The sequence below is a fragment of the Heloderma suspectum genome, chromosome 4 (assembly GCF_057233095.1).
Source record: "Heloderma suspectum isolate Gila_16-S chromosome 4, 16-S_ref, whole genome shotgun sequence".
Classification (NCBI taxonomy): Eukaryota; Metazoa; Chordata; class Lepidosauria; order Squamata; family Helodermatidae; genus Heloderma; species Heloderma suspectum.
Window position 1 is genome coordinate 198,545,417 of NC_139461.1, and position 144,179 is coordinate 198,689,595.

The 144,179-nt window shown below is 44.0% G+C and overlaps 1 protein-coding gene across 1 annotated transcript; it reads left to right on the top strand.

Annotated features, from left to right (window-relative positions):
• The first annotated feature begins 31,221 nt into the window (after window positions 1-31,221).
• SNX7 (sorting nexin 7) lies at window positions 31,222-98,637 on the top strand. Its single transcript, XM_084851884.1, has 9 exons — window positions 31,222-31,447; window positions 54,040-54,222; window positions 57,115-57,225; window positions 57,699-57,863; window positions 58,949-59,153; window positions 63,249-63,448; window positions 69,954-70,040; window positions 76,434-76,586; window positions 97,547-98,637. Exons 1-9 carry the CDS (start codon window positions 31,241-31,243, stop codon window positions 97,628-97,630), a joined length of 1,395 nt encoding a protein of 464 aa, XP_084708010.1. The 5' UTR covers window positions 31,222-31,240; the 3' UTR covers window positions 97,631-98,637.
• Window positions 98,638-144,179: the final 45,542 nt, after the last annotated feature.

The window sequence follows — 144,179 nt, forward strand, 5'->3', positions numbered from 1 at the left end:
TTCAGCAGGGTGGGGGGAACCAAACACTACACATATAGGCTGCTATAATATGCCTTTCTTTAAGAATTTAGAAAGAAAAAACTAAATGCTTGAATATGACTTAAAAAGTGTGTGTGGGGGGACCCAGAAGTCAATGTTTGTTTTTAAAAATCGAAATAAGACTGTTTTTTAAAAAAAATCTAAAATAGACAGAGTTGACTGACAAAAATGACAAGGAAATAGAATGGAGAAAGCAGAAGTGAGGGTCGACTCACAAACGCAGCCTTTTCCGGAGTCCAGAAGTGAGATAAACAAACAAACACATGAATGGCGGGGGAGGGGACAGCGTAGCAGCAACAAGCAAGGAAAAGCTGTGTTAGTTTGAAAAAATATGGAAAGGAGAGATGAATCTAATCAAATACAAATAACAAATGAGTTGGAGGGAGAAAGAAATATGAGAAGAAGGCAGCTGGAAGAGGTGCTGCAAAAGACATCGTCCCAAAGGGGATGGATGACCAAGGAGTGAGGGAACAATCCCACTACAACCAAGCTGTTTCCTTTTAATTTAAATTTTGAGGAAAGCTTAATGGCAATCAAAATAGAATAAATTGAAAGAAAACTCCTAGGAATGCACGCATGCGCACACACACACACACACACAATCATCTACCCACACCAGCCCTCTCTCCCAAACACTAGGGATGTACGAAAGTCACTTACCTTTCGCGGATTATGTTGATGGGGGGGGGAGGCACTCTGTCCCACCCCCCAGAATCCTGGACAGGGGGGAGGCACTCCGTTCCTCCCCTCCCCCGGAATCCTGGCCGGCCGGCTGTGCTCCACAGGGATTCTGCGGAGCCGCCAGCCGGCTCCGCCAGCAGCCGGACATCCGGCCGCTGGCTAGCAGGGACGCAAATGGCAGCGGCCGTAGCCGCTGCCGTTTGCATCCCTGCAGTCAGCCGTGATAGGCTACATAAATGTTTACGTAGCCTATCACGTCTGACTTTAAAAAAAACAACAACAACTCACGTACGCAAATGGCGGCGGCCACAGCTGCCAACATTTGCATTCCTTATTTTGGCATGTCTTAGTCTACGTCAAGATTTATGCAGACTAAGACGGCGAAAATAAGGGGAACGCAAATAGCGTAGCGGACGCTATGCTATTCGCGTTCCCCTTATTTTTGCCATCTTAGTCTACGTAAATCTTGACGTAGACTAAGACGTGCCAAAATAAAGAACGCAAATGGCAGCGGCTGTGGCCGCCGCCATTTGTGTACGCACAGTTTGTTGTTGTTTTTTTAAAGTCAGACGTGATAGGCTACGTAAACATTTACGTAGCCTATCACGGTTTTTTTTAAAAACCTAGCCGTGATAGGCTACGTAAATCTTTACATAGCCTATCACGTCTTTTTTTTTTAACTGGAAATGGCGGTGGCAGCAGCCGGTCGGAAGACCGGCTGCCGCGGCCGCAGCCGCCAAACTGCCGCCGCAGTCGCCGACGGAGCCGCCACCACCAGGAAGATCCGCCCCAGGTAAGTCTCGTCCCGGGGGGGCGGGGGGGCAGACCGTTCCGCCACCGATTTCAGGGGGCCGAATGTGCTGGCATTCGGCCTCCCCGAGATCCGTGGCGGAATTCTCTGACATCCCTACCAAACACACAGCCAGCCCAATAACCAAACAGCCTTTTGCCAAAGTATATATACCGCTTTCCTCCACCACTCTCTCTGATTGGAGACTGCTGGCGTCGGTTCTGGCCGAGAGTTCCTATTCACCAAAACACACTCCCTCCTCCTCCTGCACTTGCCTTCCCGCCTCCCCCCCACCTTCTTGCATCCACTAACTTCCCCCTCCCTCCTCCTCCTCATGCCCCTCCACTTGAGCATTGAGAAGATGATTTTGGACACAGCCTGTCTGGACTGCTCATGCATTAAATAAAGCTTTGAATATACAAGGCGGAGGAGGTGCTTCATGGGGGGGGGGGCTTCACCTCAGGGTGCCTCAGTACTGCTCTGACCGGCTTCGTATCATGAGGATTTTGCTCTAAATAAGCCCACTTCGCCTCATTATTTTGGCTTCATAATGAGGCGGTGCACAGCCCTAATTAGCATATTGCAAGTCTACTAAATAGACTAGATAAGCTGGCCACATTGGAGCAAATATTAAATGATCAGCTAAAAATGGGGCTACTCCACATTGCTTCCAACATTTAATGCAAAACAAAGAATGTTGAGGGGAAAGCACTAAGACAAAAGGCTCATGAGGAGGCTGAAACACACAGTAGCTCAAATTACATGATCACCAAAAAAACAAACCCCAAAGCAGACATTTTGAAAGCCAATGCGTATATTTGTGTACACATGAAAATATGCATTTTTCCAAAAATGTGCATTTTTGTGCATACACAAATATGCGCGTTTTTGCACTTGCCATTTTATTTTTCAAAAAGTGGTAACCACGGAGCTTGACTAGGCTGCCAGGGTGAGTGCGGACTGCTCATCAAGTACAGGCAGGGGGTGAGCGGGGACAGGGGCTCAGCGAGTGGGGCTCCGGGGTGCAGGCAGGGGTGGTTCCACTGGATTCCCAGATTGAATTGGGTGCCTGCACCATCCCTAATCACGTAAATTTTAATGTAACCAAAAGAAGAAATATCAAAGTTAGAGGGATGATTGACAGTGCGGGTCTTCACACATATCCTCAGATGCTAATTTATTCCGTGAACGAAACCCAGATGCAAATGGAAGCATACATTTAGCTGATGGAACACCTGTTGCCATAAAGGGAAAAGGAAAGATAGCCCTAAGATGCAAGGCCGGGAATGTGTGAAATGATATCACAGCAGACAAAGTACAGTTAATTTCTGAACTGAAGACAAATCTGCTGGATGTATCCACACTGACAAGAAACAGGTTTAATAAGAAAGGCTGTACAGTTTCTTTTGGAGGTCAACTATATACCAGAGCTTTGAGAAGGATGGAGTCTTCAAACTAAACTACCAAGAAGAAAAGGTAAACGTTGCCAAGCAATGCACAACCAAGAATTGCTGCACGCTGCAGCACAGGCAGTTTGCACATCACAACATGCATGCCATTCTGGAGCTGAAGAGGAAGGACTTGGTAAGAAACAGATTACATTAATCTAAAGCAGAATTTATGTTGTCTGTGTCAGAGTTACTGGGAAAGAGGAGAAAGGCCTGGCAAAATCCTGACATTTTGGTTGAAACAACAACTAAAAAGGAATTATATTCCATTGATCAAAGATAATCATAATAAGATAGATACAACCCCATAAGATGTACCTTTAGAGATTCAAAAATTTCATTTTGAATTATATAAGAAGGACAGGGAGCCTATGAAGCAGGAATTAGAAATTTTCTTTTTGCAGGTAGCCCTTCCACAACTGGATTTACAGCAAAGGGAGCTGCTTGCAAAGCTTTTGTGGAGGGAAGAGGTTAAGTGTGTCATCAAGAATATGAGGAATACACTGATGTACACACTCTTTTAAATCACTTACCTGCTTCGTGGAAATTAACAAATGGTCATCATAAATGGATTCTCCATGACCTTTTGACAGCTAAAAGATAGATATTACAATTTACAACATTCAAAAGATAAACACCCACCTCCTATAATACAATGGACTGAGATCCTTATAATGATTTGAATAGGGATGTACGAAACGACTTACCTGTTTCGTTTCGTACATCATCATTATTATTATTATTATTATTATTAAATTTATTAATCGCCCATCTGGCTGGTCACCCAGTAACTCTGGGCGATGTACAACATACAATAAAACAGTTTAAAACAATAAAATTCTACCATAAAAACATTTTCTAAAATACCCTAACCCACCCCAAATGCCTGCCTGAACAACCACGTTTTTAATGCACAACGGAAGCTCATTAAAGAGGGGGCATGACGGAGTTCCCTAGGGAGGGAGTTCCACAGAGTGGGGGCCACCACAGAAAAGGCCCTCTCCCTCGTCCCCACCAGTCTAGCTGTCCTGGCTGATGGGACAGAGAGAAGGCCATCCGAGGCTGATCTTGTTAAGCGACCTGTCTGGTGCTGCTGGAGGCGCTCCTTAAGATAGGCTGGGCCGGAACCATATAGGGTTTTAAAGGTCAAAACCAACACCTTGAATTTGGCCCAGAAAACAACTGGTAACCAGTGCAACTCCTTCAGCACTGGAGTGATGTGATCTCGCCGGCGGCTGTCTTTAATCAGGCGAGCCGCCGCGTTCTGTACCAGCTGCAATTTCTGAACCGTCTTCAAGGGTAACCCCACATAGACTGCATTACAGTAGTCTAAACGAGAGGAGACCAGGGCATGTACTACTGATGGGAGCAGATGGTCGGGAAGGAAGGGGCGCAGCTGCTGTACATCCGCGGTGGGGGGGAGGCGCTCCGTCCCTCCCCCCGAAATCCTCGATGGCCAGCTCCGCTCGGCGGCGACTCCACAGAGCCACCAGCCGGGGCAGCCCACAGTGACATCTGGCCATTGCTCGCCTGCGCAAGGATACAAACGGCGGCCGCTGTAGCCACTGCCATTTGCATCCCTTTTTTTTGCCATGATAGGCTACGTAAATATTTACGTAGCCTATCACGGCAAAAAAAAAGGGAACGCAAATGGCAGCGTCTACAGCGGCCACCATTTGCGTTCCCCTTTTTAGCCGTAATAGGCTATGTAAATATTTAGATAGAGCAGCGTGAATGGCAGCAGGTGAGTGCTCCGTTTCACGCGCCTTTCGCGGGGTGAGGGGGAGGGGGCAGGGGGCAGGGGGCTTCGTTCCGCCATGTGTTTCAGGGGGCCGAATGCACTGGCATTCAACCTCACTGACATCCGTGGTGGAATTCTCTGCCATCCCTATATTTTAGGGATGTACGAAAGTGACTTACCTGTTCGCGGATTCTGTTCGCTGTGGCGGGGGTGCTCCGTCCCTCCCCCCGGAATTCTCAATGGGGGGGAGGTGATCCGGTCCTCCCCCCTGGAATCCTGCCTGGCCAGGGCCGTCCACAGCTGGATTTCCAGCCCGTCCCCCCGGAATCCTGACAGCCAGGGCCGTCCACAGATGGATTTCCAGCCGTGGACTGGCTGGTACGGACACAAGTGGCGGCCGCCATAGCGGCCGCCATTTGCATCCAACCAGGCAGCCGTGGTAGGCTACGTAAGTCTTTACGTAACCTATCACAGCTGGGGGGGAAAAAAACGGCGTACGCAAATGGCGGCTGCTATGGCGGCTGCCATTTGCATTGCCTTTTTTTCATTGTAATTGCCTACGTAAATATTTATGTAGGCTAGAATGGCGAAAAATTAGGGATGTACGAAAGTCACTTACCTTTTCTCAGGGGTGCTTCGCGGTGGGGGGGAGCCACTTCGCTTCTCCCCCCGAAGTTCAGGCGAGGGGGGGGAGGTGTCCCGCCTCGCCCAGCCGAAATTCAGGCCGGGGAGAAGCGCCCCGTCTCCTCGGCCGCGAAACAAAGTGTAAAAAGAAAAAAAAACTGTGATAGGCTACGTAACGATTAACGTAGCCTATCACGGCTAGATTTCCAAAGTCAGCCGTGATAGGCTACGTAAATCGTTACGTAGCCTATCACGGGTGACTTTGAAAAAAAAAAAGTGTGTACACAAATGGCGGCGCTCTATGGGCGCCGCCATTTGCGTTCCTTATTTGGTCCCGGTAGTCTACGTAAAGATTTACGTAGACTACCGGGACCAAATAAGGAACGCAAATGGCGGCGCCCATAGAGTGCCGCCATTTGCGTACGCGCTTTTTCTTTTTTTCCCCAAAGTCAGCCATGATAGGCTACGTAATGATTTACGTAGCCTATCACGGCTGACTTTGGAAATCTAGCCATGATAGGCTACATTAATCGTTACGTAGCCTATCACGGGGTTGTTGGTTTTTTTACACTTTACTTTGTAATGGCGGCGGCGGCAGCCGGTCAGAAGACTGGATGCCGCCCCTGATGAAAGGCCGACGAACCGCTGCCGGGACCCGCCGCCGGGAGGGACGTTCACCAAAGGTAAGTCCCATCCCGGGGGGGGTGGCGGAGAATTTCACCGCCGATTTCGGGGGGCCAAATGCGTTGGCACTCGGCCCCCCGAAGATTCGGGGAGAAATTCTCTGCCATCCCTACGAAAAATAGGGAACGCAAATGGCGGCCGCCATAGCTGCTGCCATTTGTGTACGCTGGTTTTTTGTGTGCTTGTTAGGGGTTAGCCGTGATAGGCTATGTAAATTCTTACGTAGCCTATCTCAGCTCGAAGGATGGCAATGGCGGCTGCAGCAGCCAGGCTGCGGCTGGCCATGAGACCAGCCGCCGCTGCCGCCGCCTCCACCACCAGAACTGCCACCACCGGAACCACCGCCGCCGAATCTGCCACATCTGCCCCAGGTAAGTTCCATCCTAGGGGATTCTGCGGGGAGGTGGGTCGGGGGGCAGGAGGCCGTTCCGCCACGGATTCCGTGGACTCACTGGAATCCATGGCGGAATTCTCTGCCATCCCTACTAGATTTGAACACTTGAACAGGTGATATAGGGACGGTGGCATATATCCACCTTCAAATGGATATTTATTTGGACATCTGGGCCACTTTTGCTGAAGCCTATGTATAATTGCTAGAAAGTTGTATTTTCATATATATGCATTTCATATGTATTCATTGCTGTGGTTATATACAAATTCATGTATGTGTACTTAAAAAACTCAAAAACTAAAATAAAAAGAATATGAGGAAAGGGAAGGCTCCAGAGCCAGATGGTTTTCCTATAGAACAAGGCACTGTTAGACTTTTGACCCCTAAACTGTTCTGTTTAGTAAGGCTTTTGAATCAGAAACTGTACCCATGACTTTATATGATGCTTATATATAAGTTATCCCTAAAACTGGCAAAGACCATACCAACTGTGCACATTATAGGCCAATTTCCTTAATTAATGTGATGGCTAAAGTATTAATGGCAATTTTGGCTAATAGACATCAATGTGCGATGCACACATTAGTTCACCCTGATCAAGTGGGTTTTATTCGCCGGAGACAGGGAGCAGATAAATTAAGGCTTTCAGTAAATCTGATTGCTTTGAATTCTAAAAGAACAGATTTGGCTACAATTATTTCACTTGATGCTGTAAAAGCATATGACCAGTTATATTGGCAGTTCATGTTTGTGACCTTCGGAAAAATTAGATTTCCACAGGAATTTTTTTTTTGATGGTTTAGAATTTTATATCTCTCATGTGTCACTCACAAGTAGGGGTGTACGAACCCTGCTATGTCTTGTGGGGGGGGGGGCTTGGAGGGGAAATCTGGGCTATTTTGGGCCCCATGGATTCCTCTAGACCCTTGCCATGTCCGTCAGATTTTGTGGGATGGCTCGCCGGGACTCTTCTTCTCCACGCCAGCTGCTAAGGAAGCCCTTGACAGCCGGTGCAGGGAGGAAAGGCCTCATCAGCTGCACTGACAGCACTGGAGAGCCACCCTGCAGGAAATCAGACGGATGCGGAGGAGGGTGGGGTCAATCCGGTGCAGACTTCGCAGTCAGATTCTTGAGAATCCGGCCTGATTTGACTCCACGGTGGATTTCTCAGTCATCCCTAGTCACAAATGCTGACAAATGGAATTCTTTAAAAAAAATAGTTTAGAGTGGGGTGCAAGCAGGGCTGGCTTCTGTCTCCTTTGACATTTGATTTATGCTTGGAAAGTTTGGCATGTGCAATTAGACAGAATAGAGATATTTTCAGCTTTGTGCATGAGCAGGTTGAGTAGGAAACAGTTTTATATACAGATGATTTGTTGTTATTTATTAGTAGGTTACAGTCTTCTATACCGAAATTAATAAGATTAATTGATACCTTTGGTATACTTTCAGCTTATGTTATTAATTGGTCAAAATCTGAATTAATGCCTGTAAGTAGTATCAAGATATCCAACATATTACTAATTGGTAATTTTGTTAGTGCCCAGAAGTGGTAAAGTATCTTAGTATATTGGTGCCTAGAGATATTTTGCAAATAGTTAAAGTGAGTATAAGTGCATTACTGGCGGAAATATCTGTTGACTTGGAAAGATGGGCAGCACTTCAATTAAGTACTTGGGGGTAAGGTTAACATGCTTAAGACAAATGTTTTGCCATGGGTAATTTATATATTATGTAGTATTCCTTTATATATTCCCCAAACATATTTTCAAAAACTTTATACAGCATTTCGGAAGTTTATGTTAGGGTGGGGGGAGGTTCTCCTTCATGTTTTTCATTGAAGAAGATGCAGTTGTCAGTTCAAGAGGGTGGATTTAATTTTCCAAATCTTCATTTATATCATAAAGCTTATCTGTTAACCCGCACTAATGGATGGAAAACAACTTTTTCTTTTAATACTCCTCCATGGGTTGTTTTGGAGTCAAACTTTTTGTTTGACTTTCTGGCTAGATGGCATTGGGATCTAGGTTTATTAAAAAGAAAGGAATGGCTCCACTAACAATTATAGCAATGACAGAGACTTGGAATGCAATAGCTCATCAGCTGCAGTTTGATTTATATTCTCATGCTAAATTAACTTTATGGGAGAATTCAGTTTTGAAAATAGAGAAATAGAGCAGGAACTGGGCTAATAATGGAATTTCTACTTTAGATCAGTAAATAGGTTTGGATGATGATTTTTTTACCATTTTCAGTATTGCGGATTAGATATCATTTACCATCTAGTGCTACTTGGCAGTATATTTAGCTTCAGCATTTGTTGGAATCTAAATACAGACCATCAGCAATGAGTGCTTCAGTGCTTTCTGTACTGCTGAACGAATTAACTGGTTCCTTACAGAAAGCTAAGCCTACAACAGCTGTGTATAGAAGTCTTTTGAAATGTAGTAAAGTAGATATTCAGAAGGTCAGAGATGAATGGAATGAGAAATTAGAACGCTCCGCACAGTGTAATCGAAGGTTGCCTTGGCTTCCACATGTACTTTTGTAGATTTAAAACTGAGACTGATCCAACAAAAATTGATGTTTCGCATATATCAAACACTATAGATGCTCATTAGAACTTTAGAAGAAGCTGGCTACCTCAGCTAGATGCAGGCGATGTAGTGAGGACAATGCCTCATTGAGGCATATGATGTGAGTATAGCCTGTAGTGACTTCTTTTTGTTTGGAAGTTTTTACTCATATGAATTTTGTTCTTGAAAAATCTGTGATAATAGTGGATGTACATGCACTTTTAAAATACATCCCTGTGATGTGAGGATTAACAGATGGACATCAGAAGTGGATACTGAGAGCCCTGAACAGTTGCAAAGAGACTTGTACTTCAAGCTTGGAAGGAAAAACATCCACCACCTATCATTCAAAGGACTGAAGATCTCACTGCTCTTGCTACATTTCAGTATATCTCCTACAACCATCAAAATCATACAGATGCTTATTTTGATATATGGATTGCTTATATTAACATATATATTTGAAATGGAAATGTTTTATCCCTTTTGCCCCTGTCTTTATGTTCCTTTCTCCCCGTTTTTCCCCTTTAAGGGAGATGTTAATTATTACTGAGTATGTTTTATTATATTAATTCTCTTCCTTTTTTTGTTTTTGTTGTTGTGCTTTTGTTGTGTTGCATATAAAAAGATGTAGATATTAGTGCACTTTTTAAAAAATCCGTTAAAGAATTTTTTTAAATGGCATTGGGGGAAAGTGTGTTGCAAATGCCACAGTGGGAGAGTGGCCGGCGGAACTCTCCAGAGCGCCCACCCACCTAGTAGCACTTGCCCAGTGGTGCTTGTGCAGGACTGAAGGGATATCATCACTCCGGTGCTGAAGGAGTTGCATTCTCGGACGGCCTTCTCTCTGTCCCATCAGCCAGGACAGCTAGGCTGGTGAGGACAAGGGAGAGGGCCTTCTCTGTGGTGGCCCCCACTCTGTGGAACTCCCTCCCTAGGGAACTCTGCCATGCCCCCTCTTTAGTGAGTTTCTGCCATGCATTAAAAATGTGGTTGTTCAGGCAGGCATTTGGGGTGGGTTAGGGTATTTTTTAGAAATACCATGTTTTAATGTGGAATTTTATTGTTTTAAACTGTTGTACTACCATACATCACCCAGAGTGGCCGGGTGACCAGCCAGATGGGCAATTAAGAAATTTAATAAATATAAATAAATAAATAAATAACTGGTGTAAGTGTACTGTCTTCCTGCTTCACACCATTCCACTGGTGTATTTTTTGCCAGCAGAACAGCTCTACCAGTGAAGTGTCCCACCAATGTATCTGGAGACTACTGCTGGTGTATCTGCCATAGTGGTGGCATATCTACCAGTGTAAGAGGGCTTCGGCCAAATCCTAAAGCCTGCAGAACTTGAAAATAGGATTGTGCCCTAAATCTATTAAATAACTCAGGACCAGGATACCCCATGGACAACCTTCCCCTATATACACCCAGCCAGCCTCTATGATCTTTGGAGGAGGCCTTGTTGGCCCTTCCATGATAATAATGTCACCATGTAACAGCTCAAAAGCAAGGCTTCTCGGGAGTGGCACCAACTCTTTCTGGAACACCTTCCCATGTTTGGTTGGGGAGACAGAAAATGTGGTGTGTTTTAAACACCTCCTGAAAACGTATTTGTTCAGGCAAGCTTTCCGTAGTTTATAATTGATCATCATGGGATTCTGCTCATGATGTCATTGTCCCTTTTTATTGTTTCTTTTGTTGCTGAAAGTTGAAATGTTTTATATTATATATGTATATTTAATTATGATTTTTTTAAAAAAAATCTGTAAACCACTTAGAGATTTTAGTATATTTAGTATATTTTAGTATATTTAGTATGTTTTTTAATCGCTACATGAATATTGTATTGTATAAAAAAAAAGATAGGCCAGTGTTTTAGAATTCTAACAGATTTTGTCCAATTTATGGGGACAAAAAACACTTCCCAGGTGCGACCCTTTCTCTGAACGTATTAAATTGTTAAATTCACTTAAAGAGGGCTACCTGCAGAGCTAAAAATCAAGTACAGTAGCTAGGAAGCCTGCAGGACTGAGGTGGGGGTGGTGAGTGTGATATAGTAGATATTCATTTGTTGTCGTAAGTGATATTCTATAGGAGAAATGCATTAGTCTTTTAGGCTACAGGAGATCAGTAGAGCAAAAAAATGCACCATCTTCAGAGATAAAAATGGCAGGCCTGTACAGTTAAAAATGGAATTCACTCAACTCTGGAATTCTCAAACTTTTTTTTAAATGTCTCAATATTTATTCAATTTTGGTTGCTACTCAGGATACTGTGTCATCTCTCATGTACATCTGGGCTTACCCAGCTGTCTTCCCATGAGTAACTCACTATGCTGAATTACTGAAGCTGTCAAATTCAAAAGTAGCTTAGGAATTGTGGGGTGGGAGGGAGTTGCGGGAAGAGGATGCTAGAAATGGATGAAGTGGCCCCAAAATGGGCACCAGGATGCTATCTGGTGTTATCTGCATGGGTACACATTATGGACACATTGGCTTATTGCTTGGGTACACATTGTGTATACCTGGATCCAAAACTTGACTTTTCTGGCATTTGGTGAATGCACATGGGGTTGGGGAAGGGGGTTTGATCACACCCACAGCCTTTGCACGTGACCTCTCCACTGGCATCTGAAGCTCCGAAGAGAACCTACTGTGTGCGTAAATGTTGTGCGTGGATCTTCACTTAATTAGGAGCCCTATAAAAGGCAATGGTTGCCAGTACGGACCTTATGCCACTCAAGCCTGGCCCTACCATGATATAAAGTGAGGTGACTGCCTCAGGCAGCAGCTGCAAAGAGACAGGGAGCAGTGGTGAGGTCCTGGAGGTGTGTGCTATATGGCCTGGCTTGCACCTCTTAGCCTGCTGCTCTCAGGTATGGTGGAGGACATGTTCTTGCTGGCAGCTTTGAAGAAAGATTCAAGTACCAGTCTTGTTGGCTTTGGTACATGGAGTACAGGGGAGGCACCATCTTATCCTGCACTTCAGGCAGCAAAATATCTTGGTCCAGCCCTGCTTATGAGCGTTTTCTTGAGCATTAATATAATCTGTTCAGAACTTCAGAGGAATGTGTGAGAGGGGACAGGGGTGTTCCCAATTCCCACCCACCTCCACGCATTCATGGAATGTCTAAAGTCCTCTTCAGATGTTTGAAGTACATGTGACCTCTACATGCAAGGAGGAGGAGTGGAGACAAGTGTGCTAGTTCCGGCTTGGGAGGCCACTTGTGAATTGCCAAAGAATATGACATGTATCACAAAAAAGAGGACAAAGGGGTTACCTATTTGCATAGTATTTGCATATGCTTATACACACACACATTTAGAAATAATTATTGCAATTTAAATAGAAATACAATATACCTCACCATAGTGTGGAAGACTGTGACCAGGCAACCTGTGTGCTTTGGGGGACTGTCTTCATGAGCGATTTATTGCAAAGTCTGAATTCCATTTCAACAGATGATGTCATCACCAATCCACTGCCAACTAGCTGCTTCCCTCTTGAAAAGCCACATTTTCTGAAACTCCTTTTACTCTGACTTTTTTTACTGAAAGTGGCTCCCTGGTGGTTTTGCCACAGTGTGCCATGTCCCTCCCCACCCCATTAAATCCTGGGTGTGCCTCTGTAACCTGGCAGTGACATGGTCAAGGGGATGGGATGCTCCATTCCTTCTTGTTTCCCCAATGGAAGCAGTTTTTCCCATTGAGAAAATCTCCAGAAGCACAGCAGCGCCCCCTCAACTTACTGCTGTAGTGGGAACACTCATTCACCTTAGCTAGCTTGCTTTTAATTGTTAACATATCCCCCTTTCTTTGCATGTTTACTCAGAAGTAAGAAATAAATCTAGCTCCCTTGCAGTGAAAGGGTTAAAAGCTAACTTTAGTAACTCACCCTTTCACTTCTCCGATGCGCTCTTAAATCGCTATTGCGATGTTGTGCTTCTTTGATGTTCTGTAGTTTCTCTGTTGTTATGTCAAGTCCCTTCTCCGTTTTATCACTTTATCGCAGTAATGATCTTTCTGGTGTACGAGAGCTTCTCATTGCAAGCAGGGAGAACAAGCAAGGGAGAAGGGGGTGTTTGGAAGCAATAACTCCGCTGCAGAGTTCTGGAATGGGGTGAAATTGGGGTAGAGGGAAGCTCTCAGGGGGAGCCATCAGATGCTGCTCTGGAGAACCAAGGATTTTGGCTTCTTCAGGGAAATCTGCACACATGAAGAAAATTAATTGTTCTCCATTAATAATAACCTAGTAGCAGGGGGAGCCTCAACAGGGGCAGAAAACAAGCCTCTCTAATAGGTTGAGCAGCCCCTGCCAGATTGATGATATTCAGTTTTATTCCCTCATCTCCATCCCACCCAGAAATATGCTCCTTTGAAGCACTGTGTGACCCCTGAAAACCAGATTTTAAAGGTACAGTAAACTCAGATTATCTTACTTCGTGTGTCCCTGATGGACCAAAGCTGATACCATGAAAATCCAGGTAATACTCCAACATGTTTCTAAATCCATTCTTTTAAAGATAGCCCCTTGCTCAGTCTGCTGTCCAGGTGCTGTTGATGGGCAACTTCAAGGCCCAGCTCTTCTTTCTGATTGTTGTTTATCTTTAAACCCAACTCCTTCAAATAGAGGACTGTTTTCTGTAAAAGAAGACACCTGACCACCCCACCATTGCATTCTTGTCAACTTCCACATGTAGAGAAAGACTGCAGCAAAGAGCTTCCTGAAAAGATCAGATCTGACTATGGTAAAATATACCTTAATTTCATCTAGGTTGGATTACTGCAATGCACTCTACATGGAACTACCTTTGAAGAGTCTTCAGAAACTTCAGCTGATCCAATACGTGGCTGCAAGGATATTAGTGAGCTCTTGCCCAGAGGACAACATTACAACCATCTTCAAGATGATAGATAGATAGATGATAGATAGATAGATAGATAGATGAGAGAGAGAGAGAGAGAGAGAGAGAATCAACAAAAGTTGACATCAAAACACAAGCATGTTGGATAAAACCATAGCTCCTTAGCAGAAAGAACTTACCAGATCATACTAGTGTAAAAAAAGACAGTGACCTGATTCACACATAACAACCCAGAATATGAGTTGAGTTGAGTATGGATTGCATATGGGTTGTTGTCATTGAATTATGGGTTGTTGTCTTGTGGGTTTTTGTTACGTGTGAACCCTACACTATGGTTTAACTGTGGGTTGTTAACCACAAACAACCCAGAATTCATAACCCAACAACAAAACATGGGTTCCCTTCTTGGGTTGTTCATGGTTAACAACACTGGAAGCATACATCCTTACCTCTTATAATGCAATGAATACAAGATGTAATAATGCTTTCAACATTAAATCATAGTGTACAATTTGCACATAATGATAACCCATGATTCAACAACAACCCACAATTCAACAATGGCAACCCATACTCAACCCATACCATGGGTTATCAGTATGTGAAAACCAGGCATTTTTTAAACATTTATTGTTATCAAAAATTGAGTTTAAAAGGTTTAATCTAAACTCCAGGTTTCTTACCAAGCCCTGAATATGCTGTCCAGATGATGGGTAGATGCACAGGCTTGTGAGTTTCTGGATGTTAAGAAGCTGATATGCCCCAAACATCAGAGTATATTTATTCACTTTCTGCAACATTACTTCATTGTTTACTGTCCCATAGATATGACCTCAGCCTCAACTCCTCAGACATTCCAATGTGATTAAAACACAGAAAAAGAAGCTTACAGTTAACATACATCTTTCAGGCTAGACAAGATTGACTCTAAATCCTATTTTTGAGAAAACAACTCCCATTCGTTTGCTACATAAAACTAACTGTATAAACTTTACTAAACATCTATATTTTAGGTTTGTAGTGTTTATACCCTATACAATATTTATTGCCCAGTAATTATTGACCATTAACTGAAGAGCAAAGCTCTACATTCACCTTTGGCCTTGAGCAATAAAGTAATACAAGTTTTACAAACCAACACTGTTTAGATAAACATTGACACCAAGCACTTTTTAATTAATGTTTTATTGTAAATTTCAGTTAATACTTGAGGTGTGAGTGTGTATGAAAATACAGCTTTCAAAAAAAATAAAAAGAGATTATATATAAACTTCAACAAAGTTAGACCAAATATCCATATAAGTACATGCAAGTGGCACCTATATGCCACCCATTCAAATATTCAAAGCATTATTAAGTCCTCAATCCATTGCATTATAGGAGGTGAGGATTTATGCTTCCAATGTTGCAATATCAGTCTTTTAGCTGTCAAAAGGATACAGAGAATCCATTTGCATTGACACCAAACATTAAGTTTTACAACCCTTCATTCGTCAAATAATCCTTACCCCTGAGTGATAAGCATTAACTCAACATCCCTCCTTAGATATTGTGCAGAACTCATTTGCCAATTAATTCTTAATATCAATTACCCAGAAGTCATTGTGGACCTGCTTGTGTCTTTGTGTATCTTCTCTTTAATACAGTCATTCTTCTTACTTGTGTACATCTCCAAATTCTTACTTATGTATCATTAAGCATTTCAAGTGGCTCTTCACTTAGCATTTTATTCACACAAAAAATAGACATCTCATATTGCTTTCAGGGAGGTGGGTTAGCAATTTCTCAATAGTCTTCCCAGCAATTCCAAAACAGCTAAAATCAGATATTTTATGAAATATGTCACAGTAGAAATTCAAATAAATCAATATGTGATGTGCAATGGATGCAGTCATGCACTTCAAACATAACCAAGAGTTCCAATATCTATTCAGCCATGAAGCTCCCTGGATGGTGGGGCCAGCTGGTGTTCTGGGGGGGACTGTGGTTTTTTTGGGAGCATGCAGGAGAAAGAGAGAGCATGCTGGCTCCCAATCACTCACCTGCACTAAACCAGGGGTGGACAGAAAATAGCTCTCTAGATGTTTTGGACCTCAACTCCCAGAAGCCCCTGCCAGCTTGGCCAATGGTTAGGAATGCTGGGAGTTGAAGACAAAAACATCTGGAGATCTACTTTCTGCCCACCCCTCTTTTAAACAATGGGCGTCTCTGGGTTGTTCTCCATGACATACGAACCCAGAACTCTGGTTGAGGGTGAAACAGCAACAAAATCCATGCTTTGTTCTTTGGTTATAACTCTGGGTTATTTCTCTTTCAGCAACCCAGAGTTCTGGGTTCACATGTCATGAAGAACAACCCAGGGACTGGGTGTATCTTGGTTGTTCAGTGCACTGGAAGTGGGCAAGCATTGGGAGCCAGCATGCTCCTGTGCATTCCCAAACAACCTACAGTTCAAAAACTATGGATACAAACCAGGGTCATTGTCTCTGTCTAAACTAGCCACTGGACTGTTAAGATGAAATCAGATAACCCCATATATACTGCCCTGAGCTTCTGAAGAAAGAACAGAAATTGTACCTCTATGCTGTCTTATATTCCATTCAATAACTCATCCACAAAGTTTATAAAACTGATAAATAAATTTTAAAGCTGATGGACGTGGTAGTGTGTATGTGTTTCTTATGAGCCTGCCTGAAAATTGCATTCATCATCTGAGGCTCTATTGCCTGTCCCACCTCCCAGAGAGGTGAGGTTGGTGGATAATCAAAACAGGGTCTTTTGTGTATTTATTTATTTATTTATTTATTATTGCATTTCTGTACTGCCCAATAGCCAAAGCTCTCTGGGCAGCTCACAACAATATAAACCATAAGATACAAGATGATAAAATATAATATAAAAATGTAAAAGTTTAAAACTATGGTGTAAAAATAAAAATAATAAACAAATAGAACCTAGCTGCAGTGCAAAGTTTTAAAATACAATACCAGATGTAAAACAGAAACCGAAAAACTAAAATGCCTGGGAAAATAAAAAGGTCTTCACCTGGCACTGAAAAATGCACAGTGTAGGCACCAGGCGAGTACCTGTGTGGCTGGAACTCCCTCCCCAGGAAGTTGCGCAGCGCCGCTAGCTTCTTTCAGATGGCTGGTGAAGGTCGCATTGTTCCACCAAGCTTTTAATGCCACTCTTTGATTTTACTAGTTATCCCTGGTTTCACTGTACTGTAGTTTTTCAAAGTTGCCTTGTTTAACTTCTTGCTGTTTATTTTGGATCATATTCTTTTTATGGTTTCTATTTGTTAATTGCTTCATGTGCTCATTAGGCAGAAGGACGATAACAGACTCTACTAAGGGTGCGATCCTATCTAGGTAGGCAGCTGCCTCCGAACTCAGAGGTGACCACTTATCCAAAGCAAGGTAGGAGAAGGACAGGGGGATCGTTCCCTCCGCACCTGTCCTGCCCTGCTTTTTCTGCTAGACAGCCGTTTTCGGCTGACTAGCCATGGGGGTGCTGAGCGGGAGAGGTGGCTGCTGTACGACACAGGCAGATCTTCTCTCTCTGCCCCAGAACGCCCCCAGCCCCAGCCCTTTTCAGCCATTCTGCACTGCTCTTCTGAGCACAGAGAATGGGCCTTCTCTGACCTGCCTCCAAGGCAGCGCAGACGTGGGGAGAGGTCGGTTTTCCAGGAACCGACCCTGGAGCGCGGGCTGCTGGGCTCCAAGGTTGGTTCCTGGAAAACAGCGTATTCTATGGCCGTCTAGCCGCTGTCTAGCAGCTAGGGATGTACGAAAGTCACTTACCTTTTCGCGGAATTGATTTGCGGTGGGGGGGGAGGCGCTCCATCCCTCCCCCCGGAATCCTCGATGGGGTGGAGGCAATCCAGTCCTCCCCCCCCGGAATCCTGCCCGGCCGGCTCCGCTCCACGGCGGCTCCGCAGAGCAGCCGGCCAGGGCCATCCGCAGCCGGAGTTCCGGCCGCGGACGGGCTGCTGCAGACACAAATGGCGGCCACCATAGCAGCCACCATTTGCGTCCAGCAAATGTATTTTACGTATTCTACGTAAATACGTGAGTATTTACGTAGCCTATCACAGCTGGGGGGGGGAACAACAGCGTACGCAAATGGCAGCGGCTACGGCGGCTGCCATTTGCGTTCCCTATTTTTTGCCATTTTATCTTACGTAAATATTTATGTAGGCTATTAAGGCGAAAAAAAGGGGAACGCAAATAGCGTAGTGGGCGCTATTTGCATTCCCCCTTCTTCTTTTTTTGCCGTAATAGCCTACGTAAATATTTATGTAGGCTAAAACAGCAAAAAATAGGGAATGCAAATGGCGGCCGCCGTAGCCACCGCCATTTGCGTAAGCTGTTTTTTGTGGGTTTTTTGCCGGTTTTTTGCTTGGCTTGTCATGATAGGCTACATAAATACTTACGAGAAGAAGCAGTCAGTGAAGTCAATGGGAGTGGGAGGTTCCAAGTAAACACATTGGAGGGGACAGGAGACCTTAAGACTACTACTCTAAGGGAGCAATCCTATGGCCACTAGACACTATCTAGGGGGCCGTAGGATATGCTCATTTCCGGGAACCGACCTTGGAGCACACGATCCGAGGTTGGTTCCCGGAAAACTTACTGCCCCCCCTTGTCTGCACTGCCTCAGAGGCAGCGTGGAGAAGCCCCGTCCTCTGCGCTCAGAAGAGGAGCATGGAGCAACTGAAAGGGGGCATTCTGGAGGGGCGTTCCAGGGCAGGGAGAGTGCAGCTGCACGTACAAGACATCCAATGTGTCATACGTCAGCTTCCTCTCTTGGTCACCCCCTCCCCCTGCTGCTAGTCTAGTGAAAAATAACAAGGCAGAAGAGGCTCAGAGGGAGCAGTCCCCCACCCTGTGCTTTTCCTGCCTGGCTTTGGATAGGCGGTCACCTCCGAGGTAGGAGGCAGCCTCCTATCTAGTTAGGATTGCTCCCTAAGTAGACTTACAATGCACTCCTTATGCATGCCTACTCAGAAGCAAGCCACACAGATTTCAATGGCACTTACTCCCAGGAAAGAAAAGCCTTACAGCCAATGCATTTACTCAGAAGTAAGCATTACTGTGTTCAAGAGAATCTAGGAGCCTGTAGTGGAATGGGAGGCAGAAATGGTCACCGGAAGTGGTCAGTAGGTTGCCCCCCTTCCCACCAATTTGTTGTCATGACAATGTTATTCAACACCACCCAGCAACACCCCTAGCACATGCCCACACAGAGCAGGACATAGAGCTAAAGGGGAAATAAACAACAGGGAGGAAATTGCGATTTCAATCGCAAGCACAGAAAATGCCGGGTTTTCCCCATTCTTAGATAACACAGGAAGAGAGAAGGAAAGTTGTGAGATAGCAGCAGGAGAGCAGTGGCATCTTCAAAAGCTCCCATGAAAACCAGTGATTAAAGAAGAACAATCCTGCTAAAAAAGCTCAGGTGTGAAGAGAGCTTCTGTTTAGGTCACATCAAGATAAAACTTTGCAGCCTTATCCTTTGCATTTTTTCTCAGGAACAAACTTCACTGAGTGAATGAGACTTAATTCCATGTAAAATGTGCATGGTCTGTTTGCAGCTCAGATTCAAGAAATGAATATCTCTTTCTGATATTTACTATTAATTCTTGACAGCAAAACTACTGGACCAGTTTTGGAGGCAGATGTAATTTCCAAAATTAATTATACCATCACAGAATACAACCTCTTCACTCTGACTTAATTTCTTTCAGTCAAAGGAGTCAAGTGCTTGCCTCAACTTGTCTTGTTTTGTGGACAGCATCTCAAAACAAAGCTTTAACAGGACATTTGGGTGACTTGCCTAGGCTAACTTTTGATGGTGTTTGTTATTGATAGAAAAGATCTTAGCTGAAGTCAAAGCACCAAAAAATAAAGTGAAGGGAGAAAAAGTGATCAGAAAGCAAGTCCTAGAATGGTTGTTACAATCAGTCAAGATTACAAGACTGTGTGAAACAACCTTACAGAGAAGGTTTTTCAATGGATATTCTTCTTGACCTTTAGGGAAAAAAATGAATGGACCAGCATTTAGATAGAGCAGGTTGGTTCAGATAACCAGGTTGGTTTTGAAGACTAGCGTTTGAAAGAGTTGTGGATCTGGTCCCCTTATTGGTTTGAGTTCTTTTTCAAACAGTATTTTTGCTGCTGCGTTTTCCTTCTTTTAGAATTGCTTTGTTAGTTTTATGATTTTAATTACTGGAAGCTGCCTCAAGCCTGGGGAGAAATGGGGCATTAAAATTTTAATTAATAATATCACAACTTTTTTTCTGGGAGAGGCAACGTAGCAAGGAAAATCACTTCATCTTGACTAAACCCAACTGGATCAGATTTACAAACCTAGAATTTTTTTAAAAGACATTGTTCATGAATGACAAGAATAGGTCATAAGGCCAAGAAGATAAACTAGAAGATTAAAAAACACCACTAAGCATTTTTCAGACTGAAATTAGAACAGAGCCACTTCAGGTTGACCATATGAAAATAAATTTCCCAACTGCAATCCAGCACAGAATTAAATGAACTTCAGCACACTGATTTCAGTGGGCTTTCTGCACTTTATATTGGACTGCAACCAGATTCCATAATCTTAACCAGCCTTCCTCAACCTAGTGCCCTCCAGGGGTTTTGGATTTCAGCTCCCATTATCCCTAGCCAGCATGGGCAATTGTCCATGAGATGGGTTGTTGTACAAAACATCTGGAGGGTACCAGATTGGGAAAAGCTGATTGTAACTATCCTTTTAGAAAGAAATCACCTGCTTTTTACATGCCAAAGACCTGTGGAAGGTCATACATAGAAGGAAATGAAAGTTTAGAAGAGACATTATTGCAACTAGCACAAGACAAAGCAATGAAGCTATTAAAATTTCCTAGACAGAGAAGCTCAACATTCATGGTGATATGGACTATGGTGAGGGAGTCCTAAATTTATTCACAAACTATCTGTTTTTTTGTTTTTTTTTAAAGGTTATAATAGCTCACCACATCACCTCTGTATTGTTATTGTTTTTCCACTGATGTGTTCATCAGGTTTGGGGGTAGTTCTTCAATTCCCACTTGCAGAGACACTTCCCTATGGCCCTTTAACTCTTGCAAAGTGGTTTAAATATCAGCCTCTACTAAACAGATTTAAGGCTTATATAAAATGTCACCATTTCCATATAGTGGCCCCAAAACATCAGAAATAATGCTGAACTACTTGCCGATTAATTTATTTATCCATTCACCCATCCAGGCTTAATTTTTTTTAAAAAAAATCTCATTGAAATACCTTTTCCACCATTTTCCATTTCAACAATTCAATGACTGTAAGAAAATTAGTTCATATCATGCTCATTAATTCACTCCAAACAATAATTTTCCTCAATTTCTCCCCCACCCCCTGCTGGCAAAATTCTCATGAGAAGGTTTTGCAAGATCATGGGCTATTTAAAAAGTAGCAGTGCAGAGCAATTCTGCTTTCTCTGAGGCTGGTGTGCCAGGGAACTGAATGAGAGTCAATGTAGCTCTTCAGCCCCTGTTGTTGCCATGGCTGAGTTGCAAGGTATGAGGATGGTGGCAAAAGCCGGAAGATGGGACAGAACGGGGCACATCATCCCCATTATAAATGAATGGCCAGGGTGGGTCTGGGGCATACTTTCTAGTTCTCAGACCCTTCCAGTTTGCTGTATCTTCAGAATCTAAAAAGTACGATCACAGTGCTGAAACTCTGGGGGATATTTCTAGAGAAGGTTGTATGATCTCCCTGTCTTCGAAAGCAGGTGGTAAAGTAATTTTACTTCTCAGTAGAATTTTTTTTAATGAGCTGAAGATAAACATAGCAGGATGTGTAGTGGAGAAGTGGAAGATTATTGTAATCTCAAGGAGTTAGTGGTGAAAAATTGTTTTTATTTTTTGTTTTTATTTTATATTTATTTAATTTTATTCCACCCAATAGCCAAAGCTTTCTTTGTTCCTTTGATGCCTAGATCTCTTTTGGGGCCTGGGGTCTTTAAGTAGCCAGCTATGCTTTTTCTTTTTGTTATTTTTCAGAGTTAGCAATCTGTCCAAGATGGTATGACTTGGGAATTTATTGTTTACATTTAGATAGTCCTTGGCAGGATCTCAAGACTGACCACCTGTTATGGGAGTATCTGGGATGGTCATGTACTTATCTATGCTGGCTGCTTGCCATGAGCTAAGGCTAATCATCTGACTTTGCAAGAGTGTATAAACATTGGAATAGTACTATGATTATACTCCAGTATAAACTATTGGAGTATAACCAAAACACTGGTGTGATTAATGTGAGCATAATGGTATATCAATCCCTGGACCATTCTCAGTGGAGAACCTCGACGTAGACCTGGACTGCAGAAGATTCTACGTGTCCAACCATTTGAAGGAGTTCATCCGTTGTTGTTCTCAGAGGGGTTCCTGGAGACGGAAGGGATGTAAGCATTGTAATCTTGCTCTGTAGTTTATTCTCGATTAATAAAAGCTTTAGCCTTCACCTATTAATGTGTTTATTGTCTCCAAATTCTAAAAGAACCATTGCCTTTGGCCAACACAGAAGGTTATATGAGAGTGTTCAAAGCAGATGGTTTTCAAAATACTGTGATGGTTCACACAGGAGCCCATGAAAGAGCCTCCATTGATCAGAAGCCTCTGAGTGACTGTAGCAGTTGCTGGTTCTGACAGTGAGTGTAACAACTTAAGGAGAGTCTATCATCATCATCATCATCATCTAATGTCTATACCACTTTTCCACAAAATGTGCCCAAAATGGCTAATAACACAACAGCAATACAAAAACAAGGAAGCATACCAATACATCAATTACAATAGTACGTCATTACAATAATGAACAACTCAAACAATTCATTTCACTAATACTAGCATTATAACATGATTACAAAATAGGCAATATCAACCATTACAACGCAATATGAATTATCATTTATCAGTAATGTATAAGCCAAAGCCAAATACATGAAGCCTTTCATATGCATTGAGGCATTAATAAAGAATACAAAGTGCAAACAGCTGCCACAAGGGTTCAAAGTGTAGAAAGCAGCAACCAGATTTCTTACAGCCTGCAGCAGCTGATCTCTCCCATGCTCCACTCTCTCATGCTGGTGCAGTTTCCAAGGCTCCAACAGCGAGACGTGTGGTAGCATTTAGTCTCTTCTCCTGTGCTCTCAATATTTCTCTCTCTCTTTCTCTCTCTTTCTCTCTCTCTCTCTCTCTCTCTCTCTCTCTCTCAGTGCTGCTTGCTTGTCCTCCAGTAGTTCTTCTTGCAGTAGCAAAGAGAGGAACATTTCTCTCCAACTTCCATGCTCTTCTCTACTGCAGCTGCTAGAATCCAAGCACTGACAGAGGTGAGCGGATGAGCAAACGAGCAGCAGTGCTGGGAGAAAGGTGGATGGAATCTCTGGGCAGTTATCTGTAGATGTGATACCTGCTACAGTCACCTGGAGGCGGAGCTTCAAACCACTTGCAGATTCATTCACAGGCTCTTTTATGAACTGACCTTAAGTGAACTTTACACACACACACACACACACTGTTATGCATTGCTATTTATTTATTAATTATATTTTTTCATCTGTTTATGTAATTCTGGGTGAATTACATAAAGCTAAAAGTACAATATTGTTTATTGGGGATCAACAGTGTATACACCAGGGCCTTAATCCAGAGATGGTCACACCAAAAAGTACCAAAAAGTAATTCTGTGCATAAAAACAAAAGAAAGAAAGAAAGAAAGAAAGAAAGAAAGAAAGAAAGAAAGAAAGAAAGAAAGAAAGAAACTCCTACAGTTTGGTTCTGCACGAGTCACCTAAATAGTCTGTTTCAATGTTCTGGAAAGAATTGCTAGCTGGAATGTGCTCCATTTACTGGGAAGTGCGGCTAAAAAACAGCTGACGACGCCTCTAAAGCATGAAGCTGGGTTAGTGGGTTAAAAGTGACTGAAATGAGAACTGGCAGGTTAAATGTCCACCAATATTTTCTAGTTAGTATAAAATGCTAGAAACAAGTGAATGTGAAATTGTGGGGGAAAGTGTTTTGCTTTTGCTTTGGTAAGGAATACAAGATTTAACCTAACATTCCTCAACTTTTACTACTCCCTGTGGTGGCGTCATCTTCTTCTTCTTCTTCTTCTTCTTCTTTTTCTTCTTCTTCTTCAATTTCTGAAGTTTTTTTTTTTTTTTACATTCTGAGGCTACACTTTTAGGCACGTGTAGCAAAATCATCCCAGTAAATAGCCATCCGCATTAATGACACTAGGGAGATGTACTTCCTCATGTTAGAAGATGCTAGCTAAATGAAGCAATTATATAATAATTGTCCATGCTGACTGCGGGATGATGGGACTTGTAATTGAATATATCTGGAGGGCAGCAAGTTGGGGAAGGCTGATAGAGCCAAACCAAAGCATTTCGAAAGGGCCAAGCCAGATGTGAAACAAGATTTCTCCCCCTTTAAAATAGCCATGGGGAGGCTGATTGAACCTTGAAACCCTCCCTCCCACTGCAACCCTGGAAGAAGCATCTGTTACCTCTAATAGGGAAAAAAAAAGGCAAGGCACAATACAGACACTTGTATTCCCCCCCCCATCAGAGCTAACAGCCCCCTTGGGGGCTCTTCAGATCCAGAAAATGGAGTCAGGGAGAGTTCTGTCTCCTTTCCAAGCTCTGTTGCTCTAGTCATAATTAGAGCTTCCCCTCCATTCAGCTATTTTAAAGGACAAAAAATGTCAGGACATCAAATAATGGATCTCCCTTATTACTTAAGTTTTGCCCCCAAATCCCATTGATGTTAATGGGGGAGAGCACATGTTTAATTCCAGCACTGACATGGATGGGACAGAAAAGTGTTTACCTTTGCCTGGATCACAGCCTTGCAACTTAGCACCCAGGCAATCCAATTTCTGTCCCCACCCCCCAAAAGCTGAATGATGCCATCTGTAAAACATGCATAAGTTCTTATTTTGCATTCTTTATCCTGCCATGGGTTTTACTATTTTGAAAAAAAAAAAACCACCGGTTTTGCTAATTACAGTATGTGGGGAGCCAATGGGCTATGCAGAGCACTACAGCTCTGGTCCCAACCACTGGAAATCCTATTTAGCCATTGAGAGTGCTCATATTTTTGAGTGCCATAAGTGGAACCTGCAACAAAATGTTGCAGTGTGGCATGCCCCTGTTTGTGGCTGGCTGGAACTCTGCCCTCTTCCAGGATACTCCATTGCATTCCCCCCTACACACACACACACACCTTAGTTTTGTGGCAACCAACTCCAAAAGCTAGTCAGCATTCATTTCAACTGGACATGTTCAGTTCTCATTGGGCTGTCCTGGGCAGGATTCCCCCTCACACACTCCAAAAACTTTTTTGTTGTACCTCTGCAAAGCTTCAGGTTCCACCAAGCCTGCTGATATTTCCCCATTGTATGTGGATGGTGCTATTTTGACTACATAAGGACTGGCATTTGGACAACTGAGCCTGCTAGTCTGATGATCAAGTCTGATCTTGCAAGAAAACATTGCAGGGTGTATCCTGTGTGTTACCTGAAGCTGTGGCTGAGGAGTTGAAAAAAACCATCAAAGTCAAGAGTCCCTGCTCTAACTGGAGCCTTTCTTCATGTGCCAGATACATTTAGGGTGAAATCCTACATTTTTCTGTCTTAACATGCATAGGATTGCACTCTTAGTTTATTTATTCATTCATTTGTTACATTTATACCTTTCTTCCATTGTGGAACTCAAGGTGGCTATATGTGGTTCCCAGGTGGTCTCCCCTCCAAGCACTGGCCAGGCCCAGACCTGCTTAGCTTCACCAAGGTGGCTGCCTCATGTGCCTTCCTAGTTCACTTTTTACCATTAAAAAAATGGATAATTTTGGGGGGGATAATGGATAATTATGGCTTCTGAATAAAACTGAAGGCTTTATTTGGCCTGAGAGGAGGTTTGATTAGGAATTTAAATAGGCTGACCCTTGTTGCATCCTGAGAGGTTATGAGGGATTTTTGTCTGGGAATCCATACCAGCTTCAGCCTCACCTCTGGCCTCTAATATTAATTGTGGACTACATACAATGCAGGGCTGCTGTAGGCTACTCTCTCTCTCTCTTTTTCTCAGCACACAGCCCTCCAACCTGTGATAGGCCTATAACAGTGAACTACAATGGAGGGTTGTTGTATACTGCGCTCTCAGCCCAACCTGCAACGTTGAGGTAAAAGCAATGGATAACATTGCAGGGTGGTTGTACTTTCTCAGCAGTGGTATTACAGGGGTGTAATACCACTGGACAACACTGCAGAGGTGTTGTAAACCACCCAGAATGTGACCTGCAGTATTCAGTGTGAATTACACTGCAAGGTTGTCATAAACTACTCTCGCCCAGCTTCAAACCTGCAATACAGGAACAATGAACTCCGTCTGGTTTGGAATTTGCATCTGCTGGGTTGTTTTTGTTGTTTTGGTAAATGTTTCACACTAAATAAGAAGTGAGTTAAAAAGAGCAGGAACTCTTCTCTTTGCTGCTACCTGGAGGGGGGGCAGTCTGAACACCAGTGTCCAGTCCCAGCTATATTAATATCTTGGATTTCTCCATTGATTTCTATGGGCAGCTCTCACTTCTATCCCTGGGGACAATTAAAAATTGCTTCTCAGTGTGAACCAGGAAATGATGTATCCAATCAATAAGCTGCTTCTCTCTACCCTTTTTATATCTGGGTATGTCTTTCCCCCTCCTTCTGTTCCAGTCAGTCTATTCTATTCCCCCTCTCACCTGGTTTTCTCTCCCACCCCCCTTCCCCCCAATAGTCAGTCATCCACCAATTTGTGCCCACTGAGCCTAGTCAGTCCTCACTGGGATGCTTAGGATATTTTTTTTCTCCCATACATTCCTGCCGCCCACATTGTGTGTGTGTGTGTGTGTGCACACACGCTTCTGAAAACCGCAGAGTTCCCCCAAGTCTGCTGATGCCTACCTCTTGCATGTGGGTGCTGCCATTCTGGCTACATACATATGGGCACTGTGCCCTCAGACTGGAAATGCAATACAAAATGATGAGATTCATTATATTAACTACCAGTGGAAACAATCAGATAAAAATAGAAAACATTGATTGCATTTCAAACTCAATTTTTTTTTTTACTAGCCCACAAAAAAATCTGAGTTTCCCATGCTTCCCTAATGCTAATAAATAAAATTGAATAAATACAATCAAGAGAAATACATCTTATTGTGGTCCTAGCTGGAACAACTGAAGACACAAACCAAAAGTATCACTCAGATTTTTCATTGGAATTATCTCCTGTGAAAGGATTGCCAGGCTAATGGTGATGTACCATTAAGAGGTGCATACCATCTGTATGCACCTCTTAAGATTCCAGAAATGTACCAATTTCTCTGTAAAAGAGAAATTATTTGCCTCTGTTATGTGCTGAGGGTAACTGTTATCTTTAATCAATATTCTTTCATATTCATCCTAATCAGTTTAATTAATCAGTCAACTGAATTACAAGCAAGAGAGTTTATTGACCAAAAATTAATAGCTTTGCCACCTTGTTAATTGATACTAAAACACTCCAGACATAACTGTTGCCTTTCGTGATCACAAACTACCGTCTGATTCATATGTTACCTGAACAGTGTGGGAGTCACTGCAGCATGGCTGCCTCCTATGCCGCTCTACAAACACTTCAAGGAAAGCAATCCCGTAGTGGGCCAAATGATGTTGTTCTTTCCATACCGGATGTGCTGCAACATGGGATGTAACCATGCCAGTCCCCCCTGCCCCAGTTCAATTTCTTCCTTTCAAATGTGACACTGTCATTTCAGAAGCCTAACTTACATTGGCCGGGTAATGTATGAATTGGGTTTTGCTGGCTTATGTACTTGGAAAGGCACAAGAGCAGGTGTGTTGCCTCGACATACATTGAAAACTTTCCTTGGCAGTATTTATAATGGATGCAATTGTTAACTTTGAAATACCAGGCTCCAAAGAGCTACTGTAGACACATCGAGGTGGCTGGGCATGCCCAGTGCAGTTTTTAAAACCTTTTTGTTACCTCTGTTTCCAAAGCTGAGAGGCAACTTCCCATCCTTCTTAGCCAATATTAATTAATTTATCCTTACAGTTATATCCTGCCCTCTTTCCTCTTGCAAGGAACCCAAGGTGGCTTACATGGTCCTTCTCCTCTCCATTTTATCCTTACAACAACCCTATGAGGTAGGTTAGGCTGAGAGTCAGTGACTGGCCCAAAGTCACCCAGCGAGCTTCATAGTGAGTGAAGACTAGAATCCAGATCTCCTAAGTCCCAGTCCAACACTCTAAACACTACACCACCTTGGCTCTCCACATATGGAACCATCCACGCACCAGGAGGTATTGGTGGGCTTGTACTTGCAGAAGCACACACACACAATCTTTAGAAATAAGCAAGCTCATTGAGGACTAAGCATGCTCAGTGGCCGGCTAGCTGCAGAATGCTGGCTATTGAATGCAGGGTGGCAGGAGATGGAAAACCAGAGGGGGGATAGAGTATCATTGAAGAGGGAATAGCTGTCTGGCTCTCCAATCTCCATGCAGCTGGTTCCACTTGATTCCAGCAGCATCCACCTATCCTCTCTCTCCAAATCTCATTTCTTTTCATAGTCTCTCTCTGCCGCTTACGGCTTCCTTTCTCTAGTTCCCTCTGGAATTGCTGCTCCCTCATGCAGATGGCAGCCACAATCCATGTTCTTTTGCTTTCTTGGTTCTTCAAGCTGTTTGCTCTCACCCAAACCTAATGCACATGACCCTGTACTCTATTGTAACTAAGCCAAAGTATATGCAATTGAAATAATACATAGTCTTCCCCTGCCTTCTCATGCCTCCATTTCCTTCCCCTTCCTCTTTTGTTTCCCTGTGTCTTTTTTAGATTGGAAGTCCTTTGGGGCAGGGACCTGTCATACTTGTTTTATATAAAGCACCATGCACATAGATGGCACTATATAAATATCCGCAATGCATAGCCTGCCCACGGTATTGTTTCTGCCCAGGGTACTGTTGGTTATGGTATAGTGTGACAGAATATTGGGGCACTTATGAATATGGTATTTCTGGGTCTAGCAAATCAAATCTGTGAGAGGAAAGGTGCCTTATGGGGGGGGCTGCATCCCACACCTAAGGGTACTTGTGTGGTGCTCTTGTCATCTCTATTTAGAGAAAGGGGGGAATGTGTGCTGGATTCAGATCAAGTGCTTCTGTCTCCTTGTCAAATGTGGATCGCATTGGTGGTGGGGCATTTGTGCTTAGAGGAAAGCGCTATCCCAGGGTAACTTCAATCATAATTATTCTGGTGGAGTTCCAAAGATATCATATTGATGCATCCGGCGCTGGTAACTACATAAGTGCCACCATTTTAAAGTCAGTGTCCAGCATTCCAGAAAGGGAGTCAGACATTCATGTTGGCCATCGTTTTGACTGCAGGATTAAGAGATTTAAATCCCATAGCTGGGTGCTTTGTTTATTGAGAGATGCTGCCAACAGGATAAACTGAGGCCAGAGCTATGCAGAGAGGATTTTAAAATGTTGCTACTGGCACTCCAAAAATGCAACGCTGTGTTCTTTAGTTCACAGCCAATCACTTGGAAACATGGACAAGCAAGCATTTTATGTGTGGGCTGTACATTTCTCTTGTGTAAGGGCAGACCACTGTCAGGAAGGCTAATCTCCCCATTTATTATCTCCAGTGAACAATACAATGTGAAAACAATAAAGGAATCACACGAGTTTGGGGCAATAGTGTAACATTGTACAGACATCTCTGGGGATCCATCTTCCACTGTCCCATTTAGAGCAGAGGTGGATAATAACATCAGGGCCTTTGCTTTGTTTAATTACCAGGAAGGTTTGCTGCAAAGCATCTTCATCCTTATGTTGGGCTACTTTAAAACTCTTTCTAAGTCGGCACAGTTTTGTGCAGAAGATGGCAGCAAATGTGTGTTTCCTACCACAGGTACCTGTGGGACAGAGCCCAATATGGCCAATCATACATCTCAAGTGTCTGACAGCCGGTCATACCACAAAACAGGTGGGAAAGGGTGCTCTGATGGAAAAACGGACAAAACCAAAACAGGCAGAAAGACACCCTAATGGTGATTTCTATGCGTTTTGGAGATGTTTTATACAATATGCAAATGAAAATAAGGACAGACTGAAACCACTGACAAAACATGGTAATTTATGAAAGAAATACATCAAAGAAATATAGCGACAGGATGAGACAGGCATTTTTAGGGCATGCAATCCTATCCATGTTTAGACAGGAAAATAAACTCCTACAAAAGTCCTACAGCTATGCTGGCTGGGACGTGCTGGGAGTTGTAGGACTTTTTTCTGTCTAAACTTGCATAGGATTATGCCCTTAAACGATATAAGGAATTCACTAGTAGTAACACAGACTTAACACTCTATCCACCTGATCAGATGATGCGTTGTTGGACATGTTGCTGCTTGTGTTTTTATAAGCTTAAAATCAATCAGTCAGTCAATCAATCTATGTATGTATGTATAGTAAAAACTGGTGGAAATGCCTTTCTTCTTCAGACCAAAGTTTATCCGTCCCGTCCAGTATTCTGTACCCAAGAACAGCCAGCCAGAAGGTTTGACATCCCTCCAACACCACCCTGCGAAAGTCGTGTGCGTTTAACTGCTGCTTGACAGAGGCAGGAAGCTTTCTCCCTCATTGCTAGCAAAGACTTCACCTGTTGCATTACTGGCTGCCCTGCATCTAGAGACCCGGGGAGCTTTGTCGGGGGGGGGGGGGGGACTGCGGCAACCGTCTCAGCTTGTGGGAAACCCTCAAGCAGAGCCTGATGGAGACGGTCTTCTTCTGTTCTTTTCTCTCTCCCTCCCTCCCGCCCCTTATCCCAGTGGAGGCTGGTGGCTCCGATGTCCGTGGGGCTATGCATCCGCTCGGGGTTTCGGTCAGAACTCTAAAGGAGCTATCCAAGGCCCTGAACCCCTTTTGCGGGTTGGGTTCAATACCCTGGATAGCTCCTTTAGAGTTCCGACTGAAACCCCGAGCGCATTCACAGCCCCACGGCCATCGGAGCCACCAGCCTCCCCCGCCTTGTCCTGTCCCAGGAACGGGGTTTGGGGGTACGTGTGGCCTTGAGAAGAGGTCCCGGGGCTCGCAGGAGAAGCCTTGACCCAGAGGCGACTTTCTACGCAAGGCTCCGAGCGCCTCCTTCCCCACTCCTGCGCAGGGAAGGACCGGGAAAGGGCGAGGAGCTGCGGCGGCCAATTGCCGCCCGGGAGGAGGGGCCCGAGCCGGGGATCGCCCGCCTCCCCGCCGGGGCGCCCCACACGCCAGCGAGGGAGGGATGGAGGCTGATCGCTGCCCGCCGCCGGGCGCCTCGCCGCCGTCCCCGCTCCCCGCTGGCGGCGAGGCGGCTGCACCCGCCGCGGCAGCCCCTGGCCTCGCCGAGCCGCCCGCGTGTCCCCCGGGCCCCGCTCGGGCCCCGCTCCCTCCCTCCTCCCCGGAGCCGCTCGAGCTCGACGACGACGAGGACCTAGAAGTGTTCAGCAAGGTACTCCAGCGCGGGGGGGACCCCGCTCCCTGCGGCGCCCGGGGAGCCCGGCAGCCCTCGGCCTTCCCGTCGGGGGCGGCGACCGGCGCAGCAGCCCTCCGCGGGAGCGATGCCCTGCCCCCCCCCCCAGCCTCCGGAGCCGCCGCCCCTCGCCCCGCTGGCCTTTGCTCCTGTGCGAGGCGGAGGCGGCGGCGGCGTGTGCGGGCGGCGGGGAGCGAGGCTGCCTTTCCCGTTTCCAGGGTCGCGGAGGAAACGTGACGGGGGCGGGAGGGAGGCCAGCGCCTGGAGGGGGCTGACGGGCCCGCGCCCGGGAAGCGCCGCGGCAGCGCCCGCTCCCGCCTCCGGCAGCAGAGCAGAAGCGCTCCGCCAGTTCCGGCAGGAAAGGCTGGCGTCTGGGCACTCCTCCATGCCCTTGGATGCGCCGCCTTGAATTGATGGCGGGAGAGGCGGGCGGGCTTCCCCCAGCCTGGCACCCTCGGGGCGGACTTTGGGACTACCGCTCCCATCATCCCCAGCCCGCATGGGCATGGAGGTCCTGAAGAACCCTCAGGTTGCGGAAGGCCGGGGCTTCCTAACCACACAGAACCGCTTGAGCGGATTTGGAGCGAGGTGGCAAAGCAAACTCTAAGCAACTCGCCCCTCAAACACACACACACTTTTCTTTTTTTCATTTTCTGCCTGGTTGCAGTCAGTATGCCCTGCTGCTCCATCCTCACGGGCCAGGAAAGCGCCTTAGTGCATGTCTCAAGACTGAAGGATGCTTTGTATTTGCCACGTGGGAGAGAATGGTGTGGAAAACAGGCTTCTTGTGGCAACCGGTTCCCTCTTTTGCCATCACAGTTGACAGTCCCTGCATGGGCCAGCACCCAGCATGTTTTGTACGGAGAGCCAGTCTGCCTGAACTCCTCTGTGACAAATCCCCTATGAGGAGAGGGTACATTTGAGGCCTGGCAAACTTGGGGACAAGAGTGGAGGCTCTCAATTTATGTGCTGAGTACTTTCGAACAATTTTCTGTCTTTTCTAATATCTCACTCTCTTTCGTAGGGGCTCAAGTGCGCCATAGATTGGGTCTTCATCCTACAGAGCGAGGCAGGTTAGGCTGAGAGGTGGTAGTGACTTTTCTGAGACCATTTAGTGAGTTTTGCAAGCTGATTTGGGTTCAAACCCACCTGTTCCAGGCCCAACGTTCTCCATGGCTCCTAATGCTGTAGCAGGGGAGGCAGGATGCCACCAGTATTGGCTTGGCCCACTAGCAAGCCATCATTTCTGGTCACCACTAGCCATTCCCCTCTCCCTAGTCTGTTCTGCAGCAAGAAAACCTGGGGTACAGAAGGGGGTGTCTCATCCCGCTGTGGCCTTTGGGGCAGGCAGAAGCCATGACAAGGTATCACATGCTGATCCTGAGCTAATCCAGTCCAGAGCTAAATGGGCCATCATGAAACATCTTCCTCTCCACCCTTCACCAGCTTGGGGTGAGGGATGTTTTTCTCTCATGTCATGCTAGACTTCAGAGGAGGCAGAAAGGTTTTGTACTTCTTCCGTCTGCATCAAAGCCTAGTGTGATGTAACAGAACCCTGCTTTCCCCCAGCCAGAGGTCTCCCATGTTGTATGGAGGAGGACCTATTGCCAGAGCTGGCAGGTGGATTTGAGGAGGCCTACAGGAGATATTTCTATGCCAAATGTGGGATAAAGGCCAAAGCAAATATGACATTTCTAGAGGCCTACTGCCTCACTTCTGGTGAGGTGTGCAACTTGTGGTTCTCCAGATGTTTTTGCCTACAATGCCCATCAGCCCTAGCCAGCATAGCTAATGGTGAGGGATCATGGAGGTTGTGGGCCAAAACATCTGGAGGGCCACAAGTTGCCCAGCCCTGCATTTACACTGCTGGTCAGCAACTACATTCCTCAGTGGGCAGAAATGTGAGGGACCAATTTACTCTCCTCTTTCTCTCGTTGCGCTTAGTGGCTGAGGATGAAGACAGAGGTGTGGTCTTTCCTGGCTGGGACAGAGAGCTGCAAGATGAAGGGTCGGCAGCACGGGCTGCGTGTGGGGCACTTTGCCTCCTCTGACCTGCAGCTCATTATGGGGAGGTTGGCCAGGGCTGAAAAAGACCACTGAAGGGGCATAATCAGGAAGAGTGGTCCAACTGGTGGTCAAGCGTGAGATGGCTTTGATGAGTGGGCCTCGAGCTCCCTCAATTTACTGAGCAGTAGCCGTGTTAGTTTACTGCAGCAAATACATCAAAGGGTCTTGTGGCACCTTAAAGGCTTTCTGGCCTAAGCTTTAATGGATGAAGTCAATCATAGTCTACAAAAACTGGAATAGATGTGTTCGCCCCAAGCCTCTTTGTTGTTTTAGCTCCCTATCAGCAAAATGGTTATGATGCCAACAAGAAGAATGAGTCATCAATGGACATTAGCGTCTGCCTTTGTTGTTTTCATGGATCCACTCTTGCTCAGCTGAGACTTAAGGCATGTCAATACAGGAGCCTCCCTTGGGGATGGCTTGGTGCATTAGCACATGTGCGGGAGACAGTATTCAAATGAGTGGAACGTACCGTGGGCCAAAACAGTTGTTGTTGTTGTTTATTCATTCAGTCACTTCTGACTCTTCGTGACTTTGTGGACCAGCCCATGCCAGAGCTTCCCTTACTTTAAATCTGAATTGGGCAGCTATATCTTGTTTTCATTTGTACTCTAGAGTAGGTGCAGGGGGTGCCGATCCAGATTGGGACCCTAGCATAAGAGGTAAGGGGGCTTTTAAGATCTGAATCAGGCTGCTTTAGTCTAGGGGAGGGGTGGGCAACTTGTGGCCCTCCAGATGTTTTGGGAGTCGTAGCCCAAAACTTCTGGAGGGCCACAAGTTGCCCACCTCAGCTCTAGAATAAAAATGAAAAAATAATGTCTGTTTTGGCCCTGAGGTGTCCGTGGCTGGGTGTTCTTTGGCTGCATGGACTAGATCACCTGTTCTGAGGTCCCCAGTCTGCCAGGCAGACTACTCAGGAGGCTAATGTGCACTGATGCTTCATTCTTCTTTTTGGCATCATAGCCATTTCAGTAAATCACCGATAGAGAGAGCTAAAACAACAGAGAGGCTTGCGGTGCCTTAAAGTGCCACACATTTTGTGCACAGCCACCTTTTGGGTTGCAGACATCAGATGCATCCTGCAGCTGCAATGAATGTCAAATGTGAGTCAGTTTAGGCATTAGGAAAATTCAGAAGATGCTCTGCCTCCAGGAATGGCTCCCTGGCCTGGTTTCTCTTTGCAAGATGAAGCAATCTCAGGAGATGGGTTCCTGCAGTCCACATTGCCAGGGCTCCACACAGGCCACTCCTTACAGGGAGAGAACAGCTCCCGGACTTCGTACATGCAGCCACAACTGCCTGTGTGGGAGTATGGCCACACCTGAACCGCAGACAGGCCACAGAGATGCAGAGGATTAACTCGGACTGGGCAATTTTTTATTAGTTCTGCATTGAAATACGGCATTGGATACAAGATGACATTGGATCAGGAACAAACATAAAGATATTTATCCCAAGCTCTCCAAAAATCAGTATTGCATATGAAAATGCCCCTTAAAATGGCAGGTGTCTGCAATATTTGATATTTTCAAAATTAGAGGTTTTCAAATTTAGGAAAACCACAGAATTTAGAAATTGTGTGAATTGTGATGTTCACAGAAAAAAACAAACTTTCCACCGTGTCCTGTAGTGAACCATACATTGGAAACCGGTATTCTGTGTTCTCCCTGTTAGCCAGCTTTGTTACAATTTAGGAGTCAGGCAACAGTGATACCCATGGTTTAAATGCATTCCTTGTGAACAGCCGACGGACACACACACACGCACGCACGCACACACCTCCCTTAGCTGTAAGTGGTAAGGCTGTAGCTCAGTGGCAGAGCAGCTGTCTTGCATGCAGAACATTCTAGGTTCAGTCCCCAGCATCTCTAGCTAGGGCTGGGAAAACCCCAGTCTGGAACCCTGGAGGACCACTGCCAGTCAGTATAGCCCAGCCTTTCCCAACCTGGTGCTCTCCTGGTTTTGTGGACTTCATCTCCCAGTAGCTCTATTCAGCATGGCCAGTGGTCAGGAATGCTGGGAGTTGTGGTCCAAAGCATCTGGGGGGGCACCAGGTTAGTGAACGCTGACTAGGCTAGATGGACCAATGGACTGACTCAATAAAAGGTAGGTTCCTTTTGGGCGGGGGTTGGGGGGGTGGAATTGCATGTGAAAATTGCCTGGCTTCGTGAATGCTGTAAAAGAGACACTACGGTTGCACTATGACCTGATGTCTGTCTTGGTTCTCATCCCATGAGTTGTTGATAGCTTGATGATCATGCCTGGAGTGTTACCATCATTTTTCAGCTTCAAAGTGCTGGTCAAAAATTAACTTGACATTGCCATTTGGGTTTGCTGTTAGAGAGCAGAGGATATGGGCTTTATTTATTGCATTTATACCCTGCCTTTCTCCCTCTCGCAAGGAACTCAAGGCGGCTTACATTATCCTCCTCCTCACCGTTGTATCCTCACAACAACAACCCTGTGAGGTAGGTTGGGCTGAGAGTCTGTGACTGGCCCAAAGTCACCCAGTGAGCTTCCATGGCCAAGTGGGGACTAGAACCCGGATCTCCCGGCTCCCAGTCCGTCACTCTCACCACTACACTACACTGGCTCTCATTCAGCTTTCAACTGAATAGGAAAAAAGGAAAGCATGGCACTGGAGGGTTGACTTGTAGTCATTCTTGGCTGCATCTTTAGTCTTTAGATTTCAGAAAGCCATGAATAAAGAGACATTCGGAAATTATCTTATGCCCCTTACTTAGTACACAGCATAACTCATTTTCAAAGTGTTTAACAGAGAATTATCTATAAATATAATGACACTTGTCTCTTTTGAAAACCACCTAGAGAGCTTTGGCTGTTGCGTGGTATAGAAACACCATAGGGGAATGATATTCATACTCATGGAGGAATTAAATCACTACATTGGGCTTGGGCGAGAGGACCATGGTGCAAATTCCTGCTCAGATGTCAAGTTTGCTGGGTGGTTTGGGGCCAGTCATTGTCTTAGTCTAACCTATCTCACAGGGTTGTTGTGAATTTATTCTGTCTGGAGCTCATTGGAAGAGGGGCAAATGCAAATACTATAGATAAAAAAAGGTTAAAAAAAAATCCATGTCTAGGTAGCACTAGCATATTGATACATTGTATCCTAGGTGAGTCTTTTGTTTTGATATATTGTATTCTAGGAGAGTCTTTTGTTTTGGCCACTTGCGAAGTTATTGGGTTGAGGGGGCTTAAACACACCTTATTAATCACGTGTAGCTTTTGAATGCCTTCAGAGAAGAATGTGATGATCAGGAAAGGTCAGCAGAGCTTCCTTCTGTGAGTTCTGCTGACCTGCCCTGTTCTGGAAATAAGCATTTCAGGTTATTTTTAGAACTGCAAAAGCCCTATTGCACAAGTAGTCTTTCCCACAAGCACATGGTCATAACAGGATGCTACCCATAATGTGTAATTTAGGCCTCAGCCCATTAATATCTGCAATATAGTAATAATACTGGCCTACCTTACAGAGTTGTTATACAGAGTAGACTACAATAATGGACATGAAATGCTTTGAATATTCTAAAGCGCTATATAAATGTATAGTATACATGTTTACTCAGAAGTAAGCCCCATTGAGCTCAGTGGGGCTTGTTTCTAGGTACATGAATATAGGTTTGCAGCCTAAGCATCATTATTACTTATTCTTTTGGTTTAGCTCAGAATTTGATTTGAAAGGCAAGTGAGGAGCATTGGATGTGGAAGTACAAATTCTTGCAAAAATACATGATGGTAAATTAAGCATGACATATTTCACTTGCAAGAAATTAGTGACTAATAGTCATTCTGTATTTCTCGAGTTTATTAAACAGCAAGATGTGCATTTGAATCTGTTGCTTTGATCAAAATGTCCGGATCCTTGCTGGTAGGCAGGAATACCTAGGACACTAACTTGGGTCAGATCAAGTCACTACATAACTTAAGCTATTTACTTATTATTTATATATTAAAATATATTTCTATCCCACCTTTCTACTAAAAGAGATATTTAAGGTGGCTTACAAAAAAATAAAAATAGTGTAACATCATAAATACAATAAAATATGAAACCCTATCAAATACAATATCTTTTTCTAAAGGACATGATTCAAGTAGAATACAGAGAATACAGCTTAAAACATTAACATAGCAGCAGATCAAATGCTGACAGGAGAATAGTTTTTATACATCATCCGAAGGCCATCCAAGATGGAGTGAGGTGGGCCTGCTTAGGGAGAGAGTTCCAAAGCCTAACACAACCAGTAAGAAGACCCTCTCCTGTGTCCCAATGAAATGTGGTTCAAATGTTGGAGGGACACAAAGAAAAGTGTCTCCAAAAAATCTTAGTGAGAGGGCAAGATATTGGTTGTTGGTTCAGGTGGGCCAAGGAGAACTCATTCTCCTGGTTCTCACATAACAGTAAGCCATGGTGTGGTTTGTTGAAATGTGGCTTGACTTTGACCTGGTTTGCATGATCAAAACAGCAGTACGTGCCAGGGTGTGCTGTGTGGGATTGCATATTCAATTGGTTGTTGTTGTTGTTGTTCAGTCGTTAAGTCGTGTCTGACTCTTCGTGACCCCATGGACCATAGCATGCCAGGCCTTCCTGTCCTCCGCTCTCTCCCGGAGCGTGCTCAAGTTCATATTCATTGCATCGGTGATGCTATCTAGCCATCTCATCCTCTGCTGTCCCCTTCTCCTTTTGCCTTCAGTCTTTCCCAGCATCAGGACCTTTTCCAGTGAGTTTTCTCTTCGCATTAGGTGGCCAAAATATTTGAGCTTCAGCTTCAGTATCTGTCCTTCCAGTGAGCAGTCAGGGTTGATTTCCTTTAGGATGGACTGATTTGACCTCCTTGCAGTCCAGGGGACTCATAAGAGTCTTTTCCAGCATCACAGTTTGAAAGCATCAATTCTTTGGTGCTCAGCCTTCCTTATAGTCCAGCTCTCACAGCCATACATTACTACTGGGAAAACCATAGCTTTGATTATATGGACCTTTGTTGGTAAGGTGATGTCTCTCCTTCTTACTATGCTGTCTAGGTTTGCCATAGCTTTCCTCCCAAGGAGCAAGTGTCTTTTAATTTCATGGCTACAGTCACCATCTGCGGTGATCTTGGAGCCGAAGAAAGTAAAATCTGTCACTGCTTCCATTTCTTCCCCTTCTCTATGCCAGGAAGTGATGGGGCCAAATGCCATGATCTTAGTTTTTTTAATGTTGAGTTTCAAACCAGCTTTTGCACTCTCCTTTTTCACCCTCAACAAGAGGCTCTTTAGATCCTCTTCGCTTTCTGCGTATCCGAGGTTGTTGATAATTCCCCCAGCAATCTTTATTCTGACCTGTGATTCATCCAACCTGGCATTTCTCATGATGTACTCTGCATATAAGTTAAATAAGCAGGGTTACAATATGCAGCCTTGTCATACTCCTTTCCCAATTTTGAACTAATCGGTTGTTCCATGTCTGGTTCTTACTGTTGCTTCTTGACCCTCATACAGGTTTCTCAGGAGACAGGTAGGGTGGTCTGGTACTCCCATCTCTTTAAGAATTTGCCACCGTTTGTTGTGATCCAAACAATCAAAGGCTTTAGCGTAGTCAATGAAGCAGAAATAGACATTTTTCTGGAATTCTCTTGCTTTCTCCATGATGCAGCGAATGTTGGCGATTTGATCTCTAGTTCCTCTGCCTCTTTGAAACCCAGCTAGTACTTCCGGTAGTTCTCGGTTCACATACTGCTGAAGCCTAGCTTGTAGGATTTTGAGCATCACCTTGCTGGCATGTGAAATGAGCACAATTGTTCGGTAGTTTGAACACTCTTTGGCATTGCCCTTCTTTGGAATTGGAATGTAAACTGACCTTTTCCAGTCTTGTGGCCACTGTTGTGTGTTCCTAATGTGTTGGCATATTGTGTGCAGCACTTTATCAGCATAGAACCGATCAACCTCAGCTTCTTCGGCCTCAGTGGTTGGGGCATAGACTTGAATTACTGTGATGTTGAACAGTTTGCCTTGGATTCGTACTGAGATCATTCTATCATTTTTGAGATTGTACCCCAGTAGTGCTTTTCCCACCCTTTTATTGACTATGAGTGCTACTCCGTTTCTTCTAAGGGATTCTTGCCCACAGTAGTAGATATAATGGTCACCTGAATTAAATTCGCCCATGCCTGTCCATTTTAGTTCGCTAATTCCCAAGATGTCGATGTTCAATCTTGCCATCTCATGTTTGACCACCTCCAGCTCACCTTGATTCATTGATCTTACATTCCAGGTTCCTAAACAATATTGTTCTTTATAGCATCAGATTTTCTTTTCACCACCAGACACATCCACAGCTGAGTGTCCTTTCGGCTTTGGCCCAGCCATTTCACTCTTTCTGGCGCTACTTGGAAATTCCCTCTGCTCTTCCCCAGTAGTATATTGGACACCTTCCGACCTGAGGGGCTCATCTTCCGGCATCATATCTTTTAGCCTTGTGATACGTTCCATGGGGTTTTCTTGGCAAGAATACTGGAGTGGGTTGCCATTTCCTTCTCCAGTGGACCACATTTTGTCAGAACTCTCCGCCTTGAGCTGTCCATCTTGGGTGGCCCTGCATGGCATAGCTTATGGCTTCACTGAGTTATGCAAGCCCCTTCGCCACAACAAGGCAGTGACCCCTGGCTGCAATTTGTTGTCTCATGCAAACCCAGGGACTGTTGATTATGCGAGGTTTAAAGAACCCTCACATAACCCTACAAGAGACCATAGGTTATGCAAGGGGTTTTAACCCTCACATAACTCACGGTCCCCGGGTTTGAACAACACAACAAGCAACAGCCAAGCATTGAATATTCAAAATGCCTGACCACATGCGCCAACATGCACATCTCAGCTCACTGTGGCTTAAATAAGCCATGTGGGCTGTTGGATCATGTGAACTTTGTGTCTGAACCCATCCCTGCAAACAACCCATGCTTTGTTAACCAGCTATAAACCACAATTAGAACCCATGGTTTGTTGTTGGCTTACAAAGTCTGGCTTGTTTAAACCATGGCTTGTTGTGATTTCTGAATCCAGAATGGTGGCTTATCCCTGGCTTCTTTACACTGTCATTTGCCCTGCAACATAGGCACCTAGGAAGAGGAGACTGAAAATGAAACCTGCTCTGAAGATTGACAAAATGGACAGGAGAGAAACAAACCAGAAATAGGGAAAACAACCCACATTTGTTTTTGTTCATCTTCAAGACAGTTCATGGCTAAAGCAACAAACTATGGTTAACATAAAACATGGCTTAGCATTAATGCAAATGCAGCCATTGTCAAAAAAGTAGTCTGTGGCTTAGCGCAGAAGGACAGGAAATGGGCAGAGGCTTGGAAAATAGGATCAGGCAAGGCTGGTCATCTGGGAAAGGAGAAAAAACAAGAGTCATGTGGAAGAGACAACTTGAATGTGGGCAGAATGTATATGACTGAGGGCTGCCCTGAGTCAGGAAGTTTTAAATAGGACTTATAAACAATCAAAGGCCCAGAATGAAAGTTGGTTGGGGCTTGAAGAATTTTGGTGATCAAATGGTGAACCTTGAAATGCAGCAAAATTCAGTTATTTCCGTGATCAATTTCTGATCTAAAACTATGCCAAGGTATTACAGTACACTAACTATTGGTTCAAAACCAGCTGTTCGCCATGGCAGACATTCAACCCTGCCATTTTCCTAAAAATTAAGCAAAAGAACATTCACAGAGCAGCTGTAGGGGGCAACACACATTTTTCATTCCTGAAAATCTTTGTTCACAGAACTGTTTATGACAGAAATTTATGGAGCGAAAAATCCAAATGTCAGCATCCTAAGAGTTGACTGCTAGATTTGCTACTGAATATAAGCCTAAAAGGCATTAATGAATCATTTATGAATTGTACACTTCCTAATGTTTAAAAATAAACCCAGCTAATGCTGAAATAAATATTTCTGCTTCTGCTCTGTCTACAAGATCTTTTTCTTTTGGTAAATACTGTAAGTCAACATTTTAATACTTGAATGTGCCATTTCTGAGGTTCTTCAAAAGAAAAAGCAATTTCTGTCAAGTGGGCTTTGGGGAAGATAACTGGGCTGGAATGTATATCTACAGGGGAAAGATGGGTTGATGTGATGCAGGGCTGAGCAACTTGAGGCTCTCCAGATGTTTTGGCTGACAACGTCCATCAGCCCTAGTCAGGATAGCCAACATGAGGAGAGTAAGTCCTGCCACCACCCACTCATCACCTGCCCTATATCCACTACTGCTCCCACTCTGAGCTTCACCCTGTTCCCCACTCTTTTTTGTTCTGTCCCCTTTCTCCCACTTCTCTTTTCACTCCTTGGACCTTTCCCTGACATACCTTTCTTTGTGAAGGACAAATTTTATGAATTCCTGGAGAAGAAAGCTATCAATGCTGGAGGTACCGTATAGTCCTGATGTCTATATGCTACCTCCAGAATCAGAGGCAGTATGCCTGTGTAGACCAGTTGCTGGGGAACATGGGTGGGAGGATGTTGTTGCCCTCATGTCCTGCTTATGGGTTTCCATGGGCAGCTGATTGGCCACTGTGTGAACAGAATGCTGGACTAGATGGACTTTGGTCTTATCTAGCATGGCTCTTCTTATGTTTTTATATCTGGGGCCAGCCCTGTATATGACCAAGCTCACCTCACAATCAGTAGAGCTGTAAGGTGGTCCCCAAAATCTAAATGAAATTGGCTTGTTTTGGGAAGCTGAGTTAGTTTCACATCTTATAGAATCATAGAATAGTAGGGTTGGAAGGGGCCTACAAGGCCATCGAGTCCAACCCCCTGCTCACTGCAGGAATCCAAGTCAGAACATCCCTGACAGATGGCTGTCCAGCCTCGTCTTGAATGCCTCCAGTGTGGGAGAGCCCACTACCTCCCTAGGTAATTGGTTCCATTGTCGTATTGCTCTAACAGTCACAAAGTTTTTCCTGATGTTCAGCCGGAATCTGCCTTCCTGTAACTTGAGCCCATTATTCCATGTCCTGCACTCTGGGATGATCGAGAAGAGATGCTGGCCTTCCTCTCTGTGACAACCTTTCAAGTACTTGAAGAGCGCTATCATATCTCCCCTCAGTCTTCTCTTCTCAAGACTAAACATGCCCAGTTCTTTCAGTCTCTCTTCATAGGGCTTTGTTTCCAGTCCCCTGATCATCTTGGTTGCCCTCCTCTGAACCCTCTCCAGTTTGTCTGCATCCTTCTTAAAGTGTGGTGCCCAGAACTGGACACAGTACTCCAGATGAGGCCTAACCAGTGCTGAGTAGAGGGGAACTAGTACTTCCCGGGATTTGGAAGCTATGCTTCTATTAATGCAGCCCAAAAGAGCATTTGCCTTTTTTGCAGCCACATCATGTTGAATGTTGAAGAGCACTGTGCCCAGGACTGAGCCCTGCGGTACCCCACTCGTTACCTCTCCCCAGTTTGAGAAAGTTGATAAGCACTCTTTGAGTCCGATTCTGTATCCAACTGTGGATCCACCGGATCGTTGTTTCATCTAGCCCACTTTGAGCTAGTTTGCTCATCAAGATATCATGGGGCACTTTGTCGAAAGCTTTGCTGAAGTTGAGGTATATGATATCTACAGCATTCCCACGGTCCACAAGGGAGGTGACTTGATCAAAAAATGAGATCAGATTTGTCTGGCAGGACTTGTTCTTGGCAAATCCATGTTGGCTTCGAGTAATCACTGCATTGTTTTCAAGGTGCTTACAGACTGATTGCTTTATCATCTGCTCCAGAATTCTCCCAGGGATTGATGTCAGACTGACTGGTCTGTAGTTCCCAGGTTCCTCCTTTTTACCCTTTTGGAAGATAGGGACAACATTAGCCCTTCTCCAGTCATCTCACACTTCCCCCATCCTCCATGATTTCTCAAAGAGAATAGACAGTGGTTCTGAGAGTTCTTCTGCCAGTTCCTTTGTCACTCTAGGATGCAGTTCATCTGGCCCTGGAGATTTGAACTCATTCAAACTAATTAGGTGTTCCTTGACCATATGCTTATCGATCTCAAGCGGCAATCCTGCCCCTTCAGCCTGTACTTCGCCTTTGCCAGGGGGGTCATAGACCCTCTTTTGGGAGAAGACTGAGCCAAAGTAGGAATTGAGCACCTCTGCCTTTTCTTTGTCATCTGTTATCGTTTTTCCATCCTTATTTAATAGCTGAACCACCATTTCTTTCCTCTGCCTTTTACTATGCATGTAGCTGAAGAAAACCTTTTTTGTTGTTTTTAGCATCCGTCGCTAACCTCAGCTTGTTCTCAGCTTTACCCTTCCTGGCACCATCCCTGCAATTCTGTGCTGTCTGCCTGTACTCTTCCTTTGTTACTTGGCCTTCTTTCCACTTCCTATATGTGTCCTTTTTTGTTTTCAGGTCATCCCTAAGCTTTTTGTGAAGCCACATTGGCTTCTTCTGTTGTCTTCCACCTTTTCTTCTTGTTGGAATTATTTGTAATTGTGCCTTGAGAATTTCCTTTTTTAAAAGCTCCCACCCATCTTGGACTCCTTTTCTTGTTAGCATTGCTTGCCATGAGAACTTACTGATCATTGTGCTGAGTTTATTAAAATCAGCTTTCCTAAAATCCAGGGTACGCGTTTGACTACACTCAGCTTTTGCTTCCCTTGGAACCAAGAACTCAAGCACAACATGGTCGCTTTCTCCCAGAGTTCCTGTAACTGCTATTTTATCCACTAAGTCATCTCTGTTGGTTAGGATCAAGTCAAGGATAGCCGATCCTCTAGTTCCTTCCTCTGCTTTCTGTAGGAGGAAGTTATCTGCCACACAAGTCAGGAATTTCCTGGAGGGGCCATGTTTTGCAGAATTTGTCTCCCAACAAATATCAGGCAAATTGAAGTCCCCCATTACTACTACATCATGCTTCCTTGAAACATTAGCTATTTGCTTTTCAAAAGTTTCATCCTTGTCTTCTCCTTGATTGGGTGGCCGGTAGTAGACTCCGACCACCAGGTTCCTTTTTTTCTTTGCTCCATTTATTTTAACCCAGATGCTCTCGATGGGGCTACCAAGCTCATCCTCCTGTATTTCTGTGCAGAGATATGTATTTTTCACATACAGTGCAACCCCACCTCCCTTTCTGTTCCTCCTGTTGTTTTTGAACAAGTTATATCCTTCAATTGCTGTTTTCCAGTCATGAGAGTCATCCCACCAAGTCTCAGTTGTACCTATCAAGTCATAATTTCCCTCCTGTATTAAGAGTTGTATTAATCATATCCCTAAATTAATCATTTAATACAGGGATATTAATCATATCCCTGTATTAATCATATCCCTGATGAATATACAGTGGAGGTGAGGAATAGATTTCAGGGATTAGACCTGATAGACAGAGTGCCTGAGGAACTATGGACGGAGGTCCATAACATTGTTCAGGAGGCAGCAATGAAATCCATCCCAAAGAAAAAGAAATGCAAGAAAGCCAAGTGGCTGTCTGATGAGGCTTTACAAGTAGCTGACGAAAGAAGGGAAGCGAAAAGCAAGGGAGAAAGGGGAAGATATACCCAACTGAATGCAGAGTTCCAGAGAATAGCAAGGAGAGACAAGAAGGCCTTCTTAAATGAACAATGCAAAGAAATCGAGGAAAACAACAGAATGGGAAAGACTAGAGATCTCTTCAAGAAAATCGGAGATCTCAAGGGAATGTTTTGTGCAAAGACAGGCATGATAAAGGACAAAGAAGGCAGGGACCTAACAGAAGCAGATGAGATTAAGAAGAGGTGGCAAGAATACACAGAAGAACTATACAGGAAAGATCTGAATGTCCCTGATAGCCATGATAGTGCGGTCACTGAACTTGAACCAGACATCCTCGAGAGTGAAGTCAAGTGGGCCTTAGGAAGCATTAGTAACAACAAAGCTAGCGGAGATGACAGTATTCCAGCCGAGCTATTTAAAATCCTAAAAGATGATGCTGTTAAAGTGCTGCATTCAATATGCCAACAAATCTGGAACACTCAGCAGTGGCCACAAGACTGGAAAAGGTCAGTTTACATTCCAATTCCAAAGAAGGGCAACGCCAAAGAGTGTTCAAACTACCGCACAATTGCGCTCATTTCACATGCCAGCAAGGTGGTGCTCAAAATCCTACAAGCTAGGCTTCAGCAGTATGCGAACCGAGAACTACCGGAAGTACAAGCTGGGTTTCGAAGAGGCAGAGGAACTAGAGATCAAATCGCCAACATTCGCTGCATCATGGAGAAAGCAAGAGAATTCCAGAAAAACGTCTATTTCTGCTTCATTGACTACGCTAAAGCCTTTGATTGTGTGGATCACAACAAACTGTGGCAAATTCTTAAAGTGATGGGGGTACCAGACCACCTTACCTGTCTCCTGAGAAACCTGTACGAGGGTCAAGAAGCAACAGTCAGAACCAGACATGGAACAACCGATTGGTTCAAAATTGGGAAAGGAGTACGACAAGGCTGCGTATTGTCACCCTGCTTATTTAACTTATATGCAGAGTACATCATGAGAAATGCCGGGTTGGATGAATCAGAGGTCGGAATTAGAATTGCTGGGAGAATTATCAACAACCTCCGATATGCAGACGATACCGCCCTAATGGCAGAAAGCGAAGAGGATCTCAAGAGCCTCTTGTTGAGGGTGAAAGAGGAGAGTTTAGAAGCTGGTTTGAAACTCAACATTAAAAAAACTAAGATCATGGCATCTGGCCCCATCACTTCCTGGCATAGAGAAGGGGAAGAAATGGAAGCAGTGACAGATTTTACTTTCTTGGGCTCCAAGATCACCACAGACGGTGACTGTACCCATGAAATTAAAGGACGCTTGCTCCTTGGGAGGAAAGCTATGGCCAACCTAGACAGCATAGTAAGAAGCAGAGACATCACCTTGCCGACAAAGGTCCGTCTAATCAAAGCTATGGTTTTCCCAGTAGTAATGTATGGCTGTGAGAGCTGGACTATAAGGAAGGCTGAGCGCCGAAGAATTGATGCTTTCGAACTGTGGTGCTGGAGAAGACTCTTACGAGTCCCCTGGACTGCAAGGAGGTCAAATCAGTCCATCCAAAAGGAAATCAACCCTGAGTGCTCATTGGAAGGACAGATAATGAAGCTGAAGCTCCAATATTTTGGCCACCTAATGCAAAGAGAAAACTCCCTGGAAAAGACCCTGATGCTGGGAAAGACTGAAGGCAAAAGGAGAAGGGGACGGCAGAGGATGAGATGGCTAGATAGCATCACGGATGCAATGAATATGAACTTGAGCACGCTCCGGGAGAGAGCGCAGGACAGGAAGGCCTGGCGTGCTATGGTCCATGGGGTCACGAAGAGTCGGACACGACTGAACAACAACAACAACAACAAATTAAGAGTTGAAGTTCGTTCTGTTTGTTTCCCATACTCTGGGCATTAGTAAATAGACATCGAAGACCATGTGCTTCATAGTCTGGCTTTCTTCCTACATGTTTTTGAAGACTATTATCGGGCGCTATCAGAGCTGTTCTCTCCGTTGCAGTGCACGCGCCTATGTCCATTGTTACCCCCAACTTTATATCTCCCTTCCCCGTAGAATTCAGTTTAAAGCCCTCCTGATGAAGTTATTCATGCTGTGGCCAAACACATTCTTCCCATCCTTTGTGAGGTGCAACCCGTCCCTAGCCAACAGCCCATCTTCCAGGAAGTATAGCCCGTAGTCCCAGAATCCAAATCTCTCTCATTGGCACCACCTTCGTAGCCACTCGATGGGGCTGCCAAGCTCATCCGCCTGTATTTCTGTGCAGAGATACGTATTTTTCACATACAGTGCAACCCCACCTCCCTTTCTGTTCCTCCTGTTCTTTTTGAAAAAGTTATATCCTTCAAAATTGTAAGCTCTCAGGGCCAAACTACATATGACATTAAATGCCTCTTCTTATGTTCCTCTTATGTTTTTATGTACTGCCATTGTGGCAGCTGTGTCGTCTCTTTGCTGCTGACAGGAGCAGAGATGGGCCCAGGGAGACAGGCACAGTGGCTGCATTGGCAGTAAGCTGAGTGGCAGGAGAGTGCAGAGATGAGACAGGGGCAAGGATGGGGAAGAACATAAGAAAAGCCCTGCTGGATCAGGCCAAGGGTTCATCTAGTCCAGCATTCTGTTCACACAGTAGCCAACCAGCTGCCCATGGGAAAACCACAAACAGGACATGAGTACAACTGCACCTCCCACCCATGTTCCCCAGCAACTGGTGTACATAGGCATACTGTCTCTGATTCTGGAGGTAGCATATAGCGCTTTCCCTGCCACCTTTACGGTATTATTATTCTTCATTATTATTTATTATTTATTCTTCATTATGATTTATCCTTCATTATTTATTTATTTATTTGATTTATATCCCAACCTTCCTTGCAAGGAGCCCAGGGCAGCTAACAACCCACATAAAACAGTACAATGTATAAACACCATTAGAATCCTAACTCTAAAATTACAAACATAATAAAATACAATAAACCACCACTAAAACAGATGGAATGCTTACTTATATCCCAAATGCCTGTACAAATAAATACGTCTTTAGCTGGAGCCTGAATGTCAACAGTGTTGTTTGTTTATTTTATTTTATTTTATTTATTACATTGATATACTGCCCAACTGTCGAATGCCCTCACACTGGTTTGCAGTCATTAAAAGCAACCAAACTTGAGTTTGCTGATAGGGTCAGTGATCAAAAGCCTTCTCCTTTCACTGATAGTGACAGGGCAGCAGAGGTGGTGAGATGGGGCTTCAATATTTCAGTCATACACACTCTTTCTTAGACTTTAGGGGTGACCACCATCGTCCAAAAATCTGCTTCATGTATTTAAATCCCATCCACCTCCATAGCCAATCACATTGCATGTGAATGTGCCTAAGAAATGCTGTCCGCTCTCTTTTTTGCTGCAGAGAAGTGTTAGGAGGAGTTAGGGTCGGCATGCGGATCAATTGGGGTCTCAAATATGGAGCCTGTGGGCACTAATGTGCCCATGAACACTTCTCTGGGTGCCCACCAGGGTCCCTACACCTCTTGATTTTTATTTTATTTCTTAAGATTTTAAAAAAGAAAACCACCTTTTTGAAACTGGGAGGCTGGCTTGCTGCAAAGCACAGTGGTGCTCTCCAGTGCCATCTTTATCAGGGTTCAAAAGACTGGTTTTCTGTTTTGGAGCTCAAACCCAACCTCTGCCTTGTTCTTGGGCAAGTTCCTTTTCTTGTAGACTCAGCAATTTGGCTTCTGGGAAATGAGTGTTTTGTGATCGGCCGTGCCCAGTATGGCAAACATTTTTGCGAACGGCTAAGCCCCCCATGGCAGCCATTTTGTGAAAGTGGCCGCAGCACTCGCTCAAAATTCCAGATGTGCCCATTGACCCGAAATGGTTTGGGACCCTTGTTCGGATATTGTCAAATCACTGCATACTATTTGACCACAGTCAAATATTCACTGAAATTAATAATACCACTCTGTGGTGGTAGGTTACCTTTTTAAAAAAAGTCTTTACACGGTCGTATGTTAGCAAGGGCAGGACATGAGGGCTGCTTGCACCCGAGCCCTGCAACAGTAAAGGGCAAACCTACAGACTAGCAAAGCTTCTTCTACTTGGCACCTGCTATAACTTCTCTAAACAGGATCAGGACCACAAGTAATTGCCAGTGCAAAGGTGGTGATCTAGGGCTCCATCTGGCTTGCACGTATTGTATTCCCCGACTGTGGAATGCTCTTCCAGTGAGGGCTGCCCGGCATCAACATTGTCATCTTTTCAGTGCCAGGTTAAGACTTTGCTCTACTCCCATTTCACAGCATATGATGGGCTTCTTAATTTAGTTGTTTTATCGGGTCCCGTTATTTTATTTTTATTTTGTTTTTAGCTGTTTTAAAATCATTTTAAATTATTTGTATACTTTAATCCCTGTTGTAAGATACTGGCTTCCAAACCAATTGGATTTATTATTTATTATTATTCCATTTATATCCCATTTTTTCTCCTCTTGCAAGGAACCCAAGGTGGATCACATGATCCTCCTCCTCTCCATTTTATCGTCACAGCAACCATGGGAGATAGGTTAGGCTGAGAATCAGTGACAGACTGGCCCAGAGTCACCCAGTGAGTTTCATGGCTGAGTGGGGACTAGAATCGGCATCTCTCAAGTGCCAGTCCAGTACTCTAACCACTACACCACACTGCCTCTCCGTTCCAAGTTTCTGTTTATTCAATGGACATTCCTTTGGTTACTGTATTGAAACACCATTTGAGATATTTACATCCCTTCCTTGAAAGGGAAGCAGCCACTTGCCTGTCTCCAGATTGGAATTTTTTACAAAAACCAGGTTTTGCAAACATTAATAGAAGTGTTCCTACAAAATCAATATTAATATGAAGGAGATTCCCTTGGTGCCATGCTCCCTCCATGTATTCATCTGCAAAATTTGCTGCCTAACCAAAACATTTTTTTTCTAGTACATGAGTACCTGGGAGTAAATTGACTTCATACATCATTCCTTGCAGCGTGCACAATGGAAACAAAACAGCTCCCTAAGTGATGAAAAATGAGAATCTTAAAACTGTCAAGTTTAATAATCCAGATTATTACTCAAAAAACATAAACATGAAGTACATACAATTTAGAAAATAGCTGACTGCGTAGCCTAGTGGTGCCCCGGAGCATCAAAACCTTGAATGGAGTCTTAGAAGATAATAATGTAGGCCGTCACCCATTCCTGAGGCATGAGAAGCAGAAGACTTTTTTATTCTGGATCTAGAGCTGTAGCTTCTATGTTTGAAAAGGTTAAAAAGCTATTCTGGAGAGAACTACCTTTACAGTTTGCCTGCTTTAAAATCTGCCTGGCATCCATGAACAACTTACCGCAACTTTGTGCCTCCAGAGCAAGTGTAGTGCAGTGGCTAAGGAAGTGGATTGTCAGCCAAGAAGGTCCCAGTTCAAATCTCGCCTCTGCCATTTAGGCGAGCCACATTCTTTCAGACTCAGTCACCCATCGGCAATATCTGGGAAGAACAAACTCATATATCAAAGGCCTGTTGGATGGATTGTTTAGGTCAGGATGGGGCAGGCAACCTGGCACCTTCCAGATGTTTTGGACTACAACTCCCACAATCCCTGACCACTGGACATGCTGACTGTGGCCCATGGAAGTTGAAGTCCAAAACATCTGGAGGGCACTAGGTTATCGACCATGATTTAAGGTAATGATTGTGAAGTGCTTTGAAACATTTGAAATATGCTATATACATGCTATGTGTTCTTAGAGTGGAATCAATAATTAAACTTAGGTTTGACTTGGATTCTAAGTTAAGTTGACTTAGGGCACGATCCTATGGACGTTTAGACAGAGAAAAGGCCTACAACTCCCAGCATTCCCCAGCTGGCTGGGGAATGCTGGGAGTTGTAGGCCTTTTCTCTGTCTAAACGTCCATAGTATTGTGCTCTTAAGGACATTTTCCATCCCTGCTGTCTCTTGTGCTCCACTCCCCAAAGCCTGTTTAGAATGTTAAGGGTTCTCCTGAACCATATGGGATGGGATGCAGGGGAGGGGGAAATGTGCAAGAATCAGGCTTTGATCCTGAGGTAAATTAACTTAAGGAAGATCATGGAAGGCAAGTTTCCCATCTTCCCAGCAGTCTCTGTGTCCCATTCCACATTCTTCAGGAGTACCAGATGGGGGAGAATTTTATTTGGTTCTGCGTTTGTTAAGTGAACCGACCTAATTCACACTTCCCGGACTAGTACATGGAATGGAGCACAGTAAATCCTCAGGCAAGTTGCATGGGAGAGAGCCAGTGTGGTATAGTAGTTAGAGTGTTGGACTGGGACTCAGGAGATCTGAGTTCTAGTCCCCACTCGGCTCTGAAGCTCACCGGATGACTTTGGGCCAGTCATTGACACTCAGACTAACCTACCTGACAGGGTTGTAGTGAGGATAAAACAAAGAGCAAGAAGACCATGTATGCCACCTTGGGCTCCTTGGAGGAAAAGGTGGGATACAAATGTAATAAGTAAGTAAGTAAGTAAGTAAAAATAACTGCTAATTTTTGTGGCAATTGGACAAAATGGACTTATGATAAAATACATGTGAAACTGACAGAAACTGGGAAGAGACTGATTCATCCATCCCTACTAAGGAAGGGACCCACCAAGCCTTTGTTTTCAGTTTTTCCCTCTGTTGTATAGCAGATAGATAAATAGATGGATAGAGAGACAGACAAATAGGTTTGATGCACAGCTACAATTTACTAATGAGATAAAATGCTTTTAAAATCATTATTATTTAAATCGCTACGGGCTGCACAAAAATTAAAATTCATCAGGCCTGCCTGCAGGCATACAATCTAAAGTTGAAGGCACATTAGGGAGGATAGGAAAATATCATAGCAAGAGGAAGAGTTGGATGTCAGATGGGATGGCATTCCAGTAGTAGGACGCTGCAAGGTAAAAGGGATGCCAGTGGAGGACAGAGAGGGTAATTTTAGGTTTAACTAGAAGATCAAAAGCCCACCTCCCCCAGGGCAGTCCCAGCCACCCTGACAAATTCAAGGCAATCCAGATATATAAAATGGCATCCATAGGTGCTATGGAATACCAACAGGTTCAAATTTAGCTCGTTTTGTGAGCTAAATTTGTCCCTTTCAGTGCTCTGTAGCAGGTTCAGATGCCATTCTTTTCCTAATTTCTTTTTTAGGTTGTGGGGGTGATCCAAGGTGCCAACATGGTTCCTGGACCTCTTGAATTTGCCCACTCTTGATATAGACGAACAAGAGAAGACAGTTCTAGACTAGCAAAACCACAGCAAGCACAAGACATGTAAAGTGCAAATGAGAAGCAAGAGAAAGCCAGTGAAGGGAAGAGCACAAAGGAGTAATATGATATGAATGACAGTGGAAAATATCAAACATGTCAGTATTTTAATAAACAAATTATTTTAATAAACAAATGCTGCCACTGGAACTAATCCAAGTGTAGTTACAGTAAACTAGTTGTTCCTAGCAATAAGTGGATGCCCATACCGATCTACATAAAAAATAATAATATCCAAACAGTTCAGTGCGATTCAAATAAGCATCATGATATATATGGAGTATTCATCCCAATGTACACCTGCGGAAGACGGCTTCCGTGCATGGATCACACTTGTTGGTTCAAGGCAATGGTTAGAAGGAATGTCAATCTGTAATATAGTTCTTAAAATCAAGATTGGGCTAAACAGCAGCTTCAGAGGGGGGAGGATTTTTGATGAGAAAATGATGCAAAGGAAAGGGAGGCACCGTGGCTGTGCTTTCTAAACAACAAGTTGTGACCAGTACAAGCACATTTTTGGATCACGTGCTGAAAGCCTTGTCTGCTTTGACCCTTGTTATATTGCAGATGAGATGAGAAATGGTTGTTCGATTAAGGACATGACGGTCATGGCAAAGGTGAGAACTGGACCAAGGACTTCCTGCTTTACAGCTCATTTCTGCTAGCCGCAGCACTACCCTAGTTCTAAAGAAGTGGCTGTATTTATACGTATGCGCTTGCCACAGTTCTGTTCCACAATACTGAGTGCAAATGAAGGTTCCTGCAGCAGCTCAGGGAGTTTTTCAGGAAGCAAAGTCACCTTTTCATGTAGCTTTGCAATTTATATAACGATCTACCAGGAAAAGGTTGGTAGAATATTGGCACTTAAAGCATTGTAAAAATGTGGCTTCCACTGCACGGTTCATCTCTTTATCTACAAAGGAGCTCTGTTGCTTGGAAAAAAACAAAAAGCCGAGGTGTGTGACATTTTTTTTGTCCGGAGGGTGCAGGCAAGGAAAGCAATGTAGCAGGCCCAGACTCCAAGGCCATTTCCAAGAAAATAAAGGCTATTGTGGCTTGTAGGTTGATTGATATGTCTTTTTTCCCCCTTGCTGCTTCATTGAGGAGTGGCCAGTTTTTATGGAGACAGCCATTATAGAACTGGCTGTTGCCTGACCATAAAAGAACAGCTGGTTGTGACTAGTGTGCCAGTGTGGGAATAAATTCTTGCTATATATAGGGGGAAAATCCAGTTTATTCTAGAGCAATGAGTCAATAATTTAATCTTTTGTTCATGTATTTAGGGTGTCCTTTAAAAGCTGAGTTACACAATAAGCAGTCTAACATTGTGTGTGCGTGTGTGTGTGGACGCGCACAACTGCTGCCAGTGTTCCTTGCCTCCAGGTAAAGCGATGTAATAAAATTAAGCAATTCTTTAATGTAGCATTTCTGGTCTACCCCACTGTATTATATACTAACATTTGGTGGTAAATGTTGTTGCCAGCTTTTCCTCACAATCTTGAGGGCTAGAAACATAGTTTCAATGATAGTTGATCATCCCAAGACTAGAATGTGTATTTGTGGTGCATAGAAAAAGTTTCAGGGATGAAGTACAACCCTTGGCTGTATACTGTTATAGCAGCAAGCTGTATCTTTTGGAATGAGCAACAATCCGTTCAAATGACTTTTTTATCCACAGGATGCATCCCTAGCAGAGGTAAATTCATTCAGTCCTTTGATGCCAATGTCTCCGTCTTCAATGATAAACCAGTACAAATTCGAAGATGAGCCAGAGTCAAAGGATCTTTTCATTACAGTTGACGATCCAGAAAGCCACATCACGGCCATTGAGACATTCATCACCTACAGGGTTGCTACAAAGGTGAGCTTTCCGTTACTGTAAAACACTGATTCAGTCATTTAAACCAGGGGTGTGCAACTGCGGGAGGTCTGGGGACCATGTTCACACACACCCCGGACTGCCCCACGTTGGCTGCATTAAAAAAAGCTTATTATTATTATTATTATTATCTAAAACACTGATCTGCTGCTGAAATTCAGCAGCAAACCATTCCATAGTGCTCAGGAGTGCAAAAAGGGTGAAATGTAGCTTGATTACAAACTACGTTTGACCCTTTTAGTGCTCCATAGCAGTTACGGAATGCTAAAATGAAGACAAATGCAAACAAGCTAAATGTGACCCTTTCAGCACTCTGTAGCGGCTCTGCCATTGTATTTCTTAAAAAAATTCAGGGCTGCAGCGGTGGGAGGGAGGGGCACTTCAGGGGATGGCAGGGGCTACATGCAGCCCATGGCTGTGTGTTGCCCATCCCTGATTTAAACTTTGCAGCCACCGGTCCTCTTGTAGGTTGCAGGCCATAATTTACATAGACAATCAAATCAGCATAGTAAAATGGTCACAAGAAGATACTGTGATGGACATTTTAAAAATAACTAAATCAGCTTCAGTAATTTCATATAGCACCGGATGGAAACCTGTGACCCTCTGGGCATTGTTGGACCACAATTCCTATCATCCCTTACCATTACCTGTGCTGACTATTGCTGATGGGAGTTGTAGTCCAACAATATCTGGAGGTACACAGGTTACCCACCCTACCATACAGATTTTCAAAAAAATAGTGGTATAGCATAGTATGGTGACAGAGGCAGAGATCCAAAGAAGCATTCAAGCGGTTTGGGCTTGTGTTTCTGTGACAACAGCCCCCTATGCCCTACGGCAGGGATAGGCAATCCATTATCTCCAGGTGTTTTGGACTACTGCTCCCATAATCCCTGCCCATTGGCCATGCTGGCTGGGCTGATGGGACTTGTAATCTGAAACATCTGGAGGACACCAGGTTGCCTGCCCCTGCCATATTGCAAACTGTTTTTGAAACCAACAGGAATTGTACAAGTAAGTGTGTGATATGGCAGGTAGGGCTGCTTTCCAAGGGAAAAAATAATCACAAATCACCCGGGGGTGTGCTGAAGCCCTTGGATCCTGTCCATGGCTGTTATATACATGGTTTGATCACAGGGAAGTGGATTGTAATGCTGCCTATCAGCTTGTGATAGCTTCCCTTCTGCCACTATTTGTATTTATACACACACATATCTATAGCTACCTATATCTATCTAGATATGTCCTGTCTTATAATTAAATTATTTTCCACCATAAGGAATTCCTTCATCACCTTTCACAGCCCTTTCTGCTATACACACATACACACAATTGTATGGCTGTTATAAAGCAGTATTAAAGGTATGAGGGTATTTTTAGCATAGGTGTCTGTCTGTCTGTCTGTCTGTCTGTCTGTCTGTCTATGCAAGCACTGTTTTAGTTTAGTTTGTCCAATTTAAAGATAAGAAGAACACGTAACTGGCCACTTATGAAGTTTCCCTGAGAAGTGCTGAGCTTATATGACCCTCTCTTTTAAGCTGCATCCTTTACAGTCCCATTCATAAATGCAGGTGAAGATATGCACCCTGATCCTATGCATGTTTACTTGCGAGTCATTCCCACTGTATTCAGTAGGGCTTGCTCCCAGATAAGTGTGCATAGCCTTAGAAGCATGGAGCAGGGGTGGGGGGAATCTAGTATTGTTCCATTTTTTCTTCTTCTCTCTAGGTTCTTCTGGAGGTAGTTAACAAAGCTTAGAAGTGTTTAGAGCAAGGGTAGGCAGCTTCATGCCCTCCAAATTTTTGGACTACATTCCCCATCATCCCCAGCTAGCATGGCCAATGGTGAGGGATTATGGGAGTTGTCATTCAAAACATCTGGAGGGCACTAGGTTCCCTATCCTTGCCTGCAAATGCAACTAGGACAAACTGCCTGCGCTAAAATATTTTTCAATGTGAGCCCAGCTCATGCACAGAGTCATAGACTGTAGTTATCCACTGGTTGTATGCAATATTCTGAATAGGTCTTGGAAAGTTCTACTAAAGTTAGTGATGACAGTGGACAGGCTGAGGATTGCTAAGGCTTGGATTAAGGGAAAGGAGGCAGACTGGCTTTGAAGGCCACGACTTGCCTACAAACAAAAGTGTCTGTGTGAGAGAGGGGAAATCCTATCCATAGTGAATTCTCAGTGATCATATAGTGCATTTAAATAGGGATGTACGAGAAATTCACTTCACTTCATTTTTTTATCAGGATTTACCCAGTTTGCACCTTCCAGACCGAACACTGACTTGGACACAATCTGTGCTCAAAGTCTGTACATTTCTGAGCTTGCAGTGTGATTCGCAGACCTGCAAAAATGCATTCAACAGCATGCATACATTGGAAAAGTGTTCATGAAAAAATGTGTACTTTGAAAAATGCACACAAATATGCTTTAATCAATGGAGAAGAATGCATACATTTCAAAGGCATGCACAATTGATGCATACATTTGGAAAAATATGCATGAAAATATGCACAAATTTTCATTCCTCCCCCCCCCGCCACAAGCTCACAATCTGATACAGACTCGAGTCAGAATGAGCTTTGAGATGGAATTCCGAGAACTTTGCTGAGCTTGAGTTTTGCTGATTTGCACATTCCTAACCTTTAAATTGCTCATTCTCTCTGTACACTGGGGGTGGACAACATGTGGCCCTCCAGATGTTGTTGGACTGCAGCTCCCATCATCCCTCACCAACGGCTATGCTGGCTAAGGCTAATGGCATTTGCAGTCCAATCACATCTGCAGGGCTACATGTCTTCCATCGCTGCTGTATACCATAGAATTCGTGCCCCGTTTGCCTTTATTTTCTTTATGGTTTTCAGACAACCCGTGGTGAATTTGACTCCAGTGAGTATGAAGTTAGACGACGATATCAAGATTTCCTTTGGTTAAAGGGAAGACTTGAAGAAGCACACCCAACACTCATCATTCCTGTAGGTCTAGTCAGTTTTTTGTTTTGTTTTGTTTACTTTCACAGAAAACTGGGATCCCGATCAAGCCCATAAAACTGGGGATTCATACAGCCAGAGATTTGTCATTGTTTTTGCTGCTGCAGTTCCTGTTGTTGAAGAGACTGGCCTTCTTTGTAAACTGAATGGAGGCTTGTCTCTTCATTCATATCACTTTTGAACCCTAGCCCGAATATTTACATGTGTTCCCGCAATCAGACAAACAAAATAGTCCGCTAAATTGAGAATGCGGGCATTGATTTTTAAGTGACAAGTAGCAACGTTTCTTTTCTATTGTGTGTCCTCTTCCATATATTTGTTCTAATAATGAAATGCCTGCTAGCCATTTATTTTGAGTCATAGTTTGGACTAAGGACTGTATTTTTTGAGCCATTGTTTAGGCATGCATGTAATTGGGCAGCTTAATTATTTTTGTTCCTCCTTTTTTTCCTTCTTAGCCATTGCCTGAAAAATTCATAATGAAAGGGGTCGTGGAACGATTTAACGAAGAATTCATTGAAACAAGAAGGAAAGCTCTACATAAATTTTTAAACCGGATAGCTGATCATCTGACTTTAACTTTTAATGAGGACTTTAAAATTTTTCTTACTGCACAAGCCTGGGTAAACAGATTTTTAGATTTTGTTGTTGTTATCATAAGGTAGAATTTGCCATATCAAAACAGGTCTCCAACTATGGTCCCATTCACATAATCTTTCTCCCAGGATTGTACTTGGGGAGAGATCATGAGTTAGCTTCAGGCTTGATCATTTCCTCCACCATTCCCCATTTCTCTTTACTACAGGGTGAAAAGAACAATAAAACTGGGAGAAAGTGGCCAGGGAGATCCTGTGTTCAAATAAATTTGCTGACTCCCAGTTTGCTCATTTAGAGGAGACACAAGCCTAAGGACTTCTCCTTATCTATTTCTGGATGCAATCCAGATGGAAAAGACTGGCTGCATTTGGATGTTATACTAAGCCATGGTTTAACAGTATGAGGATGACTCACAGCAAGCCTTGGGTTCACATGCTTTTCTCTTCCAGTCTGGCCACGGGAGGAGACTGGTAGCTTTTGCTTCCATTTTAGGATTCAGATGTAATGCTAAACTGTGGTTAATCTAAAATGAAAGTGGGGCTTCCCATCTTCACATGGCTTCCCTGAAGGAGGATTGGAGAGATGGAGGGCATGAGGCTTGATGTGGCTTATCCTCAGTATTGTAAACCACAGCATAATGTGCAAACCAGCTATTGGATTAACAGGGCTGTCTTTTTGTTTGTTTGTTTTTGGAAGATTCAGAAAAAGGATGGAGCATCTTAGAGAAGACCATTGTGAAATAACGTATCTTCCCAGAAAGCTTAGCTGGAGCCTTTTGAAAGGCTCGTATCTGCCTCCATTGTGCAAATGCCTTTGAATCCTTAAGGTCTTGCATTTACTGTTACACACTGGTATTATGGATGAAGCCATGGCATCCAAAGAAATCCTCCAAGGGACTGAACAAGACTGCAAGTCTTGCAAGACTGCAGGCGGCTTTCTTCTTTTGGTAGCCTATGCAGACCTGCCACATAGGCCTGCCAAGTTCTATTTACCCTCTTTTGTGAAATCCAGATATGGACTGTGATGTAAATGTGGGGGTTCACTAAATTTTTAAAGAATAGGTAAAGAACCACTTGCTTATATCAGTGTTGGATTACCTCTTAATTTTTAGGAGCTTTCATCTCACAAGAAGCAGGGCCCTGGGCTGTTCAGCAGAATGGGACAAACCATTAAAGCAGTTGCTTCGTCCATGCGAGGAGGTTCTGTGAAAAACCGCCCTGAAGCCGTTACAGAAATGAATGATTACGTGGACATATTTAGCCAGAAAATCAGTCTGTTGGACAAAATCTCCCACCGAGTTTACAAGGAAGAGAAAGGTTGGTGGAAAAGAAGAGCCAAGCACAACTGCAGGGTAGATCAGTGGTCCCCATCCTTTTTGGGTTGGTGGGCACATTTGGAATTTTGAGAGTGTTGTGGGTGCTTTCACAAAATGGCTGCCATGATGGCTTGCCAGTTGATAAAACAGCTGCCATGGTGGACATGGCCAGTCAAAAAACACTCATTTCCTATGAAGCAAACCACTGAGACTAAAAGAGAAGTCATTTGCCCAAGAATCTAAGTACAGGGTAGAGGTGGGGTCTCAGCTCCAAGACACAAAACCATTCCAATGAACCCAAATAAAGATGGTACTGGAGGGCAGCATTTCATTTTTCAGCATGCTAGCCTCCCATAATTAATTGTTAATTAATTAATTAACAATTAATTAAAATTTTATATATATAGATAGATATATAAAATATATAAAATAATTAAAATAAACTAATTAATTAGTTTATTTGATTTATACCCCACATTTCTACCAAAAAATGGCACTCAACGCTGCACTCAAATTACAATAACAAATTTCTACTACCAGCTGTGTATTTTGCCCCACCTGGCTTATAAAAGTGACCTGCAGGGGACTGGGTGTAAGGCCCCAGGCCTGAACCAAGCTATCAGTAGTTGCAGAGGGGCTTGGATGATCCATAATGCTATCTGACTTTGGTTCAGAAGGCTGCTGTTTTTCCTAAGAGGCCTCTTGATTTACCAAGATGAGTCAAAGAGCAATAAGGCCAAGAGAGCAGCCTCAGCGCATTCTATACTAACAAGCTAGAGGGTATTTTATCAAGATGTGCCTGGGAAGTTAGGCTTGTTTGTCTTAAAGCTGCAGGTGTCTGTAGTGGGAAAGTTCTGACTGTGTCCCTTCTGACCAAGCACTGTTATGCCTATGCTAGGGATGACGGAGAATTTCTCCCCGAATCTTCGGGAGGCCGAGCGCCGAGGCATTTGGCCCCCCGAAAGTGTTGGGGAAATTCTCTGCCGGTCCCCCGCCCCCTCCCCCCGCGATGGGACTTACCTTCAGCGAATGTCCCTCTCGGCGGCGAGTCCCGGCGGCGGTTCGTGGGGGGCGGGGGCGGTGGCCGGTAAAATAAAAAATAAAAAAGTAAGTAAAAACAAACAAACACACACCCGTGATAGGCTACGTGACGATTTACGTAGCCTATCACGGCTAGATTTCCAAAGTCAGCCATGATAGGCTATGTAAATCGACACGTAGCCTATCACGGGTGACTTTGGGGGGGGGAAGCGCGTACGCAAATGGTGGCGGCCCATGGGCGCCGCCATTTGCGTTCCTTATTTTGGCACGTCTAGTCTACGTAAAGATTTACGTAGGCTACGGCGAAAATAAGGGCACGCTATTTGCGTTGCCCTTATTTTCACCGTAGTCTACGTAAATCTTTACGTAGACTAGACGTGCCAAAATAAGGAACGCAAATGGCAGCGCCCATGGGCCGCCGCCATTTGCGTACGCGCTTTTTTTTTCCCCCCCGAAGTCACCCGTGATAGGCTACATGACGATTAACGTAGCCTATCACGGCTGACTTTGGAAATCTAGCCGTGATAGGCTACATTAATCGTTACTTAGCCTATCACGGGGTTTTTGTTTTTTTCACTTTTTGTTTCGCGGCCGGGGAGATGGGGTGCTTCTCTCCGGCCTGAATTTCAGCCGGGCAAGGCAGGACGCCTCCCCCCCCTCGCCTGAACTTCGGTGGGAGAAGTGAAGCGCCTCCCCCCCACCGTGAAGCCAAGCTGCGAAAAGGTAAGTGACTTTCGTACTTCCCTAGCCTATGCTGGGAATGAACGATAGTTGGCGCTTGCTAGTGTCGTGCTGCCTCACTGCTAATATCTATGGTATAAGACCCATTTTACCCCATGGCTCTGGGTTCAGAGAAGCTGTCTGATCCAACCATTAGGTATGCCTGTGTGCTGATTGTACTCAATAAGGTATCTCCTTGTAAGTAAACCTGGGTCTGATTTATCACTATCTTGGCACCTCTAAATTAAGAATTCGAAGCGTACTGCAGGGGCCGTACACTGGGCAAGGTGGGCAAGGGTAGTGGTGAATGCCTCTTTACAGCAAGGTGTGATTTCATCATGCCCAAAAGAGGAGGCTGTGAGTCCTTTGCTTTAAACCCCTCCCTGAACTTCACTGTATTGGATAATTTCCTGGCAGTTTCCAATATTACGATGTAGGGCAAGGTGTTGAAGCATGTGGTGGTGTCTCAGCTCCAGGGGTTTCTGGATGATGCAGATTACCTAGATCAGGGATGGGCAACATGTGTGTCCCTAGCCTGTTTTATGCCCCCTACAACTTATGCCATGCTGCCGAATTTGGTAGCACAGCAGCAGCATTGGGGAAAAACAGCCTTCTTTTAAAAGCCGAAAGTGTGGTTTGCCAGCAAAAATGTGGTGGCATAGCAGCAGCAGCAAAAAGTGGTCATTTTAAAATCAAAATAGCTTCTTCTTGCCATACCATGGGATTTTGTTGACAAACCGCGCTTTCAGCTTTTCTCCTTGCTGCTGCTACCACACTGCCAAATTTCAACTGCCATGTGGGGGGGTAGGAGTGGGATCTGGGAGGGGCAATGCAGCCCCCAACCCCTGGAAGTCCTCCCGCAGTCTAGATCCATTTTATCTGGCTTCAAGCCTGGTTTTGGGACAGTGACTGCCGACCTTAGTGGACGATCCATGCCAGAAAGAGGATAGGGGGAGTGTGCTCCCTGTTGGACCATTCAGTGGCTTTTGGTACCATCAGTCATGGTATCCTTCTGGACCATGTGGCTAGGATGGGACTTGGAGACACCATTTTATAGTGGCTCCAGTCCTTTCTGGAGAGGCAATTTTTGAAGGTGGTGCTGGCTGTCTTCTGTTTGATGCCATGGCCACTGGTTTTTGGTGTCTCTCAGGGTTCCATCTTGTCTCCCATGCTATTTAACATATACATGATGAAACCACTGGAAGAGATTGTTTGGCGTTTTGGGGTTTTGGTGCCACCAGTATGCTGATGACACCCAACTCTTTCTCTCCTTTCCATCTAAATCCAAGGAAGCTGTTTACATTCTAAATCAAGTGCAAGATCTTGGTCAGGTTCCAATGGTGGCCTGGAGTACATTTTCACAGCTAAGGGTAGTGCACCAGCTACACCCATTCCTGAAAATGTCAGACCTGGCTGTGGTGACACATGCCTTAGAAACATCTCCTTTGGACTACTGTCAATGCAGACCTGCCTTTGAAAATGCTGTGGCCAGATTATTAATCAGAACCAGTTGTAGGGAGCATATAGGGACTCCCTTGTTATAATAGCTTCAATAGCTATGAGTCTGTTTCCTGGCACAATTCATACTAGTGCTAGTTATGACCTATAAAGCCCTACATGACTTGGGACCAGGATATTTGAAAGATCGTATTCTCCCATTTGAGTCTGCCTGGGTTCTGAAATCCTCGGAAGAGGCCGTTCTCTTGGTTCTGCTGCTATTAGGAGCACACTTGATGAGAAAATGAGTGAGGGCCTTCTTGGTGGTCACTCCCGATTTTTTGAACTCCCTGCCAAGGAGGTCCAGACTAGCTCCATCTCTGCTGGCAAGCAAAGATGTTCCATTCAGAAAGGCGTTTGTAAACTAAGCTGCGTTGCTACTGGGGTAGGTTTTAATCTGGTGGGTACTGCTATTTATTTCTAATTGACATGCTTTTACTGGATGTGTTTTTATTTAAAGCATTCCAATGTCTTAATCATTACATTGTTATTTTACCTGTATTTTATTGTTAGCTGCCTTGAAAACTCTTTTTAGTGCAAAGGCAGGATACAGGTTTAAGCAACAATTAGATAAGTGTTCTTTTAAAAAAATGTTGAATTTGACATTTACAAGCATGTAGCCAAGAGCACATACTTGCACCCTCCCTCCACCTCTGCAGTCCTGCCTACTATTGAAACCTAAAATGGCATTCCTGTATTTCAAATCATATGTAATTATTTCTCAGAATAATATGTGATGAAAGTTCCCATTTAATTTCTTGACCTGGATGCATTAATTGTTCTAGAAACTGATCTAAATGCAAATCCTTCTTCCACTTCACCCCCCTCTCCTTTCAAGACTATTATTGTGAAATGAAGGAATTTGGTCCAATCCACACCCTTTGGTCTGCCTCTGAAGAAGACCTAACAGACACACTGAAAGGGCTGGCCGGCTGCATTGACAAGTGTTGCAAGGCTACGGAGAAACGGATGGCTGCACTCTCTGAAAGCCTGTTCCCTGCTATCCATGAATATTTGCTTTACAGTGAAATACTAATGGTAAGATGGTTCGGGGTGTTGGGGAAGGGCTGTAGCTCAGTGGTAGAGCACCTGCTTTGCATGCAGAGGGTCCCAGGTTCAATCCCTGGTATTTCCAGGTGGGCTAAGAAAGAATCCTGCCTGAAACTCTGGATTGCTGCTGCCAGTCAGTGTCGACAATACTGGGCTAGATGGGTCAATGGTCTGACTCAGGATAAGGCAGCTTCCTATGTAAGTCGGCAGGAAATGACAGGTTCAGCACCCTAGAAAACCATTATGGAGTTCTAGGGAAACTTTTCCTCCCTATGAGTTTGTTTGTTTATTATTATTTGTCCATAGCACAAAGGCCTTTACAAATATAAGTTACAATACAGTTATATATAATATAAGCCCAAAGCGAAAGCATCAGATAATGAATACCTAAAAACAGAATCCAGGGGGCTATACAAAAAATAGAAATAGAAAATAAGATTTTAAAAAAAATGCTAAAATCGGGCCACAGTGAAACAAAATAACCATACAAACATTAAAAAAAAGTTCACTAAAAACTGATGTTAAGAAAAAAAAACAGTTTATGTAATGAAAAAATACCAAGCGAACAAACTGGCCAAGTTTATGTTATAATAAAGTATCTCCTTGGTTTATGTTATAATAAAGTATCTCCTTGGCGATTCACAGCAGATGTCATTAAAAAGTAACGGTGGATTTTTTGAGCTGCTACTGCAAATGCTACCCTCGTTGTAATACATTTGTTATAGTCTGCCAATAGATCACAGATAATTTCCACAGGAGATCTGCCAACTCTACTTTTCAGGAGACCCCCCAAAAGGCGGGTCCTAGGTTCCTCATACAAGGGGCAATGCAGAATAATGTACTATATTCTCAACTTCCCCAGAACCACAAATACAGGTCCGCTGAGCCAGAGGGATCCCATTGTACTTCCCATCCAAGTAAGCAGTTGGCGTGGTTTGAAAACGAAGGGCTGTAAAAGCCTTCCTGGGAGCCACAAAAGTTAAATCCTGGAAATACTGTTGTAAATATTGTCCTCTTTTGAAAAGACAAAACCATGGTAAGAAGGCCTGGCATTGGCTCTTCAGAATAGTTTAATGGCAATCTGCTTTGGAGATTCTGTCTCTGATACTCCGCTTATCCAAGATAGTTAACGAATTGTGGGGATCCTCAAAATAGGCCTGAGACAGCACTAGCCAACACTGGGCCCAGCCACCCTTACCTCTTTGCTCAAGAAAGCTTTGTTTTGCCAGGTTTCCATCAGTGGTGCTCAGCAGTATTTTGCCATAAAGGATGAGAGCTTTGTCTATTCTTTCCAGCTTCCAAACTTAGCAGGGAAGAGGGGACCCCCGGTGGAAGTGCCAGCAGCTCTCTCAAAAATTTATTTTGAATGGTCTCAGCTCCTGGGGCATGACTCTGACCCCATATCTCTACACCATACAGAAGTCGGGGAAGCACTTTAGCTAGATATATTTCCAAGGTTGGGCCCACCAGAGAACCACCGTTGCGCCACCCGAAAGATAGGGTTGCTTTAGCAGTCCTCCAGGCGGCAAGCTTGACTGCCTCTATGTGGGGTTTCCAACTGCCATTTGAGGAGAATTGTACTCCCAAATATTTGAAGCTAGGACATCGTTTGATTATGTGCGCATCCAGGCGCCATTTATGTAGTCGTTTAGAAAAAAACATAACCTTGGTTTTGGAATAATTTATAACCAACTTCTTCTGTCTGCAGACCAAACTAAGTTTATTTAAAAGTCTCCTTAGACTGACTAGAGTGGTTGAGAGAAGGGCCATATCATCTGTATAAAGTAACATTTGTACATTTTGGGGTCCCAAAGATGGAGGGAAGTGATCAAGCGAACTTAAATCTGCCACTAAACTGTTCACATAAAAATTGAACAAAAAGGGGGCCAGTATACAGCCCTGTCTGACACCTCTTCTGGTGCTGACTTTTCCAGAGAGCACTCCTGACAGACCAGTACGAACTTTCAGATCTGTATGAGAGTGGATTTTTTGCACCCAAAACAGCAACCGCTTATCAATGTTCGTATATAACAATTTTTCCAATAAACAGTTTCTATCTATTAGATCAAATGCAGAAGTAAAGTCCACAAAGGCTACATACAGTCTGCCTCCAGGCCTATTCAGACTTTTACAAATCAGATGGGACAGCACAAAACATTGGTCAATTGTGCTCCTCTCCCGCAGAAAACCCACTTGTTCATCTGCAAAAATGTTGTTTTCTTCTGCCCATGCTTCCAATTTATTCAACAGGAATCTTCCGTACACTTTAGAAACTATGTCCAAAAGGCTAATTGGCCTGTACTTCTTAGGGTCTGAACTGTCTCCCTTTTTGTACAGCCAACTATAATGCTGGACCCCCACCTGGCAGAGATGATTCCAGTTAGAGTAATATGTGAAAACAACTTCGCCAGCACTGGGTCCCACCAGGCAAGACTGCATTTAAATAATTCTGGGGGGAGCATATCTTCACCAGGTGCTTTGCCAGGTACCAGGTTATGGAGTAAATGTTTGATCTCCGAGACTGAGACCAGTGGCCAGAGAATAATATTATTGGAGTCCCAGTAAAACCTGTAATTCACTTTTATTATACGTCTGAAATGTTAGGATAGGGCAATCATAGAGTAATCAAGGGAGCAGATGAAAGAAGCAAGCAGGCAAGTGAAGGGGAAGGAAAGAGGCGCATGTGAATAGCTTCCCGTGGCATGCTCAGATGAAAGAGGTGTAACAAACCTTCTCATGAGAACCATAAGGATAGGTGATGCTACAACCCTGCACCCCCCACCCCAGCTGGAATCCTATAGATTTAGTTATTAAGTTGTTCTATGTTTAAATGCAGTTTTCTCTGATTGCACTGTTGCAGTGGCCAATTGTATGAGTGCAGTCAGTGCATTTTCTTAAGAACATACAAAGAGCCATGCTGGATCAGACGAAGGGTTCATCTAGTCCCAGCATTCTATTCACACAGTGGCCAACCAGCTCTTGACTAGCACCCTCCAGCCCATGGTCCCCAGCAACTGGTGTACATAGGCTCACTGCCTCTGGTACTGGAGGTAGCACATAGCCATCACAACTAATAGCCATTGATGGTGTTGGTAGTGGAGGGCTGAGGACGTGGGTAGAATGATAGCACGGTGCTTTATTATTTTGTGTGATGCCTTCATAAATGGAAGTCCCACTTTAATGGCTGCTAATTTCCAGGGAGAAAATGGCAAAAGGTCAGCATGGGGAATCATGCGGGTAAGTGGGCTACATAAGTTGGGAATGATGTGGTGGGCTGTTCTGGCAACAGGACCCTGTGAGATTCAAGAGGGTACAGCCTTGTATTGGCATGTTTTCTACCATGTGTACAAATGATGCAGTTGTTCACAGCTCCCTCATGTGTGAACAGCAGTTGTACCCATGGCAGTACACATGCTGTTGCTTCAAATGTACATGTGGCAAATGCTCAAATCCACAACGTGACAGGTTTTCCCTTGGGTGGTGCCAAATCCCTGCCAGGACAAACCAACACCTGAAGATCTAAAACAAACACACACTGCCCCGCCCCACCAGTAGGACATTACTATTGAATGTTACTGAGATTCCAAGGCTCATATTGTAGCCCAAGGGGTTACAATGTCGTGGGGTTGGAGGGCTGTACTAGTCCCCAGAACCCACCAGAGCAGCATCCTGCCATGGCAACATTTTGCAAAATCGCAGTGATTTTCCACTGAAACAAGACTCGTGGGGAAGAGGCGGGGGCCACAGAAATGGCCAGAAGGATGGCATGTGGGCCATGTGTGGCCCACTCCTGTTGCAGGCAGTAGTGCACCAATGATTAACCATTACCCAATGAGCCCAACATTGTGTCTCAAACTGTCTCAAAGTTTCCTGTGCGGAAGACTGTTCCTTTTGTTGCAAGGATACTGTTTTATGTTGTCCTGGTGGACACCATGAAAGGAAAGTTCCACCTCTCCAGTCTCCTTATCTGTTAAAAGTATAGCACCTATCCAGTGAGTGCAGCTCAGCGTAAAACAGGACACACCTAAATCCTACCGGCTTCAAGCGAATGTTGATGTGCCTATTTTTCTCTGAATCACATCCACCATACTTCTACTTATAGTGTCCTTCCGGCGCCCCCAACCAGATGCCCACCAGATGGTTTGGACTACAACTCCCATCATCCCTGATCTTTGGCCATTTTCAGTGGAAAGGCAGGATATACATTTGATAAATAAATGGTACAAAACATCTGGAGGGCACCTTGTTGGGAAAGGCTGCTGTACTTGCTGACAGAGAGAGGAGTAGCATTTTCACATTGGTAGGGACAATTTGATAGCACTATTGTTGCCTGCACAACAGTGCGTGTTGTATATATGCTTGTGGTCGAACAGGTTCTGCAGCTACCATAGCAAACTTGGGAGTGCAACTACTGTAGCGATAAAGGGGAAATTACTCTGAATATATGACATGTATACACATGTACAGAATCAGTGTGCATTCAGCTCAGCTCCTGTTGTAACACAGGCCCCTTCTTATATATGTAAGAGAACCACGAACCTACATCAACAAAAAAAGATCGGCACTTTCTGATGCTTGTCGCTGAACATAGCTTTAAATGTCATGGGGGAGGGAGGGTTCTTATGCTTTGTACAGGAGCATTCAGCCACAATAGTTTGAGAAGATAAGTTTTAAATTTCCACTGTAAGTAATACGCTTGTTAAAGAATGGAAACGGAAGTGTGTATCAGTTTGTGATGTCAAAATATGATACAAATCTACCTTTCATGCTTCACATCTTATGAATATGGGGTTGGATCCAGACTTGTCCTTCTGTGATCAGAAGGGCTCTTTTTATTTGGGGAAGGGACTGAGATCCTACTCTACAGGAAGGCAGGGAGAGGAAATTTTCACTGGTTTCCCCTGCAGCCCTTTGCGCTACCTGCCACACTGTTCTGGGGGATACCCTGGCCCTCTGGAGCAGGTTTCTAGGGGGTTGCATGTTGGAGTTGCATTCAGATAGAGGCCTAAGGATGTAGTGTCTAGTCGTGATTGTATCCCTCAAAATTGGGGGCATGTGATCACACATGCTGGCCTTCAATAGTGTTTGATGTGACTCAAATGCATGAATGCCAGGAGGTGCAGAAAGGTGAAATCTTCATTCTCCACTCTTGTTTACATTTAGAACATCTGCATAGGGCTTTAGGATCAAGCCATTCGGATCAAGCCATTAAGTCCAACATCACACTAGCAAGAGTCGACTGGCACAGTGGGAGATTCTCTCTCTCCATGCCACCTGAAAATCTGCTCCGGAGGGCTTCCCAGCCCTCCAGAGCAGATTTTGAGAGCACATGGGGGGGCTGTATGGGGTGGAATGACACCATTAGATACATTGGCCATTGATTTTTGTTCTATCTATATTGAATGAATTGGAGCCCATTCATTCATTTCTTTTTGTCATGGTAAACTTCCCACCCAGATTGTTTTACCTCAGCACTGTCATGCGAATTTTGGGGAAGCCTTCCACAAGTGGTAATGGCTGGTATTTATCATGTTTAGAAGTCATTTAAACCAGATATTTATGTTACGGAAGTGATGTGGTTAATGCTCCTCCATGACTCTATCCCTCACTGCTCTGGTAATGTAAGGTTATAATAGCCCAAGGTCACATGGGAGAGCCATGTAAGCATCAGAGGTTGGATTAGGTTCTTCTTCCACATGGCTTCTGCATTCCTGTGGCATCATGGGATAAAAACACAGAAGAACAGCACTGAGACCTCCACGGTCATGAAAGTATTGGGCCTCAGTTCTCAAGACTGAAGCAATAAATGCCAGCAGTATCCACCAGGGGGAGACGTCACAAAAAGATTTACAATGTTCACTTCACAAGGTAAAAATCACTCCATGATGAGCTGAACAAGACCTAAAGGGACATCTGTATCATTCATTGACATTTTAATATAGGGGGGAGAAATGTCCTGTGCTGGCTTATGTTGCCAATTTGGGGGAAGGAAGGCAAGAGTCTAAAGGATTTTACTGTGTTTGTTAGATCCCTCAACTCCTCCTCAGCCATATAATTAGTCTACATTTGATGCACACAGGGCGTAGCTCATCCTTCCATTAACACAGCATCTTGGGTATAATTTCTTTTCCATTCTATCCCTTTGACAGCTGCAGAACCTCTGGGGTGTGGGAGGTAGCACTCATCTAATAAAAGTCTCCTTTTTGAAGCATTAAAGACAGCACAGCTGTTTAGTTCTTGCACACACACTTGTACCAGCACAGCATGACAGACAGGCTTTCCTGTCAAGCAAGGGGAAAATGACATATAAGACAACCTGGAGTTTTAGTGTTATATGAGAAGGAGCGAGAGGGGTGGGGCGAAACCTCTGTATCCACTTTCTCCCAAATTCTAACCAAAAGGTATGTGTGGTGTTTTCTTTTTCAGAATTATTAATCTGCACAAAATGTTGCCCTGTAGCAGCTATATTTATCTCTGCTGTTTTACAATTCAGGGGGTTTTGAAAAGAAGGGACCACATCCAAGCGGAACTGGATTCCAAAGTTGATGCAGTATACAATAAAAAGGCAGAACATGATCTGGTAAGTATGCAAGCAGTTTTTAAAAACCTAACAGCAAATTTCTTGCTATAATTGGAAGATTAGGTTACATCACATGACGTCACTGTGGTTACATGAGGCTGTTTGAGAAGACTGTTGACTAAGTACTTAACACCTGGGTTGTAGCATCTGTGCTGACTTCCTGTAATGTAAGAAGCGGCCTCATACCAAGTCCTGGGAGTCACAGGGGCTGCATCCAGTGGGGCAGGTCTGTGGTGCAGAATACCAACGGTCAGAGTCCCCTTGTTACTGACCTGGAAGCTGTTATAGAGGTCAGGCTTTATCACATGATTTGATCTGTTTGAGGGTGTCATTGCTGATGTTGCTTGTTACTCTGGACTTCCTTCTTTGGCCAGATCTTGGTGGTGGTGTCCATATCCCCAACTAATACTCAATCGAGCCACAAGCTGAGCATCTGCTTGGAGCTTGAATCCTGACATCTGTCAAGGAGCCACCCACACCAATTGATATTTAGCACACTAATGACCACTTTACCATTTCATAACAGAAAGATCGGAAAATCCAAACTGAAATTGCTACGTCAATTACATTTTTAACGACTATGATTGAATGCAAATTAGAAGTAGACTTCAAAAGGACCTTTTACCATTATGTAAATTGGCACAGCTGTTTTCTTGAGCCTGGATATGTAATTTGTTTGGAATCTGAGTACAGCCATTCACTTGCTAATGTAAAAATGGTGGCCTTCTTTTGTCAAGTTTTGAAGTACTTATACCCAGGTTCTCCACTCACTCCATGGTAAGGAACAGCTACTGTAAAATGACGACAGTTTTCCATAAAATTCAGGTTAGGCTACAAGCCTATAACACTTGCCTGAGAGTAGTGGCCATTGAATTTAATGGGGTGTATTTCTGAGTAGACATGTATAGAATTGCAGTTAGTCATATTTCTCACTTTATTCATTTATTCTTATGGTGGCTACTATTCCAAATTAAAATCCCCCCTAACAGACTATTTTTAAAATAAACTCATTTTGCAAGCAAAAAACAAAGTGCCAATTTAAATTACACTACAGGTTACAGGCAGTATTCATTGACAGCTTCACTTTTTCATTTTCTTGTGTCATGATTCATCCATAGCTATGACTCACCTGTTGGATTTTAGGTTTTCTCACATATTGGGTATTTGCTCTCTATCCATTTTTTTACATATAAACTAAATACTGTATTATCAAAACATAACTAGGAGTGTCTTATAGGGGATATTGAAGAAAGCACGAGAACCTAAAATGTAATATATAAAAACTACCACTTGTTGCTGCACAAAAAAAGCAATCTTTTTAAAAAAATATATTCCTATGTCAGTAACACAGCAGAACCCAGATGGCTTCAGAACAATAACATGAAGAATGGCATGCTCTCTTATGAACATAGGAATGCTGTATACTCTTAAGAATATAAGAAGAGCCATGCTGGATCAGACCAAGGGTCCATCTAGTCCAACATTCTGTTCACAGAGTGGCCAACAAGCTGTCGGCTGGGAATACTCAATAGAGCATGAGTGCAACAGCACCCTCCCACCCATGTTCCCCAGCAACTGGTGTACATAGGCTCACTGTCTCTGGTACCAGAGGTAGCACATAGCCATCCAGACTAGTAGCCATTGGTAGCCTTCTCCTCCAGGAATTTGTCTAACTCCCTTTTAAAGTCATCCAGACTGGTGGCCATCACTACTTCCTGTGGTAGTGAATTCCATAGTTTAACTATGCTCTGTGTGAAGACATGCTTCCTCTTGGTCCATCTAGCCCAGTACTGTTGACACTGACTGGCAATAGCTCTCCAGGATTTCAGCAGGAGTTTTTCAAGCCCTACCCAGAGAAGCCAAAGATTGAACCTAGAACCTTCTGCATGCAAACTAGGTGCTCTACCACTGAGCCATGGCCTTCTCATTGATCCTGCTGCTGTCAGATGATGATGATGATGATGATGATTAATATTAATATTAATATTTTTAGCCTATCTTCCCTTTAAAGAGTTCATGGCAACATATACAGTTCTCTTCCGCCCCACTTTTTAAAAAATAAAACACTGTGTAGTAGGTTGTGTTGAGACATTGACCTAGTTTGCACAATCAAAATAAGCCACTGTGATTATTTAAATTGTGGCCTGGCACATGCCAGGATTTAAATAACCCTACAACAGCCCATGGGTTATTGGAGGGTTGTTTCCCCCTCCAACAAGCCATGCTGCCCGGGTTTGGACAATACAACAAGCTGTGTCTGGGCAGTGATTATGGAAATCGTGACCTGCATGCGCTCCGATTTAAATAAGCCACAGTGGCTTATTTTGATTGTGCGAACCAGCCCATAGTGACTAGCCCAAGGTCACCAGGTGAACTTCATGGCTTAGTGGGGATTTGAACCCTGGCCTTTCTAGTCCAAATCCGACACTCTAGCCACAACGCAGGGTGGGCAACTTGTGGCCCTCCAGATGCTTTGGCCTACAGCTTCCATCAGCTCTAGTCAGCATAGGCAATGGTGAGGCATGATGGGAGTTGTCGAAACATCTGGAGGACGACAAGTTCCCCACCCCTGTACTACACCATACTGCCGCTGTCAGAAGAAAATGAATTTGCTGTGTGACGTTCCTGCCCTGGGTTCTATCTTCTCCAGCTTCCACCTGATGAAACTGAGACAAAAAACCCCTCAGGACATCTGCCTCCTCTTTGGTCAGTTGTCCTCCCTTCAGCCCCTTTACTCTCTGGGTTAAAGAGACACTCAATATGACTAATTGGTTCCCTCTACCCAATACAGGAGAAGTTAAAAGGAAATAGATTTTCTAATGGTAGCACAATAAGCCAAACAAGCATGTAGGATTTTGTATTAAAAACAAACAAATAAAACTTATTAAACACAAAAAGAGTTATAACAAATCTATACTTGGTCCTCACCTACCTCCTCTACCCCTTCTAAATCCTGGTTCCAAAAACCCACTAACTAAATGTAGCTTCTTCAACCCCTAAAGCCCTATCTGAATAACTGTCAGCTCTCTCCTTTTAAAACCTCAGAATCCTCACACACACACACAACACACACCCCTCTCCCATCTTTCACTCACTCTCCAGCTCTCAATTAACCGCGTCTTACCTGGGTCACATTTAACAATGCAAACACATACATTAATATAACAGGCAAATGTTACAGGCTGCTACTGCGTGCTTGTCTGAGTTCAAAAGAGAGGTAACACAGTGCTGTTTCGGCATTTCCAATTTACAAAGATCACACTCCCTTTCTAACAGATTTGCCATCGGTTTTCTCCCAAAGTGAGATTCCAAGGTGTATTTGGAGGTTCCTGCTTGGATGGAACATCTGAAGAACTTTGAGGGAAGCAAAATGACGTTAGAGAAAACAAGTAAAATTTATTTGAGGGTATTCTGTAAATGGATGAGATGGCTGAATAGCATCACCGATGCAATGAATATGAACTTGAGCACACTCCGGGAGAGAGCGGAGGACGGGAAGGCCTGGCGTGCCATGGTCCATGGGGTCACAAAGAGTCAGACACGACTTAACGACTGAACAACAACAGTTCTGTAAACCTGTAAGCCAGCCTTCCCCAAGCACCCTCCAGATGTATTGGACTATGAGTCCCATCATCCCCAGCCAGCATGCTGGAGCTTGTAGTCCAACCGATCTGGAGAGTACTAGGTTGAGGAATGCTGCTCTAAGCTGCCTTTTTTTTCTTTTTTGCTCAAAGCAAAATGGTGAATGTGGAGTTGGCTGTGCATCCAAAGCCTCTGAGGAATGTGGGTGGAAACCAAGAGTTTTGTTAAGACTTGCCAGATTTTTCAGTGGCTGCAGGAGCAGTATGAAAACAGCCAAGCTCAAACTTCACAGACTTTGCAATGGAACTCCACTGAGTTGTCGAGGAAAAGGACAGCCAGTGCTGTGCAAGCTTTCCCCCTTCAGTCATTCTCCTGTCAGGAAAAGCTTCACCTCTTAATATCTTCCTGTTATGCAGTTGTTAAGAGAACAGAGACTCTGTCCACTGGAAAAAAGGACAAACCTCGATCACACGGGATGTTAACTATAATAATACATGTATACATACATGGCATCTATTTAACACTTTATTGCCCTTCAGAGTATCCAAAGTGTTTTATGTAATCCTTACAACAGAGGTGTCAAACTTCTTTCAGCCCAAGGGCCAAATTCCCTTTCAAGGAAGCTCTCGGGGGCCGCATTCCAGTCGTGGTCAAAGGCAAACGGGGTAGGACCAAAAATACCAGCATATTTTAGCTTAAAGTTCATATGGCCAGTAACTAAGCCTTAGGAGAGGCATTTCAGCCTTTTCGAACAGGAAAAAACTGCACAAACTGTGGGAGACCACCAAACGATGGGTGGTTGGAGTAAGGAGTGGGGCCAGGGGAATGGGGAACCCCAGCAGGCTGGATTTGGCCCCCTTGGGCATGAGGCTCTGCGCCCCTGCCTTTCATCAGAAACTCTTGTAAGGTGGATAACTGTTCTTATCCCCATTTTGCAGATGGACAGCTGAGGCTGAGAGCACCTTGTCTAAGGCCACCTAATGAGGTTGTGGCTTGGGATGCTGGAAAAATCCGCAATGGAACCAAATTAGTTTAGATTTTTATGAATCCCAGCTGTGGATTCCAGCTTTTCCCCATCAGAAAAATTCTGTGGACTTTGTTTTTCCCTTTACTCACGTTTTGTCATAGAAAATCATGGAATTTTTTTAAAAAACTGGACAAAATGCACATTTCCCCCATAGGCTAAAGCATGAAAATGTGTATTTTAAGGGAATTTGTAGACCGGGGGGGGGGGGTGGATTTGTGCATTTGCACAAATCCAAATTTGCGCAAACTCGGAAACTAAAAATCCAGTTCTGCCGATGGGCAGACGATAGAACAAAAGGTGCATGACAATCCATGAAACACAGACAGAACGGATTTTATACAATACGTACATCCCTAGTTGGGGCAAAAGTGAAATTCAAAGCTGGGTCTTCCCAATTCATAGCTCAGTCACTGCCATGCCCCAGGCTTCTTTGGGATACTTGAGAACTGACTTAGAGCCGAAGACACGCCTTGCATCATTGCTGTGCAGAATAAAATTTGGCTCTGGTCAGCAGCCCTGCCCTCCTCTCTCTTGCACATCCCTCTCAGAGGTCTTAATGAGCTCTACACGACTGTCCACTTGAGCTCATCTTTGAAAAGGGGTAGCTAAAAATTGCGTTGACAGTGAGTGGCATGAACTTGAATGTAATGTGAAGAGTGTTTGTGCCAGAGAAATGGAATCACAAACATGTCATTAGCACTGAGAAAAGGCTACGGTGCGTGGTCTTTAAATGGGACATCAATTTGTTCCTGTAGAGAGCTCAACTGTGACGCCTTAGAAACAGGAGTAGAGAGCAGGTCTGAGAATATTTTTGCTGTTATCATCAAATCTCCTTTAAGACTGGAAATCGGTCTGATTAGAGATGTCAAATAAAATGCAATAGCTTTCAAGATGAAGCTTATAGTATTGCTGGCCACAAACTGTCCCTGTTTTTTTTTTTTGGGGGGGGGTGTATGTACATCAACTCCTTTTACAACAGGTCTGACAGTGTAATATAGTCTGTAGAGCAGGGGTAGGCAACCCAGTACGATACTACAACTCCCATAATCCTTTATCATTGGTCATGCTGGCTGTGGCTTGGAGTTGTAGTCCAACACATCTGGAGGGCACAAAGGCTACCCTTTCAGTAGAGTGTTGGACTTGGACCAAGGAGGTCAAGGATCAAATCCCTACTGAGACAGGAAAATCAGGCTATAATCCTGGTGAGCTGCAATCTCTCAGCCCAACCTACACCACAGGGTTATGATGGGGATAAAATTGGAGGGGTCACACCAAGTAGGAGCAAAGGATGTTGCCGTAAACTGAGTCAGGACATTGGTCGATGTAGCTCAGTACTGTCTACCTGGGTTGAGCAACTTGAGGCTTACAATTCCCCTCAGCCCCAGCCAGCACAGCCAACAGCAAAGGCTGATGGGAGTTAGAGGCCAAACCAGTTGCAGGGTCACAAGTTGCCCGCCTCTGGTTTACACTGACAGGCAGAGGCTCTCTAACGTTTCACACAGGAATCTTTCCTAGCCCTGTTTGGAGATGCCAGGATTGAACCTGGGACTATTTGCATAAAAAGCATGTGCTCTACCACCCTTCCTATTCTGAAGTCCTTGGAGGGAGGCCAGGATAAAAATGTAATACAGAAAATAAAGTTGTGCCCACCAACCATCCATTGTCTGCGTTCTGGAAGTTTAGCGATGTCTTTGTTTTGATGCTGACAAAGTTCCATGGCTGATTTCTTGATAAGCGATATTTCCCCTCCACTTTCTTAGTCTGAGTATTATTTTTTTCCCTAGGTGTCCGAAGAGATTGGAAAACTTGAAGACAAAGTAGAGTGTGCCAATAATGCTTTGCAGGCTGATTGGGACAGGTGGAAGCAAAGCATGCGCCTGGATATGAAGCTGGCATTTAGCGACATGGCAGAAAATAATATCCGCTATTATGAAGAGGTAAAATACACTTTTTTAAAAAGTTGTGTGCAACTGTTGTTTTTTCTGTCTCTGAATTTTGCTTATAAAAGGAATAATCTCTAATATTTGTGGCAGGCAAGAGATGTGTTTAAAAGTGTAAGTGTTGCTTTATTTTCCAATATAGGAATTTGAATTAGCCACTGTACACTTAAATTGCTTCTGAGTTCACTGTCAACAGAGGGCAGTCTTGTTTTACAAAGCACAAGAATATAAGGATATACTTTCCTTGCTTCAAGAAATCTGCAAGTGTTTAAGACAGAAGAGCTTTACCTTCCAGGGCTGTGTAAACAAAGGATTGCCAGATTTGATAAGCAGATTAATCACCTAGAGCCAGGAGCATTGCTAGGTTCTTAAAAGGTCTGGGGCACCAGCCCATAACACACATTTGCGCGCGCATATATATATATATATATATATATATATATATATATATATATATAATAAGCACACCTCTAATATATATATGTGTGTGTGTGGTATGTGCATGTGGTGTGCTTACGTGTGTGTATAGATTACATACATACATAAGAAGTGTGCACTGACCCCCCACCTCAACTCAGGCCCCGATTCAGCATTTTGGAAAACATCCCACTTCTGCTCAGGCCAATTTGTAGTCGGACCATTTCAACTCAGCACCAAACCTGAGTTAAGGTTTGGAAAAAGTCTTTATGCTTCCTGTTGACTACCATTGGAAATTAAAAAAAAAACTGTAACTTTTTCTTTTGGTCAGAACTGGATGATCATTTCAGGCATAGTAGCCCCCTAGAAAGGCATTACACCTGCCCAATGTCAGAAAAATAGGTGCAGGGTTTATATTTTGATTTTCTTTTAAAGGGAACTGCCAATAACATTTTTATTACATGGAAGAATTGGATAAACATTTCAGGATTCATTACCCCCATCATGTCTCCAAATTTCAGAATGCTAGCCACAAGGGTTTTTGTGCAAGGGTGGCCTTGACATTTGGAGGTCTCCAAAAGAGGACATACTTCTCTCCTTATTTTCCTTGTGGACCATTGTTCTGAAAATTACAGACAGCCTAGAGTTGTCCCTAAGTAAGAAACCAACAAAGTTTCAGAAGGATAGGTGCAGCAGTTCATGTGGAAGGGGAGTTCTCCAATTTGGGGGAGGGAGTGATTTGGTTTCTCTTCACCCCTTCCCCAATAGTTTTTTGGGTAAATTTGTATGAAAATGCACAGGTCATTAGAAGTGTCTCCCAGGCAAGAAACCTGCAAAGTTTCTGAAGGATATACATGCATGCAAATTTAGAATGACTAGAATTTATTTACATTTTACCAATATAAGCAGCAGGGGAACATGGGTGGGAAGGTGCTATTGCACTCATGTTCTACTTGTGGGTTTCCTGTGGGCATCTGGTTGGCCACTGTGTGAACAGAATGCTGGACTAGATGGACCTTGGTCTGATGCAGCATGGCTCTTATGTTCTTAAATATAGAGTGCTTCTGAGCACATGCAGAATGCTGTTCTTTCACCACTGAGCACTTACATTCTCCCCCCACCAATTCTATTCCCCTCTATGCAACCATCCCTCCTATCCTACCATCCTCCAGCAACTCTTCATAAAAACAGATCTCTTGTTTTGTGCAACTCTCCTCTACCTCCTCCTTGTTATGCACAAGCTGTCAATGTATCTTACTCCCCATAACTTCAGTTATGCCAAGACTTCACCAGGTTTCAGCCAATGCGTCTGTTTTCAAAACTAAAGCTCAGTTATGGAGAAACTCTGAGCATGCACTAAGTGCCTTTCCCTCCCCACTGAAGCTAGTGTTCATGCAAAATGAAAAAAACACACAAATGGCAAAACATCCATAGGACTGAGCTGAAAAGGTAGTCAATTCATTAGATGGAATTGGGTAGGCACTGTATTAAGCCTGCATTACCATGCTCACAACTCAGGACTTATTTCTGAGTAAACATGCAGAACATCAAGGTGCAAACCTCCCTGCAAAAGTAACTCATGCTGGAATCCTATGCTGGAATCCGTGAAGGTAAGCCTCATTAAACATAATGGGGCTTCTGAGTAGGCATACATAGGATTGCATAAATTAGCAGTATTTATCTCCCCTCCACTTAAAAAAACAAACCAAAACCTCCTATTTTTATTAAAGCTTTCTGTTCATAGGAACATAGGAAGCTGCCTTGTACTGAGTCAGACCCTGGTCCATCTAGCGCAGTATTGTTGACACTGACTGGCAGCAGCGGCTCTCCAGAGTTGCAGGCAGGATTCTTTCCTAGCCCTACCTGGAGATTGAACCCGGGACCTTCTGCATGCCAAGCATGTGCTCTGCCACTGAGCTACAGCCCTTCCTATTGCTGGATAATGGCAACTGACAAACAAATCAGCCCCAGTTTTGTTTCCCTGCAACCATGTGAACCCACTTTTCTCAAAGGCTTGAGTGAGAAGGAGAAAAACCAACCCTCTTGTCTGTTAGTATAAAGTCAAATATAGTTCAGAACTTCTCTTGCCCACCAAAGAGAATTCTCTTTAAGAATTCCCCAAGATACGCCCTGGGTAGAACAAAGAAGGGAAAGAAAGAACAGGATGGGGGAGGGAAGAAGAAGAAAAGAAGAATGGCGATTGGAAATGCAGGGGGTGAGGTAGAGAGAATTCCCTAAGCTAAGTGGCTCCTTTCAGAGAAGTAGTACTTCAGAGGAATTTAGGAGGCTGTGGAGGGTTTGTAAGGATTGCACATGCTTAAATTAACTTTATGAAGTGAGGTGGCTGAGGGCTTTTTCTAGCTTTTTTTAAACTGTAGAATCTGTTTAAAAGCCTTAGCAGTTCCTCGATCATGACGTCACATAGTCCTAACCCTCCTTTTGAAATAATTTGAGTCCTACAGCTATTTTGGAGAAATTAAAGTGGAGGGGGAGAAAGAAGTTTGTGGAGGCTGATTGGACCCTTTACTGTACTGAAGCTACTAAACTTCTGCAGAATCCAAAGGTTCCACTCTGGGGCAGTAAAATCAGGTGCTCTGTGAAATACCGTTTTTCACATGAAGCTCTTTCTTCCTTTCCTTCTCCCTCTTCAAAATGCCATTGCAAGCAAGCTTCCAACAGTGGGCATGTAAGAGCAGAAAAGTAAGGGGAGAGGGGTTTTTTGCACCTCAAAAAAAAAAAACACCCTACACCAGAGATTAGGGATAGTAACCTTCTAATGGTCACCTTAAATACCTTTTGATTAGGATCTCTAATCCCCTGTGTGGCTTGGCAGTTTTTACTTATTTAGTCTTTGAGAAAAGGAAAATTTACGCATGGCTAGCACAAAAGCCACTGGACCTAACTGTCTGAAATTTGGCAGGTTCAGTCAGCTCCATAGGGGCTGCCAGGTTACCAAATTCCATGCATGTATGTGGAAGCACAAAAAGATATATAGCTCTTTGATTTGACAGATTTTCTTGAAAATAGCAAATTTTACCCGTGACTAGCATAAAAGCCACTGGACCTAACTGCCTGAAATCTGGCAGATTCTGTCATATATATAGGGGCTGCCAGGTCCCCAAATTCCATGCACTTATGTGGAAGAACAAAAAAATCATAGCTCTTTGCTTTGACACATTTTCTTGAAAAAAGCTATTTTTACCTGTGGCTACCACAAAAGCCACTAGGCCTAATTGTCTGAAATTTGGCAGATTCTGTCATCTATATAGGGGCTGCCAGGTCCCCAAACTCTGTGCACTTATGTGGAAGCACACAAAAAATATAGCTCTTTGCTTTGACAGATTTTCTTGAAAATAGCAAATTTTACCTGTGACTAAAACAAAAGCCACTGTACCTAACTGCCTGAAACTGGGCAGGTTCAATCAGCTCCATGGGGGCTACCAGGTCTCCACATTTCATCTATTTATCATACAAAATAAAAAAAGTTATGGCCATTTCTGTTTTCCAATGCAAGTCAATGGGAAAATGTAAAAAAAAAATGGCAATTAGGACAGCTCAAAAGATCCAGGGCACAGCTCAAAAAAGATCCAGGGCCTGTGCCCAGGTGGGCCCGCTAATGATGCCCCTGCCTAGAGCCTTTGTTGATTCATCCGTGTGGCACATTTTAATCAATAGAGACAAGTTTTAGTCGGGCTGGCTGGGACTGCAGTTAGAGTGCAGGTTCAAGATAAGAGTTGCCATCTGTTTTTATTGGCCATCCTGCTGCTGCTGCGCTTTAAACAGCAACCCAATATGCAGAAATCAAGCTGTTACAACTTTCCCAATACTTATCTCAATGCCAGAAAAAGTTTCATCTGCTAAACTTCTGAGTGTCAGGCTGTTGCTAAAGGCACTGGGGCAGGGCAAGAAGGAAAACTACTGAAGGTCACACTTCCTTGACATTCTTAAAGCCACTTCAGTGGCTATGTTTGCTTATTGTGAACGGCATGCTGCCCTTTTGTGTCTGCTTTATTTCTCCCCACTAGTGAAAACACTAAACTAACCAGAGACTGAAAGCTCAGTGTGTTGTCTGAACTGGGGATCCTGGCTTGTTGCTCCCTCTACAAGCTGGAATAAAAAAACAGGGGTTTGTTCTTGCTGTTTGAATCCTGGCTTTTTTGGAGCAGCAAGACAGGATCCGTGGCTCTAATGACATGCTAAACTTTCAGTTTCTGGTTTATTTAGTGGTTGTGCTAGCAGGGAGAAGCAAAGCAGGAACGAACGGAATCCTGGCTTGTTGTTCTGTGTGAATGCAGCCAGTGTAATAATGAGTGAAAAAAGAAAATATAAAATATAATATTTTGTCTAACAATTAATGTTTTAGGTGGTTGGCTTCCACACGATGTAAAATCTAAGTAACAATGGCACTTCCTAAGGACCTGATCCACTAAAAACATTTATGCGGCACCTCCTTGCCATCTTTTAGCTTTTTTTCATCAAATGCGAAATCCGAAAGCTAAATAGGTTTAACTAGTTTTCTTTATAAATGAAATTAATTAAAGGAACCCTTGAACAACTGTACTTTAATACTTCAGTTTTAATACTTTTTATTTTATATTGTTTTTATGCTGTACTTGTAATTTTAATTTTTGTGAACCACCCAGAGAGCTTCGGTTATTGGGTAGTATAGAAATGTGATTAAATAAATAAATAAATAAATAAATAAATGTCCATACACAGGAAACCTCATTTCCCCACCTTAAAAATCCATTTAGATTTTTTATTAAAAAAGTACCTTAAGGCAGAATCCTATGCTAGTTTAAACAGAAAGAAGTCCTACAATTCCCAGCATTCCCCAGCCACCACGGCTGGCTGGGGAATGCTGGGAGTTGTAGGACTTTTTTCTGTCTAAACAGGTATAGGATTCTGCCCTTACTTTTGTATTTTGTGACTGGGAAGAGCATATTCATTTGTTTCTATTTTAAGCCATAGTCTCCATAACTTGTAATATATATATTTTTCCTAATGTGGGATTGTTTTCATCTGACCTCTGCGTTCCACATGTGCAGATCATTTGGACATTGGAAAGACAGAGCTCTTGATAATCAGGGCTGCTTAATTAGTCTGAGAGGGGCATGGGGCATTGACAGTCTGCTGTTATAGATCAAGATCAAAACCTTGCCTGACGTTAGGAAGGTTTGCTGCTCCTTGTCATTTTCTCAGCTTTTCTATCCTCACGTAACTTCTGGATTTTGTGTCAGTTCTGTGCCCCAAAGCTAGTTGTCATACAAACGTTGTACCCTAAAAAAATTAGACTGTTTGCAGACCGGTCTTGAGGCCATTTTTCTTTTCTTTCTAGGAGAAAAAGGAAGGATTTGCAACCCAAACATAAGCATTTGCAACCCAAACATGAGCATTTGCATTCTTACCCTGACATCACTAGAGTGCCAGGCCTGCTCTCATGTTTTGGGATGGTGCACTAGTTCAGCATTCATTACCTCTAGCCCAGCCTTCCCTGACCCAAATGCGCTGGACTACAACTCCCATCTAGATGTGTTGGACTACAACTCCCATCTTTCCCCAGCCAGCATGGCCTTTGGTACATTACTGTATTTTATGATTGACAACACTTCCTTAATTGGCTGTGCTATCTTGGGGTGATGATGGGAGTTGTAGTCCAGCATATTTAGAGGCCACCAAGTTGGGGACAGCCGCTCTAGTCCATCTCCGTACCAGTGCAGTCCATCTCGGTACCAGCACATTCACTCAGAAATGGGTTATTCATTTTCAGCATTGCACCCGGTCACCTGCCACTCCTCCGGAAGATGGATACCTTTGGAGTGCACTTTGTTCTTGCCCTCCTTCTCCTGTTCTAAACAAGAACAACCTCCAAATTAAGTGAAGTAATTACAATTCTCATACTGTAGTATTGATACAGAGCTTTCCTTAAGTTCTCAAAGCACTTCTCATTAGAGATGCCATTGATGTTTGCTGAGCTCAGTCCCAGAAACAAACTTTAGGGGGCTTGTAACGCTGCCCTTGAACCCAGAGGAGAGCATCATGAGCCCTGAAATTTTTCTATGGCCCAGATCAAAACCCCCATCTGGGAGGAATTCCTGGCTTCCCCATCGCCACCTGCCCTTGGCAGGTCTCCTACAGAGTCTCGCACAGTCCAGCATAACGGGGAGGAGAGAGACCCCTCTTTTTCTGCTCTTGCAGGCTGCCAGAGCTGCCAGGGGAAGAGAGAAGTGAGTGTTTGCAGGGGAGGGGGGTGCCGGCAAGGGGACAGAAAGGGTGACAGTTTTTCAAGCCCTTGGATTGGCTCAGGAAACTTTTCTGTGGTTGCCGTTTTTTTTCTCCAGGAAATATTGGAATGCTCCTGAATGATTCTGAGAAGAGCCTCAGTTCGCTTGCCCATTTCTACATCATCTGCACATTATCAGTAATTCTACAACAGCCTTCTAATTTAGGCTGCTATTATTGTTGTTGTTGTTGTTGTTGCAAAAATAGTCCCTTGCCTACAGAATCCTAATGAGTTCATGGTTACATTAAGATTTGAACCACTGATTTCCTGGCTTAGAGCTCACTCTTAACTCCAGGGTGGGAAAACCATCTCCATCTCTCATAAAACTAGAACCCAGGGTCATCCCGTGAAGCTGAATGGTGGGAGCTTCAGGACAGATAAAGGAAATATTTCTTCATGCAGTGCATAGTTATAAAAGTATCACAGACTCTTTACCAAGGTATTTCAAAAATGTTGTTTCTCCTTTGTTAAGACTGGGGTAAAGACATGACCTTAGAGTTGTTCACATCCTTTCTTAGGTACTTTTGCCTGTGGATTTTTGCTGTCAATCTGTAGAGCCCCATTTAGTTCATATGTAAGAACAGGTTTTATCCTCCTTAAGCCAGATTAATGCTGTCACTATGTGAAGTGTTTCTTCAGAGTGTACCTATGAATTGATCTGCACTGAGCAGGATGGTTTAAAAAGAGCTGCCTGTAGCTTTTTTGCATTGGTACTGGTAGCTAAGATTTCTTTCTGCCCTGCACCAGTGGAATCCCATTCTGAGTGCTGTTTTAATTAGGCCCTTAGACATTTGGATCAAGAGCCTTAACAAAACAAAGTGCCACCATCATCCTATTGAACTGTGTGGCAAAAGACCTATGGGTTTTAATTAGGACTGTCAAACAATTAAGTAATTTTACATTTTTTACAATACAGTCCTATGCAGATTTACCCATTTATTTCACTAAGTCTTACTCCAGTCCCAGGTAAGCATCCTGGAATTTTGCCTGGGCAGTACTGTGTCTGGCCTTAGCTTCTGGCTCGCGATTTGATCCCTAGCTTCTGACTTCTTTTTCAATCTACTCCTTCCTTCCCCAATGTGATGCCCTCCAAATGTTTTGAACAGCAGCTCCCATCAGCCCCAGCCATCATGCCAACTTATTACTTCACATTAGAGATGCCACTCACGTTTGCTGAGCTCAGTCCCAGAAACAAACTTTGGGGGCTTGTAACTCCACCTTTGAACCCAGGGAAAGCATCGTGAGCCCTGAAATTCTTCTGTGGTTCAGATCAAAACACCTGGGAGGAATTCCTGGCTTCTCCTTTACCACCCCTTTACCACCTGCCCTTGGCAGGTCTCCCACAGAGTCTCGCACACTCTGGTAGAGGAGGGAGAACCCCCTCACTTTTCTGCTCTTGCAGGTTGCCATAGCTGCCAGGGGGAGGGAAGATGGCAGGGTGGGTGGGTGCTGGCAAGGAGATAAGGTGACAGATTTTCAAAACCTTGCATTGGCTCAGGAAACTGTTCCGTGGTTCCCCAATTATTTTTTCCCAGGGAATTTTGGAACATTCCTGGATGATTGTGAGGAGAGCTTCAGTTGGCTTGCCCATCTCTATTTCATATATACATTATGTTAGTAATTATACAGTAGCATTATTATCAACAACAACAACAACAACAACAACAATGTGCTTAGATCCGCAAAAGGGATCATTTCAGCAAGGACCAAAAAGGTGTTCGCTGCTTTACTTCTAAAAGCATTCTTAACACCTGTCCTAAACTTGTGTGTTGCTACAGCTGACAGAGGTACCAAAGCAACATTGCTTTACTAGTGTCTTAATTTATTTCCTGGTACAGCTAATCTGGGCAGCTGTAAATCTATATTCAAGGAATGATATTATTTGAATTTGAAAACATATTTGAACTCGAGTATTGTTATGACTATATGGTGATAGAAAGAACCTGGCTAATCTACTTGCATGAACCAAAATCGCCACCAAGTGATCACATAGGGAAGTCTTTAAAAACCAATTGTTAGCTCTTTTGGTTTCAGATCTTCAGGGTGTCAGTGCTAGGCTGTAGGCAGATGTAGAGTGAGAGACTAGATCAGTCTTCCACAACTTGGGCCCTCCAGATGTTTTGGACTACGATTACATCATCGCCATCATAGAATCAAAGGGTTGGAAGGGGCCTACAAGACCATGGAGTCCAACCCCCTGCTCAGTGCAGGAAGGCTGATTCCCAGGTGGTCTCCCATCCGAGTACTAATCAGGGCTGACCCTGCTTAGCTTCCGAGATCATAGTCGGTCCTTGCCGCAGAAGTCATCATCATCTATATTAGGCTACATAGACACTCTATGGGGCAGCACCTTCTGTCAGTGGAAAGTGCTTTCAAAACTCTTACGGTGCAATCCTGTGGCCACTAGTCAGCGGCTAGATGGCCATAGGATAGGTCGGTCCCTGAGAGCTGACCTCCAACCCCTTCCCACGCTGCTGCATAGGCCGCGCGGATCAGCCCCATGCTCCGAACTCCTAAGAGAAGCGCAGAGTGGCAAAAATGGGGCATCCCTGGGGGTGGGCTGGGGCGGGGAGGGTGGAAGTGCCGTTCCAACACTTCCTATGCATTGTCCGGTGTCCGCCCCCGCCCCACCCTCGCTCCGACTTTCCATGGCTAGGCAGCCGAAATCAGCTGTCTAGACACGAATGCAGGGCAGCTGAAGTGCAGAGAGGACAATGCCCTCTGCAACGCTCCTGCCCTGCACTGGATAGGCAGTTGCCTCCGAGTTCGGAGGTGGCCACCTATCATGATAGGACTGCGCCCTTAGGTGCTCTTTTTAGTAAAAAGGTCTGCACGAAAATTCAAATGCATTTCTGTATGTGTTTCTCCTAACGTATGTATTTTCATGAACGTGTGTCCATTTGTGTCAAAATGTGAACCAAACCAATTTTCCCCATCCTTACGTTCGTCTGCTACGTCACCCACTCCCCCAGAACAGGAGTCAGTGGGAAGAACTACTCGCTTGCTAAGGCTTCACAGGACCAAAGGGGGATGCGTTCATGGGAGTTATCCTCCTACATGCGGAGTGCTGCCTTGATAGAGAGTAGAGCTCGTTTCCGTAACATAGAGTGACAACTGCTGTTTCATTTTGTTTGTTTGTTTTTGGCTTTATTGGAAGTATAGACTTTCCCTCTTTTTGCATGAATGAGCCCTCATTTTAAAATATTGCTCTGTCAAGCTGTTCTTGTATGACCCTGTTGACATCTGAATAAGCAGCTCAAGCCCTTATCTGCACAATTCCTGAGTTGGATCCTTAGCAGTGCATAGAATCATAGAATAGTAGGGTTGGAAGGGGCCTACAAGGCCATCGAGTCCAACCCCCTGCTCAATGCAGGAATCCAAGTCAGAGCATCCCTGACAGATGGCTGGCCAGCCTCGTCTTGAATGCCTCCAGTGTGGGAGAGCCCACCACCTCCCTAGATCATTAGTTCCATTGTCGTATCTCTCTAACAGGCAGGAAGTTATTTATATAATAAATTTATTATTATAAAGTGAGAGCCAGTGTGGTGTAGTGGCAAGAGTGTTGGACTGGGAGCTGGGAGATCTGGGTTCTAGTCCCCACTCAGCCATGGAAGCTCACTGGGTGACTTTGGGCCAGTCACACACTCTCAGCCCAACCTACCTCACAGGGTTGTTGTTGTGAGGATAAAATGGAGAGGAGGAGGATAATGTAAGCTGCCTTGGGTTCCTTGCAAGAGGAATAAAGGCGGGATATAAATGCAATAATAAATAAATAATAATAAATAAATAAGTTTCTCCTGGTGTTCAGCCGGAATCTGGCTTCCTGTAACTTGAGCCCATTATTCCGTGTCCTGCACTCTGGGATGATGGAGAGGAGATCCTGGCCTTCCTCTCTGTGACAACCTTTCAAGTCCTTAAAGAGCGCTATCCTATCTCCACTCCACTCAGTCTTCTCTTCTCAAGGCTAAACATGCCCAGTTCTTTCAGTCGCTCTTCATAGGGCTTTGTTTCCAGTCCCCTGATCATCTTTGTTGCCCTCCTTTGTTGCCCTCCTCCAGTACAGGCATTGCTCTGAAAAGATTGAAATCATGTCCCCTTACTTTCCATAATGCATTGGTAGTAGGGGATCTGCTTGCTGATGCATGTTGGTTGCACACATACATCACCACTCAGACAGATAACTTTGCCCCCACTGGCACAAAGAAAACGGCAGGTAGACAAGATTGGTTCATGACACAGCAGTGATTTGCTATGTGTAAATGAACTACCTCAAGCAGAACATAAGGACATGGATCAGGCCAAAGTCCTATCTACTCTGGCGCTCTGTTCCCACAGTGGCCAACCAGATACCTATGGGAAGTCCACAAGCAGGACATGATCATCATCCTGCAAAACCCTCTGATACTGGAGGTGATATATAGCCGTCACGACTAGTAGCCACTGAGATAGCCTTATTCTCCGTGAATTTGCCTAACCCCCCTTTAGAGGCATCCCAGGTGGTGGCCACCACTGCATCTCATGGTAGTGAATTCCATAGCTTTAGCTATGCATTGTGTGGAGTGGTGCTTCCTTTCGACATCTTCAGTCACACATTCAGCTGCCAATGACTAAGTGCTGAGCGATCACAGAAGGTGAAGTCAGACGCTGTGCATGCATTGTGATCCATCCCTCGGAAGCTGTGTTCCAGGTGCCTGTTTTTGTCGGCGGCCCCCCCACAAAAAAAAAAAAAAGGAAAAGAAAAGAAAGCCATAGCGGGAATTCTAAAAACATGGACACACAAATGCAGCCTGCTTGGCAATCAAACGAAGAGTGCGCTGTTTGCAAAACAGCAGGTAACCAGCACGATTGTGTTTGTATTGCATGTCAGCAGGGCCTCTCCTAGGAGAACAACAGAAATGTTTTATGCTCTTCTCCGTAGCACTCAGTATCGATAATGTTTAATTCATCATTTCATTAGCAATCACGTCATGTGGCTTGAAGGGATGTGCTACATCCAGAGATCGCTGAGCAGTTTTAAGGCTAGATGAAATTCGGAGGGCTTAAAAACACTTATCTGTATGTTCTGTTCATTCCATTGGAAGATGATATCAAAGAATCATAGAATAGTAGGGTTGGAAGGGGCCTACAAGGCCATCGAGGCCAACCCCCTGCTCAATGCAGGAATCCAAGCCAGAGCATCCCTGACGGATGGCTGTCCAGCCTCGTCTTGAATGCCTCCAGTGTGGGAGAGCCCACCACCTCCCCAGGTAATTGGTTCCATTGTCGTATTGCTCTGATAATCAGGACATTTCTTTTGTTGTTCAGCCGGAATCTGGCTTCCTGTCGCTTGAGCTGGACGAGTGTTCCAGCACAGGGGTTTGCACAGCAGGCACAGCCACTTGCGGGGGAAATAAGCTTAAAATAAGGTGTTGCACCCAATGGCGGCTTTGCGGTGGCGGAAAGTGCTTCCGTTCACTCAAGGCAAGGCACCCAGGTGTTGCCAATGCCCCTTATCTACTGCACACCTCTGTGTCGTATCCCATAGCGTTCCAGGTTCCACAGCCCTTTCCAGAGGGTGTGGAGGCTGCAATACGTAGGGAAGATTAGTGAAAATTGCCCCCCCCCCAAGCGCAAGCAGAAGTGCTTTCTGCTTGCGCAAAGCCGGGCGCCCCCTTTATCAGAGGTACACTCTTCATCTAAAAAAGAGAGGGCTTTCTCAGCAACAGTTGCCCCTGCTAGGGGTTACCCTCCTTAAAGAGGCTGGTGTGCCACCTAGGCTGCGTTCTTTTGGCTGCCAGGCAAATGATTCACCCAGGCATTTTAAATTTGTTGTAAATCCCAGTTCAGCTTTTAAGGAACGTATGTGTTGTTTTATTATTGCTATTTGTATTATGGCATACATTTTAGTTGCGAACTACACTGAACTCTTAAAAGACTGCCTATGCCAGGGGCACAGAGCGTCAGGCCTTTGGGGGTCCCAGTCTGGACCTCCAGGGCTTCCCAAGAAGGCCAAGCCCCCTTTCCCCAACCACCAATCATTTGGTGGTTTCTTGGCTTTCATGCAGCTTTCCCCTCATTCTAAAAGGTTGAAATGCCTCTCCGAAGGCTTACTTATGGCAGTAAGAGCTTAAAGCTAAAAACATGCTGGTATTTTGGGCCCTGCCCCTTTTGCCTTCAGCACTGCCCACCTCTGGAATGTGAGCTCTGAGAGCACTTCTCTGAAATGGAATTTGGACCTTGGGATGAAAGAGATTCTGCACCCCTAGCCTGCACCCCTATGCACCAGCCCAAGCATTAAGATCAGCTACAGAGGCCCTACTCATATCCCCACCAGTGGGAGTAGTTAACTTGGTGGGCATTGGGGACAGAGCCTTTCCAGTGGTGGCTCCACACACTCTCCCAAGTAGGTACAATGAGCTCGCTGCCAGTTTCCTTTAGCTTGGCCCTAAAGACATTTTTATTTCAGACTGCTTTTCATTATGAGGGTAGGTTAATGTTTCTGTTGCTGCTTGTTGATTTTCATTGTTGTTTATAAGGATTATTTATCACTGGTGGCTGGTCTATTAAATAAAGAAAATAATGAAATCCAGATAGCATGAAAGGCAGTATATAAATACAACTTTAATGTTTAGGGGGGGTTTAATCATTGGATGCAGCTGCAATGAGTTTATTATATTTGTAGCCTGCCATTCACAGAAGGGTTATCCCTTCTTTTTCCCCTCACAAAAACCCTGTGAAGATAGTTAGGCTGAGAGAAAGTGACTTCCCTGAGGCAACCTGGCAAGTCTTCATGGCTGAGCAGAGATCAGAATTGCAGTCTCCCTCATTCAGGTCCAATATTCTAAGCACAGCTCTACTCATAACGGTGTGGGCCAGAGGGGGGAAGGAGCATTGCATCACAGGAGATATCCAGTTGGTGCTCATGACCCTGGCATGACCACATTTCATACAAGAATCACAATAGCAATGGGCACAGTATGTGAAGAAAGTGAGGAATAGAACTTTTGAGTGCTTGGAAATTTGATATGCTTGTAATTAGGGATGTATGAAAGTCACTTACCTACTCAAAGGGTGACATTCGCGGTGGGGGAGAGGTAGGGATGTACGAAAGTGACTTACCTTTTCGTGGATTCTGTTCATGGGGGGTGGAGGCGTTCTGTCCCTCCCCCCGGAATCCTCGATGAGGGGGAGGCGATCCGGTCCTCCACCCCGGAATCCTCGACGGCCGGCTGTGCTCCACGGCAGCTCCACGGAGCAGCCGGCCAGGCCCAGGCCAGGGCCGTCTGCAGCCAGGTTTCTGGCCGTGGAGGGCTCTGGGTAACCAAAAAAAAACAAACCCGCGTACGCAAATGGCAGCGGCTACAGCCGCCACCATTTGCGTTCCTTATTTTTCGCCGTCTTAGTCTACATCAATATTTACGTAGACTAAGACAAAGAAAAGAAAGGGGAACGCAAATAGCATAGTGGGCACTATTTGCGTTCCCCTTTCTTTTCTTCGTCTTAGTCTACGTAAATATTGACGTCAACTAAGACGGCGAAAAATAAGGAACACAAATGGCGGCGGTCGTAGCCGCCATTTGCGTACGCGTTTTTGTTTTTGTTTTAAACCCAGACGTGATAGGCTACATAAGTCTTTACGTAGTCTATCACGTCTATGGGGGGGGGGGAGACAGAGACTGCAAATGGTGGCGGCGGCAGCCGTTCAGAAGACCAGCTGCCGCCACCGCCGAAGCCGCCGCTGGAGCCGCCGCCATCCGGAACATCCGCCCCAGGTAAGTCTCGTCCCGGGGGGGGGGTCCACGGGGGGCGGCAGGCCGTTCCGCAATGGATTTTGGGGAGCCGAATGCACTGGCATTTGGCCTCACCAAGATCCGTCGCGGAATTCTCTGACATCCCTAGGGGGAGGCGCTCCGTCCCTCCCCCCGAAATTCTCTCTGGCTGGCTGTGCTCTGCAGAGATTCCGTGGAGCCACTGGCCAAGGCTGCCAACAGCCGAACATCCGGCCGCTAGGCAGCCTGCAGGGACGCAAATGGTGGCTGCCGTAGCTGCCGCCATTTGCGTCCCTGTATTTTGCCATGATAGGCTACGTAAATATTTACATAGCCTATCACAGCAAAAAAAAAAAAGTGAACACAAATGGCGGCGGCTGCAGCGGCTGCCATTTGCGTTCCCTTTTTTTTTTTTTTGCCGTGATATGTAACCTATTGTGGCAAAAAAAAAAAAAAAAACGCAAATGGTGGCCACTACCCCATTTGCGTTCTTTTTTTCTTTTTTTTTGTCGTAATAGCCTACGTAAATATTTACGTAGGCTATCATGGCAAAAAAAAAAGGGAATGCAAATGGCGTCCGTCGTAGCCGCTGCCATTTGCGTTCCCTTTTTTTGCCGTGATAGGCTACGTAAATATGCAAATACTTACGCAAATGGCATCCCTGCGTTAGCCGTGATAGGCTATGTAAGTATTTACATAGCCTATCACGGGTATGTGGAAGAAGCGAATGGCAGCCGCAGATGCGGCCGCCATTCGCAATGCAGCGCGGATGGCGGCAGGTAGGTGCTCCATTCCAGGCCCATTTCGCAGGGTGGGGGGCTTCGTTCCACCATGGATTTCGGGGGGCAAATGCACTGGCATTCGGCCTCACCGAGATCCATGGCGGAATTCTCTGACATCCCTACTTGCAATATAAGTGTAGCCTGGAGTGGAGAGGTGTGGAGGACTTGCCCACAACAACTGGATAAATGCACAAAAAAAGTGATTGCGCACAAAGGCTCTGAGATCCCCAGAGTTACATGATCCCTCAACTGACCAAAATCCAAAGTAAGTTGCTTTCACTGGAAGGTGAATGTCAGTACATATATGCCAGCAAAGGAAAGCTACCGTGTGGTCCCAACAGCCCATAACTCAAATACGTATTTATTAGTATTTTTATTTAAAAAGTAGTTTAAAGCCTCAAATTAAGAAGAGTTCAGAATTGAAACAAGGTACCTGGAGCCAGGGGGCGGGGGCACAGCATCACCTTTCCTTAAGGTTTTCATGAAAAGGTTTGTTTCACCTCTTTCACCTGAGCATGCCACGGGAAGCTATTCACATGCGCCTCTTTCCTTCCCCTTCACTTGCCTGCTTGCTTCTTTCATCTGCTCCCTAGATTACTCTATGCTTGCCTTATTCTAACATTTCAGATGTGTAATAAAAGTGAATTACAGATTTTACTGGGACTCCAGTGATATTATTCCAGTACTCTAAATATAGGGAGGAAAAGTTTCCCTCCATAATGGTTTTCTAGGGTGCTGAACCTGTCAGTTCCTGCCAACTTACACAGGAAGCTGCCTTATCCTGAGTCAGTCCCTTGGCCCATCTAGCCCAGTATTGTCATCACCGACTGGCAGCAGCTCTCCAGAGTTTCAGGCAGGATTGCCCACCTGGAAATACCAGGGATTGAACCTGGGACCTTCTCCATGCAAAACTGGTGCTCTGCCACTGAGCTACGGCCCCCACCAACACCCTGAACCATCTTCCCATTAATATTTCACTGTAAAGCAAATATTCATGGATAGCAGGGAAGAAGCATTCGAACCTGGGACCTTTGCATGCAAAAGGTATGGGCTCTCCTGATAGGCTATTGATCTTTCACTGCCATAAGAATTGGAAGATGGCAGTGCAAACTGAATAGCCAACTCTGGTACCACCATTGTCCCTGGTGGCCACTTGGACATGAGGTTAGTGATCAGCAGAGGTTGAAAGTCCCAGCAATGTGTGGAGCAATTTCAGTAATCAGATGCACTGTGTAAGAACAGCCAATCCCAAAATAAGCATCGTATTTAGACATGCGTTAAATACAAAGTGGCGTTGTTTAGAATGACGATATTAAAATGGCTCATTTATCACTGACAAAACAGAGATTTTAAAATTAAAATCACAGTAAGTGACTCATCTTTGAAGCAACAGTATGGCGAAGATTTAAAGCTTCTTTTACCTACATAAGTGATTCAATTTTTAAAGCTTATCCTCATTTATGTGACCAAATGTGTGTTCCCAAATGCCGATGCTTCTGTAGCTTATTTTGTTGTCTGAGTGCTGCTCCAGCTGACAAGATATATAATTAACCACACCAATACAAAAGTAGGTCTCTGTGCCTCAGGCTCTAGGCCTTTCTTCCCCAGAACATCAGCTGCAAAAGTGACATTACTTTTGAGGCGTGCATTTGTGCTGCTCTGAAATTATTTTCTTCCAGTCCCTTAGCATGAAAAAGAAGGGGGTTGATTCCAGATAAAGGATCATTAACGCAAAATAATTGTAGTGAGTAAATGTTAAGAGGAGATTTAAGTTACATGTGTAAGATTGGATTTGTAGTTTATACTCGAATTACTCATAAAACTGTTATGGGTCACAGCAAAAAGAGAACTACCCAGAAATGAAATGGCAGGAATGTGCCTGAAATTGCACATCATATCCAAGTATAATTGCAAGTTACAGCATACAAACTACACCATCAGTTTTAGGAGAGGGGTGGGGGAAACCTGGAAAGTGTTTCAGTACCGCAGACAGCTTGTGTGTACATTAGCAACTATGTTAATTACGCCATAATTCTGTCTGGAGCATTCACAACGACCATGAAGTATTTAAGAACGGGAAGTAATTTCTGATCCAGTGTAGTGAATATAGACCTGTTGTGTTGAGCTGAGATCAATAAAGCACCCCCTTGGCTTATAGTGTGTGAGAGCCTTCACTGCAGTTGGGGCAAACTTAGAATTTCCCAATTCATGGTCTCTCTTTACAGCTCAGAGATGTTGGAGACAAACTTTAAACTCGGACATACACACATATGCACTTTGTATCCTTGTTAGTTGATCTGGAGTAGATGGCACCCCATCTACTCCGGGTATTCAAAATCATTATCACAGATTATTTTGCCCATAAGCTATATCGCAGACACCTTGACAGCATCATCAGCATCATGTTAATTTAATGGCATCTATGTACATTAATCTTTACAGAGAATAGGTTTGAAAGTACAGTCTAAAGATAGAGACAAGGGGGAATGGAAGCAGGGTAAACAAGGATATGTGATTATTTCGATTGGACATAAAAGGGAAAAGGCTGAGCGTAAGGAGTAACCTCTGCATATTGAGTGACCCGGAGTATGTGCCTTTGGATCCACAACCTTCAGGAATGTAACGGTCAGCACAGTCCCATACATGTCTGCCCAGAAGTAAGTCCCACTCAGTTCCAAGGGGCCTATGCCCAAGCAAGTGTGCAATCTAAGAGTGCAATCCTATACACCAGGAGGTCTCCCCTGCAGCCCCCCCCCCACACACACATGTGGCCCTCACCACTTCAAAGTGTTTTTTTTTTAAAAAGATTGCAAATGACATGGCATCCAGAACTGCTATGGGGTACCCAAAGGGTCAAAATTAGCTTGTTTGCAAAGTAATTTCGATCCTTTTGGTGTTCCATAGCAGCTATGGACGCCATTTTGTTTTTAATTTCCCAATTCTAGCACCTGCAAAAGGGGGTGAGTGCGGTCCGGGTGGGTGGCAAAAATGGCCCCCTGAACCACCCAAACTTGCCTATCCCTGCTGTACACACTCATCTGGGAGTATATCCTATTGAACTCAGTGGAGTTTCCTTCTGAGGAGATATGTCTAGGGTTGCAGTGCTGGCTGGAGTTGGAAGCTCAGCTGTTAAAAAGCTGAGTTCCAGTGAACTCAGTAGGACTTACTTCCAAATGAATATGCACAGGATTGGGCTGCGAGGCTCGAAGCCTAAGCATACTTGAGGCTTACTTCTGGGTCAACCTTAAAGAGGGCATGTCTTTCTCTCAGGGCGCATTGCAGTGAGTGGGATTTGCATGGGCTGTGCCCACAATGCGTTACGCTTCCGATTATCTGAAAATCACAGGCATGGAGAGCTTTCCCAAATGGCTGGGCACAATCCAGGAAATGTTCAGAATGTTTATTTTTTTTTTTAAAGCAAAGAGATGAAAAGCAGTGGGGCATTTACTTGTTTATTTATTATTACCATTGTAATCCTTTGGAAGCCAGGCACTCCCTGCGTGTAGTTCTTGTGCTGAGGTACACTTCCAGTAAACATCCAGCAACATTGCTTGGCTGCCACCTCCAGGCAGTTTTATTGCTGGATTGAGGCTGCCAGGGCCAAGCCCAGATGGACCCACTTAGGCTACAACCCCATGCGCTCTTACCTTAGAGTAAATCCCATTTAATTCAGTGGGACTCACGTCTGAATAAACATACATAGTTTTTTGCACTGCATGTATTCAAAAAGACCCCGAAGAGTCATGCAGTTGCCTTGAACCAGCACTTGGTTCATCCCTTTGCATAATTTCCATTTCTGTTGCATTGCATCAGGATAGGAAGAGATCTCTAGCAACCCAAAGCTCACAGAGCTTATCGCAGCGCTTATGTTCTAGTTTGATTTTGTTCAGAGATCCATTGGCAGCTATTGTAGCTCGTGGCTCACTTTTTATCCTCTTGCTACAGCTGCTTTCACAGCCCAATCCTATATGTGTCTACTCGAAAGCAACCCCCATTGAGTTCAGTTGGGTCTACTCCCAGGTAAATAGGTATAGGATCGCAGCCATATTTAAACATTTCCTACTTTCTGTTTTTTGCCATCTGAAGTAACCTTTCTGTGGAGGAAATGAAGTGGAAGAGGAACTATAACTGGAAAAATGGCTTCATTCCTTTCTATCTTGAAGCAGTTTAATATGCACAGTCTCACTGCCAGGAGGCACAAGGTTGTTCACCTTGGCATGGAAGTATTGACAAAACTCAGAGCTTGCTTGCTCGTTCTCTGAGGTTGATTTCACACATTACACATCAGCCAATCTGGGTTTGTCTGAGCCTTTCTGGTGGTTGTTCCCAGACTCTGGAACCCCCTTCCAAGGGAGACCTTTCTCACCCCCTCATTAATGACTTCCCAGAAGTTAGTGGAAGACCTGCCTTTTTTAGGAAGCCATTTAGTGGATAATTTAATTTGCTGTTTTAATCAGCCTCTGTTTTTTGAATATTTTAACTATTTTGACTGCTGTTACATTATGGTTTTCTGCTGCTGTTTTTGTGCTTTATGTTGTTTTTAAATTGAAAAGATGCTTTTAATCATTACATTATTGACTTGTAAGTTGCCTGGAACTCTTTGGAGATTAGGCAGAGTATGAATGTTTTAAAATAAATACAAATAAATAAAAGCATACACTCAAAAGGGAGCCATGTCTAATCAGAATTCCATAATATGTGTACTGGTATGATACTACATGAGTGTGTTTGCAATCACATCTGTGGCGTTCACACTTTATCTTTCCAATTTATTTATTTATTACATTTCTATACCACCCAATAGCCGGAGCTCCCTGGGTGGTTTACAAAGATTAAAAACATTTTTAAATATAATATACAGCGATTAAAAACCATTTACATAAAGAACGCATGAACAGACAATATACACAAAAAATGTGCTCTTAAAACATCTTTGGTGCACAGCTAAAACCCACATGTGAAGTGGCCCACAGTGACCAATGAGATGACCCAGGCAGGTCTGGAAAAATGCCAGGCACCTAGAAATTTGATGTAGGAGTATGTAGTGGTTGGACTGGTTTTGCACCACTTTCTGCAAGTGTGTGCCTAAAAGTCTGTTCCGGTTTTCCACAGACAGGAAGCCTGTACATTAGAGTAATTTCTTCTAACCTTGGCTCTCTGGAAGTTTGTAACAGAATATTAGTAAGCAGCAGGAACTATGATCCTTGAAGCCCAAGACAGCAGAGCTTGCTCTGAGCCGTGTGTAGGCCTGGAGTCCTGTAGCAAAGCCAAGGGTTCTGTACCCCCTGAGACTTTACCCTTAGGCACCACTGATGTGTTTGGGAAGCAGTAGGTGCCTGTGCTTGGAGGGGCGGGCAAGATGGCTTTTAAATAACCTTTTCCTAACGTTCTTCCTTCCCGTTAGCTGATATTAATTGACCCTTTAATGGAGTGTGTTAACATCAGTCATCATGGTAATAATCAACACGGGCTTTTCAGTTGAAAAGAAGCTACACTAAGCAGCCATATAGGACTGGATTTTCTAAACAGAAGATAAGACACGAACTTGCCAGTATAAAACTGTCACAGACCTCATCATCCCTGTGGTTGCTAAATGGACATAATTCTTTACTTTCGTTAGAAAAATCAATGACTCCTAAAATTTCACTGGATTGCCTAATTTATGGCATGCACATTGAGACTTCTTTATCAGTTTGCAAAACATAACTTTCCCCATTTTGTTTTCAGTGCCTTGCTACCTGGGAGTCCTTCTTGACATCTCAAACAACAACAGACGTTTGCCTGGAAGAAGAATCTGAAGATCGGTCTTGACTTCTTATGAGGATCTGTTAAACTTCCTCTGAAATGTTGCTAGCCAAAGAAATGCTCTGTATCTGAGGACAAATCCATTTATTCCATTCAACTGTTAAGATTTAACAATATGTGGAAAGCAAACTTATTGAAGTCTCAGGTATTCTGTTGTCCTGGATGTATTTGAATAACGGTGTGTGTGCGTGTGTGTGTGTGTGTGTGTGTGCGCACACGCGTGCATATACACACACACACACAGGCAGACAAAGAGATCCACTGTGGATGTAACACTAAACATTGGTTTAACATTACAAGGATGAGCCTAAGTGAGCCTCCGGTCCAGACACTCCCTCCTCTCTGCTCCGGTACAGCCATAAGAAGGAGGCCAGAAGCTTTCACTTCCATTTTTGATTAACCAAGAACTGAACCCTAACTGTATGACCCATATGTTAGGGTTAATCTTACCCATAGTTTATTGAAACAAGCTAGCTTCTTAGAAGTTGGGTTGTTTCGACAAAGCGTAGTTCAGATTAACCACAGTTTGTCGGGTTTGGAGGAAACGGCAAGCTGAAATTAATTTTAAAAATCAGAAGTGAAAGTTTCCAAATGACATCCCCTGCCCAAGGAAGACAGAGGAAGAGAAGCATGAAAGCCCAATGCTTGCTTATGCTCATTCTCACAATGCTAAAATACAGTTCATTGTTACGTCCAAACTGCCTCCCACACACACACACACACACACACACACAAAGAGAGAACTGGTTTCCAACACTTTTCTGCATATATTTAGGATTTTTAAAAAACACTCTGCAATTTGGATATAAAATATTTTAAATATGTAAAAATAGCTCCATTTTAATAATAAAAAGTTTAAGATGAATTTTTTCTGTCTTAATGTTCTCTTTATGCTCACTATTTCAGCCTGTTTAGATTTCTTTGGAGATTTATAATATTTTATAACCATTTTCAAGTGAAATCTTCTACTTTGCATATCTTTTTAATTTAACTTTTTAAACTGTTATGTTTTTAAGGTTGTTTCAGTGTTTTTGCTATGTCTTCCTTATGGTTTTTGTTTTCTGAATTTTTGTAAACCGCCTTGGTTGTAGGGATATACGAAAGTCACTTACCTTTTCGAAGGGTGACATTCGTGGGGGGGAGAAGGCACTCCGTCCCTCCCCCCCGAAATACTGGCCGGCCAGCTCCGCTTCGCAGGGATTCTGTGGAGCCGCTGGCTAGCAGGGACGCAAATGGCGGCGGCCGTAGCCACCGCCGTTTGTGTCCCTGCAGTTAGCCATGATAGGCTACATAAATCTTTACATAGCCTATCACGTTTTTTTTTTTTTTTTAACTGGAAATGGCGGCGGCGGCAGCCGGTCGGAAGACCAGCTGCCGCTGAACCACCACCGGAGCCGCCGCCACCAGGAAGATCCTCCCAAGGTAAGTCCCATACCGGGGGGGGGGCAGACCGTTCCAACACCGATTTTGGGGGGCCGAATGCGCTGGCATTCAGCCTCCCCGAGATTCGTGGTGAAATTCTCTGACATCCCTACTTGGTTGGTTCCAGAAAGGCAGTATCAAAATGTAATGGAAGCACAAGAAGAAGAACAAGATGAAGAAGTGAATTAGCAGCTCTATCTGGCTTTGCACAAGTAGGGATGTACGAAAGTCACTTACCTTGAACAAAATTTGATTCGCGGTGGGGGGGAGGCGCTCCGTCCCTCCCCCTGAAATTCTGGCGGGGGGGAGGTGCTCCGTCCCTCCACCCCCGAATCCTGGCCAGCCGGGCCGGAAATGGCGGCGGCCATAGCCGCCGCCGTTTGCATCCCTGCAGTCAGCTGTGATAGGCTAGCTAAATGTTTACGTAGCCTATCACGGCTGAGTAAAACAAAAACAAAAAAAACCCGTGTGTACGCAAATGGCGGCACCCATGGGCGCTGCCATTTGTGTTCCTTATTTTGGCACGTCTAGTCTACATAAACATTTACGTAGATTACGGTGAAAATAAGGGGAACGCAAATAGTGTAATAAGGGGAACGCAAATAGTGTAGACGCTACGCTATTTGCGTTCCCCTTATTTTCGCCATAGTCTACGTAAATGTTTACGTAGACTAGACGTGCCAAAATAAGGAACGCAAATGGCGGTGCCCATGGGCGCCGCCATTTGCATACGCGCAGTTTTTTTTTTACTCAGCCGTGATAGGCTACATAAACATTCACGTAGCCTATCACGGTATTTTTTTAAAATCTAGCCATGATAGGCTACGTAAATCTTTATGTAGCCTATCACGTTTTTGTTTTTTTTTTACTGGAAATGGTGGCGGCGGCAGCCGGTCGGAAGACCGGCCGCCGCAGCTGCCGCCGCCGCCGCCACCAAATCACCACTGAACCGCCGCCGGACCCGCCAGGAGGATTCGCCCAAGGTAAGTCACGTTCTGGGGGGAGCAGATCGTTTTGCCACCAGTTTTGGGGGGTCGAATGCGCTGGCATTCGGCCTCCCCCGAGGTTCATGGCGAAATTCTCTGACATCCCTATGCACAAGTTGGAACAGGCTTCAGTTCGATAGAGGGAACCCTTCAAGGAATATCATGCAGCTATCAGAGTGGGGTACATTGTTCCCTCCCTGTCTGAGTGAAATCACAGCCCCTGGCACCCCTGGGCACAGTGCCTGCCATAGTGTCCCACTACAGCCCCCAAAGGAAGGGATGGGACATGCCATTCCCCCAATGAGAGGGGGCTGCCCCACAGCAGGGGGAGGGGCAGCCATTAAACTCTGCCTTCAGACTACTCCCTCCACCCCCGCTGTATCCAAATTGTATTGACTGCAAAGCTGTGTGCTGGTTAGGGAAATCTGTCACCTAGTGAATGAAGATGTGACTAGGGCTTCAACCACATGGACACATTTGAACTAATTAAAATTAACACAATAAGCTTGAGGTGCGCACCACTGGGGTCCCCTTAGCATCCATGCCAAGTTTCAAGTGTTTAGGTTTTGTGCAGTTGGAGCTATGGCACTGACAGACACTCTTCTTCTTCGTAGAAATTTTCACTGCTAGATAGAATATAAATGTTCTAACTGCAGATTCCACCCCAGTTAGTCTGACATGTCTGACACTAGGGGATAAAATTCCTTTAAATGCAAGGTTGTAAATAAGTTATCTTCCTGTCAAACAGCTTAATTTATGAAGCCATTTTTAGTGTTTGTATGTGCCCTCGTGTGGTTTTTTAGTAGATCAAAGGTGCAATCCTACGCATGTTTAGATAGAAAAAAGGGCCTATGACTCCCAGCATGCTCCAGCCAGCACAGCTGGGAGTCATGGGCCTTTTTTCTGCCTAAACCTGCATAGGATTGTGTCCTAAGTGATTAAACCTTAATGTTTGGTTTTAATTTTTGTGAACCGCCCAGAGAGCTTCGGCCATTGGGCGGTATAGAAATGAAATAAATAAATAAATAAAGGATTAATGGATGGTGGTTAAACTTTAATTGGGGGCCTGCAAGTTAAGGGCACACTTTGTGTGTTGGGGGAGAGCTGCTTTAGTTCTGGGCTGGTTTTCAAATGGGGGGGGGGGTCCTTAAGAATAGGTGGTAGCTTTTGTTGATTAAATGGTAAAGAGTTCTTTACCTTTATCATATTTCCTTTATCATCTCAAAAAGGTGCCCATACTGAGGTTTTAGTAATATAAAAAAACTGCTTAAATGAGATTGATTACTAAGCTGCCTTTTAACTAACGGAGCAATCCTACCATGGAGGAGCAGAGTTAGAACCACGGACAGAGGATCGGTCCTATCCGAAGCTGTGCCAGGCATACACCAGCAAGGTGGAAGGGAGGAAGGCTTTTCATCTGTGTGTGTTTTTCCTTTTTGGACTGTTTCTCTCCCACCCTCCACCCGCCCTTCCAAATTCCATCCCATTGATTCCAATAGGAGGGAATTAATCACCAGGGCTGGTATAGATTTTCTGCTGGGGGAATGGGAAGATGTTGGGTCCTGTGGCTCCAAGCCTCCCGCCCCCCCATCCTTCCTTGATAGGCCCATGGAACGCCCTCTTTTTCGCCCTCCACCAATGTCAGAGCTCAGATGCCAGTGAGACAAGTTTCCATGGTGGCTGGGAGGGTGTTTCTGAGGTCAGATCTCCTTCTCTGATGGCAGAACTCTCTCTCTCCACCCTCTGATAGGAAGATCTGAAACATCCTAGTTTACTGAAAATATTAAATCTGTAAACAGCCCTAAAAAGCGTGCATTCCTTCAGCTAGTTACATACACTTCAACCAAGTTTGCATGACCACAGAGGGAAAATAAGTCCCTCCCTGCACATGATGGTTGCAAGCCACCTAATTAGCATAATTACCCTCGCCAGGTGCAGGTAGGTGGCTGCAGTGGGTTACAAACCACCCTGAAATGCATGGCTTGTTCCAGGGTTGCTGGGTGGTTTGTAAACCACGCCAGCCAGCCAGCCTTGCCAGGATCAGATGTCATGACAATCCGTACCCAGCAAAAGTGATTATGCTAATGAGGCGACTCACAACTGGCATGTGCGGGAAGGGAAAACAAGCCACCGTAGCTTATTTTCCTTCAGTGATCGTGTGAATCCGCCCACTATGACCCCTCGATGTCAATTGGATTTATGCACACAGAATTAGCTAGAGTCCGAACACTACTGCAAGATGACCTGAGAGTTCTTCCTCCTTTGTGGCACAGTTTTGCCATGCAAAAGATTTTTTTAGGGTAGAATAGGGATGGTCTGATCATACTAAAAACAGTTAAAAATATGCAATTATCCAGGGCTGTTTCCTAGTACCCGTGGGTTCCTGGAGCTTAAGTTAGATGCAGTCTTAAGGCCAAAAGATAAGAATCCTTTATAACATGCAGGTACATTCACATTTTCAAGTTCAAGGTTTGCTGTGCAAACTCTTCTACACTGGAGCAAACCAGGACTATGTTTCCTTGAAAAATGTGTGCTTCTTTATATTTTTCTAATTCCCATTTCTCCTTTCGTTATTCAACGAAGCTGTAAATTAGGGAAGAAAGAATCTCATTAGTAACAGACAAACATGAAGCTTTTTTGCAACACAACAAGCTTTTTTTGCATCACAACCCATTCTATAACCTTCCTTCTAATACTCCCTCATAAATTATTCCAGCCAGCGCTTGTTCTCATGATTCATTTGTATTATATGGCACAGAGAAGTGTTTTTTGTCATCAAACCACCTCTAATATTATATTTGTTAATATGTGGTTGTATACTTCATGGTTTTTCTGGAGCTATCTTTCGGACAATTTATTGCCCCTTTATTCCTGTTTCTGGAGATTCATTTCTTTTAAGTATTCTTGGGTGCCAGCATTTGTTTTTCCTTAGGCCACAGCTCACACATTTCAAGTGCTCTGTTAACACCCCAGTCGCCAACTTCTTTTCAGGGAAATGTTCTTATGTGCTACCTCTTTTGGTTAGATAACTGCAGGCTGACACTAAATGGTTTTCAAAATAATTCTGAGGCAGAAGCAAACTAAGCGAGTACACACTCCTACCATTTGCAAGCCCTCGCTGGTCAGCGCTACGATGTCGGGGCCTCCAAAATTCCCAAAGCCCTACTGGGCTCTTGCCAGCAGGGCAGAAGTAATGACTGAGCCAGTTTTCATTGTTTCCTCCTTCCGTTGAGATCTTTTCCCCTGGATTGGTTTAGATCAGCTCTAAGGCTGGTCTAAATGTTCCCCTGCATTGGGGACGGGGTCAGGGTCTGGGAGAGTAGTGAATCTGCAATCCTCACCCATCAGCATACCCTGACAAGCTTCCCTCCCCGAGGTTGGAGTTCAGACCCTGGAAAGGAAGCCACAATGGAGGTTTCTGAGAGGGATGGGATGGGATGGGAGAGGAGGGCCATGCTGCAGCAGGCTCTGCCTCTATTCTCCTCAGAAGAATTTGAGAAGCGGTGCTCACAGGATGGAGCAGCTCTAGCCAAATTCTTGTGGCATCACTAATTCAGAAGTGAAATTGCTGAAGTTTTCATAAGACGAAATGATTTTAAAGATGGCATATCTACAACCAGACGAAACCAGAGTAGTTAATTGACAGTGCAATTCTATATATATTTAACCAGACGTAAGCCCCATGGAATTCTATAAGAGTTACTCCCAGGCAAGTAGTTATAGGGCTGTAGTCTTAGAATTCAATGCTGAACTGAATTCACTGTTTGGTGGGAGAAAAGGGAGCTTCTTAACCCAAGTTAACTGTCTTATTAAAGTGAATATTTATTGGTGTGCTTTGAAAATGAGGCTTTTTCAGTGCCCCAGTGGGCAAGAAGGGTGACCAGAGGCTATTTACAGGTATGAAAAATTTGAAAGATTTATTTAAATCACAGCAGATAAACAGGGTAACAGTACACAACAAATCAGAAAAATAAAAGTGCACTATATAAAAATGCACTTTAGGGAAAATGTAAGGAACATTACATGCATGAGAAACATAATACAATATTTACATGAAAAAGTGAAATGTGGAACAACTTGGATTAAAACATAAGATGAAATGGCTCTTAACATGCAAGGCTTGCAATATGCGAAGCTAGCTACAATTTATACAATTTATAAAAACCTAAATTTGCCCCTTGTCTTCCACCAGCCCCCTAGTTAAAACTTACTATGTTCCCAGTTGCATAGCAGTTTGGCCTAAAGATTGAGGGAAAAGATTTATACCTATCTATTCCAAGTACAGGAGACAGGCTGATGTGATCTTAGATGGAAATCCTAGATTCCAAGGTTGAGGATCCAGCGGAATCCAAATAGAAAATGAATCCAGGTAGGTACATTAAAAGTAAAATATTTAATATGAAAGTAATGAAGTCTAAGCCTCACTAAGAAATTTTTTAAAAGAAAGGAAATAGAAGAAGGAGAAAGAAAGGGAAACCTAGGAAATCCAGATTTATTCAAAGCTGTCCACAAGCTAAAAATCTAGTTCCGGAAAAAGCTAACTCTGTATAAAAAAGCACAAAGAACAGTTCTAATAAAGGCACAGTAAAATCTCCCAAAAGAAGTAAGAAAAATTAATCAGAATGTTTCAAAGAGCCTGTGCAAGACCTCAGCACCAAGAAACCTTGTTGTTGTTGTTTATTCATTCAGTTGCTTCCGACTCTTCATGACTTCATGGACCAGCCCACGCCAGAGATTCCTGTTAGCCGTCGCCACCCCCAGCTCCCCCAAGGTCGTGTCCGTCACCTCCAGAATATCATCCATCCATCTTGCCCTTGGTCAGCCCCTCTTCCTTTTGCCTTCCACTTTCCCTAGCATCAGCATCTTCTCCAGGGTATCCTGTCTTTTCATTATGTGGCCAAAGTACTTCAGTTTTGCCTTTAATATTATTCCCTCAAGTGAGCAGTCTGGCTTTATTTCCTGGAGTATGGACTGGTTTGATGTTCTTGCAGTCCAAGGCAATCTCAGAATTTTCCTCCAACACCACAGTTCAAAAGCATCTATCTTCCTTTGCTCAGCCTTCCTTATGGTCCAGCTCTCACAGCCATAGGTTACTATGGGGAATACCATTGCTTTAACTATGCGGTCCTTTGTTGTCAGTGTGATGTCTATGCTCTTAAATATTTTATCAAGATTTGTCATTGTTCTCCTCCCAAGAAGTAAACGTCTTCTGATTTCCTGGCTGCAGTCAGCGTCTGCAGTAATCTTTGTGCCTAGAATTACAAAGTCTGTCACTGCCTCCACGTTTTCTCCTCTATTTGCCAGTTATCAATCAAGCTGGTTGCCATAATCTTGGTTTTTTTGAGGTTTAACTGCAACCCAGCTTTTGCACTTTCTTCTCTCACCTTCATCACAAGGTTCCTCAGCTCCTCCTCGCTTTCAGCCATCAGAGTGGTATCATCAGCGTATCTGAGATTGTTAATGTTTCTTCCAATAATTTTAACTCCAGCCTTGGATTCATCAAGCCCAGCATGTCGCATGATGTGTTCTGCGTACAAGTTGAATAGGTAGGGTGAGAGTATACAACCCTGCCATACTCCTTTCCCAATCTTAAACCAGTGCGTTGTTCCGTGGTCTGTTCTTACCGTTGCTACTTGGTTGTTATACAGATTCCTCAGGGAAGGAGGCAGACAAGATGACTTGGTATCCCCATACCACCAAGAACTTGTCACAATTTGTTATGATCCACACAGTCAAAAGCTTTAGAATAGTCAATAAAACAGAAATAGCTGTTTTTCTGAAACTCCCTGGCTTTCTCCATTACCCAGCGGATATTGGCAATTTGGTCTCTAGTTCCGCTACCTTTTCTAAACCCAGCTTGTACATTTGGCAATTCTCGTTCCATGAATTGCTGGGGTCTACCTTGCAAGATCTTGAGCATTACCTTACTGGCAAAACTGCCACTGTTCGATAGTTTGAACATTCTTTGGTGCTTCCCTTTTTTGGTATGGGGATATAAGTTGATTTTTTCCAATCTGTTGGCCATTCTTGTGTTTTCCAAATTTGCTGGCATATGGCATGCATCACCTTGACAGCATCCTCTTGCAAGATTTTAAACAGTTCAGCTGGGATACCGTCATCTCCTGCTGTCTTGTTATTAGCAATGCTTCTTAAGGCCCGTTCAACCCATTCACCCTTCAGGATGTCTGGCTTTAACTCACTGACCACACCATCAAATCTATCCCTGATATTATTATCCTTCCTATACAGATCTTCCATATATTCTTGACACCTTTTCTTGCTCTCTTCTGCTTTTGTTAGGTCCTTGCCATCTTTGTTTTTGATCATACCCATTTTTGCCTGGAATTTACCTCCGATGTTTCTAATTTTCTGGAAGAGGTCTCTTGTCCTTCCTATTCTATTATCTTCTTCCACTTCCATGCATTGCTTGTTTAAAAATAATTCCTTATCTCTTCTGGCTAAAATCTGGAATTTTGCATTTAATTGGGCATCTCTCCCCCTTTCACTGTTGCCTTTTGCTTTCCTTCTTTCTTGGGCTGCTTCCAGTGTCTCAGCAGACAGCCATCTTGCCTTCTTGGTTTTCTTTTTCTTTGGGACGTTTTTTGTTGCCGCCTCCTGAACAATGTTGCGAACATAGTTCTTCCGGGACCCTATCTACTAAATCTAGTCCCTTAAATCTATTCTTCACCTCCGCTGCATATTCATTAGGAATATTAGTGAGCTCATAACTAACTGATCTGTGGGTCTTCCCTATTCTCTTTAGTCTGATTCTAAATGGTGCAATAAGAAGTTCATGATCTGAACTACAATCAGCTCCAGGTCTTGTTTTTACTGACTGCATAGACGTCCACCACCTTTGGCTACAAAGGATGTAGTCAATCTGATTTCGGTGTCGACCGTCTGGTGAAGTCCATGTATAAAGTCATCTCTTAGGTTGTTGGAAGAGAGTGTTTGTTATGCACAGTGAGTTGTCTTGGCAAAATTCTATCAGCCTATGTCCCGCTTCATTTTGTTCTCCCAGACCATGCTTGCCTGTAATTCCAGGTGTCGTTTGACTACCCACCTTAGCATTCCAGTCTCCTGTAATGAAAATAACATCTCTTTTTGGCATATTATCCAGTAGGTGCTGCAGATCCTCATAGAACTGATCTACCTCTTCTTCTTCAGCATCTGTGGTTGGGGCGTATATTTGGATCACTGTGATGTTAAATGGCTTACCCTGAATTTGAAATGAGATCATTTTATCAGTTTTTGGATTGTATCCAAGCACTGCTTTAGCCACTTTATTATTAATTATGAAGGCTACTCCATTTCTTCTGTGGTCCTCTTGTCCACAGTAGCAGATCTGGTGTTCATCTGATGTGAAGTGGCCCATTCCAGTCCATTTCAGTTCACTGACACCCAAAATGTCTATATTTAATCTTGACATCTCCCCAATCACCACATACAATTTGCCCTGGCTCATAGCTCTTACATTCCAGGTTCCTATGATGTGTTGATCTTTAGAACATCGGATTCGTTGTTCACCACCAGCACCATTGGCTGCTAGCCATCCTTCCAGCTTTGAGCTAGCTGTGTCATCACATCTGTGGCTAGTTGAACTTATCCTCTGTTCCTCCCCAGTAGCATTTTGACCATCTTCCGACTGGGAGTCCCATCTTCCAATGGTATCATAGAACCATAGAATAGTAGGGTTGGAAGGGGCCTACAAGGCCATCGAGTCCAACCAACTGCTCAGTGCAGGAATCCAAGTCAGAGCATCCCTGACAAATGGCTGTCCAGCCTCGTCTTGAATGCCTCAAGTGTGGGAGAGCCCACCACCTCCCCAGGTAATTGGTTCCATTGTCGTATTGCTCTTACAGTCAGGAAGCTTTTCCTGATGTTCAGCCGGAATCTGGCTTCCTGTCACTTGAGCCCATTATTCCGTGTCCTGCACTCTGGGATGATCAAGAAGAGATCCTGGCCTTCTTCTCTGTGACAACTTTTCAAGTACTTGAAGAGTGCTATCGTATCTCCCCTCAGTCTTCTCTTCTCAAGGGTAAACATGCCCAATTCTTTCAGTCTCTGTTCACAGGGCTTTGTTTCCAGTCCCCTGATCATCTTTGTTGCCCTCCTCTGAACCCTCTCCAGTTTGTCTGCATCCTTCTTAAAGTGTGGTGCCCAGAACTGGACACAGTACTCCAGATGAGGCCTAACCAGTGCTGAGTAGAGGGGAACGAGTACTTCCCGGGATTTGGAAGCGATGCTTCTATTAATGCAGCCCAAAAGAGCATTGGCCTTTTTTGCAGCCACATCACATTGTTGGCTCATATTCAGCTTGTGATCGACAACAATTCCAAGATCCTTCTCGCTTGTAGTGTGGTTGAGCCACGTATCCCCCATCTTGTAATTGTGCATTTGGTTTCTTTTTCCTAGGTGCAGAACTTGGCATTTATCCCTATTAAATGTAATTCTGTTGTTTTCTGCCCAGCGCTCCAGTCTATCCAGATCACATTGAATTTTGTTTCTGTCTTCCAAAGTATTAGCTATCCTGCCCAATTTTGTGTCATCTGCAAATTTGATCAGCATTCCCTGCACCTCCTCCTCCAAGTCATTAATAAAAATGTTGAAGAGCAAGGGGCCCAGGACTGAGCCCTGCAGTACCCCACTCGTTACCTCTCCCCAGTTTGAGAAGGTCCCATTGATAAGCACTCTTTGAGTCCGATTCTGTAGCCAACTGTGGATCCACCGGATCGTTGTTTCATCTAGCCCACTTTGAGCTAGTTTGCTCATCAGGAGATCATGGGGCACTTTGTCGAAAGCTTTGCTGAAGTCGAGGTATATGATATCTACAGCATTCCCACGGTTCACAAGGGAGGTGACTTGATCAAAAAATGAGATCAGATTTGTCTGGCAGGACTTGTTTTTGACAAATCCATGTTGGCTTCGAGTAATCACGGCATTGTTGTCAAGGTGCTTCCAGATGGATTCCTTTATCATCTGCTCCAGAATTTTCCCAGGGATTGATGTCAGACTGACTGGTCTGTAGTTCCCAGGTTCCTCCTTTTTACCCTTTTGGAAGATAGGGACAATGTTAGCCCTCCTCCAGTCATCTGGCACTTCCCCCATCCTCCATGATTTCTCAAAGAGAATAGACAGCGGTTCTGAGAGTTCTTCTGCCAGTTCCTTTATTACTCTAGGATGCAGTTCATCTGGCCCTGGAGATTTGAACTCATTCAAAGTAATTAGGTGTTCCTTGACCATATGCCTATCGATATCAAGCGGCAATCCTGCCCCTTCAGCCTGTACTTCGCCTTTGCCAGGGGAGTCATAGACCCTCTTTTGGGAGAAGACTGAGCCAAAGTAGGAATTGAGCACCTCTGCCTTTTCTTTGTCATCTGTTATTGTTTTGCCATCCTTATTTAATAGCTGAACCACCATTTCTTTCCTCTGCCTTTTACTATGCACGTAGCTGAAGAAAGCCTTTTGTTTTTAGCATCCCTCGCTAACCTCAGCTCATTCTCAGCTTTAGCCTTTCTGACGCCATCCCTGCAATTCTGTGCTATCTGCCTGTACTCTTCCTTTGTTACTTGGCCTTCTTTCCACTTCCTATATGTGTCCTTTTTTGTTTTCAGGTCATCCCTAAGCTTTTTGTAAAGCCACATTGGCTTCTTCTGTTGTCTTCCACCTTTTCTTCTTGTAGGAATTGTTTGTGATTGTGCCTTGAGAATTTCCTTTTTGAAAAGCTCCCACCCATCTTGGACGCCTTTTCTCGTTAGCGTCGCTTGCCATGAGACCTTGCTGATCATTGTGCTGAGTTTATTAAAATCAGCTTTCCTAAAATCCAGGGTGCGCGTTTGACTACACTCAGCTTTTGCTTCCCTTAGAACCAAGAACTCAAGTACAACATGGTCGCTTTCCCCCAGAGTTCCTGTAACTACTACTTTATCCACTAAGTCATCTCTGTTGGTTAGGATCAAGTCAAGGATAGCCGATCCTCTAGTTCCTTCCTCTACTTTCTGTAGGAGGAAGTTATCCGCCACACAAGTCAGGAATTTCCTGGAGGGGCCATGTTTTGCAGAATTTGTCTCCCAACAAATATCGGGGAAATTGAAGTCCCCCATTACTACTACATCATGCTTCCTTAAAACATTGGCTATTTGCTTTTCAAAAGTGTCATCCTCGTCTTCTCCTTGATTGGGTGGCCGGTAGTAGACTCCGACCACCAGGTTCCTTTTATTCTTTGCTCCATTTATTTTGATCCAGATGCTCTTGATGGGGCTACCAAGCTCATCCTCCTGTATTTCTGTGCAGAGATATGTATTTTTCACATACAGTGCAACCCCACCTCCCTTTCTGTTCCTCCTGTTCTTTTTGCGCAAGTTATATCCTTCAATTGCTGTATTCCAGTCATGAGAGTCATCCCACCAAGTCTCAGTTATACCTATCAAGTCATAATTTCCCTCCTGTATTAAGAGTTGAAGTTCGTTCTGTTTGTTTCCCATACTCTGGGCATTAGTATATAGACATCGAAGACCATGTGCTTCATAGTCTGGCTTTCTTCCTACATGTGTCTGAAGACTATTATTGGGCTCTATCAGAGCTGTTCTCTCTGTTGCAGTGCACGTGCCTACGCCCATCGTTACCCCCAACATTACATCTCCCTTCCCCGTAGGATTCAGTTTAAAGCCCTCCTGATGAAGTTCCTCATGCTGTGGCCAAACACATTCTTCCCATCCTTTGTGAGGTGCAACCCGTCCCTAGCCAACAGCCCATCTTCCAGGAAGTACAGCCCGTGGTCCCAGAATCCAAATCTCTCTCGTCGGCACCACCTTCGTAGCCAGTCATTCACCCGGAGTATTTTTCGTTCCCTTCCTATGCCTCTTCTAACTACTGGAAGGATGGATGAGAAAACTATCTGGGCCCCAAAGTTCTTGAGTTTCCTTCCCAAAGCTTCAAAGTTTGACGTGAGTTGGATATATCTTCCTCTTTCTCCTTTGATTTTCGCTTCCCTTCTTTCCTCAGCTACTTGTAAAGCCTCATCAGACAGCCACTTGGCTTTCTGGCATTTCTTTTTCTTTGGGATAGATTTAGTTGCTGCCTCCTGAACAGTGTTACGGACCTCCGTCCATAGTTCCTCAGGCACTCTGTCTATCAGGTCTAATCCCTGAAATCTATTCCTCACCTCCACTGTATATTCATAAGGGATATGATTTAGGTCATACCGGAATGGTTTAGTGGTTTTCCCTACGTTCTTCAGTTTAAGCTGAAATTTTGCAAGAAGCAGCACATGATCTGAGCCACAGTCAGCTCCAGGTCTTGTTTTTACTGACTGTATAGAGCTTCTCCATCTTTGGCTACAAAAGACATAATCAATCTGATTTTGATATTGACCATCTGGTGATGTCCATGTGTAGAGTCACCTCTTGTGCTGTTGGAAAAGAGTGTTTGCTATGATCAGCGTGTTCTCTTGGCAAAACTCTATTAGCCTTTGTCCTGCTTAATTTTGTACACCAAAGCCATTCTTGCCTGTTATCCTGTTATCCCAGTGATTTCTTGACTTCCTACTTTGGCATTCCAATCCCCTATAATTAAAAGGACATCTTTTCTTGGTGTTAGTTCTAGAAGGTGTTATAGGTCTTCATAGATCCGATCAACCTCAGCTTCTTCAGCCTCAGTGGTTGGGGCATAGACTTGAATTACTGTGATGTTGAATGGTTTGCCTTGGATTCATACTGAGACCATTCTATCGTACTGCTTTTCCCACCCTTTTGTTGACTATGAGTGCTACTCCATTTCTTCTAAGGGATTCTTGCCCACAGTAGTAGATATAATGGTCACCTGAATTAAATTTGCCCATGCTTGTCCATTTTAGTTCGCTGATTCCCAAGATGTCGATGTTCAATCCTGCCATCTCATGTTTGACCACCTCCAGCTTACCTTGATTCATTGATCTTACATTCCAGGTTTCTAAACAATATTGTTCTTTACAGCATCGGATTTTCTTTTCAGCACCAGACACATCCACAGCTGAGTGTCCTTTTGGCTTTGGCCCAGCCGCTTCACTCTTTCTGGCGCTACTTGGAAATTCCCTCTGCTCTTCCCCAGTAGTATATTGGACACCTTCCGACCTGAGGGGCTCATCTTCCAGCGTCATATCTTTTAGCCTTGTAATACGTTACAATGGGTTTTCTTGGCAAGAATACTGGAGTGGGTTGCCATTTCCTTCTCCAGTGGACCACATTTTGTCAGAACTCTCTGCCATGACCTGTCCGTCTTGGGTGGCCCTGCATGGCATAGCTTATGGCTTCACTGAGTTATGCAAGCCCCTTCGCCACAACAAGGCAGTGATCCATGAAGGGGTGGAAACAAATATTGGTTCACAAATGAAAAGTACCTAGATGGTTTAAAACAAAACAAAACAAAAACATTACTATATATTATTTTATTTACATTTTTAGGATGCTCTATTTAAAGATCTATCCTCTGAAAGTTAATTGTGCCTCAAGGATCTGATGTGGCTGTTTTCAGAACTGTGATTCCCCGGTATGAACTCCCACCTCACCCACTTTCTTCCTCTGCAAAATGTAATGAACAAATACAGACAGATGGTTTAGCTGCTGGTCCTAGGCCCAGTGAGTGATAAATCAAAAGAAAAGGACGGAAATGTGATCATGTGGGTCTGTGTTGGATCCAGAAAGTGGTGTTGGATCCAGAAAGGCTGAAGAATCACTAGACCCTTTGTATGTTTTCATGGTGTGATTGCCCAAAATGTATTGTGACAAGCTCATCGTCTGCACTCTCTTCTTTTTGAGTCCTTCAAAGTGCTGCCATTTGCCCTGTTATTTGAAGGAGCATCTCTAAGGCAAGTTCCCAGGTTTGCATATAATTGCACAACTAGAACTAGGAGGCAGCAGGCAAAGCAGGACCCTCCCTACCACACACCCCTATATATAAGAAAACTTAGGTTGCCTTCTGAAAACATCAGTATGTCACTCACTGGTTGACATTACAAACCCTCTCTCCAATCCAAGGATTAGCAATGCATCCAAAATTCTCATTACTCTAATTTCTCCCAGGGTTTGGGGAGCCCTGAATTATCTGTTCTTATTTCCAAAGTGGTACAGACATTATGAAAGATCATCATTTGGGGGGAGGGGTGATTCCTAAATTTTACACAGAGCACTGTTCATACGCCATTTGCCACAGCATTTAGTTTCTTCAGTTCATTTGTCTTCCCGCTCCCCTCACTGTTCTACCGATGTGCCCATGTGCATTGACAAACTGTGCAAAGAGCGACCTCAAAATGACTCTAATGCAGGGGTAGGGCACTCTCCAGTTGCTTTAGACTACAATACCCATCAGTCTTAGCCAACATGGCCAAAGATCAGGGATTATGGGAGTTGTAGACCAAAACATCTGGAGGACATCAGGTTGCCTACCCCAACTCTGATGAATGTTCCCATTAAAATATTTTTTATGTTGTGCTGCTCAGGAGCATAGAGATGCACATCAATGTCACACTCCACAAAAAGGGTCCACATGCAATGATGCCTGTGATCACACCCAGATGTAGTTTTTGTCAGTGTGTAAATGGAGATCAGTAATGCAGAGGGAAGAGAAAAAATGTAAATGAATGGAAGTGAAAGCTGACCTCATGCTCTGATTCCAGAATTATTTTTAGATATTTATATGTGTTGCATCATCTGGAGAGGCTAAGCTGGTGGATGCAGTATGAAGGATCATTGATTGTTTTGTGTTTTATGTCCAAATTTTGCACTGAGCACCGTTCATGCCATGCTGGCTGGGGCTTGCCAAGGAGAAGAGGGAACAGAAAGCTTTCCATCCATGAATTTCCTTAAGGTAACTTATCTGAGCATCCAAGTCTAATTTGGGGTGATTTCCCCTCTTCTGTGCCCCATCTGATTTGGGCAGTTTGTTTGTTTGTTTGTTTATTACATTTCTATACCACCCAACAGCCAAAGCTCTCTCAGCAGTTCACAAAAATTAAAATCACAAGTACAGCATAAAAACAATATAAAATATAAAAGCATTAAAATGACAATATAAAAGTAAAACCAGCATAAAACCTAGCAGTAATGCAGAGATTTAAAATACAGTAACAAGTTTAAAATAGCAGAGCTAAAAGCCTAGAATGCTAAAATTCTTGGGAAAATAAAAAGTCTTTACCTTGTGCTGGAAAGGGTACAACGTTCCAGCAGGAGAAGACACTTTCCTTCCATGAAATTCCTAAAGTTAACCTATCTTATGTTCCTAGCCAAAGTCTTATAGATAGATGATAGACAGGCAGGATATCAGCATTAGTATCTATCATGTATGTTTATTGACTGGCTTTTGCAGTGTCTACATATCTAAGGATGGTCAACCTCAAAGGTAAGTATATTAAGAATATATGTAGCTGGAAATAAATGCCCCATCTATGACTAAATCTTTAAAATTTAGACTATTCCCTTTCCTTAATGAAAAGTCAACTAATTTGTTAAGTGTTAAATACAGTATCTCCACAGAAGCCATCCATCTGTATTGAGTGCATGATCAAGTAGGTGAGAGTTATTTATTTTTGAGGGAAAGTCTCAGAAATTATATACCAGATGACAGGTCATAGGATACATTTGCACATATGAACAGTTATGTATATGTGTGTTTAATAATTTATTGCAGAGAGAAGGTAGCCACTGGTAGCCACTGGTAATCTAGAAGGAAGGGCAGAGAAGGTACAAAATTTGTTAACTTTGGAGTAACTTAACAGGAGGAGTAAGAAAATCATTGGACAGGAAATGTTTTTTTTTTTTTACAAAAAAACAAAAAAAAATGAGGTAGACAGTATGTAACAGAGCATTTAATGCATAAATTTACTCCTTTTATTCATTATTGCAATAAATACAGTAGAGAAATGCTGCTAGAATACGCTTTTGTCATTTAGTAACTGAAAATGTAACTTCTAAAAAGTGTGCGGTGATGGAACTCTCATAGCCAAACATTCCCACTTGTCCCTTGGCTTGTTTTGTACCCGAATGCTGACAGCCATTATGAAGCAGAAGTCATGTCCTGGGTTCCAAAGAAGAAAGGTAAACATGTCTTTGTTTTCAGATTTTCCCAGTAACCAGGAGTACTGGGGACAAGGCCCTCAGAGCTACTGAATAAAATAAATCTTTGGCTGATAAAGGGCAGGACTCTGTGTTTCCTGTGGGAAGGAAGGGCAGCGATCTTTCTTGGCCTGGGCCTCTGGATTCTGAAATGAGGTAAAAAACAGATACATGGTTGCTGTGATTACCTATCCTTGGGCTAGCTACAAAACAATGGCCCAGTATGGAGAAGGTGCAAAGTTGGATAGTTCCAATGGCTCTGCACACAGATAAGATGGTAGGATCACATCAGTTGCCCCAAGGGACAAAGGGAAGTGATTTCTGGTCAGTAAAGAAAAATAGTGTAATTAACTCCCTACCCTGCACCCTTGACCTGCCATCTACCAATACAGAACTGAATTTGAATTACAAGAGAAGGGGCGAGAGAGATGGAACCAACCAGAGACAAGCCTCACAACTTTTTCACTAGATCTGTCTTAGCTTCCGCTCTCCCCTTTTCACACACAAGTGTTTCATTTTTGCTTTTTCCTGATGCCTTGCCTGCATGTGCTGAAACTTATTCTCCCCCCCCCTCTGGAACACAGAGAGAACTGTGTTTTTAGATGCAATTGTTTTTATTGCCATGATTTTACAAAGGGTTAGGTTTCTTGGTCTCCAGCAAAGGAGGTTGCTATCTTGTCATGGTGCTGGAGCTTGAGCACCTCAATGATGCCGTGAGCTAAACCGTGAAGGGACACCCAAGACGGGAAGGTCATGGCAGAGGGGTCAGACTAAATACGATCCCTCGGGAAGGTAACGGCAACCCACCCCAGTATTCTTGCTGTAAAAACTAAATGGATCAGTACAACCAGAGATATGTCGGTATACCTGCAAGGTGTGTGCAATGTTTGTTTTCTTGCCTGAGAACAACATGGCCTACACCTGCAACAAGTGCAAGCTGATCACACTGCTGGAAGAAACAGTAAGTGGACTGGAGCGGCGACTGTCGACCCTCCGGGGAATAAGAGAACACGAAAAGTTCTTGGACAGAATGGGGGAACTACAGCAGCAAAGGGAAGACCAGAAGCTTGAAGAGCAACAGCAAGATGAGGCAGTGGGAAATGCTGAGGTGAAGAAAAATGGAGTAGAAGATACTCCTTGGAAAAGGGTGACAGTTAGGAGAAGAAGAACTAGATGCCACTCTGCACCAGTGGAAGCAGTGGAGCTGTGGAACCGATTCCAGGTACTTGCAGATGAGACTGGAGGACAGCCTGCAGAGGAAGAATCACAGGGGAACCTGCATGAGAGTGAGCAAGAGGCTGAAGGTCAGTAAAACAGAGGTGATGAAACCCAGGCCTACAAGAAGAAGAAAAGAAGAGTGGTAGTAGTGGGAGACTCCTTGCTGCGTGGGATCGAGACCCAAGTATGTCGCGAAGACCCGTGGACTTGCCAGGTATGTTGTCTCCTGGGAGGACAGATTAGAGACATGACTGAAAGGTTGCCTGCACTCATAAAGCCCACTGACAGGTATCCCTTTCTTCTCATCCATGTGGGAACAAATGATACCGCCAAGCAGCGCTGAAGCTGAAATATTTTCGCCACCTAATGCAAAGAGAAAACTCACTGGAAAAGACCCTGATGCTGGGAAAGACTGAAGGCAAAAGGAGAAGGGGATGGCAGAGGATGAGATGGCTAGATAGCATCACAGATGCAATGAATATGAACTTGAGCACACTCCGGGAGAGAGCGGAGGACGGGAAGGCCTGGCGTTCTATGGTCCATGGGATCAAGAAGAGTTGGACACGACTTAATGACTGAACAACAAATTTGTTTCCAAGTTGAATTTATATTTGCAGAGCTTTTATCACTTAACCATAAGGAACCTGACCCCATTTTGTTTGAATTGCTTCATGGAGGGAAATTGTTTCTCGGGTTGTTATTTTGCCTTGTGATGTAAGGGTTGCTATGGGAATTCTCCAGCTCAGAAAGGCAAAGCTTGTCATTGGCACAGATGATAGAAAATATTGGTTTGTACATCCAGCTTAGTACTATGACCTTCTAGTGTGTGCTGAAACCACAGACGATCAGGGCTTCCCCTTACTTTGCAACTCAAGCCCTCTCAATGTGTCCTTTTCAATAGAGATTTAGCAGTGGTGGATTTGTTTAAATATATGTACATTTTGAGAGCATGAGTGTTTGGCTTGGAGGCATATCTGTAGCAACATGGCTTTTGTGCTGCAGGCAAAATTAGTCCTTGTCAGCAGTCTCCTAATGAGGGATGTGTGTAGCCAGAAGCCATACCAGGACAGCGGTTCCAATGAATGCCTCCAAGCTAAGCTGTCTAGAGCTATACAATGCTTCTGACTCCTCTGCAGCTCTGAAAGCCAGTTCCTAGATTTGGTAGATAGGGCTTGGGTAGTGGGAAAGGAAAATAAACTCAGGAGTAGCTCACCCATCTTGCTAGACCCCCCCCCCCCAATACATTGATTCTAATACATAGGTCAGCTGGCTATGGCTAGTTCACACAAGTGGGACCTACAACAAAATGTTGCACTATGGAGTGCTCCTGTTCAGGGTTCCAGCCAGAAACACATGTTCTCATCCAGGATACTACATTCCATTCCCTCTCCCACCTGATTTTCTGTCCCCACCACCTTCAGTGGTCACTATTCCATGGCCACTGAGCAAACTTTTTCCTAACCATTTTCTTGTACGTCTGCAAACCCTGGTGTCCCCCAAGCCTTCTGATACCTCCTTGTCAGTATCACCTACCACACAAGCCCCTTTTTGTCCTTGCTACCAATTCTATCCCCTACCCCAACTCCTCCCCCCCCCACACACACACACATACACAAAACACGTGCAGAGAACTTCTGGAAGAAGTCTAGAGGTTCATTTTGCACTATGGTATGGAGATGATAAAAGAAAAAGGTGCAATCCTGTGCTGCCCAAGAGCACTGTGTGGTGAAGCTAAATCAACATCCATCCAGTCATGGCTTAAGACTGAGTTTAAACTTCAGACAACTAAAGACACCTTGCTGAAGCAATTGCTGCTGCTGTTGCAGATCGTTTCTTCCATGTCTTGTGTCACCATGGACAGTTAGGAGTCACTCTCTTGCACTGGTCAGCAGTGATCAGAATTAGTGATGAGTGAACTTACCCTGGGTGAATTTGTTATTTCCTCAGATAATAACTACCTCACCCATGTAAGTTCAGACAAGAGTTCTCCCTTAAAACAAACACTTATTCGATGCAAATGAGCTTTTGTGCATGCGCAATATCAAAATGCAACTTGGGAGCTGTAGTTTGAAATCCCATAGTGCGTCATGAGTCATGCGTCATCATGTTATGTACCCCCTTCCTGACTGGTTGTTTTCGTGTGGCCTCTGACAGAAACACTCCACCCACCAGCAGCAGTAATTAAAGTACACGTTTACTTACTGAACAAGATAAAGAAAGTTCTGTACAAACAATGACAATCCAAATCTGATCCAACCAGACTAAAAGAGAAAGTGTGCCGAGTCCAACAACCTGAATAGGAAACCAAGCCACTCGTCAGAATGAAACAGAGAAAGGGGTTGTGTATGTACCTACCTGGCTGTTTCTTCAAACATGACTGGTTGTGGGGTAAAGTGACATCATCACAGTTTACTGTAAGCAAGAAAAGGATTAATCCAACCAACTCAGCACATGTGCAGAAATACTGTTTAGACCGCGCATGCTCAGAAGCTCATGATCACTTCCAAACATAATAGCGGATTTGTAAAACGCTGGTCCAGGCTTGTTAAAAACATGAATATTATGAATGGGCAAAGTTCAACCAGCTAGCCAACTTAATTGCAAAATTCAGCGGCAACACTAATCAGAATATTAGTGGATGTTAGTTTCACTTTGAAGTTTAGTGATGCTTTTTCAAAAGATGTTGTTGTTTGTTGTTGTTCATGTTGCTGCCGCTGCTAAAATGAATATCAGTTGTTCTACATCTCATAGCAACATGCACAGAAAGGAAGCCACACTGTCTTAATTATAGGGCAGCTCAACAGCTATGAATGTCTGTTCTATGGCTAGAAGTTCCCAAGGAAGATGCAATCAATCCACAGGGAGGCTTTTTTTAAAAAAATGACATTTTAGATTGTGATTTCTTGGAACTTCCAGGTTATAAAGGAAGCCCAATTCCTATAACTGTCTCGCTTCCCTCCCCCACCACATGTCGCTCCAACAAGGGGAAGGGGAAAGGCAAAGCAGCTTTCATGCTGATCTCCTACTGGAAAAAGAACATGTGGGCAATTTTAAAGCCTGTCAGGAAAGAGCACCGTTATTAAACCGCAACATCTAAATGCTGCCAGTGAGATATGAAATGAAAACGACATTTCTGAATGAATACTGAATTTCTCGGCATCCAGCGTGGGCAGCAGCAACCCCTAACTTAGATTGGTTGGGGGTTTTGCTTGGTGAAGTTCTTCTCTTTCAGTGCTTCTGAACGGCTGTTCTGGATTCTACAGACAGCATTGCTCTCTTGGGGATTGATTCGACATGTTGCGTGGCTGTTAGCTTGATGGAGCAATAGTGAGGACAGGGCTGCAAAGTGAGTGCCATTTCCCATTTCTTCCTAGGCTGGCTGGTGTCTCAGTCATTGGCTGTGGTTACTTCAGCGCTTTGTTGAACACAGTATAGTGTAATAGCAAAGATGCAGTTCATTTATTGTTCTACATCCTCAGTTTGACTATTTGCTGGCAGGCTTATCAGCACCGAAGCTCCAGTGTGGTGTAGTGGCTAGAGTGCTGGGCTGGGATTCAGGAAATCCAGGTTCTAGTTCTCACTCAGCCATGAAGCTCACTGGGTGACTTTGGGCCAGTTACTGACTCGCAGCCTAACCCACCTCACAGGGTTGTTGTTGTGAGGACAAAATGGAGAGGAGGAGGATAATGTAAGCCGCCTTGGGCTCCTTGCAAGAGGAAAAAAGGTGGGATATAAAATGTAATAAATAAGGGAAGGCCTGAGGCCTAGGTGGCCATGTGTCCTCTTTTACAGAGGACAGTCCTCTATTTGATGGGCTGCCAGAGGACTGTCCTCTATTCTGAAGGCATCCTATATGAAGGGCTGTCCAGTCCAAGTCTGATTTAAAGATAAAGTACCATCAGAAGGAAGAGCTGGGCCTTGAAGTTGTCCATCAGCAGCACCTGAGCAAGGCACACAGGTCACCTGGTCACAGTTTTTCACACTGTGTGGGTTAGGATGTGCTGTATTTCTATATAAGCTAAAATAATTATTTCTAAATCTGTAGTAACATATATAAATTAATTAGCATATGCACATTTTATGCAAATTTATATCCTCTTTGTCCTCTTTTTTGGTGATGCATTTCCTCTTTGGGGAGTGATTCAAAAGAGGCCACCCGGGATGTCTGCACTGCAGTTTCCACTGCAGATGGGGACTCACTTGACTGACATGGCACTTAACAAAAATAAATAGAAAACCAGCATGTCAAGGAGAAGGCTGGGCTAGAAGGATTTCCCCTGACATCTATTTTTCGATGTAAAAACAGAATGGAAAATCTCATTGCAGTCTTCCAATTCATAGATGAAAGGGGGCCATCGTATGTGAGTTTATTGCTCCAGTATCACACTGCTCTCACAAGTAGACAGCTCACTTGAGCAGCTTTTCCCACAAGAAGTATCACATGAACAGGATATCTGACATCATTTTGCGGCAATTCAATTAATCCTTGCATCCCATAATTGCTGCTGCCTCTCATAACCTCCATCTTTCTTTGACACACTGAACCAAACTAAAAATTGGCAAGTCTAGGTCTTTCATAATATAGAGGCATGAGTTTCAAAGTATATGTTTTCTAGAGATGAAACAAATGCTAATCGGTTTTTGTAATTTGCCACATTGTCCAATTTTGCCATCCAGTTGTAAATGAGAAATTTCAAATTCATATTCAAAATTTGAAAGCCGCAGCATGCTGGCATCTCCTAATTGTTTTAATTTTTGAGGCCTCAATTGAGATCTCAAACTATCAAATACCAACTGCCATCACATGTTATTTCTTAAACTCTGTCAGATTTTAAAAATGTCACTGGATGGCAAGCATCAAATGCTATCAAGCATTAAATACCATTCCAAGTCAACCATAAAATACTATCAAATCAGGTATTTCAGTTGTTTTCATACTGTCTTCCAAAGAATCCCTGACAGAGGGACCAAAGACGTTAAAGATCATACATTGTAGTTTCCTAAAAAGACAGCTTAACCATCACTACCAATCTTTTTCTGCATTGAGAAACCACAGTAGAATGTTTGGTGTGTTCCAGATAATAATAGGTGATGGTGGGGCCCAACAGTGTCTGGTTGAACAAGTGTGAAACTTAGAACACATACCCCAGAACTCCTTGCAGTGTGCAGGGGTTTTGTAGTGGATACATCAGTGCAGCAAGTGTTCCCTAAAGGGAGAAAGTTTGATTTCTGTGATACGCCATTTTGTATCACCTAGCAAGAATGTCAACTACTAAATGTCATTTGATGTCAACTATGGCTTAGTGGTTAAGATGCTGAACTGCAGACCGGAAGGTCAGCAGGACAGCAGTTCGAGACCCGAGTGCTGCGTGACGGAGTGAGCTCCTGTCTTCAGTCCCAGCTCCTGCCAACCTAGCAGTTCAAAAGCAAGAAATTGCAAGTAGATAAATAGGTACTGCTTCGGCGGGAAAGGTAACAGCGTTCCGTGCACCTTGGTGTTCAGTCATGCCAGCCACATGACCACGGAAGCGTCTTCGGACAGCGCTGGCTCTTTGGCTTAGAAACGGGGATGAGCACCGCACCCTAGAGTCGGACACGACTGGTTGGGGACACCTTTACCTTTTTTATCAAATATATTCTCAAATACCAACAGTTGGATATTAAATATTAAAATCAAATTATGTTTCAGCAGCAAATGCACATACCCAAACAATTATTTGAAGAATATTTGGGCAGAGAATACCTCTATTCAGATGTTCAACCTCAAGAGGTTCCAATCATATAAGGCACCCCACTCTCTGTGGCATCCCTATCAGCTTGGCTCCACCCCACCATCTTCTATACATTGGAGAGGGAAAACCTGAAGTAGGGAGCTTCCTCTGCGTGATTTAGGTCACAATCCTATGCATGTTTAGACAGATAAAAGGCCTACATGCCCAGCATTCCCGAGCCAGCCTTGCTGGCTGGGGAATGCTAGGCGTTGTAGGCCTTTTCTCTGTCTAAACATGCATAGGATTGCACCCTTAGAATCCTGTTTCAGAAGCCAACTGAGTGGGCCGTGAAAGAGGAGAGGAGCCAGGAAGCATGGCTCTGCTCTCCCACACGTGACTGGAATTGCCTGAGAGTGTAAACACCCAAACAGGAACAAGTCTACAGACAATTCTGCAACAAAATAGAATTTAGATATGGAGTTGGATCCAGACATAGTTACACTTAGACCCATTGGAATCAATGATATTTAAGTTAATAATGACTAAGCTAAGTCCCATTTTTTTTACTTGGGTCTACTCTAAGTATGGCTAAGTTGGGATCCAACATGTATATTTTTTAATAAATTTGTTCCAGCTCTATTTTACTTTTTTTTATGCTTCTGTTGTTCCACCCTGTTAAGGAAAAAGGAAGACAAATATATAACCAGTAAAACTCACAGCACAAAAGATACCATCTCAAATTGGCTTAGTGTGTGTGTGTGTGTGTGTGTGTGTTTCATAATGATGAACCCCTAACATGGCTTCACACATCCAGCCATCCCTCTATCAAAAAACAAACAAAAAACCACAATCTTGCCTAATTCATATGATGTTTTGTGCAATATTTTAGCTATTAGATATTGTGCAATATTTTGTACAATATTTTAGCCATTAGATAGGCTGATTTCAATTTAGTTTCTTATTAACAAGCTAATAATATGCTGCTCCTAGTTTCCCAACTTAGCTCTTAAATGACTGCTAAGTGGTTTGATTGCTACCTCATCTAATATGACTGATCTCAAAAACAGGGGGAGGGGGACTAAAGCAAAGCCATGCAACTATGCTTTTAGAATGCCTTCATAAAGTTTTCTCTTTCTGCTTTTGGTTTAAAATGTGATAGGTTTTAACTTCAGGTTTTGCCTCTTCTTAATAAAACAAAAGGTGAAATTGCAACTCCCTGTGTTAGCCTCTCTTAGATTTTTGGCCACCACATTGAATGACCGATGGCAGTAAATTCTGCACAAACCCGTTGTAACAATCACTCGTTGTAGATGCTTCTCAAGTGTGAGCATACATGGCAATGCCCAGGGCTTCAAAGCACAAACAAAAACACACACTGAGGCTAATCTATATATAGCAGTTACACCGTTATCATACCGTTATCATAACTATTGGTGCCCATTGGTGTCATGTGTACCAATAGTTATGATAACGGTATGATAACGGTATAACTGCTATGTGTAGATTCAGCCAAAGTTAGAAATGCTATAAAAAATAAAAGAGAGAGAAAGAAAGAACAAATAAGAGTGTTTGTTTTTTGCCTAATGAAGCTGAAGTAATGCTAATTAGAAAATGTTTGTTGCTATGTTGCTGCTGTGGTAGAGTAGTGGGACATTCCAAAAGTCCTTTGTGATTATGAGTAGGATTACTATGGTGTATGACAGTGGTTCCTCCTCATGCTTAAATCACGATGTTTGAGTTCCCCTTTCATTCGTTCTCTGTGCCTGAACTTTCTCCTGAACCCTAAGGGGAGCCACACCCTCATGAGCATGTGCAATAAGGGTGAGAGTGCATAGCCAGCCAAAATGGTAGTCTAGCTCTAGAAAGTCCCAAAATAATAGCTCTCCTCGTGTTTAGGAGAACACAGGAAGACAGCTGTTCCTGTGGAACTTTCCAGAGCTAGAGTACCACTTTGGCAGGCTACTCACTCCCACCCTGTTGTGCACGCTCATCACATGAAGGTTAAAACTGGGAATAGGGCCACACACGCTGGCTTGAACAGAAATAGGACTCTGTGCTAGCAGGGCCCCGCGAGTGAATTCAAGTAGAACTCCCTTGCAGACCTTGTCCCTCAACATGGCGAGGTCAGTGATCTGAGGGGTATGGGGTGGTATGTGTGGCCTGTCCCTGTCCCAAGTTTTAGCCCTCTCACATCTGGGACAACACATGAAGAGGACTGCACAGTAACTACAAAGGGGGGGGGGGACTTTGTTATTCTGAGACACTTACTCAGGTCCATCCAGTAAACCCGTGTCTCAACAAGCATTTAAGCCCAGGTTTCCATGGCTCAAATACAATGTGTTATACACTACATCACACTGCCTTTCTTTTTGTATTAAGGAAAGTCAACTTCATCAATATGAGCAAGAAAAATAGACACGACATTTTAAAAATTAGATTGGACTAGAGATCAGTTTGGCAAGAATGAGTAATCTCAATGCTAGGATTTTTGTGATTGTGTTTTCATGACATGACTTCTGCCTGCACCCGTAGGACCTTGTTAAACAGCTGTAATTAATACTTATCTGTCCTCTGGTCCCCATTTTGACCCATGGAAACAATCTCAGGCTGGTATTAACAGCCACCTGTCAAAATCGGAGTGCTTCTCAGCACTCACAGTAGTAAGATGGATTGTAAGAATTCACTTTTAACAAATACAGATAATAAAACGAAATGTCACATTTTATTAGACACTTCTATCCCATCTGTCTAAGTGATTTTAAATGCCAGTATATTAAAAAAAGCAAGAAAAAGGAAGTGCCAGCCAGCCACGTCTCATCGAGGTACTTGCTTACTGCTACAGTGTCATTTAACATTTGCTTTTCATTGATTAATGGGATAATTCATCAACACTATAAACTGTTAAAAGGGCAGAGAGGGGGCAGCTAGAATTGCAGCATGGCACAGAACCAGTCTCCATCTGTGCCTTTTCCTTGTAAGACAGACCCACACACTGCTTGTCATCCTCCATTGTGATTGCTCAGAAGTTGTTGCCCTCTGTTAATATCATATTCTAAAAGGGAGTTGCTCAGGTTTTTGTCACTGGCCACTAATCATTGTTCAACAGCCTTTCCAAACCTGGTGCCCTCCAGATGTTTTGGATTACAACTCCCAGCGTAACTGACCATTGGCCATGATAGCTGGAGCTGATGGGAATTCAAGTCCAAAACATCTGGGGGACACCAGGTTCGGGAAGTCTCCTGTACAACATTTAGGATGGCCATGTGTCCTACTTTACAGAGACAGTTCTCTATTTGAAGGGCTGTCAGAATATTGTTTTCTATTTGAAGCCACTGTCTGTTTGAAAGGTGGTAAGAAGTCAGTCCTCTCTTTGAAGGGCTGTCAAGTCCAAGTCTGGAATAAAGATAAAGAACCATAAGAAGGGAGAGCTGGGCCCTGAAGTTGCCCATTCACAGTACCTGTAACAGACTGACCAGGCACACAGGTCACCTGGTCACAGTCTTCCCCGCTATGGTGAGATGTATTCAATATTATCGTATTTTTATTTAAATTATAGTAATCACTTCCAATTTTCATATAATAGCACAAGCACATTTTATGCAAGTTTGTGTAATCTTTTGTCTTCTTTTTTAGGGGTATACTTTCTCTTTTGGGGGGCAACCCTTAACTGACCACCCTAACATCAATCCTGTATAGTTATATCTTTTCCTGTTGGACTGTTGTTTTCACAAGGGTTGCTTTTGATCAACTTATGGCATTTCAAGGAACTGAAATTTCCCTTGATATATTCTAGGGTACCTTCATGCAGTGCAGATCGAGAGTATATGTATACTGTGAGGATACGCATCTACACATTATCACACCTGAACTGGCTACACCAAATTATCCCATTGCATGTATGTGCTACAGGGTGCTCTGACTAGCTGTGACTTCCCAACATGTCAGCCATGTGCGCAGCTGTTTCAAATGTGACATGTACATCACATGTACACTCCTACACTGTTCATTCCTGGTCCATAACCTGTGAAGTAGTCTTTATGGTATTTTCCACCAGCACTTCTTCCAGGGATGCAGGTCCCAAGACATACCAGAAACAGCTGATACAGTGTGCACTTTATCTCACGTGTTAGATAATTAGGGTTCCATTTTCAATGAGAAGTCAGTATTCCATTAGATATTCCTTGCAGCATCTGAACATTGCCCCCTGCAAACTTCCCATTTGAAATGGCGCACTTGGTTGCTTACAGCAAAATAGATGTGCTTGCAGGTAAACATTCCAGCTTGTCTGTAGACGTGGTGCACCCGCACACCTAACGGTGGACAAGTTTAATTGGAGTAAAAATCCTAGTTTGTTCTTTCAAGTGTTAGGCTGGGCTGCCTAACTGCAAGTGTTCCTATGCTGGGCCCAGCCCAGCTCTAGATATGTACAAATGAAGTGCTCTCATGTGACTAGTGTTTAGTTATGTGACTAGTTGAATGATAACATATAAAGGAATGTACATTCAAACTAACATCAGAATTTGCATCTAATTCAAAGCAATACTGTGTGGATAGAGTGCATCCTCAATTGGATGTGCATCTGAATGTGCAACTGATAGATGAGCACACTTCCTAATCCAGCAAATGGTGTCTCTGTATGCATATCCTGGCTTCGTTACGCATACCTTCTTATCTGGATCAGGATGGCGATTTTTGCATATGTGGGTTACAAATAAACAAAGCACAGCACATCAATATGCTGCAACAAAGATGTGCAAACTAAAAAAAAGTGGTTCAGTTATGTAGCATGCAGTATGAGGAATAATCTGATTTTGTAAAACAAAATTGTTTGGAGGGGGAAAAACAGTTTGCCTACACTCCCATTCCACTCCATCCTCCCATTGGGTGTGAGAATTCCATCATGTTATTAGCTCTGTGCTTGTTACTCTCAAGTATTATATTATATACTTAATCAATGCACAAAAAGCGTTAGCCTGGTTGTGATCTGTGGCTTTGTTCCAATTCTCTGTGTAAATCACAATTAGACCTCTACTTTGGTTTGTTGTTTTTTTAATCCCATAGGGACAGTAGCCTAATTTTATTACCGACCGCACAGGGATAAAACCTTTCACTTATAGGTAGGGTTACTTATTCCTGCACAGGGATAAAAATCCTTACTTATATAGGTAGCAGCCCAGACTCCCTATAACATGGATTAGACTAAAAGTGATGCCCGGAAGTGGTGCGTTCCCTCTGGATGGATTTGCATTGTCCCATTAAGCCCCCAGACCGGAGGAAAGTCACAACAGCAATTTGCATCCACATAAAAGAATTCTGGTTCTCATTTATCCATGATAAATATTATCCATGAGCATATTTAGAACAGAACTGCTGAAAAGCACTGGTCTTTCAGTGCACAGTTCCAAAGACTGTATATATAACAATATAAACATTCTGTATACTGACAGACTTGGTAAAATATTATTCTCTCACCTCTTTTGGATAAAGGGGTCCCTTATCAAGGAACAAATCTCTCTATCTCTCTCTCTCTCACACACACACACACTACTCACTCACACTACATAGCTGTTCACCAAGCAGTACTGACATACCAGATTGTAGGTAAACAGTGCATTCCTCCCACTCAGTCTCCAGGGATCCACTCTAGCAAAGTCTTTTCAGCTTCATTTCACTACTGGCACTCTTCCCTTGGGCTTCCCTTGATTTCATGAGCCTCTCGTATCCCTCAGCTTCACACTCCTCACCCTGGAGTGCCACGTGATTGCCTCAAACACATGGGGAAGAGACCGAAATGCGGATACTTGCTTTTAGTGCAGCAAAGCACAGCCCATTGTCTCTTTCCTTAGCCTATAGCAATGACTGTCAGATTTGGCACGAATGGTCCCAGTTGCTGCTGGTGGTGCTGCTTCACATGCCTGGTTTGGGGAACAGGAGCCCCATAGGTTTCAGTAGAAACCTCTGGACCACTGCTGTTGGTAATGTGGGCCACTTTAATATTTTATTATTTTTATCTTTTATTACATTTATATCCTGCCTTTTTTCCTCTTGCAAGGAACCCAAGGCAGCTTACATGATCCTCCCCCTTCTCTCCATTTTATCCACACAACAACCCTGTGAGGTAGGTTAGGCTGAGAGTCAGTGACAGGCCCAAAGTCACCCAGCAAGCATCATGGCCGAGTAGGGACTAGAACCCAGGTCTCCTGAGTCCCAGTGCAACACCCTAACCACTACAGTACGCTTTATTTGTTAAATGTATATACTGTCCAACTGGCAATTGGCTGGTTTACAGTAATAAAGAACAAAGCAACAAAATAACAATAAAATAAAATCACAAAAGAAAAAAAAAACAAAACTATAAAAATATCAAGGTAATACAATCTTAAAAGCATTAAAACCATTGCATTAATTAAAAAATATGATACTTCCTATCCATTGCACAGCTAGCTGAAGATTCACATACATTTCAGTTGATCCCTCTAACTCCTACTACAGCAGCAGCAAGAGATCAGTGATGCATGGGGTCAAAGAACTTAACCTTTGACAAGAGATCTCATGTTCTGTGGGGCTGGTGTGAGAATTTGTGCCCCATGAGCCTCTGATCAGATTCATAAAATAATGTGAAATTTCAAGACATGCTGTTGGAAGGGAGCGGGTGGGATTCATGAACCCTCAGCTAGGCATTGGTAGTGCTGCCAAACATACTGTGAAGTGCCTGGACAGCCCATGAATATGTCCCACGGAGCAAACCAGCTGTTTTGCTCTGACCATGCAGCTACCTGCTGAATGTGATGAGCTGTGGTGCAGGGGGAAGGGAGATTCCCAAAACTTAGGCAGAAGCACCTTCTGTGTGTGTGAGCAGAGCACTTCTATCCATGGAAGGCAGATACTGGATCCAGCCCCATAAATTTATGAGGCTGACATAAACAATGGGAAAGAAGAAGGCGCCCCAGCAGCTTGAAACCTAGGCCAGACAGTGGTTGAGAAACTATAATCACATTTACAGAGTTCCAGACAAACTATAACTGGTAATTTTTTCACCAGTGTGCCACTAGCCAGGGAATTAGTTAAGAAATGCCTAGCTTGGCATACTGAAAAGTAAGCAAATCAGAATTCCCACCCCCTACCCCTAAGTTCCTTCTCCATGTATTTGAGAGAGTGCCTTCTCTCTTACCAGACTGCCTGATCACTGAGGTTGTCAGATGAGGCACCACTCCTTGTGGTTCCACATGCACCTGCCATCCATTTGGAGTCCACTCAGAGCAGAACCTTTAAAGCGCAGTCCTATGGGTTGCATCCTCATGAGATGGAAGCCTTTGAACTTGGAGGCTGCCATGTTTCCAATGCCCTGCGAGCTGTTGCCAGTTGGGTAAGAGGAGGGTGGAGGCAATTTTAGCCTTTCCACCCACTGTGTTTGTTTTCTCTAGATGGGCCTCTGAGCCCTTCTAGAGAGGTTGTGCTGGCAGGGGCAAGACTGGGGCTAGAGAGGCCTTAGGATTCCTCATATCCTGGATTCTCCTCTCTCCACCCACTGGAATGCCCCCCTTTTCCTTCCCTTCAAGGCCACATTTGCAACCTCAGGAAGCATCCAGTGTGGTTCTTTCTACAGTTGCTGCAAGGGAGCAGAGGAGGGGACAGGGTGAGGAACTGGATACCATGGTCCCCCTTCTAAGGTCATAGGAGTGTCTACAGACTCAGAGGATCCTATGGTCCCTGGGATGCTCTCCTGGGACCATAGCATTGCTCTCTCAGTGCTTTGGCTTCTTCCCATGGAAGCCCCTGCCTGTGATGTCAGGCAGGCACCAGGATTGTTTTGTTTTCAGTGCTTGCTGAAGGCATTTTTATTTAAACAAATCTTCTCCAACCAGCCAGTTTTATTGGCACAATCTGATTTTAAAGGTTGTAATTTGGTATGTCTAGTATTATCATCATCATCATCATCATTTCACAGCTTCTTATTGTTCACCGGCTCAGATATTTTATTGGATGTAGAGCATATATGCATCGTGTAAATAAATATCCAGAAGTGTCAATAGCAGCATTTTTGGTTTTGAAAAACAGTTGACACTTGTAAGCTATATACCTAAAAAAGGAAGGACAGTGATTCTGTTTTCATTGTATAAAGATGTAGCAGTGTCGGAGAACAAGTCTATTATAATAAAGTTCTTTATTATAATAAAACTGAAGATGCCTTGGATACCTGTAGCTAGGGATGTGCAAAACAGCAAAACTCGAGCTCACCAAAATTCTCCAAATTCCATCTCAAAACTTGTTCCAACTGGAGTCTGTATCAGAATATGAACTTTGTGTTTTTCTTTCTGCCTGAAAATCCATGCATATTTTTCCAAATGTACACATCGTGTGCATTTTAGAAATGTACGCATTTTTGAAATGTACTCATTTTTAAAATGTACACATGCTATCAAACACTTTTTCTCTTGGTCCACGAATCACATTGCAAGCTTGGAAATGTACAGACTTTGGCCGCAGATTGTGTCTGAATCTGTGTTCATTCTGGAAGGTGTGAACTGGGTAAAATACTGATCAAAAACAAACTGAAACCGATTTCTCATACATCCCTACCTGTAGCAGATGGTCTCCACATATACTTTCAATGCCATAATTAATCAATAACCAATGTTGCCCCCCCCCCCCGCAAATACAGTCAATGCTGCCTGTTTAAATGGCCATATTGTTTGTAACCTGAACAACCCACAATGGAATGAACACACAAAATACATTTTTTCCTAGTAGAGTTGATCAAACCCTCGACAGAGGCTAAAACAGCCAGCTTGTCTTGAGACTTTGAGAGAGGCAATGTCAGAACTGCTGGGCCCCTCCACTGCTGACACCAACAGAAGGGCCAGGCGCCAGCTCTGTGGGTAGAGTGATGACAGAAAAAGGCAGCAACGATGTGCTTCATGTAACCATTTTGTCTAGCCCACTCGAGCAGTGAAATGTGGTAATTGTACATAGGCTACTTTTATGTGTGCTACAGTTGCAAGTTCTGTAAAATCTGTCATGTTTCAGGTAATTCACAACTCAGGTACTGTACTGTTATGCTTAAATTGTTGTAATGATGTTATATGTACATTAATGGCACAATATGTTATAAGTTTTTTACACTGTGAGGCCAATTAGACCCCACGTACCATTCTTGAAGGTGTACATTGTGAGGTATTATTTTGCAGCTGTATGGTCTTACAGAGAAGGGCAGGTTCTTAGTAAAGGTGTACATTTTTACTTGTAAATGGTATCATGCCATCTCCCGGGTGTTTATTCTTATTCTTTGGGTACACATTTGACCCCAAACTGGCTTGCTAATTTTCCCCATGAACCGAACGTTAAATAAATCTGCCAGCAAGGAAGTAGCACTTACCAACCACTTTCTCCTGTTCTCGACATGCCACTCATAGACTGGCAGCTACTCCCAGAGATCTTAGCTAGTCATAGCAACACTTCTGGGGAAGCTCCCACCTAACCCTGAAGTTGCCTTTGCAAACCTCAGGGATGCAGTGAAGAGGCATGGGTGGGGGTCAGATGATGGTTTGCCGACAAATGCCAGAGAGTTGGAGCAGGCTGGAAGAGAAACAGAGGAGAAGGGACTGGACCGCTAGAGATCCAAAGACGTGGAGGAAAAACAGAACACCGAAAAGAGGAGGTAGGTACAAGACAGGGAGGGACATATTGGGACCCCAAGAGGGGCAGATTTGGTCCCTAGGCTTGAGGTTTCCTACCCCTGATATGAGATGAGGAAAAGTTACATATTGACTTTTCCCAGCTGAGGAGAACTTGAGGTACTGGGAGGAAGAGGAGGAAGTTTCCCCATCCAAAAATACTTTGGTTGGGAGAGAAGGCGAGGCTGGAGTATCCAAACCAAGCATCTCCGGATATAGCCTATGAGGTGCCTTTGCCCTTTAGAGAAAAGCTCAAGAGAGAAGCACTATCTCAACCCCTCAATCTGCTATGTTCTACTTGCTGCTGATGTTCTTCAAACCAAAACAGGAGGGGCATGATACTTACCTTGTTGACTAGGGTCTATCTCTGCCTTGATTTTATTTATTTATTTATTTACTTACTTACTTACTTACTTACTTACAATATTTGTATGCTGCTCCATATCCAGGTTTCTGGGCGGAGAACACAAAAGATAAAAACAGTAAAAGAAGAAGAAGATTAAAACACCACCATTAAAATCATGCTTTTTACAAAACAGAATGCCAACAGAAACCACAGCTGGTCAATTAAGGAATGCCTTCTGGAGTGCTGTTTTTAGGAAGCGCTGGAAACAGTGTTGGTGCCTGGCTGACCTCCAGGGACAGGGAATTCCAAAGAAAGGGGGCTGCCATATTTAAGGCTCTTCTCCTAGCGGACTCCAATTGGGCCATAGGTCCATGTGGAACCACCAGGAGCAAGCCCTCCGATGACCTCAGTGACCGGGCAGGTTGGTAAGGGAGAAGGCGCTCTCTCAGGTATCCTGGTCCCAAGTTGTTTAGGGCTTTGTACACTTGTACTAAAACTTTAAACCTGGCCTGGTAGCAGATAGGCAGCCAGTGCCGTTCCCTCAGCAAAGGAGCTACATGTTGGAAAGTGGCAGCTCCCGACAAGAGCCGAACTGCTGCATTCTGCACTAACTCCAGGTTTAAGGGCAGCCCGCCAGAGAGTGCATTGCAGTAATCTAGTCTTGAGGTTACTTGTGCCTGTACCACTGTACAGGCCTTGGGACTGAACCTGTGAGAACTGACCTTTCAATATCTTTCTTCCTTTTTGCTGCGGTGATATAACTGATGAAAAGCTGAATTAAAGCTTTACTTTTGTTAATCCAGTACCATTTGGTATTCTTGACTAGGGCTGTGCGAACCCATCCCAGCTCGGGTTCTCCAGGCACCTGCTGAAGCACCCCCCCATTCAGCCCCCCCCCCAGACCCACACTTGAGCCTCCACGAGCTGGGCGAGTCACCCCCACTCACCCTGGGCCAGTCCGGCAAGTGCCCACCATTTTGCCACCTTTTTTTAAGAAAAAAGGGGAGCTTAAAATTGCATATTTAAATATGCACAGTTTAGGGCTGGGAAAGCTTACTATGCACAATATTAGGAATCGGACAGGTCAGGGTGAGTCGGGGAGGGGGCAAGCAGGGGCAAGCGAGGGCGCGGTCCGGGGGTTGCGGGTGGGAGGGGGGATGGACTTCTGGACCCAGCCGGATGTCCACAACTTCCCTATACTTGACACAGAACCCATGGAAGCGGAGGTCTTTGAAGGTCTACCTCTACTACTTCCACCCCCGGGTCAAAGTCACACACATTTATTTGTATAAACTGTTAACTAGTTCCTGTCATTAAACCACATTTTGAATGTTAGTCACTGATCCACAGAACAGAACAGCAGGTGAGCACTGAAAAAGAGCTGGGAATTAAATACAATGTTTTTTGTATTTAAGCCAGTGTGATTTAAACAGTGTGAGAGCCAGTGTGGTGTAGTGGCAAGAGTGTTGGACTAGGAGCTGGGAGATCCGGGTTCTAGTCCCCACTCAGCCATGGAAGCTCACTGGGTGACTTTGGGCCAGTCACAGACTCTCAGCCCAACCCACCTCACAGGGTTGTTGTTGTGAGGATAAAATGGACAGGAGGAGGATAATGTAAGCCGCCTTGAGTTCCTTGCAAGAGGAAAAAAGGCGGGGTATAAATGCAATAAATGCAATAAATAATGTTTAGCTATAATCATGTGGGAATATTTGGATATAACATTTTGAGACAATAGATTTTCATGTACAGAATGGAAACCTCAGTATTTATTTCTAAGTCAGCATTATGCCCAACCTTTAATTTCAACAAATTCTTTAAGAATCAATGATTCTGCAACCCAGCGACATTTGGAACATAAATGCACTTAATTGAAACATACAAAAACCCCCAGACAAGATTAAATCTTAGAAAAACTACATATATAATTGCAGCATTTTCCTGACATCAATTAGAAAATAGCTGTCAGAGTCCATGTAGTAAAGACAGCTGGAATGGAAGTCAAGCATAAGAGTTGGTTTTGAGAAGCACGGGATAATTAGGGAAATCGGTTGTATTGCAATCACATATGCTTCTAACCATTTCAGGCAGGGAGAGATTGCATTACCAAAATTCATTCTTCAGCACAAATCATGGATGGTCTAGGCTGTAATTAACTTAATAGAAAACATTATCTGCAAAATCTGTCAGCTTGGCCATAAAGTGAAGCCTGACATGCTGCACGCTAAAGTCTTCTATGATGCTATAATCATAAGAATTGTGTGTTGAAAGCATATCTGTTTTATTAGTTGCTTCCCAGTGTATACAGGCATCTTCAAAGCCATTTCTTAAGCAGTAAATTGTTGATAAACACATTGCAAATTGCAGTCAAGATTGGGTGTATTGAACTTCAGAATGTGTTAATGCATGTGGGATCTTCCTTTCTGAGAATCAATGGGCTTAATTGTGCTCGGTGCTGTGGCTGAAATGAGATGTTAAAAGAGTTGCATGGCTGCCATTGAGAACGTCAGTGTCATGGCATACTTTGCTGGATCGTGGGCAACACATAAAGCAAATTGACTTTCTTGTGGCACTGTCACTCTAATGCATATCAGAGCTTCCACAATTGCATGCACATCCTTAATTTGTTGGGTAACATATTTTATGTATTTATAAAAAATTATGACCTTCTTTTCATTATAAAATAATCCCAAAGCAGGGTGAAAAAACAATAAAGCACAGTAAAATAATAAAAAAAAATTGAGTGATAAAACAATAAAACAGAGGAGAACAAAGCACAGACAAATAACAGAATAAACATTTTTATGTTTATTTCACCCTTCGTCCGTCCCCAAAACATTCTTTTTATTCTCACAACAACCCTGTGAGATAGAATAGGCTGTGAGAAAAGCCCTCTTCAGGTGTTCAAAACGAACACACAAAAGTTAGACGCTTCCTCTACGGGGATGAGGACATTGTGTGTGGGGGGGCTAACATTCACGGCCCTGCTCCCTCTTTCATGCATTCACTTTGAACACCTAAAGGGGGCTAATCTGACTGACCCAAAAGAAACCCAATGCAGTTTGCGGCTGAAGGGGGATTTGAACCCGGGTTTCACTCCTAGTTCAACTTCTGTAACTAGGGCAGGGAGTGGCTAACCCTTTTTCTATACAGGGGTACTCTTTTGAGCAGGGGGGGGGGCGGACCTGTCTGCAGGGAGTTGTTGTGTCCAGGAGCCTGGGACCCTTGGAAGTAAGAATCTGGTTCCACACAAAATGTAGGAGATGAATAGCTTATTTTTGTGTTCCTTTTTTGCAGACAGCCACAGGCAGACTGGCCTTTGCTTTACCAGTCTAGTATATATCCTGGGATGGATTATCTGTGCTTAATCCAGGTCATTCAGAAATCCTGGCCTGGCTCAAGGAATGGACCAATCACAAATACCTAAGGCCGGGGGCCAGCATTGGTGTTGGGCAGGGCATCTCTCTCTCTCTCTCTTTCTCTCTCTCTCTTTCCCTCCGCCCTTTACTTTCCTCGCTCCCACCCTGTCCCCCAGTGCCCAGCCAGGGACATGCTTTGGAAGAGTGGATCTAGCTAGATCTGTGCTGTCAAAGCACTCTCCTCTTTCTGCTGAGGCGGGGTAGAGCATCCATCCTCTCAGCCCAGCGGGGATGTGCTTTGAAAGCATGGATCCAGCCAGATTCCCTCTTCCAAAGTCCAAGGCAGATTCACTCCATAGCTGTTCTTCCTTTCTCACCTAGAACGTCTGATTTTCATCAGCACACCCTCCCCCTGTCCATTTCATCGGCTGCGACCTGGGGGACAAGAAAACATGGTCCATGTTTTCCGGGGGAAGGCTAAACTAGATCCCATTTCCCTGACATCTAGTTTTCTATGTGCAGGGAATGTATTTTGGGGGGTGGGTATGAAGGAACATTCAGTCACGATTTTTAACCCAGTTGGATTCCGAAAAAGAGTTCAGAAACAGGCCTAGCACTTCAGTAGCTATTTGTGTAGAATGGGCCCTGGTGCTCGCTTATAAGACAAGTGCACTGTCTTATATGTTCTGTGATTGAGAGAAATACAGCAGAGTTAGGAGATTTTAAAAAAAATATATAATTATTGAAAATGCCTTCTTCCAAACAACTCACTTTGTCAAGCCTGTTGTGACAGTTAAGGTAAGCAGATAAATGATTGATTCCATGAAGGCTGAAGGATATCAGAAAATAAGACAGAATGTCTGAAATTGGGAATAAGCACGCAGTCTGACTACAACAAACAGCAAACATCCTAAAAGGAAAAAATCCAAAAGCGCCACTGACTATGGACTGTAACAGTTATTCATTTGTTGAAGGGATGTCAGAGAATTCTGCCACAGATCTCGGTGAGGCTGAATGCCAGTGCAGTCAGCCCCCCGAACTCCATGGCGGAATGGCCTGCCGCCCCCCCGCCCCCCGCAGATCCCCCGCAGGACGAGACTTACCTGGGGGGGATCTTCCAGGCGGCGGCAGCTCCAGCGGTGGCGGCTGGTCTTCCAACTGGCTGCTGCCGCTGCCATTTGCAGTCTTGTAAAAAAAAAAGACGTGATAGGCTACGTAAAGATTTACGTAGCCTATCACGGCTGGGTCTAAAAAAAACCCCGAAACCCGCATATGCAAATGGCGGTGGCTACGGCCACCGCCATTTACGTTCCTTATTTTTGGCCATCTTAGTCTATGTAAATATTTACGTAGACTATGACGACGAAAATAAAGGGGAATGCAAATAGCGTAGCGGGCGCTATTTTTGTCCCTTTTTGATTCGCCGTTTTAGCCTACGTAAATATTTACGTAGGCTAAAACGGTGAATCAAAAAGGGATGCAAATAGCGGCCGCTACGCTATTTGCGTTCCCCTTTATTTTCGCCATCATAGTCTACGTAAATATTTACGTAGATTAAGACAGCAAAAATAAGGAACGCAAATGGCGGCGGCCGTAGCCGCCGCCATTTGCATATGCAGTTATTTTTTTCCCCCCCAGAGCCGTCCGCGGCCGGTAATCCGGCTGCGGACGGCTCTGGCCTGGCTGGGCCTCGCCGACTAGGCCGTGGAGCTGCCGCGGAGCACAGCCGGCTGCGGAGGATTCTGGGGGCGAGGAACGGATCGCCTCCCCCCTGTCGAGGATTCCAGGGGGAGGGACAGAACGCCTCCCCCCCACCATCAACATAATCCGCGGAAAGGTAAGTGACTTTCATACATCCCTAATTTGTTGTGCAGATCTCTAAAATACTCATGGACTATATACAAATTATTTAATTTTTGTATCACTTGAATGCTGGACGCGTTTCGTGACATATGTCTCTTGCCTTCCAGATGTGCTAGACTACAATTTCCATCATCCTAAACCAGCATGGGGGTTGTGTTGGCTGGAGATGTTGGGAGTTGTAGTCCAATTTGGTTGGAAGGCACCAGGTTGGGGGGAGCTGGTCTGCACTGAAACCCAGACTGAAACCTTGGTTTTATTTTCTTTTTCTTGAATCAAAGCAGAACCTAGTTTTGAAGGACCCTGTCAAACCTAAACTGGAACAGAAACTAAAATTAATTAAAGTATCAGTTTGCTGGTACAAAATCAGGATTTGGCTAAGGAAACCAAAGTGGATGTACATTCACTAGCATCGATTGCAAAGGAACAAGCACATAAAACCCGTATCTAGTTATTTTATGTTTGGCATTCTCCACATTTATATTAAAGTTATGTTATTTTTTCTTTAAATCTGCCAAATTGCTTAAAATCTTTAAAATAGGTTCATAGAATCATAGAATAGTAGGGTTGGAAGGGGCCTACAAGGCCATCGAGTCCAACCTCCTGCTCAATGCAGGAATCCAAGTCAGAGCATCGCCGACAGATGGCTGTCCAGCCTCGTCTTGAAGGCCTCCAGGGTGGGGGAGCCCACCACCTCCCTAGGTCATTGGTTCCATTATCGCTTCGCTCTAACAGTCAGGAAGCTTCTCCTGATGTTCAGCCAGAATCTGGCTTCCTGTAACTTGAGCCCATTATTCTGTCTCCTGCATGTCTTGCACGTCCTGTTCTGTTCTGTTCTGTTTTGTTTTAAAAGCTCAAGTACTGGACTGCAAGAAGATCAAACCAGTCCATACTCCAGGAAATAAAGCCAGACTGCTCACTTGAGGGAATGATCTTAAAGGCAAAACTGAAGTACTTTGGCCACATCATGAGAAGACAGGATACCCTGGAGAAGACGCTGATGCTAGGGAAAGTGGAAGGCAAAAGGAAGAGGGGCCGACCAAGGGCAAGATGGATGGATGATATTCTGGAGGTGACGGACTCAACCTTGGGGGAGCTGGGGGTGGCGACGGCCGCCAGGAAGCTCTGGCGTGGGCTGGTCCATGAAGTCATGAAGAGTCGGAAGCGACTGATCGAATAAACAACAACAACACTGATAGAACCATGAGATTTGGCACTATAGCCTATTTTGTGATTCATCAGCCAAGGACATTTGGAATGTTTGGGGTTGGTTCCTACAATACCTATGTGAATATGTCCAGTGCTCATGTACTCTGTCCCCTCCCCTCCCCTCACACTCCGATGTCTTCTCTCACTTCTGACTTAGCAGCAAACCATAGTTTGCTGTTGCATCCAAATTGGGAAAATTGTGGTTTGAGAAAGCCATAGCTTGCCCACAAATCCCAATTGCAAAACATAGTTTGAATTAGGTTTGCAATTGTCATTTGCGGGCAAACTATGGCATGCGCACACCATAGCTTTCCTGGTTCCCACGTAGCAGCAAACAATGTGTTGCACCTAAATCAAAAGTAGGAGAGTAAATCAGAGTGGATGAGGGGAAGCAGGAAAGGAGGGAGTGTGTGAGCACAGGATTCTTCACATGCTTAGTAGGCACTATGTCTACGGCCGTCCTTTTTTCTATCATAGTTGGCTTCTTTCAGTCCTTTCCCTCCCAAGGTAATATATTACTAACTACTTTGGCTTACCGCAGTCATGTCCTTCATCATCTTGCCCTGCCTTAAGCCAAACTATTCCCAGAGTCCCTTGTACACATATCTTCCCAAGCCCCTAATTTACAATGCAATTATGAGACTGAAGGGTAAACTCAAGAAAAACCCACAAATAAATAAAAACGGGCAACACTCAATAAATTATTCATTTCAAATTAGACGCACTCGGTTCTATTAAAATGTTATTCAGTTGCATTATTGCTGATACAGAACTTCATTTTATCTCAATACTAAGAGTTTATTTGTACTATTAATAAACAAGATTGCCATAGGGATTTCCACAGCAGCAATATATTATCTTGGTCTCCCTCGATTTTTTTCCCCCCACTTGCTGTAGAAAGGTGTATTTATTTCCGAGGAGAAACATTCCAATCTCCTACCACTTGAAATAACATGTAGGCATCTTAATGAAAACAATCTTTTAAAAATTGATTCATTTGTTAAGGAAAGCACATTTGTCAAAAGACAAGACAACACTCTAGACGGATAATAGCTAGGAGAGAAATGACAATATTTTATGTTTTCCCATAGTTGGGAATGATAGGAACTTTCAGAGTAGACACAGAGCAAACCTCCAGAAGCAGAACTCCAACTGAAAGCTTTGCTTCATGAGGCAAAGTCCCCAAGGTTATCTGCAAAGGAAAATATGTAAATACATGTCTTGAACTGAGATTGTCTTCATCAGACTTAGTGATCACGTTCTCCATGTGACAAACAAAACAAAACAAAACTCTTTCAGTTTAACATGTTGTGTTACAGACTTTCCATGTTCACTCAAGCTCTAAAATGCCGGGAAATTTCAGCTGTTAAGGGCCGTGCCGTGTTATTTAGACAATATTGTTTAGGCAATATGCATTTGGTATGGCAGGTATCCTATGATGTGGTTTGTTCCAACTTCACTACTGCTTTAAAGCTGGATGGCTGTCAGTGGCAGAGTGGTGGACCAAAATCTCTGATTTCTCTGTTGGCTGGAACAGACACATGGAGTCTATGCAATGGAAGCAACATTCCATGTTGCCAAGTATCCATCTGGCACCCAGCACCCAGTTTGGGGGTGCTCTTGGATCCAGAACTGTCACTTGAGGCAAAGGTGAACTCAGTGGCACGGAGCACTTTTTATCAGCTTAGGCTGGTATACCAACTACACCCTTATCTGGACAGAGATAGCCTAGCTACAATTATCCATGCTCTGATAACTTCTCCTCTGGATTACTGCAATGCGTTATATGTGGGGCTGCCTTTGAAAACGGTCCGGAAACTTCAGCTGGTCCAAAATAGGGCAGCAAGATTGTTAACAGGGACTGGCCAACAAGATCACATTACGCCAGTACTTTTCCAGCTGCACTGGCTGCCAGTCCATTTCTGGGCCCGATTCAAAGTGCTGGTATTAACATTCAAAGCCCTTAATGGCTTGGGGACAGTTATCTGAAGGATCGCCTCCTCCCATATGTGCCTGCCCGGACCTTAAGATCATAGTCCGCGGCCCTTCTCCGTGAGCCCCTGCCAAAGGAAGTGAGGCGGGTGGCTACTAGGAGGAGGGCTTTTTCTGCTGTAGCACCCGGGCTGTGGAATGAGCTCCCTAGTGAGGTTCGCCTGGCACCTATATTGTATTCCTTCCGGCACCAGGTGAAGACCTTTTTATTTTCCCAGGCATTTTAGCATTCTAGATTTTTAACTTTGCTGTTTTAAATCTGCATTTTAAAACCCTGCATTGCTGCTAGGTTTTATTTTGGTTGTATTCTGGTTGTATTGTTATACTGTGTTTTTAATGTTTTATATATTTTATATTGTTTTATTGTGTGCTCTTTGGTTTTAATTTTTGTGAACCGCCCAGACAGCCTCGGCTATTGGGCGGTATAGAAATTAAATTAATAAACTCCTCCTCCCCAAGGCAGCCCCCCCCCCGAAAATTCTACACAGAGGATCAGGGGACCCTGCTGCATCGGGTGAACCATTCTGGCCCCCTACCCCAAAGTAGTTCTGCACCCCTGTTCTAGACCATGACTAATACCACCCACCCACCCAAGCTAGGCACTGGATGCTTCCAGTTAGGAAGACGTATAAAGAGCTTCCTGTTGCAGCTGAGCCTTGATTGAACAAGAAGGCCTACCTGAGTTCTGGTGAATTGTGTTTCTGGTCTTGCTCCACTGCCTCCTGGTTTGCTCTCTGACCTGGATTGTTCTTTGCTCCCAACTCCAGGCTTCTGACTTGCTCTAAACTGCTGCCTGTGGTCCAGTCTGGGCAATAGTGACTGTATGCCATATAAACTTACAGTATGCTGTGTAAATTTTTGTGTAGCTTACACAGCAACATAATGGTTGATGCAGCCCTATTCCCCCTAGCAATTAAGACATTCAGAAGATGGGCTCTTTATGAGAAAAAAGTCAAATCCAACAGTTATTAAATATTTCTGAGGATAATGAAATGGTAAAATATATCCACTGCAGTATAATAAACAAGAAAATAAAACTTTTGGGAACTGGAACAATATATTCAAGCTTGCTGCAATATACTAAGCACTGAAATATAAATCCTAGGAGAATGGGTAAAACCCGAAAGGCCTTCCCCTAGAATACATAGTATCATAAGTGACAACTACAGGCTGAGTCCTGAACTTGGAGATCAAAAGACTCCACAATTCCATCAAGGATTCTACTTTGACTCTTTATGATGAGATGCAGTGGCATTGATCCTTAGAAAGTTTAATAAGCTCTGCAGAGGCTGTGGCATCTGCCAAGAGAGCTCATTCTTTAAAAGAACTATTTACGACAACACTCTTCTAAGTTCAGAGGAGTTGTCACTTTTGGAGCATATCTCCTGCAGCATTTCTGTGCAGGACTATTCTCGGAAACAAGCTAATCGGTGAAAACCCAAGAATTATGGCAGGGTTCTTTTCTAAATATGGGGGGAAAGAACCCAGCCCTCCCCCGGCAGGAAATCCGGGGTCCTCATAGGAAACTGCCTTAGACCAAGTCAGACCATTGGTCTATCTAGCTGAGATAGCTTTCCTCAATTGGTGCCTTCCAGATGTGTTGGATTGCAAGTCCCATCATTGCCACCTTGGCTGTGGCTGATGGGTGTTGAAGTCCAACAATATTTGGGGGGCGCCAGGTTGAGGAATGCTGGCCTACACTGACTGGCAACAGCTTTCCAAGGTTTCAGGCAGGAGTCTTTCCCAGCTCTACCCAGAGATACCAGGAATTGATCCTTCTGCATGCAATACCATGTGCTATTCCACTGAGCTTAAACTCAATTATATATGTAAAAATCTGTGAACTGATCTGAATTCTAAGAAGCCAATAAAATGAACACACTAGGCCTTAAGAACAGGGTGCTCAAGCTAATTAAGAATGTTTAGGTGATTAATAATCTGGCTTTAATTGATTAACTAATTAAATTAAAATATTATTTTGCCTATTCCAACCATCTCAATATAGATACTTCTTCCGAGGTAATGAAGGAAATAAGAGATTTAATAAACAAATGCTGCAAACCAGGCTTCTGCCTGTATATGTGATCTCGGAAGCTAAGCAGGGTCAGCCCTGGTTAGTACTTGGATGGGAGACCGCCTGGGAATCAGGCTTCCTGCACTGAGCAGGGGGTTGGACTTGATGGTCTTGTAGGCCCCTTCCAGCCCTATGATTCTATCCTTCTCTGGATCAGGAACCCACATATAGTATTCAGTGTTGTGTGCACAATTCCTGTAACTAAGCCAGCTGCTGAAGCCCTCTTTTAAAATAAAAGCATTTACTGCCTGTTTAGGGATGTGGTAGGTTGGATTAGTTCCCCCTGCACCCGCTCCTTTCTCCCCACCCAACAGCTGATCAGGGATGTTCTGAGCCAGATCTCCCGTGATATTTAAAGGTTGTGAACATCTGTTTTTTAAAAGGTTCAACCTAGGAACCTGCATTTTGGGTAGAGCGTATTTTGCTTAGACAGCAAAGCTTTCCTCCTCCTCCTCCTCCTCCTCCTCCTCCTCCTCCTCCTCCTCCTCCTCCTCCTCTCTCTCTCTCTCTCTCTCTCTCTCGTCTCCCCCGGCAAGTGCATTAGATTCAAGGAATTTCCTAATTTGTTTCAGACTACTGGAAGGCGGTATTAGAAACCCACTACATTATTTCTGGTTCTCATAACACTAGAGTGCTGAGCTCAAATCACCCTGGACAGCAGAAACCCATCTCCATTACCCACCCTGATTGGCTTTTCATGGACACTGCCTCTTGCCCTTGTGGATATGATTGATTGGACCATGACAACAAAGGGAGTGGTCATCCTTTCTCCCTATGCCAACATCTTTTCTCTATTGAAGGTGGAACTCTAGGGCTCAGGAGATTGAGATTTTCAGATTCAATCTCATTAGGGAGTTGCTGTGATAGGAGAAACACCCTTGTTTGTGTTCTCTCCCCCACCCTCAGTCCGCCATTCTCTTGGAGAACATTGCCCCTAATACAGCTTTGGAAAATGGGTATTTTTAACTCAGGGATGGGCAACTTGTGGCTCTCAAGTGGGTTTGGCTTATAACTCCCATCAGCCCTAGTCAGCATAGCCAATGGTGAAGGATGATAGGAGTTCTAGGCCAAAACATCTGGAGGGCCACAAGTTGTTCTAACTCCTAGATTCCCCTAATTAGTAACTACCTGAGTAGGGGCCTTGTGCCTTTAACCCTATCAAGTCAATTAAATATATATTTTGCATATTCCAGCTATCTCAATATAGATGCCTATTCCAAGGTAATAAGAGATAACTTTCAATTGAATAAACAAACACTCCAACCCAGCTTGAAGTGGTAACACACACATATAAGCAGCCTTCTGCAAACATACCCTTATCTCAGCCAGATTCTGCAATGTCTTCTTTTTAAATTTTTGGATGTCATGTCATTGAGACCTCCTAACAATACCCCCCTTTTAAACTGTTTTGTTGAATTTCCTACAGATTTAAAACCTCTGAGGCTTCCTTCTGCATACTTAAATCACTGCCTTGACCATGTGTCCTACTTTGCAGAACACAGTGCTCTATTTGAAGGCATCCTCTCTGCTTGAAGACTCATCCAGCTGAAGTCTGATTTAAAGTCAAAGAACCATAAGAAAGGAGAGCAGGGGTCTTAATGTTACCCATTCACAGGTAGCA

Bases quoted from the DNA above. Each gene is read 5' to 3' on its own strand.
- SNX7 (XM_084851884.1), top strand. From the start codon at position 31,241: ATGGAGGCTGATCGCTGCCCGCCGCCGGGCGCCTCGCCGCCGTCCCCG. The intron at 59,154-63,248 runs GTTGGTGGAAAA...TCTCCTTTCAAG, and splicing joins AGTTTACAAGGAAGAGAAAG to ACTATTATTGTGAAATGAAG. The intron at 63,449-69,953 runs GTAAGATGGTTC...TTTACAATTCAG, and splicing joins TTTACAGTGAAATACTAATG to GGGGTTTTGAAAAGAAGGGA.